This window comes from Anomaloglossus baeobatrachus, chromosome 3, assembly GCF_048569485.1.
Source record: "Anomaloglossus baeobatrachus isolate aAnoBae1 chromosome 3, aAnoBae1.hap1, whole genome shotgun sequence".
NCBI classification, from domain to species: domain Eukaryota; kingdom Metazoa; phylum Chordata; class Amphibia; order Anura; family Aromobatidae; genus Anomaloglossus; species Anomaloglossus baeobatrachus.
In genome coordinates, this window is record NC_134355.1 from 73372837 (window position 1) to 73517015 (window position 144179).

Sequence of the window (144179 nt, forward strand, 5' to 3'; positions counted from 1 at the left end):
GCTGTACCGGCCAAAACCAATCCCCCTATCGTCTCCTCTCTGTGGAAGACGCACTAGGATACAGTCAGGGTCTCTTACCGTAACTCTGTACCTAGCCTTCAGTCTTTATCAATTACTGACTATCAACCGGACACGTTACCCACACCCGTGTATACTCTATATACTCAGACAGCATACTTCAAAGTACATCTTCAGAGTTTTTTTTTTCTTCACTCAAAGACAGCTCTCACTACATTACGTGACACTTCCTCTTTTTGCATAAACCAGTATATACGAACAAAGCACACAGAACTTCACGGTTCTCGTAACCAGCAAGTACTCCACCTGCTGCAAATAGACAGACATTTTTACACCGGTAGACACAGGTCAATACAATGACATAACAATAAGGACACTATATACACCATCCAGGTGGCTGATCTCACCTGCAGATATAACCATATATATCCATATATATGTATCCAGCGTATATCACAACCTCCTCATTTTCCTCTACTTTCAACTCAGAGAAAAACGAAACTATAGAACTTCTGCTTTTCTCAAAGAGCAGACAAAAACCACATTACATAAATTACAGACAGCTTAAGGTGAACCTGACCACCTTGGTGTGAGATCTCTTAGGACGGCTTATCTCATGCGAGATGGCGGTCATTAGGTGTCTAGACTGGGACAGCCCAACCCCCCCTTCGAAATGCAAGTACACGCAAGAGGTTTGCAAGGTGAGATTATACAAAGGATCTCACCTGCAGCTGGAGTTGCGCAATTCTCCACCTCTCGTGTAGTTGCCTTCCGACTGAAGGTGTCAGCATGGCTGTCCGCCATCTAGAGCTCCGTCCTAAGGTTCGTTGGGCGCCAAATGATAAGGACGTAATTTAGGTTGATGCAATCTAGTCATGCATCCCTCTTAAACTGTCTGCAGTCCAAATTATGAGTCACTTGTGGTAGCATGCATGACCACACTTTCACACACACCAGAGAGACGTACTCGGATATGAATAGAAAGTAAGACTGATTTATTTCCGGAAGTGTTACAAATATATATAACCTTATTGGCTAGGTGCCAAGAATACGTAACACGTCTCCTATTGGATAAAGTAGAACAGCTTATTCTGTGATATACAATTTACTGTAATGTGCTTGGTTCCTCATTTATATTAAGCAATGTCAGCATTATTCACTTGTCACAAGAATAGCCCAGACTGTCTGTCTGAGTCTTATGCCAAGAGATATGTGGGGTACAGTTCAAACAACATCTTAAATCTTGTTCTTTATGGATATCTCCATGTAACTCCTATATACTCATAATAATGATAATCACATCCCTAACACAGGGAGGAGACACCACTCTCCTGAGGTCAGGCAGAGGTCCCCTCCTCCCCGAATCTAAGGTATTTGCAAAGCGATCGCAGCCACCGGGTCTCCAGGGCTGCGATTTCGCCATGACATATTGGGTACGTCATGAGTCCTTAAGTATCAGGGAGCCATGACGCACCCAGTACATCATGGGTCGCTAAGGTGTCCTTCACATACACACACAAAAAAACCCCACCATTCTTCTCACCTGTCCCACGTACCCTCGGCTGCCTCATCTCTGCTTCTTGCTTTCTACAGGCCCGTGCCCCCGATGACTTTCGCGGCCGGTGCAAAAACAGTAACCACTGTCAGCGATTTATGTCAGATGATTGTTTTGCCGGCGCTGCACGTGCAGAGTCAAGCTCTCTGTGCACAACGTTTCCAACGCAGCCGTAGCCGTCTGAAAATCAGAGGTAAGCAGCTGAGGTCAGGCAGTTTCCATTGGAGGAATAGTGTTGTCCACAGAGCACTGGACTCTGAGCGCAGCGCCGGCAAAACATTCATCTGACATAAAGCGCAGACAGTGGCTGCGGCCCTTGCACCGGCTGTGATAGTCAACAGGGGCACAGGCCTGGGGGCCGCACGAAGCAGCCTGATGGGCTGCATGCAACCCGCGGGCCGTGTGTTTGAGACCTCTGATTTAAGGGAATATGTCCCGGTCCTCACTGTGCTGCTGATGCCTCAGTCGTTAGTGGTGGAAGAGGAGTCCTGTAAACCCACCCGCCTGGCAGAGTTAACAGATGGCTTGAAGACCTTGTTTGTTACTGTGAGCCCTAGATGTCCACCCCACAGGATTCCTCTGTCCCTGGAGCTTGCTCTCTCGCTCTGCAGCTACTTTCCTCCTCTGAGTGGCTGTTCTTACTACTTACTGTTCTTACTACTCAGGTCTTTGCAGTGTCTTTCCTTCTTTCTATGTGTCTCAAGAGTCTCTCGTCTGTCTTCACACCCTTCCTCTTTCACTGTCTACTGCAGAATACACACACTTTCCAGGTCACTCTCTCCTCCCCAGGTCTGGTCTCTTCCTCCCAGTTGGCTGCCTGTTATCTACAGTGCCCAGCCCTGTCATCTGGCTACATGTGGCTCCCAGCCGGGTATAGCAAGTGTACATGTCCTGGTGTGCTGGTGTTTGTGTAATGACTGGCACAGTCATGTAGGACCCGAGCCGTTACCTTAATTGTTACCTTGTTTTTGTGACACCTGGTTACCGCAGGGGCGTCATACTGGCTCCTTCCACGATGGTCAGTTTAGAAATGGATTCTATAACTGGCTTCAGGTGATGGAACATGTGACTATTTAAAGTGGAGAGTAGTGTTCACAAACCGGTGGCACATGAAATTGGACTAACAGGAACTACCAGCAAGGAAAAAGTCTTTAACCCTTGCAGCACCAAAAGAAAGAATATACATTTAAAAACCAAAGTCTCACAAGGAAATGTGAATCTCAGATGCCAGACTTGTCAAAGGTTCCCCAAGGACAGGAGACACTTGTAACAATGCACTAGGAAAATGTGAAAAAATGAATATGGGCGGCTTTGCACGTTGCGACATCGCAAGCCGATGCTGCGATGTCGCACGCGATAGTCCCCGCCCCCGTCGCAGGTATGATATCGTGTGATAGCTGGCGTAGCAAAAATTATCGCTACACCAGCTTCACATGCACTCATCTGCCCTGCGACCGTCGCTCTGGCCGGCGACCCGCCTCCTTCCTAAGGGGGCGGGTCGTGCGGCGTCATAGCGACGTCACACGGCAGGCGGCCAATAGCGGCGGAGGGGCGGAGATGAGCAGGATGTAAACATCGTGCCCACCTACTTCCTTCCGCATATCCTACGGAAGCCGTGGTGACGCCGGTAGGAGATGTTCCTCGCTCCTGCGGCTTCACACACAGCGATGTGTGCTGCCGCAGGAGCGAGGAACAACATCGGACCGTCGCGTCAGCATAATTATGGATTACGCCGACGCTGCACCGATGATACGATTACGACGATTTTGTGCTCGTTAATCGTATCATCTAGGCTTTACACACTACGATGTCGCATGCGATGCCGGATGTGCGTCACTTTCAATTTGACCCCACCGACATCGCACCTGCGATGTCGTAGTGTGCAAAGCCCGCCTAAGTGTTGGACTTGCAATGCCACTGATGGGGAACAGTGGTCCGCAGGAACATTGCACCATGACATTTCAGTTGCCGCCAAGACACAACTTAACGTGGTGCTCTGAGCCACACCAGACTGTCAAAGGAAATTAAGTGCCAGTAATTGCTAAAGAGTGACGTTGATAAAGACAGCTGCCTGAAATCAGCTAAGGAGATAAATAATATTTCTAACATTAGTAGTGGAGACTAAAGTTGTTTTTGATTACTTCAAATCATGTGAAAACCATCAAGATTTGCACCTCATAAGGAGCAGCAGCTGGGTGTAATCGGTGTATGGAGCTGGAACAGCATGGTGCAAAGCTGGAACAGCACAGTAAGAAGCTGGAATAGCACGGTACGAAGCTGGAACAACATGGTACGGTACAAAGCTGGAACAGCATAGTACGAAGCTGGAACAGCACGGTACGAAGCTGGAACAGCATGGTACGAAGCTGGAACAGCATGGTAGGAAGCTGGAACAGTAAGGTACGAAGCTGGAACAGCATGGTATGAAGCTGGAACAGCACAGTGCAAAGCTGGAACAGCACAGTACGAAGCTGGAACAGCATGGTTCGAAGCTGGAACAACATGATACAAAGCTGGAACAGCACAGTAAGAAGCTGGAAAAGCACAGTACAAAGCTGGAACAGCATGGTTCAAAGCTGGAACATGGTACAAAGCTGGAACAGCACAGTAAGAATCTGGAACAGCACAGTACGAAGCTGAAATACAGAACAGTATGAAGCTGGAACAGCACAGTATGAAGCTGGAACAGCACAGTAAGAAGTTGAAACAGCATGGTATGAAGCTGGAACAGCACAGTACGAGGCTAGAGCAGCACAATATGAAGCTGGAACAGCACGGCATGAAGTTCGAATAGCACGGTATGGAGCTGGAACAGCACGGTTCTGTACACTATGTAGTGGATGTTCTTGGATACTGCAGCTCAACTTCAATTTATATCAGTAGGGGCTGCAAACAGCTGATTGATGGGAATGCTGGACGTCCAACACCTGACAATCTGATATTCAAGACTTATACTAAGGATCAGTCATCCATATCTAAGTAGAGAACAACCCCTTTAATTCAGTAGAGGTATTCTAGAATATCCCTTATCAATATTGACTTTTTCAAATATTCCTGTTTTTACAATAAGGATAGGGGGCATTTTGCTACCAGGCACCTTTAACCTCTTTTGAGAATAAATAGATCCTCCTGTATCCTGACAGCTGCCATTTGGAGACAGTTAAATAGTCCTAGGAAATATTAGACACATGTCCTGGTCCTGTTTTGCCAAATTAATCAAGTTTATTTGATTGTCATCTAAGGTGTTTGGGCAAATGGTGTAGTGAAATAAGAAAACCCCGTCTTCTGAGCAGTCATCCTGGCCCTTATACACTGCAAGTAAAACAGTAAGATAATTGGGCTGGATGCCACATGGCATTTGCAGGGTGATAGTTTGATTCCTGATATTTTTACATTTAGTCCAAGTGAAGCACTTAAAAACCATGTTCTTCCTCAGGACTTGCAAGAAAACTGTGGGAAATCACTGCTCGTGGTCATGCTTAAAGACCAAGACATCCTACATGCAGACTTTTTTGTGGTGCATTGCTCCTGTACTCATCAAAGTGCAGACGTGTGCCTGGAGCTACACAGGGACCCAGTGCAGACACTCGTGTGTACGTGGTTCTGGTTAGTATCACCTTCCATGATACAAGCAGCACTGTGTGATACTCTCATGGAGTAGTAACCATCCTCCCCCACTAGATGGCAGTAAGATACAACTAGGGTCAGATACTGTAATATTTATTTCTTCATGAATGGTCCCCAATACCTACAAGCAATGCCAAGAACAAACGCTGTATTAGGCTGCTTTCACACATCAGTTTTTTGCAATCAGGCACAATCTGGCGCTTTGCAGAAAAAACGCATCCATTTTTTTTTTGCCGCCGAATGCGTTTTTTTCCTCATAGACTTGCATTAGCGCCGGATTGTGGCGCATGGCCTTGCGTTGCGTCTGTTTTTTGCCGCATATTTAGCCAATGCAGCGGCCGGATGGAACGTTGCTTGCAGTGTTTTTTTGTCTGCGGCGCAATTTACAATGCAAGCCGATGGACGCCGGATGCGGTTTTATGCACTGCGCATGCTCAGTATCAAACCGGATCCGTCAAAAAACGGACGGGACGCATGGAAAAACTTATGCAACGGATCCGTTTTTTTCGCCGCATCCGTTGCATAGATTTTTGAGCCGGATTGAGCCTGATGCAAAAAAACTGATGTGTGAAAGCAGCCTTAGGGGGTCTTTACACGTTGCAACATCACTACCGATATATCGTCGGGGTCACGTCGTTAGTGACTCACATCCGGCGCCGGTAGCGACATCGCAACGTGGAAATCCTAGGTGCGACGATGAACGAGCACAGAAGCGTACAATATCGCTGATCTGTGTAACGTCGTTCATTTCCATAATGTCGGTTCGGCCGTAGGTACGATGTTGTTTGTCGTTCCTGCAGCTCCACACATCGCTGTGAGTAAACCCGCAGAAGTGACAAACATCTCCTTACCCGACGGCAATGCGGAAGGGAGAAGGTGGGCGGCATGTTATGTCCCGCTCATCTCCGCCCCTCCACTTCTATTGGCCGGCCGATTAGTGACGCCGCGGTGACGTCGCTGTGACGCCGAACGCACCTCCCCCTTGAAGGAGGGATTGTTCGGCGGTCACAGCGACGTCGCTGAGTAGGTATGTGCGTGTGTCGCTGCCGTAGCGATAATGTTCGCTACAGCAGCAAGCACCAGATATCGCATGTGCGACGGGGGCGGGTGCTATCGCGCTGGACATCGCTAGCAATTGCTAGCAATGTCGCAACATGTAAAGCCTGCCTTACAGGAGCGCCTACAATTAGCACCTAACATTTCTGTAAATCAAGATAAACTGATCACCGTGTGTACTATTTTTGCCATCATTTCTGTAATTGATAGGGAGTTCAACTCCATGTATTTAAAAGGGTTTTCCCACAAACAAAGTTCATTTTAATCAATAGATCATGGCATAATAATAAATTCCACAATTGGATGTGTTTAAAAAAATGTTCCTGCTCTAAGATACTCTTATATATGTGTCCCCGCGACATTACAGGGACATGGTCTGATCATACTACATATACTGGGCTGGGGAGGTGGTCTGATCATACTACATATACTGGGCTGGGGAGGAAGTAAAAAAAGTATACAGACGTTACAGCACAGGATATTAAATAATTCTTTCTTTGAGGTAAAATATTTTTTAAAAACAGGCAAAGAAATGCTTTACCTCACAAAAAGAATCAGCTGTGCTCCCATGTTGTCCTCTCAGGGTATTCTCCTTTGCGTCCTCCCCGGCCCAGGAGATGTGGTATGATCAGACCATTGTCCCTGTACGATCAGACACGGTTGTTACACAGTAAATAGCAGGAGAACATACTATCATGGCCGAAAGTGTTGGCATCCCAGAATTGTGCCAGAAAATGAAGTATTTTGCCATACACATGCTTATTTTCCTTGTGTATATTGGAACAACACAAAGAAAGACTGACAAAATTTCACACAAAATCCAAAAAAATGAGCTGGACAATGTTTCTAAAATTGTGGGTAAACAACTTTGTTTCAAACATGTGGTGCTAGTCCATACTCACCTGTGGCTAGCATGGGCAATATGAAAATCATACCTGAAACCAGATAGAAAGGGGAGAAGTTGACTCAATCTTTGTATTGTGTGTCTGTGTGACACACTAAGCAAGGAGAACAAAAAAAAGAAGAGAACTGTATGAGGACTTGAGAACCAAACTTGTTGAAAAACAAAAACATCAACAATCTTAAGGTTACAAGTCCATCACTACAAATCTTGATGTTCCTTTTTCAATAGTGCAAAACATAATTAAGAAGCTTACAACTGTTGGCACTGTAGCTAATCGACCTGGAGAAAAACGATGAAAGGTTGAAAACGCAGGATAGTCCAGATGGTGGATAAGCAGCTTCAATCAAGTTCCAAAGACATTCAAGCTATCATGCTCAGGGTGCATCAGTGTCTGCACAAGTTATCCATCTACATTTGAATGAAATAAAACACTGTAACAGGAGACCCAGGAGGACCCAGTTTGCCAAAATGTATGTGAGTAAAGGCTTTACACCTTACGATATCACATACGATATCGTATGCAATTATACCCGCCCCCATCGTATGTGCGGCACGTTTAATTTGTTCACCGTGTCGCACAAACGATTATTTCCCGTCACACGTACTTACCTTCCATACAACCTCGCTGTGGGCGGCGAACATCCACTTCCTGGAGTGGGAGGGACGTTTGGCGTCACAGCGACGTCACGCTGCAGCCGGCCAATAGAAGCAGAGGGGCGGAGATGAGCGGGATGTAAACATCCCGCCCACCTCCTTCCTTCCACAGGTAAGATTTGTTCATCGTTCCCGGGGTGTCACACACTGCGATGTGTGCTGCCTCGGGAACATTGAACAACCCGACGTGCAATTTTAAGGAAATGAACGACGTGTATGCGATGAACGGTTTCCGTGCAATCGCACGTAGCTGTCACACGCTACAACAACACTAACGATGCCGGATGTGCGTCACTTACGACGTGACCCCGCCGACACATCGTTAGATTTGTTGTAGCGTGTAAAGCCCGCTTATGCCAAAATCCTTCTGGGAAACAGTCTTGTGGACAGATGACACCAAGATATGCTTTTTGGTAAAGCACATCATTCTACTATTTACCGAAAACTGAATGAGACCTACAAAGAAAATAACACAGTACCTACAGTCAAATATGGGGGAAGTTCAAAAATGTTTTGGGGTTGTTTTATTGCCTCTGGCACTGGGTACCCTGACTGAGTGAAATGCATCATAAAATCTGAAGATTACCAAAGGATTTTGGGTGGCAATGTAGAGCCCAGTGTCAGAAAGCTGGGTTTGTGTCCTAGGTCATGGGTCTTCCAGCAGGACAATGACCTTAAACACTATAAGAAGCCCCCTGAAATGGATGGAATAAAAGCACTGGAGAGTTGTGAAGTGGCAGCAATGAGTCAGGATCTAAATCCCATTGAAAACCTGTGGAAAGATATTAAAATTGCTGTTGGGAAAAGACGCCTTCAAATATGAGAGACCTGGAAAAGATTGCAAAATAAGCATGATTTTATCAAAATAAATGTCATTTTGATAAAATCAATGGTTTCTCTGCTGCAGATCTAGCAGTTATACAGAGCTCATGAATATGCTGGACTACCTGCAGCACGCCAAGTAGTCCTATAATGATAATCTCCTGCTGATTAATCCGTGATTTCATCAAAACTACACTAAGCAGCCCAGTAAGTGACACATCGCTAGAATCAGGATCTCTGTCCCTACATTATGCTGCTCTCAGCTTAGTTGGCAAAAAGCTGGTGACAGATTCCCTTTAAATGGGTTTTTAAGTTTCAGAAAACCTCTGCCCTCAGGCTACAGTTTGTTTTAAAATGCAAACTTTTTTTTTATACTCCCCCCCTCTCAGGGTCCATTGCTAAGTTTCCGTTGCTGCTCTCCTTGTCTGTCATTTTCTGCACCACTGCCAACACATAGACACCGCTGCAACCGATCAATGGGCTCAGCAACTCTACCCAAGTTGATGGCACGAGGTGCTCAGAGTCACAGAGCTCAGCTACTGGTTACAGGACTGTCGATCTGACGTCAGCGCTGCTTGTAACAAAAGACACCAGGAGCAGCAGCCGAGACAAAGCGTTGGACCTGGGGAGGGTGAGTAAAGCTCAGTTTGTTTTTTTAAAACGACGGGTCACTTGCCACTGAGGAGCCACGAGTCTGGGCTCAGCTGGAAACCGTTACCGACCTGCTAGGTCCTACCATTAACCCCCTGGAGTCAGATGACTTCGGCTCGGGGGCTGACACGGAGCCTGTCTCGGAGGAGGAGGGAGTCCTCGGCTTGTATGACATGGAGGCCAATTAGATCCCTCAGAGCGGAAATAATGGATACCGGGCAGCCCTTCCTCGTCGCACCTTCAGTGCGCTGGAGGGGCTGGAACCAGTGTTTCTTCACCTGGAGCCGGATGAGGAGTACGGAAGTGAGCAATAAAGGCAGCGGTTCACCGTTGCATACAGTTGTCCCCGTTGGGACCCCCAGCACCGTTAAATATGTGATTGAATGAATCAAAATCAACCGAAAGATCATCTGATTATCTACTTGATTATCTCGGCCGTTGCCGGCAAGTTGTCCCCGGAGGGACTCTGTGTGTTTTTACCACCCACATGAGAAACTGCTCATGAACATGGCCGAGAACTGGCAGGCCACCCACGAACTGGTGGGCTTGTAAATAGTTTTGTGGTATGGAAACCGTTGCCGCCTCCAGAGAGGCAGATTGGAGGAAGGGCCCGCAGCAGAGCAGGCTGGGGCCCAGCCACCACCAGGACTGGTGGTCCCCTGAAGTGACAGTCGGGTGCAAGTAACCGTACCCGTTCCCGCTCGGGCAGCCTGAACCTGGACTGGGGTCAAGGGGTGCTGCCCACTTCTTAGGGGCAGCATCAGGGCTAGGTTGCTTGGGTGGGAGAGCGGAAGACATCCGTCCGTCCGTCATTATTAAAAGTGTTTTATATGTGTAACATTCAAGTGATCTGACAAAAATGCCTATGTTTTATATGTTTACATGTTAATTTATATTTTACAGCTGAAAAATAAAACCGGTGATGGACGGGCAGCCCGCGGATGGCTGCATTTCACCAAGGGGGAATGTGGCACCCTGGACTAGCCAGGTCATCACAGGTAACATACATACACCCCCACCCCCACTAGACAGTAACATTAGCCAAACATAAAATCCTTGTTGCCTCCCTCCAGGGTCTGATGTCCACACCAGGTGGGGCGGAGCCAAGCGGTTGGCCCCACCCACCGAGGAGTTCACAGGCCTGGAGGCAGGAAAAGTGACAGTTTAGTCCAGGAGGTTGAAGTGAGAGGAGTAAAGTGGAGAGTGTCTGGGTTTGTGGCCCAGGCACTGACAACAAGGTTGGCAGACGGTGGTGGCCGTCTGCAGGAGTGGTGAATCAACGCAGAACCATAAGACCGGGGTCGAAGTGAAGCCAGCACACACAGGCAGGGCCATCGGACCCCGACTAGGCTTGGAATCGCCGTCAACAGTCAAATCCGAGTGTGACAGGAACCCCAGGGGTTTACTAACAGCCAAAGACCCGTTAGAAGGCAACCGTCCGCACCGTGAGGGTATACAGCTACCGCCTAAGGCTAGAGACCCAAGGACCAGTGCCTGCGGGCAAACGGGCTCCTCCGGCATCCATACACCGGGGAGCGGACTACTATTGGGGATCCATCGTAGTCAAATAGTACACAAAGGTGCAGGGAAAGACAGCCGCCATCACCTGTCCAGCCGTTTGGTTTACTTTGTGCATCTCTTACTGAGTGAGTACACCCGTGCCATCCGGCACTGCGCCGCGCTGTCCCTGCAACCCTGCACCTCACCAACCCTGCCTCCCCGTCACACCACCGGGCCCCGGGACCCCGACCCCTACCCACGGAGGGGGAAAACAACATCCCAGCTGCTCCCCACCATCGCTACCGGGATCCCCGTCACCAGCAGCGGTGGTGCCCATCTTCACCACAACCCGTGGGTGGCGCCACGGACTAAATCCCCCAAACCAACCACCCTTTTCACTCACGGGCGAGGAGCGCTGCTCGAGTCCCCGGATCCGGCCCACCGGTCGAGCCACCGAGCAGCAGCTGCAGCAGCGCTGGACCCGAGCGTTAGCGAGCGCAGCGGCGGCATCCTCCCCGCCCGCGACACCATGATGACTTTTCACATTCACATCTCGTCTCTGTAGATTTCCATCCTCTCCAGTCTTCTGCAGAACATCCCGGCACAATGCCCCTAAAAATATAAGAATGATTATAATACTTCTATTTAAACAAATATCTGCCCTAAACTGTGCCCTAGAATAAATAATGGCCCCTCACTGTGTTGTCTACACAAAATATGACCCACACACTGTCCCTCTGATGTTACATGACCTCCACACTGTCCCTCTTATGTTACATGTCCTCCACACTGCCCCTCTTATGGTACATGTCCTACACACTGCCCCTCTTATGGTACATGCCCTCCACACTGTCCATCTTATGGTACATGTCCTCCACACTGTCCCTCTTATGGTACATGTCCTCCACACTGCCCCTCTTATGGTACATGCCCTCCACACTGTCCATCTTATGGTACATGCCCTCCACACTGCCCCTCTTATGGTACATGCCCTCCACACTGCCCCTCTTATGGTACATGCCCTCCACACTGCCCCTCTTATGGTACATGCCCTCCACACTGTCCATCTTATGGTACATGTCCTCCACACTGTCCCTCTTATGGTACATGTCCTCCACACTGCCCCTCTTATGGTACATGCCCTCCACACTGTCCATCTTATGGTACATGCCCTCCACACTGCCCCTCTTATGGTACATGCCCTCCACACTGCCCCTCTTATGGTACATGCCCTCCACACTGCCCCTCTTATGGTACATGCCTTCCACACTGTCCATCTTATGGTACATGTCCTCCACACTGTCCCTCTTATGGTACATGTCCTCCACACTGCCCCTCTTATGGTACATGCCCTCCACACTGTCCATCTTATGGTACATGCCCTCCACACTGCCCCTCTTATGGTACATGCCCTCCACACTGCCCCTCTTATGGTACATGCCCTCCCCACTGCCCCTCTTATGGTACATGCCCTCCACACTGTCCATCTTATGGTACATGTCCTCCACACTGTCCCTCTTATGGTACATGTCCTCCACACTGTCCCTCTAATGGTACATGCCCTCCAGACTGCCCTCTCCTTTCCATACAGAGCCCACTCTTCACACTGTGCTTTACACTTGTGTCCCTCTATACTGCCCAGTCTTTATACTGTGCTGTCTCATCACACACCCCTCCTCGCTATGGTCTCATACTGTACCCACAAGCTACTCCCTCTTCATACCGCTCCACCCGCCACTACCCAGTCTCTATTCTGTGTCTCCTTACATATTTCTCATCCTTTACTGTCTCTTCACTAGCTCCTGTGTGTTCATATACTTTTACCCCTCACTTCCCATACCATGTCGCTCTTTATTCTGTCCCCAAAATTTCTTTCCCGTTGGCTCCCCATACTATGTCCGTGTACGTTCCCCCAATCGCTCCACATACTATGTCTGTATACATTCCCCCGCACTCCCTATACTGTATGCATACATCACCTCTCTCTCCCCATACATCACCCCTTACCCCCTATACTATGTCTGTATACATCACCCCTCACCCTCTCCCTATACTATGCCTGTATACATCATTCTTCACCATCTCTAATCGATACTATGTCTGTATACATCACTCCTCATCCTCGTTCTCCCTTTACTGTGTCCAAAGATACTTCCCCCTCCCTATCCTCTCTTCCCACCATACTGTGTTCACAGATAGTTCCCTCTCCCCCCATACTCTGTCTATAGCTACTGCCCCCTCCCCACCCTCTATCCCCCCATAGTGTGTCCACACATAGTTCCCTCTCCCCCATACTGTGTCTATAGATACTACCCCCCATCCTCTGTCCCCCCATAGTGTGTTCACAGTTCCCTCTCCCCACCCTCTCTCCCCCATACTATGTCTATAGATACTACCCCCCATCCTCTGTCCCCCATAGTGTGTCCACACATAGTTCCCTCCCCCCACCCTCTCTCCCCCATACTGTGTCTATAGATACTACCCCCCCACCACCCTCTGTCCCCCCATAGTGTGTCCACAGATAGTTCCCTCTCCCCACCCTCTCTTCCCAGTACTGTGTGTATAATATGACAATACTGAGTCAGTACTGTAATATAATACACTGTTTTTACATTGTGCACTGTATTATGGCAGCAACAACCCAACTCTGTCCCCTTCTCAGTGACACACAATCCGCCATCTTCCATTCACATGCGGTAAGTATAGGTATGAGAGCTGTGCACAGTGACAATCCTCCTCACACCCTTCCACAACGGCGAACAGCAGCCTCTGTCAACTATTTTCACAGAACTCTGACTGCATGACGCCATCTTGTGATTGGCAGTGCGGCCGCTGGAGGGCGCAGTGTGATGTCACGCCCTGCACACCGGAAGAGGTGTTGGTTGTGGACAGAGGCGTTGTCAGGTCTGGGCGCCTGGACGCTGTGTTGTGCCCTGGAGAGTGATAAGGTAATGTGTGCAGGCAGGGCTGCTGTGTATACACAGGAGCTCTGTACATGGCGGCCACCGACTCCCTCTGCGGCTGCGCCCCCTCGGGGTGACCTGCATTGTTTTCTTCAGGGTATATTTATAGTAGTTTGCATGGTTAGTGCATTAGTGTTGTCACGTATGTGCTCCATATTCCTGTACTGCATATTCAAAACCTAGTGCAAACAAAAGGGGACCATAGCAACCAATCACGTTCCAGCTTTCATTTTTTCAGGAGAGGGTGAGTAATAAAAGCTGTGTTCTGATTGGCTATTGTCACTGCTGCATTTTGGCAAGTTGTAACTGAGGTGCTTATTTACATGTTTCCGCTGCGTGTACACTGTATTATGTGCGGCGCTGCGTGTACACCGTATTATGTGCGGCGCTGCGTGTACACTGTATTATGTGCGGCGCTGCGTGTACACTGTATTATGTGCGGCGCTGCGTGTACACTGTATTATGTGCGGCGCTGCGTGTACACTGTATTATGTGCGGCGCTGCGTGTACACTGTATTATGTGCGGCGCTGCGTGTACACCGTATTATGTGCGGCGCTGCGTGTACACCGTATTATGTGCGGCGCTGCGTGTACACCGTATTATGTGCGGCGCTGCGTGTACACCGTATTATGTGCGGCGCTGCGTGTACACCGTATTATGTGCGGCGCTGCGTGTACACTGTATTATGTGCGGCGCTGCGTGTACACTGTATTATGTGCGGCGCTGCGTGTACACTGTATTATGTGCGGCGCTGCGTGTACACCGTATTATGTGCGGCGCTGCGTGTACACTGTATTATGTGCGGCGCTGCGTGTACACCGTATTATGTGCGGCGCTGCGTGTACACCGTATTATGTGCGGCGCTGCGTGTACACTGTATTATGTGCGGCGCTGCGTGTACACTGTATTATGTGCGGCGCTGCGTGTACACTGTATTATGTGCGGCGCTGCGTGTACACTGTATTATGTGCGGCGCTGCGTGTACACTGTATTATGTGCGGCGCTACGTGTACACTGTATTATGTGAGGCGCTGCGTGTACACCGTATTATGTGCGGCGTTGCGTGTACACCGTATTATGTGCGGCGCTACGTGTCCACCTCGCTATGTGCGGCGCTACGTGTCCACCTCGCTATGTGCGGTGCTGCGTGTCCACCTCGCTATGTGCGGTGCTGCGTGTCCACCTCGCTATGTGCGGTGCTGCGTGTCCACCTCGCTATGTGCGGTGCTGCGTGTCCACCTCGCTATGTGCGGCGCTACGTGTCCACCTCGCTATGTGCGGTGCTGCGTGTCCACCTCGCTATGTGCGGCGCTACGTGTCCACCTCGCTATGTGCGGTGCTGCGTGTCCACCTCGCTATGTGCGGCGCTACGTGTCCACCTCGCTATGTGCGGTGCTGCGTGTCCACCTCGCTATGTGCGGTGCTGCGTGTCCACCTCGCTATGTGCGGTGCTGCGTGTCCACCTCGCTATGTGCGGCGCTACGTGTCCACCTCGCTATGTGCGGTGCTGCGTGTCCACCTCGCTATGTGCGGCGCTACGTGTCCACCTCGCTATGTGCGGTGCTACGTGTCCACCTCGCTATGTGCGGTGCTGCGTGTCCACCTCGCTATGTGCGGCGCTACGTGTCCACCTCGCTATGTGCGGTGCTACGTGTCCACCTCGCTATGTGCGGCGCTGCGTGTCCACCTCGCTATGTGCGGTGCTGCGTGTCCACCTCGCTATGTGCGGTGCTGCGTGTCCACCTCGCTATGTGCGGCGCTACGTGTCCACCTCGCTATGTGCGGCGCTGCGTGTCCACCTCGCTATGTGCGGTGCTGCGTGTCCACCTCGCTATGTGCGGCGCTGCGTGTCCACCTCGCTATGTGCGGTGCTGCGTGTCCACCTCGCTATGTGCGGTGCTGCGTGTCCACCTCGCTATGTGCGGCTCAGTGTGTACACCGTAGTATTGGCTGCGCTCCGTGTCCACCACATTATGTGCTACATGTACACCGTATTATGTGCACCTTAACTGCACCGTATTATGTACACCATATTGTGCACACCGTAGTATGTGCGAGCGCGGTGTGTGCTTAAATTCAGACTGTAAGGTGTAATATACCGTCTGAACGGTGCCGATCTTTAATTACAATCTCTGTTCCCGGCAGCAGCTCCTCATCCAGTTTGTGACACAGGACAGTGATTCCTGCGACCGGGGCTGTGTGAAGGGGGCTGGCTACTGCTCATTTCAATAGCTGAGCCAGCCCCTTTTCAGACAAAGCACTGTCCATAGGCCGGGTACAAACCAAAAGAAAACCTGCCAGGCTGGAGCGCAGAGCTGACGATCCAAACTATATCTGTAAGTTCTATAATTGCATTTAACTTTACAATATTATTAGCTAGCTCCTTTATTTCTTAAGTCAGGAAGGGCGGGATACAAATAGGAGACACTTAAACAATGTAATCACGGAGAGCGATCTGATAGCGCGTGTACATCAATCACTGCGGCACTACAGCTCTATACTGTAGTGTTATCCTCCACTATGTGCGCTGATATGTGCTCAACTATGCCTGTGTATTGCTGGTGCACGTACATATGTGTGTTTATACATAGTGTCTTTATAAAGTACTCATACCCTGTGAACTTTTCCACATTTTGTCATGTTACACCCATGGGGGTCTCAAACGCAGCAGGGAAAAAGAAAAAAAAAATTTGGGAGGGGGGGCGCATTCTTTGCAGGACAAAGGAACATTTTTAGTGGTACCATTTTTGTTCTCTATACACTTGGATCACTGTTTTTGAAAATATTTAGCTTGTTTATTATAACAAATGTGCATTTTTTTGTGTACACATATATACAGCTCTAATTAAGAGACAACTGCAAAATTTTCATTTTTTCTGATTTTTCTCTTTATAGGTATATTTTTGAGTAAAACGTAAATTGTTCTTTTATTCTATAAATTACTGACATGTCTCCGAATTTCCAAGCAATACATTTTGTATTTATTTTCTGAAAATGAGAAATGGTCAAAATAACAAAACAATGCATTACCTTCACACCTCAAATCATTAATGCAAAGAAAACAAGTTCATAATCATTGAGAAACAACAATACTAATGTTATAACTCAAGAAGAGTTCAGAAATCAGTATTTTGTGGAATAACGTAGTCAATCAATGTGTGGATGAAGGGCCACCACATCAAAACCCTCTCATGGCCATCTCAATCTCCAGACCTAAACCACATTGAAAACCTCTGGAATGTAATCAAGAGGAAGATGGATAGTCACAAGCTATCAAACAAAGAAGAACTGCTTACATTTTTGCACCAGGAGTGGCATAAGGTCACCCAAAAGCAGTGTGACAGACTGGTGGAAAGCAGCCAAGACGCATGAAAGCTGGGATTAAAAATCATGGTTATTCCACAAAATATTGATTTCTGAATCTTCCTGAGTTAAAACATTATTAGTATTGTTGTCTCTAAATGATTATGAACTTGTTTTCTTTGCATTATTTGATGAGAAAGCAATGCATTGTTTTGTTATTTTGACCACTTCTCATTTTTAGAAAATAAATACAAAATTTATTGCTTGGAAATTTGGAGACGTTGTCAGTAGTTTATAGAATAAAAGAACAATTTACATTTTACTCAAAAATATACCTGTAAAGAGAAAAATCAGAATAAAGACAATTTAGCAGTGCAGTGATCTCTTAATTTTTTCCCAGAGCTAGATATAGATATATATATATATATATATATATATTTTTTTTTACACTTTATCCCTTTCTTGTAAGTAATTTTGTGTTACAATCAGCACCATATTGTAATTGTAGCCAACATCTTGTAGTAATGTCCTCCATTGTGATTACTATCTTTTAGTAATGTCCCCCTTCTTGTATTAATGTCCCCGTTTTGTTTTCCATTCTGTAGTAATGTGTCCATCCTTGCCCCCATCCTGTAGTAACGTGCCCATCCTTGCCCCCATCCTGTAGTAACGTGCCCATCCTTGCCCCCATCCTGTAGTAACGTGCCCATCCTTGCCCCCATCCTGTAGTAACGTGCCCATCCTTGCCCCCATCCTGTAGTAACGTGCCCATCCTTGCCCCCATCCTGTAGTAACGTGCCCATCCTTGCCCCCATCCTGTAGTAATGTGCCCATCCTTGTCCCCATCCTGTAGTAATGTGCCCATCCTTGTCCCCATCCTGTAGTAATGTGCCCATCCTTGTCCCCATCCTGTAGTAATGTGTCCATCCTTGTCCCCATCCTGTAGTAATGTGCCCATCCTTGTCCCCATCCTGTAGTAACGTGCCCATCCTTGCCCCCATCCTGTAGTAACGTGCCCATCCTTGCCCCCATCCTGTAGTAATGTGCCCATCCTTGTCCCCATCCTGTAGTAATGTGCCCATCCTTGTCCCCATCCTGTAGTAATGTGCCCATCCTTGTCCCCATCCTGTAGTAATGTGCCCATCCTTGCCCCCATCCTGTAGTAATGCGCCCCATCCTTGTCCCCATCCTGTAGTAATGTGCCCCATCCTTGTCCCCATCCTGTAGTAATGTGCCCCATCCTGCTGGCCTCTGATTGACCAGTGGCTGCTATTGGAATAGCTGTGAAGAGAGCTTGTCTCTGCACAAAGCCTGTAAATCGGTTATTTGAAATAAAGCGCTAACTTTGGGGGCCACTGAATCGGCCCACTTAGCATGGGGACCCCGGGCCTACAGGCCACAAGAAGCAGACTCAGGGGCCGTGTGTTTGAGACACCTGCTTTAAAGGAAACCTGTCTTCAAATTTGAGGACTATAAGCTGTGGCCACCACCGGTGAGACCTTATATCCAGCATTCCAGAGTACTGCATATAAGAGCCCAGGCCGCTCAGTATAACATAAGAAAACATCTTTAGAATACTCACTTAGGGGGTGGTCTGGTCCGATGGGTGTCACTGCTCCGCGGTCCAGAACTTCCTCTCTGTGGCGATCACAGTCCTCTTTCTACCCAGCCAAGTATAGATAACGTGTCCTACGTCATCCACACAGCCCGGCATTGCGGTAAGGGCACCTGCATGGAGGCATTATGTAGTATTACTCAGTCACTATCCTGCTTTCGTAAAATTAGACAACAATGAGTGAGAAAAATATCACTGCACAACTAGACAAGAGTTTCCATTTAGATCTCAGCCCAGGCTGCTGTATAATGTAAAACTCACTTTTATAATACTCACCTAGGGGGCGTCCAGTCCAATGGGTGTTGCAGCTCTCCGGCCCCGCCTCTTTTCTGCGGCGATCGCTATCCTCTTTTTTACCCAGCAGAGTATGGATAACGTCATCCACACAGGCTAGTTCTGTGGTCCTGTGCAGCACCGCATTTTTCCACTAGCAGCAATGGAGAATATACAGTCATATGAAAAAGTTTGGGCACCCCTATTAATGTTAACCTTTTTTCTTTATAACAATTTGGGTTTTTGCAGCAGCTATTTCAGTTTCATATATCTAATAAATGATGGACTCAGTAATATTTCTGGATTGAAATGAGGTTTATTGTACTAACAGAAAATGTGCAATCTGCATTTAAACTAAATTTGACAGGTGCAAAAGTATGGGCACCTCAACATAAAAGTGACATTAATATTTTGTATTTTACCTTTCCCTTAAGCACCTCCCTCTTTAGGCAGTAGAGCCCAGCTTTATTCCTTCAATTAATATTTTGTAGATCCTCCTTTTGCTAAAATCACAGCCTCTAGTTGCTTCCTGTAGCTTTTAATGAGTTCCTGGATCCTGGATGAAGGTATATTTGGCCTTTCCTGTTTACAAAACAATTCCAGTTCAGTTAAGTTTGATGGTCGCGAAGCATGGACAGCACGCTTCAAATCATCCCACAGATGTTCAATGATATTCAGGTCTGGAGACTGGGATGGCCATTCCAGAACATTGTAATTGTTCCTCTGCATGAATGCCTGAGTAGGTTTGGAGCGGTGTTTTGGATCATTGTCTTGCTGAAATATCCATCCCCTGCGTAACTTCAACTTCGTCACTGATTCTTGCACATTATTGTCAAGAATCTGCTGATACTTAGTTGAATCCATGCGACCCTCAACTTTAACAAGATTCCCGATGCCGGCATTGGCCACACAGCCCCAAAGCATGATGGATTCTCCACCAAATTTTACTGTGGGTAGCAAGTGCTTTTCTTGGAATGCCGTGTTTTTTGCCTCCATGTATAACGCCTTTTTGTATGACCAAACAACTCAATCTTTGTTTCATCAGTCCACAGGACCTTCTTCCAAAATGAAACTGGCTTGGCCAAATGTGCTTTTGCATACCTCAGGCGACTCGGTTTGTGGCGTGCTTGCAGAAACTGCTTCTTTCGCATCACTCTCCCATACAGCTTCTCCTTGTGCAACGTGCGCTGTATTGTTGACCGATGCACATTGACACAATCTGCAGCAAGATGAAGCTGCAGGTCTTTGGAGGTGGTCTGTGGATTGTCCTTGACTGTTCTCACCATGCTTCTTCTCTGCCTTTCTGATATTTTTCTTGGCCTGCCACTTCTGGGCTTAACAAGAACTGTACCTGTGTTCTTCCATTTCCTTACTATGTTCCTCACAGTGGAAACTGACAGTTTAAATCTCTGAGACAGCTTTTTGTACCTTCCCCTGAACAACTATGTTGAATAATCTTTGTTTTCAGATCATTTGAGAGTTGTTTTGAGGAGCCCATGATGCCACTCTACATAGGAGATTCAAATAGGAGAACAACTTGCAAGTGGCCACCTTAAATACCTTTTCTCATGATTGGATACACCTGCCTATGAAGTTCAAAGCTCAATGAGGTTACAAAACCAATTTAGTGCTTTAGTAAGTCAGTAAAAAGTAATTAGGAGTGTTCAAATCAAGAAATTGATAAGGGTGCCCATACTTTTGCACCAGTCAAATTTTGTTTGAATGCAGATTGCACATTTTCTGTTAGTACAATAAACCTCATTTCAATCCAGAAATATTACTCAGTCCATCAGTTATTAGATATATGAAACTGAAATAGCTGTTGCAAAAACCCAAATTGTTATAAAGAAAAAAGGTTAACATTAATAGGGGTGCCCAAACTTTTTCATATGACTGTATTTATATACGGCATGTGATGAAAGATGTCACTGGTAATTGCAGGCACACCAATATAAACCAATAGATTTCTATGGATAGTACAACATGGATCTGTAATAAGACTTCAGGCCATGAGTGTGACCTGTGAAGAGCGTGAAGCTGGACAGATAATGGCTCTATTGTGAGCGTCATGCCGGCTTCACTTGTCTCTCTGCTTCGATTATTTGTGAATGAATAATAGATTAAAGGCAAACTGGTAAAAAGTGTAGAAAATGTAATCTGTCATGTGAGATTCAGGCTATGATCTTTTCTTTCATTCATGTATATTTAATAAGGGAGAAGCAGACAAGCAGCTACAAGACGCTTCTGGACACCCCTTAACCACAAGAAACAAAGGGTTGGGCACATTACGCTCCAGCATGCCCAGTCTTCTTTTCTTTTTTTTGACATCTCTCATTGGTGAACAGTCAAGAGTTTCCCATAGACATTGGGTCACAGAAACCATTGACATTAATATTTTTATGTGCAGCTTTAAAGGGAACCTGTCAGCTCCTCTATGCACCCAGCACCACGAGCAGTTCTGGGTGCATATTTCTAATCCCTGCCTAATTGTCCCTGTATCTGGTAGCATAGATAGAGATATTTAGAAAAAGTATTTCTAAAGATGTTTTGAGATGCTAAAGAGCGCAGGGACTAGTTACAAGGGCGTTACTTCCCCTGACTAGTCTACCCTCTGCATATGAGTATGCATACAAGGACGGCACGGTGGCTCAGTGGTTAGCAGTGTAGCCTTGCAGCGCTGGGGTCCTGAGTTTGAATCCCACCAAGGACACCATCGGTAAAGGAGTTTGTATGTTCTCCCCTTGTTTGCGTGGGTTTCCTCTGGGCACTCCGGTTTCCTCGCACACTCCAAAGACATACAGATAGGGAATTTAGATTGTTCCTGATGTATGTAAAGCGCTGCGGAATATGTTAGCGCTATATAAAAATAAAGATTTTATTTTTATACAAGGGCGTGCTGACATGCTATTTAATGCCCAGCGACATCGGCATGGACGTGGGTACCTGTGTCCATTGTCACCGCCGATGACACCGGTTTTAGGCTCATTGCACATGATCAGAAGTCACAGCTCTTCCTGTCATGTGCACAAGACCTCTCTGAACCTGGGATGCATACACCACGCTTCATAGTTCACATGACCGGAAGTGCGGTGATGTCTGATCCATGCGCACTGACCCTAAACCCGGTGTCTGAGACTGTGACAACGAACACAGGTACATCCGACACCACTGGGCAATTGGCATTAAATAGCATGCTAGCACACTCCTGTGGGCATTCTAATTCTGACGCCCTTGCAAGTAGTGCCTGCGCTCATTTGCATCTAATAAAGTATCTTTAGAAATACTTTTCCTAAAGATCTCTTTATGTATACTAGTGTATATAGGGACAGTTAGGCAGGGATTAGAAATATGCGCCCAGAACTGCTCGTGGTTCTAGTTGCATATTGCACCTGACAGGTTCCCTTTTAAGGTCTCCTATACATATTAGAGTAATGTTGGCTAAACCCACTGATATCACAGGGTTTGGCCGACAGTCTGTCTATGATGGCACCCGACTCTAACCTGTCAGATGATGTCGGGAGAGATAACGATCAGATTGCACATCCTTTTGTTCCTCAATAAGATAATCCGCCGCCAGAGTAGCATGACCGCGCTTTCTTGTAGAGGGCATGAGCGCTCACCCGAGCAAGTACACCTGTGTATGGAGGAGTCTGCAGAGATGGCTGTTGGCTGATCAATGGTTTGGTTGATGGTTTGACCGGTAACGATTCATTGTGCTTGCCCCCCCTCCCCTAGGCTTCTAAAGGACAATGTTAGGGGTGCTTCACACACAGCGAGCTCGCTGCCGAGATCGCTGCTGAGTCACGCTTTTTGTGACGCAGCAGTGACCTCATTAGCGATCTCGCTGTGTGTGACACTGAGCAGCGATCTGGCCCCTGCTGCGAGATCGCTGCTCGTTACACACAGCCCTGGTTCGTTTTCTTCAAAGCCGCTCTCCTGCTGTGACACACAGATCGCTGTGTGTGACAGCAAGAGAGCGACAAATGAAGCAAGCAGGGAGCAGGAGCCGGCGTCTGACAGCTGAGGTAAGCTGTATCCAAGATAAACATCGGGTAACCAAGGTGGTTACCCGATATTTACCTTAGTTACCAGCCTCTGCAGCTCTCACGCTGCCTGTGCTGCCGGCTCCGGCTCTCTGCACATGTAGCTGCTGTACACATCGGGTTAATTAACACGATGTGTACAGCAGCTAGGAGAGCAAGGAGCCAGCGCTAAGCAGTGTGCGCGGCTCCCTGCTCTCTGCACATGTAGCTGCATTACACATCGGGTTAATTAACCCGATGTGTACTGTAGCTAGGAGAGCAAGGAGCCAGCGCTCAGTGTGCGCGGCTCCCTGCTCCCTGCTCACACTGGTAACTAATGTAAACATCGGGTAACCATACCCGATGTTTACCTTAGTTACCAGTCTCCGCAGCTTCCAGACGGTGGCTCCGTGCAAGCGCAGCGTCGCTTGCACGTCGCTGCTGGCTGGGGGCTGTTCACTGGTCGCTGGTGAGATCTGCCTGTTTGACAGCTCACCAGCGACCATGTAGCGATGCAGCAGCGATCCTGACCAGGTCAGATCGCTGGTCGGATCGCTGCTGCATCGCTAAGTGTGAAGGTACCCTTACCAGATATTTCCTGCCCAGCAAGTGTGGGTTATCATTGTATTAGTGCTGCCCCATACCTTATCAGTAACACTGTTCAGTGACATCTGCAACAGAACAATGGTTTTCATGTCCTCTTCCTCCTCAATGCTATAATGTATTGTGAGGATACAAGCTAAGAGCAAACATGGCCTCCCCCCTCTATTACATAGTGTGCACATAGGTACAAGCCACCCTGGTGTTCTGTGAACAAGCATCTGACATGGGGGAGACCCTAGAGGACCCCATACACGTGAGATGGATGGTTCTATATGTTTATGTGTAGGGACAACTTTAGGATAAGGCACCTTAGGTCTATAATACAGTCAGTATTGCTGCATTTGCTGGTTTGGTGGTCTATGTCCACAGGTTTGAGGCAGAGTATTAATAAGTAATGTTTTATCTCGCTGACATGGTTGGGTCCTGTTAGAACATGTCCGGTGAGGACACAAATAACAGGAAGACCTCCTCGAAGCTCACTGCGGATCAGAGCGACTGCATTCTCTAATTCCATCCCAGCTTGTGACATATCAGACTGAACAGTGCAGCTCCTTTATTGTCTATATATCGCCATATTCCATGGCAATGTACTCCGATCTTAATTTAACAAGCTCCTTACTGCAAAACATTTTATACAAGTTTTGCAAAATAATAGTAAGGACTTGCATACCTGCCAAGTTTTCCCAGAGGAAGCTGCTTCAGGACACATTGACGTTTGTTGTCCGGAAACTTTTTTTTTGTGTGTGTGTGTGTGTTTCTTTTGGTCATTTCCTGAGCACTTGTTTTGATGTTATTTGTTTTTTCATTTTTTTTTTACAGTTATTGTTTCATATTTTTTTATTGTTGTATAGCAGTAATTATTTTTGAACAAGAGTACTTTCTGAAGCAAAAACATTGGGAAAGTGCTCAAGAACATAGCTTGGCATATTGTAAAGTACAGAGCGTCTTCTCGGCGGAAAAGGTCATCTCACTTCTTTAACCCACTTGGCATTTTTGTAAACTTGAAGTTACTAAAAAAAAAACACGCTCAAAAGCCTGATCTGGTTGTTTTTACATTGAAATACATATTTTTATATTTTTGAGCGTCTTTTGAGGGCTTTTTCATGTGGCTTTCAGAGCAGATGTACCTGATACCTGTTTCCCCAAAAATAAGACAGGGTCTTATATTATTTTTTGCTCCAAAAGATGCACTAGTGCTTATTTTCAGGAGATGATTCGTATTTTGTATTGGCATCAGTGATTGGGTCGCCTATTAATGGAAAATGAATATTCACTCCCTTAACTTACCCACCCCTCTGCGCTGACGTCAGTGATTGTAATGTATGTTAATGGAAATTAATATTCACCCAAGCATTGTCATGTGATCCTCATACGGCAGTCTGACTGAATCACTGATGCTGGCACAAAAGGGTGGGCGGGATGTGGGCAGCCAGGCAGGGGATAAGGGTGAATATTCATTTTCCATTAACACACGTTCCAATCACTGATGCTGACTCTGAGGGATGGGTGGAGAAAGAGGTGAATATTAATTTCCAGTAACTAGCTGGCAGGTCACTTCCGGGGCTTACAGCAGCACAACAGGACGACTTACACCAATAAAACTTACATATCCTGAAAAGGCTAGCCAAGCTTTATTTTAGAATACTATTATAGTATGGTATGCAACTAGGGCTTATTTTTTTTTAAGGGTTTATATTATAGGTATACTCGAAGAGAAAAATAATTTTGCTAGGGTTTATTTGCGGGGAAACACAGTAGATGTAGTGTACATGTACCCTAACAGTAGATCCTACCAATGCAGTAAAGGGCACTTTATTTGAGGTCATATACGCAACCCCAAATATTCAGTTTATTTCATGACGTGTACCAGAGTAACCACATATTTTAAGAAAAGGTGCTCCAGAATTAATATTTAATACGGTAATTTAATAAAACAGAGGAGGAGAGCTGACAGATTCCTGCTGTTAGACATCGGCCATCAGTAGTTTATTTTTTTTTCCAAACTCCTCTAATTCTCCTTTGTGTAAAATTGATTATCTGATTGTCTGCAGGTTCATATTATCCTTCCAAAGAGGGGATAATCTATATTATGCCTAAAGGGGATTTTTCAGTTTAAAGAATATGGCTTCATGTAGAGAGAAGATCTTCCCATCAAACACATCAGGTTATCGGAGCATATACAGCGCAGAAGATAAACCTTCAGGAGCTGATCCTACAAGGACAATGTCTGATGACAGCGATGATCTCCCGCAGGACAGACCAAGATCGAGGACTATTTTAGACTCTTCATGCTCTGCGTGTAATATTTCAGTGGCACATTCTAAGTATAGGCCACATTTAGGGGCTTGTAGATCATTAAAATCTAATTTTAACAATACGAGTTGTTCTGAAAAGTCCCAGACGTTTGCCGAACAATATTGGGCTTGTGCAATTCCAAACACCCGCCCTCCTCGCCCAGACCGAACGTCCCCGGACTGGGATCCAAATAAAGAGTATCAGGACTTGTTGGATTATACATATCCCTTGAATCCAAAGTATTTCCTTAATAAAGATGAGGAGGATGAGGCTGATGCTTTTTTACATGACTCTGGTGTCGACCTCGATAGCTATAATGCTTCTTCTGACAGTAAGTTTGGGTCTTTCACCTCTACATATAGAGACGACCACAAAGCAAAGACTGATCAATACTTGCAAGCAAATAATCCGAGTTTGCCTTTCGCTTTTTCAACACCATTACTTAAAAGAACTGGTTATTCTGGATTACAAAACCCACCAGGGTCATCGAATGTGAGTGGAGAGTTCTCGCCTTATGCCAGTAAGTTGGATCTTGCCAAGGAGTGCACCGCTAGTCTTTCTCCCCGAAAATATGATGTGATTGATAAGATATTCTCTTCAGACAAGTCCTCTAGAGGTTATTCTGACCGATCAGAACAGTTTTTATCTACAACAAGTGTCCTTCCACTCCATAAAGATCTAGACACCGACGAGGAGTATCTGTCCTTACCGCCAACTCTGAAGGAATTAGAGGCTCTGGCTACTCATTTGAAGGACCTGTCTATAACTGTAGGTGACAAGGATCAAGGATCTGGTGCCAAAACGAAAAGCAGAGTCTCTGATGATGGTCCCAAAGATCAAAAATATAACTTTGACTTTGTCAACCACGATGAACCGAAAATAAATAGGTTTTCTTCACTAAGAGACATGCTTGATGGAAGGGTGACATCAGAGGTCTTGGACATTTCTGGATGTACATCAGTCAAGGAAACTAAATCTCTTGTCCAAAGAATTCAGGTAAAACTTAATTAGTTTTGTACTATTATTTTTGCTTTATTCTGTGCTATTGCTATATTAGTCTTGTGATATACTGCTATATGTAAATTGTGGCAGTCCATAGAATTCCTCCATAGGAGCACTACTTCATGTAGGTAGACGGTCCATCCCTGGATGACGACATATTCCTATGAGCGAAAGTAAGGGTACGCTCACAATAGCGTTTATCAAGCGTATAACTCAGACAAGTGTTATTCGATATTTTATCGGATAACGTTCGGACCAATGTTATGCTATAGGCGGTTCGATCAATTTTTTTTTTTTTTTTTTCTCATGCTGATAGAGCATGAAAAAAAAAATTGTTCAAGTCTATGGGAGCAAAGAAAACATTGAACAGCACTTGGATGACATCCAAGTGCAGTCCGTTGTACGCAGACACAGACAATTTAGAAAATGGAGAAATTAAGTTTCTTGTTCATCTTACTGGGGTACACAGAACCATGGGATACTGTGCTGGAGGCTCAAGCTACCCCATTCTCATAAGTACAAGAAGCAATGGGATGAAACTAAAAGGAAGGAGATTGAGATTAGACATTAGGAAAATATTTCTGACAGGGCAGTCAGGGAGTGGAGCAGACGACCACGGGAGGTGGTGAGCTCTCCATCAATGGAATTCTTCGAGCAGAAACTGGATAAACATATAGCTGGGATGATTTAGGAAAACCTGCACTCGCAGGGGGTTGGACCCGATGGCCTTTGAGGTCCCTTCCAACTCTACCATTCTATGATGAAAGATGTCAGGAGAAAAAGGACATGCTTCGCACTGCTGATAATCCAAAACAGTTTCACGCCAAGCATCGAGTGGATGACATATGGTTTGAGTCTACGCATTTGAAAACCCTCAGGTTTCTTCATCAGGATAAAAAACAGGTTTTTGTTTTGATGAAGAAACCTGAGGGCTTTAAAACGCAAAGACTCAAACCGCATGTCATCCACTCCCTGCCTGGCGTGAAACTGTTTTGGATTAACAGCAGCGTGGAACATGTCCTCTCCTGACATCTTTCGACGTATACTGCATGACCTGTGGCAGCTTTTTGATGCTTGTAAAGGAGTTCTGCCTACACAACCCTTCAAGATGAGCGCATTTTTCTTCCACATATGCACAAAGATAAGATCCTTTTGTGCTTTTATTTTTTTTGTATTTCCAGCTTATTCTGATCAGCGTTTGAGCCAAGTGTTTTGTACAATCCATCCGATTCTCTCGCTTGTAAGAATATACTCTGTGAGTGTACCTCTAAGGTTGGAGTCACACTTGCGAGTCTTTCATTGCGTCGCCCGGCACGGCCACACACTCTCCTGACAGGAGCGAGTCGGCTGCATGTATTTCTATGCAGTTGAGATGCTTCTGTCCAGAGAGCATCAGGCCATGCCAGGTGGTGCGATGCAAGACTCTGAGTCACTTGCAAGTGTGACTCTAGCCAAATAGTGTGCTTACATGAAGTTCTGTTCATGCAGATTTTGGTGAATATTCTGCACCATAATCTGTTTCAAAGCCCTCTACAAATCATGGAGCCGTGTGATGTTGGAGAAGAAAAAGAAACTTAGTCAGCCGAGAAGCTTTTTTTGATGCTGCAGCCATGCTCCACAGCTGGGGGAGCAGATCGGATATGTTTGCTCACAATGCTGCTTCTCTGCTAGAGACGGGGAGACAAAAAGGCGCAATTGGGTCTTACCCGGTATTTACCGTATGGAAGGGTACACTCACCTGGTAAGGTTGTGCCAGTCACAACCCCTTGCTGAGCATGTGAGTGTCCGCGTGGTTCAAGCAGCGGCCCCGTGTGAAACGTGATATAGATATAAAAATGGTAAAACGGGTTTTAGCCGCTCTAAAAAAACCACTGTTGCCAGGATATTAATAATCTCTTTATATTTCAGCATTCTAACGCGTTTCAGAGACAAAGACCGTCTCCTTCAGGGAAAAGAGAAATCAAATCTGATTTCTCTTTTCCCTGAAGAAGGAGACGGTCTTTGTCTCTGAAACGCGTTGGAATGCTGAAATATAAAGAGATTATTAATATCCTGGCAACAGTGTTTTTTTAGCGCGGCTAAAACCCGTTTTCCTATTTTTATATCTAATGCTGCTTCTCTGACAGTTGAGACCTGACTTAGGCTGCTTTCACACCTCCGGTTTTAGCAAAGCCGGCCAATCTGGCTCTAAAACCTATGCAACGGATGCGGCGACAAAACCGCATCCTTTGCATACGTTTTTGACATGCATCCCGTCTGGTTTTTGCCGCTTGCGACAGGCTACTGAGCATGCGCAGTGGAAAAAACCGCATACGGTGGCCGGATGTGGTGTTTGCCACAGGACGCCGCATGCGGCGTCCATAGGCATGCATTGCAAATAACGCCGCATCGGCTGGATGCGGCGCAATGCGGGTTTTTTTTGCCGGACAAAAAACGTGCCAGGCAATGTTCCATCCGGCCGCCGCAGCGGCTAACTCTGCCGCATGCGGCAAAACCGGACGGAACGCAAGCCCATGCGGCACAATACGGCACTAATGTAAGTCTATGCAAAAAAAACCGCAACCGGCGGGAAAAAAAAACGGTTGCGTTTTTTCTGCAAAGTGCCGGATTGTGCTGCACAGGAAAAACCGGATGTGTGAAAGCAGCCTTAAGCAGTGTTTCTTCTTGCTGCAACCTCTCAGAACACAAAACTAGAGTTGGAGTTTGAAATTTGTAACAACGGTGGTTATTTTTATCACACTCAGAGAAGTCCTTTAATTGGGCATCCACAGACAGACTTTGTGCAAGCCACGCACCTTATCAGGTTATAGTGCAATTCTGGCCTTCACCCTTTAAACCCTATACAGGGATCTGGACTTAAAACAGGGTCCTTTGGGTTGCAACCATGGATTTGTTGCCGGCTGGTTAAACAATCGAACAGAGGATGGTCATCTAGCTGGGTCTAAGCATGACAGGCCAGACATAATGCAAAGACATTAGTGTGACATGAAGGCAAAAATGAAAGGCAAATGGAGGATTAAGTCAGCCCAGGGTCAGCAATAGGAATCTAGCAACCAGGATCAGAGCAGAGCTACATCGGAATCAACCAGGTAAGGATAGACGTATAACTGGCAACTCTCAGCAGTAAGCTGGGAGGTTAAAGAGAATCTATCAGCAGTCTGTCGCTGCCCTTTCTATTTAAGAACAGAGTGGACAGAATAGCAATATTTTTAAATATTGCCTATTAGCTAAAGTATTGGTCAGAAGAGTCCCTAAAGGATCCAACATTCTAGCATGTGGAGTGGGATCCCACAACCCTCCGTGGTCCTCCTGACTTTTTGCACTAACCCAAGGTTGCCACTTGCTTATTAAGCGGTTACCAAATGGTAACCTCATTAAGAGCTGTCACTGTCCTGTAATCATTCGTTGAAGCATGCGGCAGTGCTGGGTTAGTGCAGAGAGCGAGATTGCACACCCTAAGGCTGGGGCCACACGGGGACTACTGCGATCCACTTGCATGACACTCGGCTCGTGCTGGCAGTGCAGCAGAGCCGAGTGTCATGTGTGTGTCCTTGCAACTGAGGTCCGTTCGTGCGAGCAGACCTCAGCTGCGGGGGGCGGGCCGGCACTCGGGAGGGAGGGATTTCTCTCCCTCTCTCCTGCATAGCCGGCTATTTCCATTCTCGCACTGCACTCGCAGACACCGGTGCACCGCGAGTGCAGTGCGATTTTTCTCTCGCCCCATTCACTTGAATGGGTGCGAGTGAAAGAGTCTGGCATTATAATCGCAGCATGCTGCGATTGTTTTCTCGGTCCGATTAGGGCTGAGAAAATAATCGCCCATGTGCGCTGACACACAGGCTAGAATTGGTCCGAGGGGAATGCGATGTTTTATCGCACTCCACTCGCACTGTTTTTCTCGCCGTGTGGCTTAGGCCTAACAGTCGGAATGGCCACGGGAGGTTGTGGGATTCCACAAACTGGAATTTCAAAACAGTCTTTTGCTAGAAAGTCAAGGCCTTTTAAGGGGTATTTGGAACCATTGTGACCACTTTTGTTGATTGGTAATATTTAGAAAAATCACCAGTCTACCTGCTCTTCTTAAGTCAGTCTGGTGATAGGTTCTGTCTTAAGGCCACGTCTCACTAAGTGACATCGCTGCTGAGTCTTGGTTTTTGTGACTCAACAGCGATCTTTTTAGCGATGTCACTGTGTGTGACATCCAGCAACGACCTGGCCCCTGCTGTGACGTCACCGGTCGTTGCTGAATGTCCTGGACCATTTTCTTCAAAAGCGATGTCCTGCTGGGCAGGACAGATCCCTATGTTTGACACTGTGTGACAGGATCCCAATGACAGCAGAGATCGTTATACAGGTCGCTACTGCGTCGTTGGTAAGATCTGACTGTGTGACATCTCACCAGCGACTTACTTCCTGATAAGGATCGCTGGTATCGTTGTCGGGATCGCTGGTAAGTCGTTGTGTGTGACGGGGCCTTTAGTAGGCTGTGGTACTACCCCATCAGTTACAGTAGGGAGCTGCTGGACTTCTCACCGAGAAATAAGCATAGTGTGAGCCTGCACTAGATTTGCCGGCCATGTCTGTGATGACGTGTCAGTTGTGATGTGCACTGGGACGGACATTTGTAATTTGTTGTTCCCTGTTATACACAGAGGTTTTGCCAGCATCTGGACAGGCTCATTGAATGGTTGTACAGCGTTGCAGAAGTCACTGACAATTGGACGGCTCCAAAGCCAAATGTGGAGAGCATCCAGCTAGCCCTCAGCCTGTACCTGGTAAGAGACCTCAGTACATCCTCCTGTCAAGGCACATTTTCTGTTCCAATTTCTATTGTCAGTTTCACTGCAGCACGACATCTAAGAAAATATAATGGCGTTCTTATGGAAATGGGTGGGCTGCCTGTATAATCTATGGACAAGACCTGCAATGTGAGAGTCGCTCCGCCTAACAGATGGAAGTATTGAATAAGGGAACCCCCAAATCATTCAAATTGCATAATAGATTATATATTTTATTATTTTACATACCAGATTTCCTGACGTCTGGTGCGGGTATATGGACATGGCCCAGTTGCAGAGTCCACTCCAGACATAGCAGCTGTCGGCTGTGTTATTAGCTCCGTTTGCTGCTATTTAACCACTTAAATTCTGCTGTCCATTTCTGACAACTGCATTTAAGTGGTGCAGTTCTAGTGGGGCGTCTGTTTTGACTTCCATCCCCCTTAAATATTACACTAATCATATGTGCTCGCGTAAACTGATGACCAGGAAGCAAACCGGAAGAATGAAACAATGGCTTCAATTAAAGGGATCATACAGAGGACTGTCCCAGAGATCTATAAAAGGCGATTAATAAGCCGCAGTAACATCACAGGATCACAGTCACATGTATTTAGCGCTGCCTGTAATATTCCAGTATTGTATATTCAGTTTACCACTTCCCTCTAGAAACTGAAGAAAGATGTAGCGGAGCAGCAGGTCCTCGCCAACACCGTTATAAGGGACGGAGAGTCGCTGGAGAGATGTTTGGCCTTTAATTCCTCCGGTAGGTGCAAGCTCCACTGTTGTGATACACACAGTACTGGATAGCGCTCTGGTGGGCTATGGGGCACTCTTATAGCCACACATAAAATGAACTATCTTGTGCTTTTCCAGCATCTCCAACTTTTTGGGAGATTATTTTGCACAGCACTATTGCAGCCAGGTATATTATTGACTCAAACACTCCAGTTTTTTATCCCAGCCCTGCTCCAGGTGATTGACCCATGTACACACCGGGGAGAGGAGACCTGTCAATCACCTAGAGCGGTGGTAGGAAGAACCAGCTGCTAGCAGCTCCGGACTAGACTTGTTACCGGCTGTGGTCCGTGGCTTAGACTTGTCACCGGCTGTGGTCCGCGGCTGGATCTGTAAAATGTTAGGCCAGTGTATCTGGCCACAATTGTGCAGCCAGACTTCATTTAGTACTTCAGCATGAGCCCCCTGACAAGTTTAAAGGGTTTTCAAATTTTTTTTTTTATTATTATTATTATTATTATTAATAATAATAATAATAATAATAATAATAATAATTAATATTATTCCCTTTTAAGAAACTCCGCCTCACTATATCCTTTTATCTTTCCTCTCCTGAATTTTCCTCTTTGCCGATTTTTATTGAAAAGTTTAATTTTGATTTAAAGCCCTTTTACCCATCCGACAATTGGCCAAATAAGTTTTCCAATCAGTGGCCTGCGTAAAAAGGCAGCAATCGGACGATGAACAAGCACTTGATCATCAGCTGAGTGCGTCTTTTTGTGGTCTTAAACCAGTGTCACACTTGCGAGTGCCTTGTGTGTATCTCGCGCTGCATCGCCTGGCACGGACTCGCTCTCCTCACAGGAGCAGGTCGGTTGCATAGAGATGAGGAGAGTTAGTCCGTGTCAGGCGATGCAACGCGAGGCACTCGCAAGTGTGACACCGGCCTTAGGAATAGTTTTTATGGGAAGCATTTCTCACGATGTGCTGCCGACAATATGCAAACTGTAAAATGGTACTAACAAGAGATAAAAAATTTGGGTCCACTTTGAGGTTACCTTCCCATATAGCATCTCCACTGCCGACTGCCCACATAGGAGATTTTACATGTACCGCTCCAGAAATCGATGCAAAAACTGTGCAGCAGAGCCGTATATTTCACCCTTTGCATTGCAAGTTAAATGGACCTGATGGGACCTCAGTCAGTTTATACTGCAGATATTTTTTTTCGGAAATTTCCTAAATCTCATGCACAATGCTGGAGCTATAAAAAGCAGATACACAGCGGAATATTTGCTGCATTTTTGTTTCATGGGAATCCGATAACTACTAGATCAGTCGGGGCCCAATAAAGTGCCAAATATAGGACTCCATTTACTGTGCTGAAGGAGCAGAGGTCACATGTGCTGTTCCATTAATATAGAGAAATACTGATTTGCTATTTGACAGAAGGAAGTTTAAAGGGATTATCCGAGACTTCGGTTGGCTATAGGCAGGTAGTTGCTGGCTACAGGCAGGTAGTTGCTGGCTACAGGCAGGTAGTTGCTGGCTACAGGCAGGTAGTTGCTGGCTACAGGCAGGTAGTTGCTGGCTACAGGCAGGTAGTTGCTGGCTACAGGCAGGTAGTTGCTGGCTACAGGCAGGTAGTTGCTGGCTACAGGCAGGTAGTTGCTGGCTACAGGCAGGTAGTTGCTGGCTACAGGCCGGTAGTTGCCGGCTACCTGTCTGTTTTATATTGCAATGATATCTGCCAGCTCAGAGCCGTCACAGACCGCTCCTGTTAGCGATCGTCCTACTTCTGGTGGCATCACATGGACAGAGCAGCTTCTTCTCTTCTGCTCTGCTCTGTCTCTGCCAGTGTCCTACTGATTGACAGCTGGATCCCCAATTATCAGCCAGCATGAAATGAAGCAGGAGAGCCACCGTCGGCGCTCAGAGACAGACAGGCACAACAGGCAGGCGGTTTTCAGCTTCTTGCCTGTAAGGTCTCAGCCCCATACAGAAATAATAACCAAAAACCCATATAACACCTTTAAACACCCTCCTACCACATGCTTTGAAGGGGCAATGCTCTATCTTCTATAAGTTTCGGGACATCCATGAAGGGATTCCCCCACAGAACAGCAGGAACTGTTACTACTTTGCTTCTTTGCAGATTTTCCTGTTTCGTTACTTTTTTTTTTTGTAACCTCTTATTAGCTTTGAAGGACACGCTGACATTAATTTCCAAACAATCGGGAGAGCTGGAGAGGCACGCTGAGCGTCTGTACGCCTCTGTTCTTGAAGCTATGGATACTATCACCGAGGAAAGCTTGGCGAGGAACGGTAACCTAAAACAGCGAGTTTCCCTGGAGATGGAGTCAAGTTAGGTAAGAAAGAGGACAGCAGAAGCAGAGGAGGAATGTCGTCTGACACATCCACCCGGGGAAAACAGTAGCGGGATTACTTCTAGTACACAGAAGCCTAATGAAGGAGACGAGCTATTACATAAGGCATGAACACTAATGCATTGTCTCTATGTTTTTGGCTTGGGCTCGCGGAGGGGTCATGACATGTAGATTGTAGGTCCGTGACATATCCAAGGTGATTTACTCCAGCAACCAACTAAAAGTATACATCCCCTTAATGGAGGATTCCTATAACTGAATGCCAGGTGATGCCACAACGTGAGCCTGTGAAATTCTGCCTATGGGACCCCACATTTAGGTTACATTCAGACAAATGACCATGTTGCATCCATTTATTTCTCTTCTGGTTTTAAAATCTGGAGTAGGTAGAATTTTTTTTTTTCTCAATTTACTCTTTGCATTGGATCAGTAATAAATAGATTAAACACAAGATGGAAAACTAAAGTACAAAGTCTGTCTTGTGTTTTTCAATATTTGCTGACAGATTCCCTTTAAAGGGGGTTGTCCAGGTTTGTGATGAAAGTCTACAGTCCCACTATGTTTCTGTAGACTTCTGAATCCTCATGACTCGCGGTCAGGATTCTCCAGTGCTGGCGACAAGAGCGGGCGGTCACAGCACGTATGTGATATGCATTTTGAAGGCCACGTTGCCACTAGACATGTGTGGCTCACTCTATTCACCTGCACGCTATTCACCTGCACTGAGCGAGGCTGCGAACGTCTGGTTGGAAGGTGGACGGAATATTGCATACTTGCTGTCACATGACCGCTCGCTCCCATCGCCATCACTGGAGAACTTTGACACGTGCTGTGAGGATTCAGAAGTCTGCTGAAATATGGAGGGACTTTCATCACAAACCTGGACAACCCCTTTAAAGAGAATCTGTCAGCAGATTTTTGCTAGGTAATCTGAAGGCAGCAAGATATACACCGTGTGCAGAATTATTAGGCAAGTTGTATTTTAGAGGATTTTTTTTTATTATTGATTAACAACTATGTTCTCAATCAACCCAAAAGACTTATAAATATCAAAGCTTAATATTTTTGGAAGTTGGAGTGTTTTTTTTTTTTTTTAGATTTGGCTATCTTAGGAGGATATTTGTTTGTGCAGGTAACTATTACTGTGCAGAATTATTAGGCAACTTAAAGGAGTTGTCCGACATTAGCTTAACAAAAAATTTTGAGTTTATCTGTGCTGTATTGTCATATAAATCACACCTACATTGTTATTTTTTGTTTTCTAACTTTTGTTCCTCTTGAATTCACCCTTTATTCTCTGCAGCTTCTTGTTTACATTCAGATCTAGCAAACATGACCACTTCCTGTGCAAAACCTCAGTCAGAGCTGTCACCACCCAGCCTCAGTGTCCAGCCCCACCCTCTGCCCGCCCCCTGCACACACATTCCCTGTCAGTATTCTTCCCCAGCACCTGACCTGGTATCACTACAGCATTGCAAATAACAGCCCCACATCGGGCTGTGCACCGCACACGCACACATATGGCTCTGCACCGCACACGCACACATATGGCTCTGCACCGCACACGCACACATATGGCTCTGCACACGCACACATATGGCTCTGCACACGCACACATATGGCTCTGCACACGCACATGCACACATATGGCTCTGCAGACGCACATGCACACATGGCTCTGCACCGCACCCGCACACATATGGCTCTGCACCCGCACACATATGGCTCTGCACCCGCACACATGGCTCTGTACCACACACGCACACATATGGCTCTGTACCGCACACGCACACATATGGCTCTGCACCGCACACGCACACATATGGCTCTGCACCGCACACGCACACATATGGCTCTGCACCGCACACATATGGCTCTGTACCGCACACGCACACATATGGCTCTGCACCGTACACGCACACACATGGCTCTGCACACGCACACATATGGCTCTGCACCTCACACGCACACATATGGCTCTGCACACACACACATATGGCTCTGCAACCCCCCCCATCCCCATCCCCATCGGGAACACATGTGGAGTACATACTCACCTGTCCTCGGTCCCCGCCGCTCCTGCACGTTCGTGCGCTGTTTGTGCTCTCTTCAGCACAGTAGTGACGTCACCGCTGTGCTGAAGAGAGCTCAGACAGCGGGAGGGACAGTGATGAGAAGCTGCGCTGCTTATCATCAGCACTTTCAAATGTACCGGCATCGGTGATCTGTGATGCCGGTACATTTGAATGTGCGATCCTGGGCAGGGGGCCCGGTGCTGGAGCTGACACCACGGCAGCTGCCGCCAGGCCCCGCCCCCAGGTCACGGACCCCACAGCAGTGCAGGGGGAGGTTACTGGAGGTGCGGGGGAATGTGTGGGAGGGTGCAGGGAAGGGGGCGGGGACTCCACGTATTGTACAGCCCAGCAGGGAGGCGACAAGCTGTTCCACATTTGCATGTCAACATGGCCCTGCCCATGTTGACATGAAATGACCGGAAGCAGCAAAATCGCGGCAGGAGCGGTCACATGACCGCTCTGAGCTGGGGGAGAGGGGCTGACAGCGGGGCAGGTAAGTGGTCTCTATCTACTTACCTACCCCAATGTAGCCCAATAGGTAAATAAAAAAAAAAGTCAAAGAAGCCGGATAACCCCTTTAATAAAAAAACAAATATATTCCCATCTCACTTGTTTATTTTCACCAGGTAAACCCATATAACTGCACAAAATTTAGAAATAAACATTTCTGAGATGTAAAAACAAAACCCAAAAAAATTAGTGACCAATATAGCCACCTTTTTTTTATGATGACACTCAGCAGCCGACCATCCATAGATTCTGTCAGTTGCTTGATGTGTTTACGGTCAACATTGCATGCAGCAGCCACCACAGCCTCCAGACACTGTTCCGAGAGGTGTACTGTTTCCCTCCCTGTAGATCTTAGATTTTATGAGGGACAACAGGTTCTCTATGGGGTTCAGATCAGGTGAACAAGGGGGCCATGTCATTATTTTTTCATCTTTTAGACCTTTACTGGCCAGCCACGCTGTGGAGTAGTTGGATGCATGTGATGGAGCATTGTCCTGCATGAAAATCATGTTTTTCTTGAACGATACCAACTTCTTCCTGTACCACTGCTTGAAGAAGTTGTCTTCCAGAAACTGGCAGTAGGTCTGGGAGTTGAGCTTCACTCCATCCTCACCCCGAAAAGGTCGCACAGGTTAATCTTTGATGATACCAGCCCATACCAGTACCCCACCTCCACCTTGCTGGCGTCTGAGTCTGAGTGGAGCTCTCTGCCCTTCACTGATCCAGTCTCTGGCCCATCCATCTGGCTCATCAAGAGTCACTCTCATTTCATCAGTCCATAAAACCTTTGAAAAATCAGTCTTAAGATATTTCTTGGCCCAGTCTTGACGTTTTATCTTATGTTTCTTGATCAAAGGTGGTGGTTTTTCAGCCTTCCTTACCTTGGCCATGTCCCCGAGTATGGCACACCTTGTGCTTTTTGACACTCCAGTAACGTTGCAGCTCTGAAATATGACCAAACTGGAGGCAAATGGCATCTTGGCAGCTTCATGCTTGATTTTCCTCAATTCATGGGCAGTTATTTTGCGCTTTTTTTGCCCAACACTCTTCTTGCGACCCTGTTGGCTATTTGCCATGAAACGCTTGATTGTTCGGTGATCACGCTTCAAAAGTTTGGCAATTTCAAGATTGCTGCATTCCTCTGCAAGACATCTCACAATTTTGGATTTTTCAGAGCCCGTCAAATCTCTCTTCTGACCCATTTTGCCAAAGGAAAGGAAGCTGCCTAATAATTAAGCACACCTTATATAGGGTGCTGATGTCATTACACCACACCCCTCCTCATTACAGAGATGCACATGACCTTATTTACTTAATTGGTAGTTGGCTCTCAGCCTATACAGCTTGGAGTAGGACAACATGTATAAAAATTATGTGCTCAAAATACTCATTTGCCTAATAATTCTGCACACGGTGTAGAGGCTGACTCACAGAGTGTAATTATGTAATTTATTACCCTGCTGTGCTGTTCCTTACTTTAATGAAGGTTTAATAATTTGGGATTATCATTGCCTGCTGTACACTACACTGTCCTACCAACCCTCTGCTGTGATTAGCACTGCAGCTCACGGTCTATAAACTTTGTACATAGAGAGCCTGGTACATTGCTAAATCTAAGACAAAAAGAAAAAGTTTGTTCACCTTACACCTGTGAAGATCTATTACACGAATGCTGCAATGCCGGACAGATGATAAATGGTAGAATAAAAAATTTTCCAGCAACCGATCTTCTAAAACTTCCATTTTTTATTTGTAGAATTAAAAATTCACAGGAAAGGTAGTACAAAAAATAAAAAATATATATCAGACAGCCATGGTGTCACAAAACAGAAGCGTTTCGGAAGATTTTAGTCCTTAATCATTGTTTAGGACAATGTTTAAACAATGATTAAGGACTAGAATCTTCTGAAACGCGTCTGTTTTGTGACACCATGGCTGTCTGATATATATATTTTTTGTTTTTTGTACTACCTTTCCTGTGAATTTTTAATTCTACAAATAAAAAATGGAAGTTTTAGAAGATCGGTTGCTGGAAATTTTTCTATTCTACCATTGCTAAATCTAAAACCTCTTATTGTGTCACAACTACTGCACCCAGTAAATGAAGTGATATAGCGTTGGATTCAGGATCTCTTTTCCTACACCATGCTGCTCTTGGATGAGGTAGCAAAAACCTGCTGACAGATTCCCTTGAATGGCCACGTCTGAGCCGCAAACTATGAGGACATGGGCGGTGTCTCAGATACGTTTATAAAACGGATGTATGGGAATCAGTAAAACTCTATGGATCTGTGTGCTGTTGGAGAGAAAAAAAAAAGACAGAACATGGGTGTATACAGCGCATTTGTGAATGCAGCCTTATCTGGAGAATGACGGCACGGTGCTAATACTTAGGGGTACTTTGCACACTACGACATCACAGCTGCGATGTCGGTGGGGTCAAATAGAAAGTGACGCATATCCGGCGTCGATATCGTAGTGTGTAAATCCTTTTTGATACGATTAACGAGCGCAAAAGCGTCATAATCGTATCATCGGTGTAGTGTCGGTCATTTCCATAATTTCGCTGCAGCGACGGTACATTGTTGTTCCTCGTTCCCCTGCGGCAGCACACATCGCTGTGTGAGAAGCTGCAGGAGCGAGGAACATCTACCTGCGTCACCGCGGTTCACGCCGGCTATGCGGAAGGACAGAGGTGGGCGGGATGTTTTACGTCCTGCTCATCTGTGCCCCTCCGCTTCTATTGGCCGCCTGCCGTGTGACGTCGCTGTGACGCCGCATGACCCGCCCCCTTAGGAAGGAGGCGGGTCGCCGGCCAGAGTGACGTCGCAGGGCAGGTGAGTGCGTGTCAAACTGCCGTAGCGATAATGTTCGCTACGGCAGTGATCACAAGATATCGCATCTACGACGGGGGCGGGGACTATCGTGCTCGGCATCGCAAGCATCGGCTTGCGATGTCGTAGTGTGCAAAGTGCCCCTTACTGTGGTGCTTTCATTCCCAGGATCACTGATGGTCCTGGTAGCCAGATCCCAACCGATGACACAATGCTAAGCAAAGTATATAAATGTTTGGTGTTGGCAATTTTACATATATTTTAGTGTTCTGCAGGTATATTCTGCTTCCTAATCTGACGCACCTTGCACGCTGGCCAGTACAGTTGTGGAAGTAGCCGTATGATGCCAGCAAGTATCATGCACAGGTCCTGTTAGAGAAGGACCATGCACAGTGCCTGCAGGCCGTTGTATGAGTGCCTTCACAACATACAGCCCAGCGTACATTTGAGTTTCCATGCGTAATATCAGATCGGGGGCCTGGAGGGACATTTTAATTTTGCGGAATCGACGAACATCTCTCAGGGAACTGTAGAGTGGCCGGAGGAGGAGATCACTTGGTTCACTATCACACACTGTGGGATATGTATCAAGCTAAATGCGCCATTATTCTTGAGTAATTTCTGCCCCAGAAAACCTGTCTCAGGCACCATATTTATGATGCACTTTTTGATGCTTTTTACAAAAAGTACAGCTAGGGGGGAGTGGGCTCTCCAACAAGGTGCATGGTTTATCGCAAAGGGCGAGCTTAACATCAGACACAATGCACCAGAATTGTGCCACACACTTCAACCTCAAAGTCAACTAATAGGTTTGTAAACGTAGCCCCCCCCCATTCATGAAGAGCGGTGTATTGTGCGCCAGTCTTGAACTGTGGGCTATATAGTAGGGTGGGACACACTCATCATGATGGCCGCACCTTCATCCGCCTCTGCCAGAAATGTTACTGCAGCCAGGGAAACCTGTCAAACACCTTGATGAATCGGGTCCTGAGAAGAGACTATCAGAGTTATCAAACCCCATGAACCTCTGATACGTCTGGCACATTTTCTGATTGTTTAGTCCATATCAGCACTTTATGAAGCCGGCCATGCACATCAGATGGCTGTTAGCCGATTGTTCCACCTGCAGCCATCTCTCCCATACAGAGGTCATTTTGGCCTGAGCGCTCCTGTGTTCTCCATCATAGAGTCGCCATCTCCTAGACTATGAAGCATGATGATGGTCGGCACAGAATAATCAGGAAACAAGCGTTTTTTGTGAATGCCCATTTGCCAAATGTCTAAAAAAAAAATAAAAAAAAAAGAATGCACTATAAGCCACAAAGAGGTGATTGTTCCCCTATAAATAAGGAATAGGCATGTTGAAATCCATAATGCCTGATTTTTTTTTTTTTCCCCCAACATTGGATACCCCTCGATACACATGAAGTCATCAGGCCAATCCTTTTAATATCCGAGAAAGCAGCAGACCTATCCATGTCCAGTTTATACCACGGGAGGCTGGAGGAGCAGTGCGAGGCGGCGAATACTCCAGCACTCATCTCTGGTAATAGGACTGGTGTGTGTAAGCTAATTATAAATCATCTGACGTCCCATTATAATAGCAGTCATACAATGCATAGTTTTCCTGGGCCGGGCTGGTATGCCCCCCACAGCTGTACCCATAGGGTCAGGGTCTGACAGCTGTTGTGACTCCACACTGGGATAATATAATCTAAATGCAGCTGTTTCTACACTATTGTTCTCTCGTGATCAGCCGGACCCATCCTCTGGTAGGTTTATCATTATAATGGTACTGGTATTATTTTCTGCGCTCTGTGGCAGTAGAAGCTTAAAATGTGCAACTCAATTACTTATATCTGTCCCTAATATATATATTTATAAGGATCAGAGAGTTATAATTCCCAACAGCTACAAAGTTACATAAGATTAAGCAACATGCAGCTGCCAGTAGGGGGCGCTCAATGCTTATTTATCAATCTGTTAGGTGTGTGGCTTTTCTCTAGGGCAGCGCCCCATGTCATTGAGTTCTTACTGAATGCACCCCCATGATCTGTATTATTTGTGAGCAGAGTAAGTTTAAGAGATCCCATGGTGGATAAAGAAGCAGTGCAATTAAGAGTTAAAACAGATCTGTCATCATATTTCACAGTAGAAACGATATTATTAAAGGGAATGTCATATCTCCAAAGGCTATTAACTTTTATATATAGGGTTAATCTGCAGGTTAATAGCGTTACAATGGTGACCGGCCACAGCAGTGATAGCGTGGCTATTGGTAGAAAATCAACTTTACTCCACCTAGGAGCCGCCGGCTTTCAGTCATAGAGGTGTGCACAGAGCGGCTAAAGGCACCTCTGATGGTGCTTGGAGTGGCAGCCATGAGCACTTCCTGGCTCTTTAATTGATGTCTCACTTTGCACAGGTGTGCATACAGTCTCCACTTACTATGTACTGAGAGGTGACTGTAGCCACACCATGCACGCCTCTGACTGAAAGGCAGCGGCTCCCAGGAAGTTTTGTTATATTCTTCTGTTTTTGAAGGTTATGGAATATACGGAGCTACATTGTTACAAAACCATAGATCTCTTAAAGAAGGGGTTCACCTATATTTATTATTTAAGATCGATATTATGTTGAGAAACTTTCTCTCAAATACCTTGTGTGGGCAATAGTGCCTATGAGTGACGCTATTGCAGTCCGCTCTTCCCCATCGCATGACCTCGGGGATCCAGTGATGTCACGTCAACTTCCGGATCACGTGACATCACTGTGGCCGGCTGCAGTCTTCCTGAGTGCCTGGGCTGTGGGCAGTGTTTCACTGATCGTCACAGCCCAGCGTGTCCACTGCTTGCAGCGCTCTGCTGTGAATGAGCAGGGAGCTGATGGGTTGTCACGCTGGGCTGTGCTGAGCGGTGAAACACCGCCCACAGCCAATCACTCAAGGAGACTGGGGCCGGCAGTAGCAGGAAGTTGACGTGACATCCCCGGATCCCCGAGATCACGGAGCCCGGGGGTCAGGCGATGGCGAACAGCAGTCCGCAATAATGCCTCTCACAGGCACTATTGCCAACAAAGGTTATTTGAGAGAAACATTGTTTCTCAACATATTGATCTAGCAAATAACAAATATGGGTGAACCACCCCTTTAAAGACTCATTATGATTGCATTAAGCTAATTGCTTGTTACATTATGGACTAAATATATGTAACTATAGTGATTTATATCCAATCTGTAATTCTTTGTTTTACTGCTTTTTATACTATGTACATTCTTCAATAAACTGAGTTTAAAAAAATAAATACATTTTCTCCCACTTGCCGCACTTTTTAAGCCCAACAGCATTGTAACACTATTAACCTAAAGCGTTTTGGGGATATGACAATCTCTTGAAATAAATGTGGTAGACCTGATGAGGCTGGTGCTCTTACTTTATAGCCATTCTGAAATGGGTTTTTATAATACACCAGTAAAAAAAAAAAAGCATTTCAGAAACACAGCTAGAGCTGAACTCCAAGTCTTCATTTTGATACCATAATAGCATGTGAAGCTTATAAAAGCGATTTAGACAGCTTTTCTGATGTGCATTTTCAAAGTATACCAGCCTCATCAGGTCCAAGAAATCTATTTTAGGCCTCCTTCACACGTCCCTGAAAAACACGCATGTGTTAGGTGTGTATTGCCCTTTGTGTGCTGTGTGCATGGCCTACGTGTGTTCTCCGTAATAAAACACGGAGAACGGGAACTTTCCACTCACCTATCCCTGGCTTCGCTGTCCGTGGTGCTGATCTTCGGTCTCCAGCCTTGCCGACTCCCCGCTGCTGCTTCCGGCCCGCAGTGGAGTGAATATTCAATGAGCATAATGAGCGGGGGTCGGAAGCAAGTGACAGCAGCGGCAGAGACTGCAGGGCTGGAGAAGGTGAGTAATGTTTTGTGTTTTTTTTTCTTCCTCGCAGACACATGTCTTTTCTTCGGTGCGTGTCACACGGAACACATCTGTGTGTTACGTGTGACACGTTTGCGTTCCGTGTGACATCCGTGATGCCGGAGAAAAACTGACATGTCGGCGTGAGAAACACACACGTAAGTACGGACCGGACACATGTTCTGTTCACAAATACTTACGTGTGTCCAAAACATTAGAAATACATAGGTCCACGTGTGTACGGATCTCCGGTACGTGAGAAAACTGCCAAACACGTACCGGAGGCACGTGCGCGTGAAAGAGGCCTTATAAAGTATGCAGTTTGTATTGGAAAATCTGGTGATTTCTGCTGAAAAGTTATTTTATTTTTCTTGTTCCCAGTAGCGACATTAAAATAGAAACTATGCTAAAATACCACCCCAACGTTATTTTATGCACACATTTGGTATTTAGTGAATATATCTCTTAATTGTTACTTATAAATTCTGTCTCCATCTGCTCTTGCTTTTACGCATGTAGTTAGAAGAGTAGCACAAGGATGTGTAATGGCCGGTCTTTTGTATGAGCCTTTGGTATTTGTTTAGAAGTTCTCAAACTAACATCTAAGGATTTTATTTTCACCCGTTGGAAGAGAGTGTGAGTGTGTATATACTGTATAATTGTACAATCACACACATCCCACTTGTAATGCCAGAGCCTCGGGGGGATTAGGGGCCTCTGCTTATACTCAGATCTGCTTATACTCAAGTATACAGTAAGTCCACCCATATTCTGTCAATCACCATTAACATGAGAACGGCAACAGCTATAAGCATAGAAGTGGTGTCTGGGTATAGTAAAGTAGCCATGCGCTACGCAATGAAACCACCTATAGCGCCACCTGGTGGAAAACAGAGTTAGCATTTTTATCTTGAAAACGGAACGAGATAGAGAAAAAAGTGAATTACAAAGTTGTAGGGCATCATCAATTCAATACGAATCGACACCTTGCATACAGAAATGCTATGATTAGAACGTGTAAGGCTATGTGTCCACGTTGCTTTTACCTGGGTCATGGGTTTCATATCATAGCATTTCTGTATGCAAGGTGTCGATTCGTATTGAATTGATGATGCCATACAACTTTATAATTCACTTTTTTCTCTATCTCGTTCCGTTTTCAAGATAAAAATGCTAACTCCGTTGTTTTCCACCAGGTGACGCTACAGGTGGCTTCATTGCGTAGCGCATGGCTACTTTACTATACCTAGACACCACTTCTATAACTATAGCTGCTGCTGTTCTCAAGTTAATGGCGGTGGAAAGGATATGGGTGGACACAAAAGTAATTTGCAGCTGGCCATACAGTTATAGTAACTGTTGGGTGACTGCTCTGCCTCTCAACCGCTTTCTAAACAGACATTGTCCGGATAAACCTGAGTTTCATGGGGAATGAGGACTAATCTGATACTAAACACCTTTGGTAGTGGTTTATCTCCTTCAAGAACAAAAGATGGGGTATATTTACATCTTTAACATGCCCAATCTTTTTCTTACATATAAAATCTCATTCAAATTAGGCTGGTTTCACAATGAGTGTGGCTCTCGATTTCTGGATCATCCAGGGGTCTCCTGACCCAAACTCCTAGCGATACATGAGGGTTAGCAGAATTGCAGCCGATGCAGAAATCCAGGGAACCTAGCCTTACGGAGACTTGTCCAACTTTGATTCGAGTCTCCGATAAATTTTGCCTATACTAGTCTATGGGTCTGTGATAACCAGGCAGGACTTGTGCTGTCTGTTTTTCCTGGGCTATTTCGATATAAGAATGTCGAGAAACCTCCCGTTGGTTTCCCCCTTCCCGAAAAAAGTTGATGAGATGCGGATTAATGAGCCCTAAACGACTTGAGCATCTTGGACACGTGTCACATAAATTAGTCTTTTTTGAAAATTGTTTCCCAATTTTGATATTTTTTATTGTATGACAGCTGGTATACAGAGATGGAACAATACACGGACAATAGATAAGATTTTACAAGCACATTCATTTTCATGGAAGTCCCTACTGAAAACACAGTCTAAAGATGATGGGACGGACACTTATGGCAGACAACATTGTGTATGAATGATCGAGGACTCTGCTCGCGGTGAACACAGTGCCCCCATGAGGACATTCCCTGTCATTAATATTATGGACAGGCAATACTTAATAACATGGGATACTCATGCAAACTAAACTGCACCAGTATATTGGTGCTATGATACAATTTTTATAAAGTGCTGCTTCAATCGTTCAATAAACTAGGACAAAAGATAAGACAGGATGGTGCGCGCTGGTCGTATATATCCTGCTGTTCTCACAAATCTAATCCACAATATAAAAATGGATGAGATCCGGACAGTGTCGAGAACACTGCTGCTCCAAATAGGAGACGTCATGGAGTCTTAGAGGGGTATTCCAGCCTGAAAATGGACCTGTACATTGTGTAGGTGACCATTGTAAGGAGTGTGGGTCCCACAGAACATAGGCTACTAATGCTCCCCATTATTCTTCCCTGGCTGCAGTCTTGGCAGGTAATTGAAGGGGGAGGTTGAGCCGAGACCTATGCTCGACTATGTCATACAGCTGCGTTAAGAGATGGGGTGCAAATATGAACTACTGCTCTTGTGGTGAGGAGAGAATGAGGAGACATAAGGCCCCAGGTTTGGTAATTAGTTGGGTCCAACTGGTAGGACCCACAACGATCCTACATTTTATCTTTCCAGTGAATAGAAGGTAACTTCCTGGGAAATTATTTTTTCCTTCCTTTAGGGTACGTTCACACTTCCGTTGTTTTGCTTCCGTCGCCTTGAGGAATTTTATGGGATCCTGCAAAATATTTTGCAGGGAATGTTTTTCCCCCCCCCCCCATAGACTTCTATTAGCAACGGATTGTGACTTGTGTTGCGTCCACCGCGTGACGGATCAGTAGCTTACTGACTGTAAGGCGGGAGCAACGCTAAATGTAACATTTTTTGGAGCGGCAAAAAGACGGATTCCACAGGTGTCCGTCGCCATCCATCAAGAGCTATAATGGATGTCTATGGTGCTGGATTCCGTCATGCTCTACTGAGCATGCCCAGCATGTTTGGCACTCCCATTGGCTTGTCCCAAACAGACGCACAATGGATGTAACGGATGCGATGGATCAGTTTTTTCAAAGAACACGTCCGTTACGTCAGTTGACATCTAAAAAACGACGGATCTGAAGGAAGCAAAACAACGGAAGTGTGAACATACCCTAACTTCAAGTGGTTTGGGTGCAAAAGTTTGTTGGATTTTTTTAACAATTTTGCTCAGTTTGGCTTTTCTGGTCTGTTTAGCTCCCTTCACATTGCTGCAGAGTTAACTGAGAATCTGTCAGGGAGCTTGTAACTCTAAGGGCACACTCACACGAGCATATGAATCGGACGAGTGCATTGCGAGAAAATCTTTGTACTCGGACCAATGTTAGTCAATGAGGGAGAGCTGATGGTCAGCTTTTTTTTTTTTCCCCCTTATCCAGATTCTGGATGAGAGAAAGTCACAGCATGCTGCGATGTGCTGCCGAAATCGTCCAAGACTTACCAATGGGTGTGACAAAAAAAAAAAAAGCTGACAGCACACGGACTATCCTAGTGGTGTCTGGTATTTGGATACAATCCTATTATGTAGCAGAGAACACTGTAACTGCTCCTGTAAATCACTAATAGCTGCTGGGAAAAAAAAACCCCCACAAAACAACAGACAGCACACTGATGACAAGTGAGAGAAAAAAAATCATCCTCCTCTCCTGGATGAGAATGGGACTGGTTTTTCATAAGTTTGTGTGATTCCAGCCTTAAAGTGAATGTGACAATCTCCTCCATTGTCAGCCTGTGCGTACATCGCACTGCACTGGGATAACATCCGAGTGCAGTCCGATGTTTCTCTCGCACCCATACACTTGAATGGGTGCAAGTGATGTGTCTCTAGCAGAAAATCGCAGCATGTTGTGACTTTACTCGCATCTAGATGAGAAAAAAAATCTGACCAACTGCTCTCCCTCATTGACGGTCATTGGTCAGAGTGCAATGCGACATTTTCTCGCATTGCACTCGTCTGTTTGTCATGCTCATGTGAGTGTACGCTTATACAGCACTCATGAATATGCTGGACTATCTGCAGGATGCCAAGTAGTCCTCTAATGATAATCTCCTGCTGATTTTATCAAAACTACACTAAGCAGCCCAGTAAGTTTATGGAATCAGGGTCTCTCACCCTGCATTATGCTGGTGTCAGATTAGTTAGCAAAAACCTGGTGACAAATTCCCCCTCACTCCTTTATACTAATTTATAACATCACACTGACAAACCATATCTGGATATCGGCATCAGTGGAGAGAATAATATATAGCATATTCTCTGAAGGAGCTCAAAGACTTTTAATAACTGTACTAGAAGATTTTTAATAATTAAAAGTGCCCTCAAATATATTTTAATCTGGACTATTCCTATGAAGGAACTTTAAGGCTCTGTTCACACAATTTTCAAACCTCATTCATTTTTATCACATTTCTGGGAAAAATGCATCACAATTTCATTGTGTGAACATAGCCAGAGATTTAATTTGTGTCCGTTCAGTAGTTTTGGTAATGCTGCTGCACCATATTTAGTTGGGTGTAATCAGGTTTGTACTGGCCCACAGGAAAACCGGAGAATGCTCTGGTGGCCCCCTTTGCAGTAGAACTCACACCTGCCCTTCCCCCAACATAGTCCATAATACACTTGATTTACTATCTACAGACAAAGAAGCATCTGCTCAGTCATTTCACATACTACCCAGTATATTATAGAAGAGCATAATACATTTGTGAATGTAATGTTGGCATGTATTGATCAGTGGCCCCTCAGAATTAATATTACTGGTGAGCCCCTACTAGCCCAGCCTGACACTGGGTGTAATATTACAGACCATGAGTAGATCTGATTTTTGAACAAAGCAGGGTTTGTTCTTTTTTTTTTTTTGTTTGGAATTAATACAACTCCTTTAAAGACTGTCAATTGGTTGCAAGACTGCTCACCCTAAGGTGCAACATCCCAAATTAACGGTATGATTGGTGAGAAAAATAGGCCAGTGTGAATTTGGCCTATGAATAGACCCAATATTTGACAGCAGTGGGCGAACATGGGGTCAGTTGGGGGTGTAAATCCCCCTAGACGAGGGAGTAATTTTGTACAGACTCTTGTGGCTTTCCTCTCCATGCATTTTTCCCATGGACTACAACAAATCATTACTTACAGAGGCTGCACATTACACAGGTTTAATTGCAAACCCATAAACTTGGCGCCTCAAGACATTAACAGGCCAAAGATTGTTTATGAGGCCAGAAGGCAGCACGAGGCCCAGGAGAAGCTATTGTTCTGAGATAAGTGTGCGGCCGCGTCACGCGCCAAATACCGTGCCCTCATCAGGACCATTGCCATAGGCGGCAGCATGAGGGCCAGTGGTGGAGAAGGTCCACAGGTGAATGGCAGCACAGCGCTTACACATGCACTCTTCACCATACAGCAGATCAGCCGTGGTGCTGATGCAGCATGTGAACTCAGACCAAATGTTTCCATACTAGTAGATAAGAATGGAAAATGTCTGGCAGTATCTGCATGGCCGACAAATACAGTGAATTAGGAATGGCTAATAAATGAGTGCGCACTGCCATGCTCAGGTGCTCAATATTTGTAACGAGTAGTTGGATGCGCAGATGGGCGAGACTCATTTAATGGGTATAATGGAAGTCAATGAGAAACTCTAGCTCCTCCTCCAAGGAGATGTTCTTGAAAAAGGCACAAGTTCCCCATTGATTTCCATTATACTGAGTATCGGGCATGGGAGTGCTCCCTCATCACTAACGGCTGAGCATTGTTGATAGTGGGAGTAGTAGTACATACTGCACCTTGTCTATTGAACTAGTTAGAGTTGAGCAAATATTTAAATATTTGCACTCGCTATACTCCTAATGAGTACTGTCTAATACTTACGTATTCGTTCCTAATAGCGTGTGCAACGCAAGTCACTGGGGAAAAACTCACAAAGTAACCAGTAATCTGAATGTCGTACGAAATTTGGGTTACTCATTACATTGCTAGTATTCAGCCAGAGTCACACTTGCAAGTGCCTCGCATGTAACTCGCGCGAGTCTCTCATTGAATCATCCGGCACAGACTCACACTCTCCTGACAGGAGTGGGTCGGTTGCATGTACCTCTATGCAGCTAAGATGCTCCTGTCCTGAGAGTGTGCGGCCGTGCCGGGTGATCCAGAGAGGCTCGCAAGTGTGACTCTGGCCTTACCCATCAACTTGCATTGCACATGCTATTAGCAACGAATCCGAATGTATTAGATAGGAGTATCGCAAGTACAAATAGTTAGCTACTCGCTCAACTCTAGAACTGGCAAATAAAGGAATAGATTCTAGTGAATTTTTCACTTAATGTAAACTAGTGATGGTTGTCATATTTTAAAATGCTGTAGAGCAAAGTCTCACTACTTTGATAGATTTCGTAAACTAAAATTAACTTTGCCATAGCGCAACATCACAAGTAGAGGACGCCATAAAAGCCAACCTTTGTTTCCTTTTGGCTATGTGCGCACTAGAAAGTGCCTTTTTCCTAAGAAAAAAAATCAGACCCTCTGAAAGAATCCTGCACCTGCGTTTTTACCATTATCTATGGCAAAAACTGCAGGTACCTGCAGAAAAGTAGTGACATGCTATATTAATTACGCAGCGGAAAATCCGCAGATATACAAAAAAAAAAATGCAGTGTGCGCACAGCATTTTTTTTAAAACCCATAGGATTGCTGCAGTCATTCCCCAGCAAATGTTACACATTCTGCGGCAAATCCACAGCGTGCGCACAGGGCCTAAGTGCACTATGCAGTAACCTTCTAGTGATTAAGTATTATGAAGATACCATAGTAAACTGAAATAATTAGAAAAAATATTTTTGTAATCTGTATTCTGTGCTTTTCTGTTTGTAGATGTTGCCTCTTGAATGTGGGATTTTCTGCACTGAAGTTCAGACACTACCTACATGGAATGGTTAATAGAAAAGCGCTCACTCCGACAATCAGCGGGAACGAAGAGACCCGGCTGGCTGGGTACTGGTTAATGAAGATGAACCGTACTCACTAAACATGTCCTCAGTATCCGCCAAACATGACCATCAAGGTCCACATGAATGTTAAACACTAATTCAACAGTTAATTTACAGTGCACATCATTGTAGGGTCTCAGCGCTCGGCCTCTGCAGCATACATCTGCTGAGACGTTATTTCATAAGTATCAAAGAATCTCATCATTACAAATACATTGATGTTATAGCTGCACAGTTTTGCAGAATCTAAATTAAAGGGAACCTGTCAGTAGAAATTTTGCACTAAACCTAAAAGATTCCCCTTCTGCAGCTCGTGGGCTGCATTCTAGCAAGGTTCCTATTGTTATTGTGCCCCCTTTTAGACCAAAATAAATACTTTATAAAGTAGTACCTTTTCCTATGCAAATCTTGTTAATCGTACATGGGGGCGGGTTGCCTGGTGTCAGTTATTCTGCCTCCTGCGGCTTTACGCCATCCCCCATCGCTCAATTTCATACTTCAGGATGCCGCCCAGTGCGCCTGAGGTTTCGCGCATGCGCTGTGCCACTCTAGCGGGACTGAGCACTGTGTGACTGCTGGTGACATGTTGCACAGGTGTGAGATTATGGGCGGCACTGTGATTGTCATCAGCAAGTACCCGCCCATCTTGGTAAGAGGTGACGATTCATCTGGCCAGCGCTTGCGCAGAACGGTGGACGCAGAGGGGAAAGCGCGAGCACGGGATTATGGGCAGGTACTTGCTGATGAAAATCACAGCGCCGCCCATAATCTCACGCCTGCGCAACACGTCACCAGCGGTCACACTGTGCACAGTGCAGTCCCGCTAGAGTGGCACGGCGCATGCGCGAGACCTGGTGCGCAATGGGCGGCGTCCTGAAGTATGAAATTGAGCGATGGGGGACGGCGTAAAGCAGCAGGAGGCAGAATAACGGACACCAGACAGCCCGCCCTCGTGTACGATTAACAAGATTTGCATAGGAAAAGGTACCACTTTATAAAGTATTTACTTTGGTCTAAAAGGGGGCACAATAACAACAGGAACCTTTCCAGAATGCAGCCCAGGAGCTGCAGAAGGGGAATCTTTTAGGTTTAGTGCAAAATTTCTGCTGACAGGTTCCCTTTAATGAGCAATGCAGGATATCATTTTCAACATTTAGGAAGCCACGTTCCAGCAAATCCATCTCTGGTGTGTGCTACATGCACACCAACTGCCATCTATGACTGCAGCCTACAGCACTTATAAGCTACACACAATTTGGTCACTTTATCCTCCAATCCCTAATTTTAATTTGTGAGATGGGGTCTGTGTGCTCAGTGACTGTTACTTGCTGATAGAGTAGATCAAGCATAATCGAAGTTATAGTTCACCTTTAAGTTAGTCATAAACCTTGCAAGCTCAGAAAAGCATTCCTGCTCTGATGAACATATTCTCATTGGGGAGATGGCCCCACACACACTAAGTGGTCATCTCTGCTGAACTCCGCAGGTGCGGAGGACATTACTGCAATGTACGGCCTCTAATGTAAACCTGTCCCTGCTCCGCAGGTAATGTATTACTACATGTTTATATGTATTTGTATTCCACGTGTGGCCTGAACACAATTTTTGTATTGTCACATTTCTATGACTTTTTCAAACTACCTATTTAATGAGTTTGTATTTGATTTGTCTGTTTTTATAGCAGCAATAAAATGTTGCACACAAATGCCTAATGTCATTATGGTTTTTATTGGCGGCAACATTGGAGAGGAATGTATAGGTGTGGATGTAGAAGAAAAAACTCATTTAGGCTCTGTGCGCACACTGCGGTTTTTGCCATGGATTTGCTGGATGAATTGCTGCAGATAATGTTGAGAACCTTGCTGCAGTCATTCCCCAGCAAAAATTAAAAAAAATATATGGTGTGCGCATACTGTGGTGTTTTTTTTTTCACCCCTGCAGGTTTTGCTGCAGAATTTCTGCAGCAAAAAGAATGAGCATGTCGCTTTCCTGCAGGTAACTGCGTTTTTTGCCATAGATAATTGTAAAAAAACACAGGGACCAACCTGCAGAAAAACCGCAGCAAAAAAAACACGGGTGCGGTATTCTGCCAAAGGGTGCAGATTTTTCTTAAGTCCATTTTCTAGTGCGCACATAGCCTTATACACATGGAAGATTACACAATCTAGTAAAAAATCGTCAATGGAGTAAACTCTGTCCACATTTGTTCATCCGATTATACATGTGATACATAAATGAATAGAGAAGACACCGGTTAGAACTGGGCAGCCCCTTGCTGCTACATAGTCCCTTAAAGAAGACCTATTGCTCTCCGGATGTACCTTTATAGTAAAACACTAGATAAATATGGATGGGCGTGACTAGTGTACTGAGTTTAATGAAAGACCATGAGGAACTAAAGCATTTTTCCAGAAGACCTTCCAGAAAAATGCTCGCATTCCTCACTGACTTCTTATATACTCCATATACAACAAGTGAAGCCCATCCGAGTGCTCGCTAAGAGAACGGAGCATGGTAGTGCTCGCTCATCACTAACACCTTTATTGAGAATTCACACATGAGATTATGCAAATGGATTCTCTGGCCCCATCAGTAATCTGCGGCACATGGACTGAAGCCTTGCGTACCACCTACTACCAGACTACATTAATGGCTTTTCTGTCAAGTAGCCATCACCGGTGCGCCGCACACAGGGCGACTAATCCAAAGAGCTACGGATTCTATAAATTGTATAAATCCATTCTCCTACCTCCAGGACACACTGTTCACTGTTAAGGCAACTCCACACGTAGCAAATAAAACCTGGTGGCTGCGGTGCTTGTTATCAAATATCTTTGCAGAAGGTTTCACATGACTTGTTAAAGGGGTTTTGCCATGAACTAAGTTAATTTTACTCAAATCTTGGAATAATTTCCACAACGGGATGTGTAAACAAAAAAAAAAAAACCACCCAACAACTGTTCCCGTGCCAAGAATCTCATATGAATGCCCCCCGCTGTGTACTGTCCGTGTCTGACCATATAGGGGCATGGTCTAATCATCACATCTCCTGGGTAGAGGGGAGGCAAAAAACGTGCAGACATGGGATCACAGCTGATTCTGTGAGGTAAAACATATGAGAAATGTTTTACCTCACAGAGAATCAGCTGTGAACCCATGCTGTAAGGTCTTTATACTATGTAACTTCCTCCCTGGCCCTGGAGATGTGGTATGATCAGACCATGTCCCTGTGCAGTCAGACACTGCCATTACACAGTACACACAGCAGGGGCACATATATAAGATCTGCGCATCTGAAGGTTTTTGTTGTTGTTTTTTTTTACTTTAATTATATGGGAATTTAAGAATTTCCCATGCACAACATCCCAGATTAAACAATTTGAAAACCGCTCTGTTTTGCAGTAAAACCGCCCAGCAGCTGCCAAGTATGATCTTAGGCTACTTTCACAGTCTTTTTCCATCAGGCACAATCCGGAAAAAAAACGGATAAAACGGATCCAGCGCCGGATCAGTTTTATCCCCATTGATTTGTATTAGTGCCGGATTGTGCTGGATGGCATTGATCTGGCGTAATTGGCTAATGCTGCGGCCGGAACGTCCATGTAACGTTTTTTGTCTGACGAAAAAAAAACGCATCGCACCGGATCCGGCGCAATACGGCATGATTTACAATGGAATCCTATGGACGCCAGCAAAAAATGGATGAGGCCGCCGAATCCGTTTGTTTAAACTGCGCATGCTCCAATTTATTGTAAATAAATGGATCAGGCAAAAAAACGGATGAAACTGATGCAAAAACGTATGCGCCGGATACATTTTTTTTTTACAGATCCAGTATACTGGATTTGTCAAAAAAAGGATCCGCCGCATCCGTTTTTGCATATTCTGCACCGGATCCGTTGCATCAGGCACACGCCAGATTGTGCCTGATGCCAAAAAACTGATGAGTGAAAGTAGCCTTACCCTTCAACAGAAAATCGGTGATCTGTACAAGACGTTGACTTTTTCCACCTCAAGTCCCCATTATAGGAATGTTACAGGAGCCGCGAGATACCAAGAGACCTCCATACAGAGAATCCTGCACGCCATGACCACGTCGGACTACACGTTCAGTGTTAACATGTTTTATTTTCAGTAAGACAAACACACGGATTTCCAATTTCCAACCTGTATAGGTAGCATAAGTTAGCAGATTTAGACACCATCCACAGAAGTATAACTGCTATATACATAAAGATAGGACTGATTATCCAACTCAGAACCGCTGTCGGGCACAAGTTGTCCTTCCTGTCGTCTACATACGGTGATTTTCATTTTTCTCTCGACAATCTGCGAGCTTGCTATTTCTACGTTACATGTATTCTTACACTTGTCATTTGAAGCGTAGGACAGAACTGGCATTATGCGTCTGGGATGACTTTTCTGAACAAAGTGAAACGGGTAAAGTGTCCTTGTCACCGTTTTGTTTTTTTTTTCTCCCCCCCTCGGTGGATTTCTTATAAATAATGGCTTAGACAAAAAGATGTCTGCCATCGCTGTGCGGGTGTGTATATATACGTATATTAGATATATATAAAGGGTACACTTTCAATGAAAAAAAAAAAACTAATAAAAAAACAGCATAGACTTAAATGGCAGAAATAACATCACCGTCACGCTTGCACTGCTGTACGCCTCTTCAGAATCTAGATAAAAAAAAATATAAAGCGGTGGATCTGTCTGAATGAAGAAAATAGGCAAACACTGCACATTCACTAACACGTCTCCCTCTCGTACAAATTTAATAATTAAACCTACTTTTTATTTTTATATATATAATAGACATTTGAAGCAATAATAGTGGTTGCAAAATGATTGGGTTAGTTAAGCACTTGTTAGTTTCGTATACGAGTTACCCCCTATGTAAACGTCCATTACATGCAGGGCAGTGTTGGCCAAAAAAGACTTAATACCTTCATTCTCCCCATTACTAAAGACAAAAAAATTAAGACAATACTTATCACCGTACAGTTTGATATTACTTCCAATAAGTACAATATTTATTAAACATTTCTTCAGTTCTTGTTACATTGTTCTGCAGCCACAAATTATATGCAGAGGATGGAGAAAAAAAAAAAACAAAAAAAAAAACTAGTAGCGCTTCAATCGTCGGAGGGAGAGGGTGGGCCCCGCCATGGCGGAGTGGGCTCCTTTGGGCCAATCATAGTGTAAATCTCTCTATTGACAGCTCTACAGAAAAAAAAAAAAAAAAAAAGAACTAGCAAAAAAAAAAAATCAGATCTTACATATAACATCTCACTAAACTTTATTGATGCATGGAAACTTGACAGACACTGTTGTGCTGTTTGATACAAAGTGGCTGAACTTCATCTTCAGAAGACTAAACCTGACTCCTGAATTTTGGAAATTGATATTGGGAAGGGGGTGGGAGGGGGAATATAATTAAAAAATAAAATAATATATATGTGTATAGTGGAGGGAGGGGGTGAATAGATAGCTTAATCACAGGGGCAAGGTGGTGGAGGGATAGTGCCATTAGTAAAGCAACAATGGTTACACATCGATAGACCAGCACACATGGGAGGGGGGGGGGATGAGGAGGTTTAAAAAAAATGTTCTGAAAATGAAGTTAGCTGTCTTGAGTCAAGGGCATAAAAAAAAAAAAAGAAAAGAAAAACAAAGTCAGTATTGAGCGTTTACAATCGCTGACCTTTGGGGAGACGGTAAGATTCTGTTGTAGTGCGGCTACATACAGTACAATTCAGGCAATTTTTTTTTTTAATTTTTTTTTTTTTTTTTTTTTGTCACTTAGGTTCAGATTGAGATTTCACTGCTGTGAGGAGGGAATGGGGTATTCGAGGTGGGAGGGGGCAGGCCGTTTTAGCAGCAACCTCCGCCGGACTGCTTGACTGGAGTGCTGGAGTTGAGCTTGACGTTGGGCTTGTCTGGACCGCCGGCTGTGGCTCCAGGACCCATTCGCTTTTTGATCTCGGCAGCCATTGTCATGAAGGCCTGCTCTACGTTTGTCGCATTCTTTGCACTCGTTTCCAAGAATGGAATTCCCAGGGAATCTGCAAATTCCTAGATGGGCAAAAAAGGAAGAAAAAAAAATATTAAATCGTTAGGATGCATGACGTACTGAATCAAGGAGCCAAAGTACACATTTCATTCCTTAATAGGACTTATTCATTTCCATTCACTACTGAGATCCAAGAAGGGCTCATCCCTGCTCACCAGGCTGCAGACATACAGGCGACCACTGCAACCAACCGGCTGATCTGCTGCTCACCAGGCTGCAATCATACAGGTGACCACTGCAACCAATCAGCTGATCTGCTGCTCACCAAGCTGCAGTCATACATGTGACCACTGCAATTGGTTAATCTGCTGCTCACCGGGGTGCAGTCATGTCCACACGTGACCACTGCAACCAATCGCTGACCCCCAAGGTAATGACAATGAACATGCATGTGACTGCAGCATTACTTATTGCAAACAGACTGGAGGGCAGCAGGACAGATTTGTCTAATCTGGGACAAGCCATGAAACCTTTGTTTGCTATGAGCCGTACACAATATAATATCACTAGACTGAGAATACAGACTAACGTACAGCCCACATCATATCTAGTGTTTAAGGCAAAGGTATAACTTAATATCTGATGTAAACCTCAGCAGAAAGGCCGCAGTTCCAGGATCAGTAACCTCCAGTGCTCCAGCCATTGTGAGTCACAGTTGCATTTTCTACTGTTGTACTACTACATGGCCTTAAAGTGTACTTTGTTCTTAGGCTAGGTTCACACTTCCGTTAAAATGTATCAGTCACAATCCGCGGCTCTGGTAAACAACGCAATCCGTTTAGCGGATTCCGTTGTGTCCCATAGATTTGTATTAGTGGCGGATTGCGACTGATTACCTTGCGTTGCATCCGCTGCGTCGCGGTCAGTCGTTTTTTGACGGACCGCCGGGCGGGAGCAACGCAGAATGCAACGTTTCTCGGGCCGTTAAAATTAACGTGCAGCACCATCCGTCACGCTTGTAATGTAGGTCTATGGTGCTGGATTCCGTCATGCTCTACTGAGCATGCCCAGCATGTTTGGCACACCCACTGGGCTGTCCCAAACACAAACGGATCATGACTGATCCGTCAAAAAACGGATGCACAGCGGATGTAATGGACGCGACAGATCAGTTTTTTCACAGGATTCCTGTGAAAGGAATCCTGTGAAAACCACATCCGTTGAATCAGTTGACATCTAAAAAACGACTGATCCGTTGCTGACGGATTTAAAACGGAAATGTGAACCTAGCCTTAGACATTTGCTGAAGAGGTCTACACGTGGATATGAAAGCCAATAACTGCCAGCTATGGAGAAACGAAACACCCTGCAACAAAGATACTAGCAAGGGGATCCCCAAACTGAAACGGTGGTCCAAAACAGGCACTTTGATATAAAATTAAAAAAAAAAAAAAAAAAGGTTGGAGCCAAAACAAAAATTATAATATATATTACGCTAATGACCTTCAAGATAAAAGTCTGCCAAGAAAGCCAATTACCCACCTTTGCTGTTGTGTAGTCGACTACTTTCTTTGTAGTCAGGTCACATTTGTTCCCTACCAACAACTTGTTAACGTTTTCACTGGCGTAGCGGTCTATCTCCTGAAGCCACTGCTTTACATTGTTGAAGGATTCCTGGAAAAGAAAAATAAAAAAATAATGAATAAATGCGTTATCTCCGCACACAGCGATAGGTGAAGGGGGCTCTGCCGTATAGCAGACACTGCTAAAATCCAACAGATTGTGTATGTGACTGCGCCCTCTAGTGGCAGCAAACAGGACTCACAGGAAGTTATCCTGGAAAAAGCTCATTTATTTCAGAAAACATAACCCATCAGAAATGTTAACCTGTTCCTTTGTGTCCATAGACCCCCACTGACTTGTATAAATAAGAGTATAAAATGTACCATGCCCTTCACTAGGCGCCCTCAGGTCGGCACCTGTACCACTGATCACTAATATTAGCATGACTCGCCCCCTTTACCATTAAAGCATCTGACATATCAATCTGAGAATAATTTCAGGAGAAATTGGAATAACCCTTCAAAGTATAATTTAAAAAAAAAAAACCCTTTATTTTACAGCAGTATTCATATTTGCCCTACGTAGAACATCACATCATTCCTCAAATGCACAGCGGGTGAAATAAGTATTGAACATGTCACCAATTTCCTAATATATTTCTCAAGATGCTATTGACATTAATTTCTCACCAGATGTCGGTAACTACATATCCAACCCCCACAGGGAAAGAAATCAAACCATAGATGTCTGTAAATTAGGTTATATGTAATCATGAGAAATGACAGGGAAAAAAAAAAGTATTGAACACATTTACTTGAAATTTAATACCTTGCACAAAAGCCCTTGTTGGTAATGACAACTTCAAGATGCCTCCTGTATGGAGAAACTAGAGGCATGCATTGCTCGTGTGATTTTGGTCTATTTTTCCACATAAATCCTGAAGGTCCCGTAAACTCTGAGCTTTAGTTTCTTCCATAAATTTTCTATTGGATTCAGGTCAGGAGGTGATTGGTGCAGCCATTCTAGTAGCTTTATTTTTTCCTTTCTCTGAAACCAGTTGATAGTCTCCTTGGCTGTGTGTTTGGGATCATTGTCTTGCTGAAATGTCCACCCTTGTTACATAATCATCCTGGTAGATGGCAGATCATCAAGAATGCCTTGGTACATTGTCCATTCATCCCTCTTTCAAATCATAAGACGTTTCCCAGTACCGTATGCAGAAAAACAACACCACACCATGATGTTTCCACCTCCAAACTTCACTGATGGTCTGGTGTTTTGAGGGTGATATGCAGTGCGCCATTTGGTCTCCAAACATGATGTCCATTATGGCATCCAATTTTGGTCTCATCTGACCAGACTATATTCTCCCAGTATTTCACAGGCATGACAAAATGTTGCAGAGCAAACGTTACATGCTCTTGAACATGCTTTTTGTTCAGCAATGGAGTCTTGCGTGGTGAGCACATACAGGCCATGGAGGTGGAGTGCATTACTTGTTGTCTTTGAAATAATTGTACCTGCTGATTCCAGGCCTTGATCTCGCTCACCACAGGTGGTTCTGGGCTCTTTGACAACTCTCCTGATAATTCTCTTCACTCCTCTGAAGTCTTGCGGGGAGCACCTGTTTGTGGCCGGATTATGGACCCAACAGTGCTCACTGGAATCTTCAGTAGTTTAGAAATGCTTCTGTAACCAATGCCCTTAGTAAATTTTACAACAATAAGGTTGTGAATGTCTTGAGACAGCTCACTGGTTTTACTCATCATGAGATGTTATGTGGCACCTTGGTAATGAGTCACCATTTTATAGGCCATTGGTTGAATCAGCTGATTCTTTTTCACTAATAGGCAGAATTGCTTTGTAATTACTGATAGATTTCAGCTGGTGTCATGACTTTCCATGGCATTTAGAACCTTTCTTCAAGTGTTTAAAACTTTTTACGTCATTTCTCATTATTACACAAGTTAATTTATGAGCATATATGGTTTGATTTCTTTGCCTGTGTGGTTTGGATGGGTTGTTACAAACATCTGGTGAGAAACTCAAACAGCACTTTTTAGTACTATTTACTTAAATTGTAACGTGTCCAAGACTTATTTCATGCACTGTATTCCTTTTCTGCTGCTTATATAGCACCGACATACCCAGGAGCGCTGCACTAATTGTCATCACTCACATCTGTCCCAGTTACAATGGAATTTACTATCTGACTTCAGACAGGTAAAGTTTATAGGAAGCTAAATCACATTCAAGCTATGCAGGACACAATGCCAAGTGACAGCGCTGTCATTACAAACTGTACACTCCAGATAGAGCTCTAAAATGTTGTATTGACTGATCTGATGCAAAGTGTAGGAAGAAATTCCAAGAAAAATCTCATTACCTGGTCTGTAACATCGTACACAACAATGATACCGTGCGCGCCTCTGTAGTAACTGGATGTGATAGTTCGGAACCTCTCCTGGCCGGCCGTGTCCCACTGGTGAAGAAAAGGACGCACCATTAATGCCCGATATCATGAAGCCATTGTCCTGCAGGACCTCAGTCATGGTAAGAAAATTGTCACATTCCACCGACGATAATCATTACCTTATAACAGTTCCACAAGGGCCGGCAGCAAAACACAAGCTAATGCTGGTAGGAAGCGCAGACCTGAACCTTGATATCTAGCATGGAAGCTTCTAGAGCAAAAAAACCTGGATTATGGTAGTAAAATGTTAACCCCTTAACACTAGAAGTCCCAGGAATTTCGAGCTCCATAGGGTTTCAATGGTAGAAATTTTAAATGACCCCTCATTGGGACTTCGTGTTAAAAGGGAACCTGACACCAGATTTGGTGACTATAAGCTGCAGCCACCACCAGTGATCCCTTATATACAACATTCTAACATACTGTATATAAGAGCCCAGGTCACTGTGTAGAACGTAAAAATGACTTAAAAATACTTACCTAAGGGGTGGTGCAAACTGGTTGGATGGGTGTCTCCGTTCTCTGGCTGCGGCGCTTCCTCTTTCGTCCATCTTTGTCCTCCTTCTGAAGCTAGTGTGTATGACGCGTCCTACGTCATGCATATGCGGCAGCATTGAGGTCCTGCGCAGGCGCACTTTGATCTGAGTACAGCAGATCAAAGTATTGTAGTGCGCCTGCGCAGGACCTCAATGCCGCCGCATATGCATGACGTAGGACGAGTCATCCACACTAGCTTCAGAAGGAGGACAAAGATGGACTAAAGAGGAAGCGCCGCAGCCAGAGAACAGACACCCATTTGACCAGTCTGCACCACCCCTTAAGTATTATATAGTCATTTTTACATCTCTTATATACAGTATGTTAGAATGCTATATATAAGAGCCCACTGGTGGTGGCCACAGCTTATAGTCACCAAATCTAGTGACAGGTTCCCTATAATAGAGGAATTTGTAATTTGTGTGCTTTCATTTCTTCCACCTTTAGTTCTAAGCTATAACTTATTCCGTAGACACAGCTATATTCGGGCTTGTTTTTGACAGGACGGGATTTAGTTTCGAGTCACTCCATCCGTATTGTCAGCCAATGTACTACAAAACGGGGGGGAGGAGAAACTAAGTATAGCAAAATTGAGGGGGGAAAAAAATGCTTTTTTTGTTTGTTTTTTTAACATGCATTGTGCAGTAAAAAAATTACCTAGAAACAAGATTGTCCAGGTCAGTATATTTTTTTTTTATCTAGCAATAAAAAATTAACATTTCTAAAGAAAAAAAAACAAAAATAAAAACATGGTGTTATTTTTTTGAGTCTCAATTTTTTGTTTTCCTTTGTACTATATTTTGGGGTCGGGGGGGGCAAATATATTTTGTTTAGCATTTAAAGTACAACTTCAACCAATCCATATACAGTATTTTAATAGATTACATTTATGGGGACAATACCAAACATGCTTTCATTTCTTTATTTTCATATATATGGCAATGTCACAGTATTCTAGTATACAGAAGTCTCATTTCTGCGGTTTTCCTATGCCTGTGGCAGAGTTTCACAGGAGGTCCAAGATGGTTGCGACAGGGGCCTTTTCTTTTTTGTTAAAGTAGGCAAACATTTGGAGATTAACAAAAAAATAACACCTTTAACAAAACTACAGAAAATCTCCAGCGGAAGACAAATTTAATTAAATGGTTTGGAGATATATATATATATATAAATAAAAGTCGAATCACGAAAATTTGCAAAAAGTGTTTTCAACTTTGCTAAGGATCCCCTGCACCTATGTGACTATATTACAGTATACATAGGCCTGCACTGCCACCTAGTGGATAGTCATAGTCAGACATTGTACAAGTAAGGCCACATTCACAAAGTGTTGCCCTCCATGATGCCACATCTGATGGTCCACAGACCGGCCGAGGGTCTCCTGACCAGAGCTGTGCATACTCATAGGCTTGTGTGAGGATGTAAAGATCAGGTGTCAGAAGACCTGTGGTTTGCAGTCCCCTTTCATGCTTGGTCCACGACAATATCATGGGGCAAACTTTATAATATAATATCTATATCCATCTATATATTTTGTGCAAACATTTCAGAAACGATTATACTTAAAGTTTCTACAAATGCATAAACACCCCTATATCCTGCTCATGTAAATCATGACAACACCATATATTAAGGATTTATCTGCGAAAACCCCGGCAGCTGCAGCTACATTCATTGCACCATTAAGCTTCCTTTCTAGCCCCGTCTCGGGGGCGGACACGAGCAGATATTAAACACTGCAGCGATCTGGCCACTTATCAGTGATATGTCGTCCGTCCAGGACGGGAACAATGCAGCAATCAGCGCTCCGCTCTTCTGCGACTTGATGATAAAATCCTCAGTCATTACTTACTATTTGAAGTTTAATCGTTTTCCCGTCTAATTCTATAGTCCTGATTTTAAAATCCACACCGATTGTACTGATGTAACTTTCCGTGTATGTGTCATCCTGCGGAGAAACAGACAGACTTTATTAACACCCTATATAAAGTGCCATCAGCGGTAAGAAACATTGTGTATGTCCTCCTGGCTGTGAGAATCACAGGAGTAAAAAAGGTGTAAATAAATGGCGCTATAATAATAAATAATAATCTGTATGTACAGATTTGCCTATCTAATAATGAAGGCAGTACTCCAGTCACTAAAAATATGTGACATTAAAGAAAAGTAGTGGGAAGTGTGGTGCGACCTACACAATGCTCCAAGGGCCCAACAAGAGCAGGTGTCAGCCACACACATTGCATACCGTGGTCATATATTATTCTCATCTCCAAAAGATGTACTAGGTCTTATTTTCAGGTGATGGCTTTCCATGCTTCCTTTGATGAAGGGTCTTCTGTATTCTTTAAAGCAAATCTATCAGGTCGTTTTTGCGTACTATAGAAACACCTACCATCCTGAAATGGGGTGCGGCCAGTGCTTTCAGGATATGCAACTTTTATTGCTGTATGTTGCTGTAAGCCCCAGACAATGTATAGTTGCGTGGCAGCTGTTAATGCAAAATGAGTATTCACCCCTTTCCCTCCCATCCACCACCCACATCCATCCCATCCTCCCCCACCCCCATCATCATCCTGTACCACCCCCCCTTATCCAGTCCCATCCCATCCCATTTACCCCCCCCCCCCCCATCATCCAGTTTCCCCATCACGTCAGGAGAGCACACAGCCGCTTCGAGGATTACAATGTGATCCTCTGGCGAGTAATACGGCAGTCTGACTGCACCCAATCACTGGCACTGATCCAGAGGTGTGGGCAGGATTATGGGCGGGGGAAGGGGCGAATATTTATTTTGTCTGCACAGCAGATGCACTACTATAAAATTGTCCAGGGCTTACAGTAACATAAATGTGGCAACTTACAGCGCTAACCGTTAAATATCCTGACAGGGCTGCCCGAGCCCTATTTCAGGATACTATTAGCATGGTATGCAAGAATGAACAACAACTAGGGCTTATTTTTGGAGTAGGGCTTATATAATTTAAGCATATTCCAAAAGCCCAAAAATCCTGCTAGGGCTTATTTTCGAGGTAGGTCTTATTTTTGGGGAAACACTGTAGCAGTCCGCTGAACGCCATCCCTCCTGACCTCCAGACATGCTGGGCCGAGTTTGTAGGAAGAGTTGCCATTAGACTCCTCAGCTCATCCCCAAATAACGAAAAGATCAGGCATAGTGAAAAACTGCCATCAGGAGAGTCAAAAAGCCCCATAATCAAACACATGCACTGAAAATAGGGACAGGAGATCCAATACAACTAAAATGAGCATCGGTAGGAATCATGTGCCTTTTGTTTTAAAGCCCTCCGCATCTGCAGCCTGTAAGGAGGTATTCTTGTGTAAGCCATGAAAGGCAGAGCAGTACATCCGAGGCGGCCATCCTTATGGCTGTAGCCAGCACTGTAGGTCTTTTATCGGCCCAAAAAACTAACATTGCAAAATCCTGCACTAAAGACTTTTCTAGTGAAAGTGGAGGTACGATATAAAGGCAGCCAGTACATTCATGCTGTCCGAACCACAGGCAGGATCAGAGCCCGACTGAGCGATTGTAGACATATTAGCAGGTTTAGATCAGTGCTTCCCAAGCTCCAGTCCTCACAACCCCCAACAGGTCGTGTTTTCAGGATTTCCTTAATACAGCACAGGTCATGGCTTGATAATGATTCCATCACCTGTTCAATAGTAAGGAAATCCTGAAAGCATGACTTGGGGGTCGAGAGGACTGGAGTTTGGGAAACACTGGTTTAGAGGGTATGTGCACACGTAAAGTATTTACAGCAGACATTTCCGCACCAAAAATGTGTTGTTATTCTCAGCAGGAAAAACACTATGTAAAAGCTGCACTGTTTGCTGCATTTTTTATGCGTGTTTTTTTCATTCATTCGAATGGGTAAAACCAAAAAAAACACTGCAGAAACAAAATTGGCAGGCTGCAGATCTGACACTGCTTAAAAACAAGGAAAAGTAAGCACGTGCATGAGATTTCAGAGATATCACTCTTTGCTGGCACTGTAAGGCTACATGCGCACGCTGCATCTTTGTGTTCACAAACTGCAGCCAAAACTGCACCTTGTCAGAGAGCTTGGAAATGTCACAAAAACGCATGTAATATTAGGTGCGTTTTTGGTGCGTTTTTCACACCCTGCGTTTTTGTGACAAATGTTGACAAAAACGCAGGAAGAATGAACATGCTGCATTTTATTTGTCACAAACCTTTGACAAATAAAACGCTGACAAATAAAATGCAACGTGCGCATGACAAATCTGACTTCTCATAGACTTTGCTGGGAAGTCAAATGTCAGAAAGTTCTGACAACAAAACTGCAGCCAAAAAAGCAGCAAAAAAGCAGGAAAAAAAGCACCTTGCGCATGTAGCCTAAAACACTGCTTTCTTCTGCAGCAAAAACACAGAAAAAAATGTGGCTAAAATGCATCATTTGAACAAGCTCTTGCTCAGAAACGCAGCTGTTTTAGGAAAAAAAGAAAAAAAAAACCCACTTAAGGCCCTGTGCGCACTAGAAAGGATTTTTCTCAAGAAATTGTCAAGATTAGCGCACTTGTGTTAAAAAAAACGCATTAATAACGCATGCGTTTTTACCGCGTTTGTGCGTTTTTTCCGCAGGTTGGTCCTTGTGGTTTTTTATCATTATCTATGGCAAAAAACGCAGGTACCTGCAGAAAAGTAGTGACATGCTCATTCTTTTTCTCAAGAAATTCTGCAGAAAGAATGTTCTTGAGAAAAAAAAAAAAAAAGGCAGTGTGCGCACAGATATTTTTTTTTTTTTACATAGGTTACAACCATTTTCTCAAGAAATTTCTGCAGCAAAAATGCAAAAAAAAACCCCCAGCGAGTAAAGAGCCAAGAGCCCTCCTCGCTCCAGTAGATTGACAGGACTCTCCTTATGAACATAGGTAGAAAACTGGTCAGTCATGGGGAGGTGGGCGGGAGAAGCCGGCCGGGGACGACCGCAAACTGTAAAACCTGCCGCGCTCCAATGATTAGGTTCGTGCAGCATGAATCATGACTGGCTCCAGTTACAGAGTTTTCCGAGGCTGCCCTCTCTTTTCTTCTACTCTGATAAGAAATGTTTTACATGGCACTCGATCAATAGGCTTTTATGTGATAAGTCTCCCAGAAGTAGCGCTGCTCTACAGAAGCTGTAAGATCCGATTAACAGAGGACCACATAAAAAGTTCTGTATTGAGAGTGAAACCCATCATTTGTGAGCCATGTGTAGTGGGTGGGGGGTGGGGTGTGTAGATCGCACCCCTTTTAGTTGCCGCTTCAGTGTTACACCATCCACAACAAACAGCACATTTTCTATTTTCTTTCATTTTACCTGGTAAATTATGTATGGCTGTGCTGGTACCTGATCTACCCGGAGTATCATCTGATCCCAGTTACCCTCTACTCTGCTGTAACCTTACTCCCTCCATTTTCGCAGCTGTACCTCCCTCCGCTTCCTTCCCACATGTCCCAGATAAAACTGGAGTACAGTATTACAGATGACAAGGAATTGAGGACAATCTAGTTTCCCTGGAAGATGTTATCATGAAATATTATAGCGTTTGGCTACTTTTTATTTTTTTGATGGAATAAGGCCATTCAAAGCCAAAGATATGTACACTGTCTAACCCGGGGTAAAGCTGCCAACAGACCTTACAGCAGAGAGGGCACAATGCAAGTATGCCACAATGAAAAATAAACTCCTGGCCGGCAGTGCTGCATCTTATACACCGATCTATTTATGCTTTGTAATTAGCGGCAAATCTCATGAGGCCATAGACCGACCACTGGCTGAGACCACAGAGCTACTGACGAGGAGCAGCTCTGCCGGCGGCGGCTGCTGGCCCCCCGCTGTGATGGACCCCATGCAGTGCACCACCCAAAATACCAAGGGGTCACCATAAAGAGGCAGTGGGCTTATACAGCTTGTAACCAGAGCTCCACGTTCAGTTTACACAGCAATAGATATAGAGTTAGGGCCAGAAATATTTGAACAGTGATTTTAGCTCTGTATATCACTATAATATATTATATATATATCACTATAATATATTATATATATATATCACTATAATATATTATATATATATATCACTATAATATATTATATATATATCACTATAATATATTATATATATATCACTATAATATATTATATATATATCACTATAATATATTATATATATATCACTATAATATATATATATATATATATATATCACTATAATATATATATATATATATATATATATATATATATATATCACTATAATATATATATATATATCACTATAATATATATATATTATAATATAATATATATAATAAATATAATAAATATAATAAATATATATATATATATATATATATATATATATATATATATATATATATATATATATATATATATATTCTTATTTAAAATGTAATACAAAATACAATTGAAGTGTAGACTTTCAGGTTTAACCTCTTCACTACCCAATTTTCTATTTTTTTTCTCTTCCAAGAGCTTAAAACATTTTTTTTTAAATTATTCACCATGTTTCCTATATGGTAAAACTGACCTGACATTATGACTCCAGTTCAGTACGAGTGCGTTGATACCAAACGTGCAATTTTTTTTTATAGCTCGGGCACTGTTATACATGGCGATACCAAATATGTGTTTGTGTTTTGTTTATACTAGTCCCCTTAAGGGACATTAAATAGACTTAATCTTACGCAGGCTTCTGCTGGCTTCAGCACTGGTACTGTACACAGCCATAATGTGGCACTCTCCTGGCATTCACAGGAACCACGTCAGAACAGCGACAGGGTTAATCAGCTGGCCAATGGGGGCGGGGAATGCCACGCTCCCTGCCGCCACACGTTAAATCCTGCTGTCAGATTGACAGCGGGATTTGACTACTCAACAGGCATGGGTGGATCTCTGATCCATCCGTGCCAGTTACCTGCACGTCAGCTGATCAATTATCTGACATGCAGAGAAACATGCTGGCTCAACACACACACACTTCCTCCTAATAATTTGGGAGGAAAATGTGGGTGGGGGGGGGGTGCGTCATAATCTGGTTGCAGCTTAACGGGGGTGGTGGAGCAGAGCAGTGCTGCGAGCACTGTTAGGCAGGAGCCATCCAGAAAGAAGGGAATTTTGTTTACTTACCGTAAATTCCTTTTCTTCTAGCTCCAATTGGGAGACCCAGACAATTGGGTGTATAGCTATGCCTCCGGAGGCCACACAAAGCATTACACTTAAAAGTGTAAGGCCCCTCCCCTTCTGCCTATACACCCCCCGTGGGATCACGGGCTCCTCAGTTTTAGTGCCAAAGCAAGAAGGAGGAAAGCCAATAACTGGTTTAAGAACAAATTCAATCCGAAGGAACATCGGAGAACCGAAACCATTCAACATGAACAACATGTGTACCCGAAAAAACAAAAATCCCTAAGCAAACAGGGCGGGTGCTGGGTCTCCCAATTGGAGCTAGAAGAAAAGGAATTTACGGTAAGTAAACAAAATTCCCTTCTTCTTTGGCGCTCCATTGGGAGACCCAGACGATTGGGATGTCCAAAAGCAGTCCCTGGGTGGGTATAATAACCCCTCGTGATAGGACCGTAAAAACAGCCCTACCCTACAGGTGGGCAGTCGCCGCCTGAAGGACTTGTCTACCTAGGCTGGCGTCCGCCGAAGCGTAGGTATGCACTTGATAGTGTTTGGTAAAAGTGTGCAGACTCGACCAGGTAGCCGCCTGGCACACCTGCTGAGCCGTAGCCTGGTGCCGTAATGCCCAGGACGCACCCACGGCTCTGGTAGAATGGGCCTTCAGCCCTGAGGGAACTGGAAGCCCAGCAGAACGGTAGGCTTCAAGAATTGGTTCCTTGATCCACCGAGCCAGGGTGGATTTGGAAGCTTGCGACCCTTTGCGCTGACCAGCGACAAGGACAAAGAGTGCATCCGAGCGGCGCAGGGGCGCCGTGCGGGAAATGTAGATCCTGAGCGCTCTCACGAGATCCAACAAATGCAAATCCTTTTCACATTGATGAACTGGATGAGGGCACAAGGAAGGCAAGGAGATATCCTGATTAAGATGAAACGGGGATACCACCTTAGGGAGAAACTCCGGAATCGGGCGCAGAACCACCTTGTCCTGGTGAATCACCAGGAAGGGAGATTTGCATGACAGCGCTGCTAGCTCGGACACTCTCCGGAGAGACGTGACCGCTACTAGAAAGGCCACTTTCTGTGAAAGGCGAGAAAGGGAAACATCCCTCATAGGCTCGAAAGGCGGCCTTTGAAGAACAATTAGAACCCTGTTCAGATCCCAGGGCTCTAACGGCCGCTTGTAAGGAGGGACGATATGACAGACCCCTTGCAGGAACGTGCGTACCTGAGGAAGTCGTGCTAGGCGCTTCTGAAAAAATACAGATAGCGCTGAGACTTGCCCCTTGAGGGAGCTGAGCGACAAACCTTTTTCCAACCCGGATTGCAGGAAGGAAAGAAAAGTAGGCAATCCAAATGGCCAGGGAGAGACTCCCTGAGCAGAGCACCAAGATAAGAATATTTTCCACGTCCTGTGGTATATCTTGGCGGAGGTAGGTTTTCTAGCCTGTCTCATGGTGGCAATGACCTCTTGAGACAATCCTGAACCCGCTAGGATCCAGGACTCAATGGCCACACAGTCAGGTTCAGGGCCGCAGAATTCTGATGGAAAAACGGCCCTTGAGACAGCAAGTCTGGTTGGTCTGGTAGTGCCCACGGTTGGCCTACCGCAAGGTGCCACAGATCCGGGTACCACGACCTCCTTGGCCAGTCTGGAGCGACGAGGATGGCGCGGCGGCAGTCGGACCTGATCTTGCGCAGCACTCTGGGCAACAGAGCCAGAGGTGGAAACACATAAGGAAGCCGGAACTGCGACCAATCTTGAACTAAGGCGTCTGCCGCCAGAGCTCGGTGATCGTGAGACCGTGCCATGAAAGCTGGGACCTTGTTGTTGTGCCGAGACGCCATTAGGTCGACGTCCGGCATCCCCCAGCGGCGACAGATCTCCTGAAACACGTCCGGGTGAAGAGACCATTCCCCTGCGTCCATACCCTGGCGACTGAGGAAGTCTGCTTCCCAGTTGTCCACGCCTGGGATGTGAACTGCGGATATGGTGGAAGACGTGTCTTCCACCCACGTCAGAATCCGCCGGACTTCCTGGAAGGCTTGCCGACTGCGAGTTCCTCCTTGGTGGTTGATGTATGCCACCGCTGTGGAGTTGTCCGACTGAATACGGATCTGCTTGCCTTCCAGCCACTGCTGGAAGGCTTGTAGGGCAAGATACACTGCTCTGATCTCCAGAACGTTGATCTGAAGGGTGGACTCTTGCTGAGTCCACGTACCTTGAGCCCTGTGGTGGAGAAAGACTGCTCCCCACCCTGACAGACTCGCATCTGTAGTCACCACCGCCCAGGATGGGGGTAGGAAGGATTTCCCTTTCGACAATGAGGTGGGAAGCAGCCACCATCGAAGAGAATCCTTGGCCGCCTGAGAGAGAGAGACGTTTCTGTCGAGGGACTTCGACCTCCCGTCCCATTGGCGGAGAATGTCCCATTGTAGTGGACGCAGATGAAACTGCGCGAAAGGGACTGCCTCTATTGCAGCCACCATCTTCCCTAGGAAGTGCATGAGGCGTCTCAAGGGGTGCGACTGGCCTTGAAGGATAGATTGCACCCCTGTCTGTAGTGAACGCTGTTTGACAAGCGGAAGCTTCACTATCGCTGAGAGAGTATGAAACTCCATGCCAAGATATGTTATCGACTGGGTCGGGGTTAGATTTGACTTGGAAAAGTTGATGATCCACCCGAAACCCTGGAGGGTCTCCAGCGCCACGTTCAGGCTGTGTTGGCATGCCTCTTGAGAAGGCGCCTTGACCAGCAGATCGTCTAAGTAAGGGATCACGGAGTGTCCCTGAGAGTGCAGGACTGCAACTACAGCTGCCATGACTTTGGTGAAGACCCGTGGGGCTGTCGCCAGACCAAAAGGCAGGGCTACGAACTGAAGGTGTTCGTCTCCTGAAACGAAGCGTAGAAAACGCTGATGCTCTGGAGCAATCGGTACGTGGAGATAAGCATCCTTGATGTCTATTGATGCTAGGAAATCTCCTTGAGACATTGCGGCGATGACGGATCGGAGGGATTCCATCCGGAACCGTCTGGTTCTCACGTGGTTGTTGAGAAGTTTTAGGTCCAGAACGGGACGGAAGGACCCGTCCTTTTTTGGTACCACAAACAAATTGGAGTAAAAACCGTGACCTTGCTCTTGAAGAGGAACAGGGATCACCACTCCTTCCGCCTTTAGAGTGCACACCGCCTGCAGAAGAGCATCGGCTCGGTCGGGAGGCGGAGACGTTCTGAAGAATCGAGTTGGAGGACGAGAACTGAACTCTATCCTGTACCCGTGAGACAGAATGTCTCTCACCCAACGGTCTTGGACCTGTGGCAGCCAAATGTCGCCAAAGCGGGAGAGCCTGCCAACGACCGAGGATGCGGAGGGAGGAGGCCGGAAGTCATGAGGAAGCCGCCTTGGTAGCGGGTCTTCCGGCTGTCTTTTTTGGGCGTGACTGAGCCCGCCAAGAATCTGAACTCCTCTGATCCTTTTGAGTTCTTTTGGACGAGGAGAATTGGGACCTGCCCGAGCCTCGAAAGGACCGAAACCCCGACTGTCCCCTCCTCTGTTGGGGTTTGTTTTGTCTGGGCTGAGGTAAGGATGAATCCTTGCCCTTGGACTGTTTAATGATTTCATCCAAACGCTCACCAAACAGCCGGTCACCAGAAAATGGCAAACTGGTTAAACATTTTTTGGAAGCAGAATCTGCTTTCCATTCCCTTAACCACAAGGCTCTGCGTAAAACCACGGAGTTGGCGGATGCCACTGCCGTACGGCTCGTAGAGTCCAGAACCGCATTAATCGCGTAAGACGCAAATGCAGACATTTGAGAGGTTAAGGATGCCACCTGCGGAACAGATGTACGGGTGACCGTGTCAACCTGTGTAAGACCAGCTGAAATAGCTTGGAGTGCCCATACGGCTGCGAATGCAGGAGCAAACGACGCGCCGATAGCTTCATAGATGGATTTCAACCAGAGCTCCATCTGTCTGTCAGTGGCATCTTTAAGTGCAGCCCCATCCTCCACTGCCACTATGGATCTAGCCGCAAGCCTGGAGATAGGGGGATCCACCTTGGGACACTGGGTCCAGCTCTTGACCACGTCAGGAGGAAAGGGATAACGTGTATCCTTAAGCCGTTTGGAGAAACGCTTATCTGGATAAGCGTGGTGTTTCTGGACTGACTCTTTAAAATCCGAGTGGTCCAGAAAAGTACTTAATTTACGCTTGGGATACCTGAAATGGAATTTCTCCTGCTGTGAAGCTGACTCCTCCACTGGAGGAGCTGGGGGAGAAATATCCAACATTTTATTGATGGACGCGATAAGATCGTTCACTATGGCGTCCCCATCAGGAGTATCCAGATTGAGAGCGGTCTCAGGATCAGAATCCTGATCAGCTACCTCCGGCTCATCACACAGAGAATCCTCCTGCTGAGACCCTGACCAGTGAGATGATGTAGAGGGCCGCTCATAGCGAGCTCGCTTAGGCTGTCTGGGACTGTCGTCCGTGTCAGAGCCATCACCCTGGGATGCATGGGACACCCCCGGAGCTGTTCCAACTGAGGGGGACCAGGGAGCAATGAATCAACAGTGCCCATGGTCTGAGTTACTGGTCTAGACTGCAAAGTTTCTAGAATCTGAGACATAGTCACAGACAATCTATCCGCAAAAATTGCAAACTCTGTCCCCGTCACCTGGACAGAATTCACAGGTGGATCTCTCTGGGACACCTCCAGCAGAGGCCCCGGCCGAGCAGGGGGCACAGGGGCCGAGCACTGCACACAATGGGGGTCAGTGGAACCTGCCGGTAGAACAGCCTCACAAGCGGTGCAAGCAGCATAGAAAGCCTGTGCCTTGGCACCCCTGTTTTTTGCGGACGACATGCTGTATTCTCCACAGAGCAATCTAGGAGGGTATATAGCCAAGAATCACCAGCGACCGTTTAGTGCAATGTATAGCATGCAAGCATAAAAATACAATTGAACACTTCGTCACTAGTGGGGTCAGCACCGGAGGTGCCGCTTACCGCCCGCTAAAAGCGGGTGTGTAGTCGCCAGAATCCAGTGCCTGGGTCTCCCAGAACTTGTCTCCCCTCTCCAGCTCAGACTGCACACAGGAATGGCTGCCGGCGTTCTGTGAAGAGGGGCGGACCGTGGGCGTGCCTCAGACAAAGTGCGGGAAACTGGCTTCCCACTGTGCTCAATGTGAGGGCTGGAGTATGTAAAGCAGACTCCAGCCCTCGGCGCTGACGTTCTGTACAGCATCCCGCCCTTCCCCTGACTGGCAGGCCTGGGGGCGGGAACGAAACGGAACTAGGCCGCAAAAGCCGGGGACTCTAGTAATAAGCGTGGCCGACAAATATGCACGGCCAGCGCGGAAGTCCCCGGCGCACCACAAGTCCCAGCCGCGCCGCAGTAAAAACTGCCAGCAGGGGCCGGCGCGGCAGTTCCCAACACACTAACTCCCTCAGCAAGCTGTGGAAGTGTGGCACAAGCGCGCAGCGCTGTTGTCCCCGGCGCACTAACACACCCAGCAATGCTGCAGTGTGCGCGCGGTCTGTACGGGGACACGGAGTACCTGGACGTAGCAGGGCCCTGTCCCTGACGATACTCCGCTCCATATCCAGCAGATTCCCCAGGGGCTGTGGACGGAGCACGGTCCCTGTGCCTGGAGACCGGTAAAATCCCACTTCACCCAGAGCCCTAAGGGGGATGGGGAAGGATGCAGCATGTGGGCTCCAGCCTCTGTACCCGCAATGGGTACCTCAACCTTTACAAACACCGCCGACAAAAGTGGGGTGAGAAGGGAGCATGCTGGGGACCCTAGTATGGGTCCTCTTTTCTTCCATCCGACAGTCAGCAGCTGCTGCTGACTAAACAGTGGAGCTATGCGTGGATGTCTGACCTCCTTCGCACAAAGCTTGAAAACTGAGGAGCCCGTGATCCCACGGGGGGTGTATAGGCAGAAGGGGAGGGGCCTTACACTTTTAAGTGTAATGCTTTGTGTGGCCTCCGGAGGCATAGCTATACACCCAATTGTCTGGGTCTCCCAATGGAGCGCCAAAGAAATGTTGGCACTACGGACTTCAAAGAAATGGTGTCCAGAGTTAGAGTGTGTCCAGATTGAGACCTCATGTGCACACGTGCGCCATTCAGCCCATTGATCTACAAGCAACGGACTTAAGGAAAAAGGCACCTGGAGGTGGCGAGTACGGAGATGAGGTCTCTGCTCCTCATCGAGACAAGAGCTCAATCTTCTCATGCGCTGACTGGCGCCATTTCTTTGAAACCCCGCACCACCGGCACTTTCTGAATTTCTCATGCCTCACAGCATCACAATAAAAGCCCCACTGCCCCACCCTGCCTCCAGTGACCCCACTCAATTTTTTTTTTAGAAAAGACTGCCCTACAAATCACTGCTAGGTGAAAATGGTCCTCATCATGCACCAATCACCATCTTATGTTTATTTGATGCACTTTTTGGGGGGTGTTATTGGCAATGTATGTGTCCATGTAAATGGAACAGTTTACACCAACATGAGCCACCCCTCACCAACCCTATCAGCTGATTGGAAATGGATCTGCCCCTGCTGAACAGCTGCTCTGCACCATCCACCATATCTAAGGGTTACACTACAACACTTTACCTCCCTCTTATCAGGTCTCATCTACCTACTTTAATTTTACTAAACCCACTTACACAAGGTAGTGCTGCTATGACAAGTGGCCATCGATGCTACAATCTGACTATTTACACCTCCCATTTTTAAACAATTGCAATGACCATAATAAACTTTGCATGCACACCAACCACACAATGGATTTGTCATCAGGTTTCGCAATACAAACTGTCTACATTCTTAAACTGACCTCTCAGAAGTGATGAGGCTGGTGTGCTTACTATGTAAATTGAGGTCAGTGACTTTAATAATGAATCCAGTTATTGTGAACGTGTATACACAGATTTATTCAGTCTGTTCACCCAGCCTGACCGCTGCAGATTGTACTAAGCAGTGTGAGATCTCAGGATGAACAGGGAGGAGGAACACTGAGGAGCTGTCAATGAGACCAATTTGGCAAAGATTTCACAGCATGCAGAGAAGGGTCACTAAAGAGCTGTCAATTAAGGTGGGTGGAGAGTGAATTAATTTCGGGAAATATACATTTATTGTAGATTAATGTTCAATGTAAGTACACCAACCTCACCAGGCCCCAGGGAACTATTTAATATTGCAGTATACTTTAAATATACGATTGTTGTGAAGGGGAGGGGGCACATTAAGGACAATGTGATTGATTTGTCGTAAAAAAAACCAAACAAACAAACCAAAAAGCAATGAAGTGACAGCTGTGGCACCTTTACTGCTTACACAGCTACTGTGCTGTACATGTGTGTGCAAGCTATGTACATGGTGCCGAAATCTGTCCCATTCACTTTAATGGGACTAGCATGCAGTACCAAGGCAAAGCCATTTTCATAAAAAGGTAAAGGGAACCTGTCACCACTTTTTTGGCCTATAAGCTGCGGCCAGCACCACCGGGCTCTTATATACAGCATTCTAACATACTTTATACAAGAGCCCAGGCGGCTGTGTAGAACATAAAAAACACTATATAATACCCACCTAAACCGGTCACTGCAGTGGATGTGGGTAAAATGGGCGTCTTAGTCCTCTGGTGCCGGCGGCTCCTCTTTCGGCCATCTTTGTCCTCCATGTTCTGAAGCTGCGGTGCATGAAGCATCCGATGTCATACACACTCGCCGGCATTCAGGCCCTGAGCAGGACAGATCAAAGTGTTGTAGTGCGCCTGCACGGGACCGGCGAGTGTGAATGATGTAGACGCGTCATGCACTCAGGCTTCAGAAGGAGGACAAAGGCGGCCGAAAGAGGGAGGAGTTGTCACCGGAGGACGAAGACGCTCATTTGAGTCACATCCAACGCAGCGACCACTTTAGGTGAGTATTATAAAGTGTTTGTTTTACACAGCAGCCTGGGCTCTTATATACATCATGTTAGAATGCTGTATATAAAGAGCCTGGTGGTGGTGGCCGCAGCTTATAGAGCAAAAAAAAAAAAAAAACAAAAAAAAAACAGTGACAGGTTCCCTTTAAGTGCGTGCGTGTGTGTGTGTGTGTGTGTGCGCGCGCGTGCGTGCGCGTGCGTGCGTGCGTGCGTGTGTGTGTGTGTGTGTGTGTGGGGGGGGGTCACACCCTCCCCCTGTGATCAATGACGACCTTCTAGAAGAACAAAATTATGTTTTCCAGGGCATACTGATGATCTAAAATTTAATGGGAGACATAGCATTACTTGGTGTTAGCCACTAAGCCATGCGCAGAGCTGTAGTATGATGCCCTATATACCACACATCCAGATGCTGCAGATTTATGCAGATCAGTAGGGTGATTCCCACCAATTTCATATTAATCACCTATCCAGAGGTTAGGTCATCAATAAGCCATTAGATATATTTAAATACCAGAAAATGAAACTAAAAATAAAAAAAAAAAAAAAAAAAAAAAAAAATTGAAAAAAATAATGCATACATTTAGAATCTAAGAAATGACATTATGATGATTATAGACAGATATTAGTTTGTACTTACTGCAAACCTAAGGAGAAGGCAAGATTTCCCCACACCAGAGTCTCCAATCAGAAGCAATTTGAATAAATAGTCACTGCAAACAGAGAAAACAGTGGACGTCAGACATTTCACAACCACGACAGAATTTCCACCGCTCCGTCCAAACGTCCCCCAGCCCCCGTCAGCCGTGTTATGTGCTTATTCTAACTGAGGACATGACATGTTTTACCCGGCTGATACGTGAACACTTGTAAGTTGTGATGCGAGTATAATAGGACACAACCACCACTACAGAACAAAACACCTAGATTCAGCCATTTCTTGGCCTTTTATGAGTGCTGGGCGAGCAGAATGTGATCATGGGAGAAGTGCAACTACAATATCAGCAACAATCAGCCGAGTAAAGAGGCATAGAGCGATTTACAGGAACAAGACATTGCATAGATGTACCGTATGTGCTCTATGGGGGGGGGGGTTTGGGGGATATAATATATTATATATATTATATCAGGTTTGGTACACTGCTAGTACAATGAACATGAGGAGCATCGGCGACAAAAATCCAAGGATCCACAGGAGAGGCGGCAGCGGCTGGACCCTCACCAGTTCATGTATCTTATATTTGGCGGTCCCACACAGACGAAACTAGGGTTTCTTATGACTGTAAAGCATTATCCAGGCCAAACTCTCAGCCCTGTCGCATAGGACCAATTTCAGTGGAGCTGATGCGGTGTCAGATGTCTAAGCCCCACCAATCTCCATGATGACCAATCCTACACACAGGTCATCCCGGACAAGCAAAGTAAGACGCCAATCATGGTGGTCTTATACTCATTGTTTGATTCTGTGCTCTTAGTTACCATGGCAATGAGATTCAACCCCCTCCTCTGCCAAGCCAAACAGGAAGGAGTAGCATACGTTTAAAGTGACAGTACCACAATCTACAGGAGTGTTACATTTCACTAATCCACTCTCCTACTGTAGGAGGCCTAATACAACATCTACATCTATCCTGGGAAAAAAGAAATTAGAAAAAAGAAATATTGCCTGCAAGTGACTGAGAAAATAAGAACATTTATTTGAGCAAATGCTAAAGTTTAAAAACCAATAAATAAAATCCTATGCCCCGTATTACATTACAGAAGTCCAGAACTGAAGACTTGTACAGATGCGTTACACTCAGATCTGTATGACACAGCGAAGACTCTGGACTCCAGCGACGATACACAGAAAACAGTCCCCATCATGACAGCTGCAAATATCCGAAGCTTCACGACTGTGAGCGACCCGGAGTGCTGCGCTGGTACAATGAGGTATGGCACGGTTACCATGGCCACACAGAGACCTCCGTCACCTGCAGTCAGCACATACCGTGTGGGTGACTGCCCAGACAAAGCCACAGGACTCCTCAGTCTCTACAACAGAAGCGCCTACAAGAGCTTCATCCAGACGTCTCTCCGGGAGCCACGTCCATGATGTGATACCACAAACACACACGGGATGGTGTAATATATGTACACACATCACAGCAATATGCAAAAGGCACAGGGCTGGACCTCTAACTCCACATAATGAGAGCCGCAATCCTAAAAAGTCAAAAGTGACCCTTTCACAAGTCGCTCTTTTGCTCACTGAAGAGACCACTTGCATATTTAGATCCCTAGAGGAGCATTGCATGGCCTATAAGTCTCCTTACACCAGCTTGGGGCACTTCACAAGGAGAAAATATGTTATGCTTAGATCCTATCAGAGGCCTCTCACCCAGCCAGATCAGTCCTCCAGCTTTGCACTGGATGAGGGGAACACACCCCTAAAATGTTCCTTTTTAATATTAGGCAAACAGGACCACATACAGGATCATTACTCCCAAGGGAGGGAAAGTAGTGTGCGTTCTGTGTGTTGAAGGCCAGTAATGGTGGATAGCGGCTAAAGTTACAGAGTCAGGAAAGGATCCAGCAGATATGAGAAGTAGGAGACCTTCCTTTATATTACCCATTCGTGGTCAATCCCCTCCTAGCCCCGACTCCAGAAACGGCAGCAGAATCTGCTGCAAAAACTGCACAAGTGATTCAGCCCAAAGAGGCCGTCTGGATATCGGTTGTTTTAGATGACGTTTTCTCTCTAAGCTCATAACTATCATGGGACCTTTCTAACATAGGGATGTATGACACCAAGAGCCCTTTTAGAGGGAATCCGTCTGTGGTTGGTGTCAGCGGTCTTGTGCACCTTCCCACCTATTTGCTCTTCATCTATCCTTTGCTGCTGTGAAGCCAGGAGTTGTCCATCGAGGAGGAAGAGCAAAACTGATACAAAGCAATCACCGGATGTGGGACGGGACAATGAACCATGTGGCCACGTCACGCGCCTGTGCTTGGTTTGAGCAGTAGTTTTGTGCTGACGGACCTCCCTTTATTTGAGATGTAAAATGTGCGATACTGAACCCTTTGCTGCCATTTTTACTTTTCTCTACAGAATAATTTCTCCCATTTGGCCTAACATGAAGCCAGTAATACAGGCCAGTTCTGCGGCTGAGGTCTGATACACTGACGGGCACAGAAAGGAGTAGTACGAGGACCAGCTCCCCGTGTGATCACAGTATGTGTAACCTGGCAGCGCACAAAGTCCTTACACGCTGGAGTAAACCTGAGGCCGCAGATCCAACCACCTATCAGCGTATAATTTGGTGCTTCTGCACCATGAGGGTTTTTCCAACAGCTCTCAAGAAAGACTTCTGCCAATTTCCAGAAATGTCTGTGTGTGATCGATAAAGCCGCTCGTATTTCAGGTTTGGAGACTATGTGGTCGCCACCCTCCCTCAAACCGGATTAATGACAGGTATAGACAAGAATATCTTGCTTTCTCTCCCAAAGAACCAATTTGCCTGATTTTGCCAATCGTGTGAAAAGCATTCTCCTAAAGCAGGGTTCCCCAACTCCAGTCCTCGAGGGCCACCAACAGTGCATGTTTTCAGGATTTCCTTAGCATTGCATGGGTGTTGGAATCATCAACTGTGCAGGTGATTAAATCATCACATGCGCAATACTAAGGAAACCCTGAAAACATGCACTGTTGGCGGCCCTTGAGGACTGGAATTGGGGACCCATGTCCTAAAGTGACTCAGGTTCTGTTCACATTGCGCTTGGCACCTGCTGTATCTGGATATTAGGAGAACCATCTGACAAACCATAAACAGATACACCGCCACATGCTATTTCACCTCATTAAAAGCACCACTCCACTGGTTTTGTTTTTTTATTGCACTGGAGTGGTGCTTTACATCTAAACCCCCTGCCCCAGGTCTTATACTCCCCTTCACTTTTTACTGACCCACAGCGACAACCTTATGACTAATTTCAGAGAGGCCCGCCGGACGAGAGGCCCGCCGGACGAGAGGCCCGCCGGACGAGAGGCCCGCCGGACGAGAGGCCCGCCGGACGAGAGGCCCGCCGGACGAGAGGCCCGCCGGACGAGAGGCCCGCCGGACGAGAGGCCCGCCGGACGAGAGGCCCGCCGGACGAGAGGCCCGCCGGACGAGAGGCCCGCCGGACGAGAGGCCCGCCGGACGAGAGGCCCGCCGGACGAGAGGCCCGCCGGACGAGAGGCCCGCCGGACGAGAGGCCCGCCGGACGAGAGGCCCGCCGGACGAGAGGCCCGCCGGACGAGAGGCCCGCCGGACGAGAGGCCCGCCGGACGAGAGGCCCGCCGGACGAGAGGCCCGCCGGACGAGAGGCCCGCCGGACGAGAGGCCCGCCGGACGAGAGGCCCGCCGGACGAGAGGCCCGCCGGACGAGAGGCCCGCCGGACGAGAGGCCCCTTAGGGAGTATTCACACATCCATGTGAAATGTTAGAGCACTGTCAGGCTATTTCTCAGACAGCACTGTCTCATAAATCCATCCATGGATCCCTGAGAATGAGATCTGGAGACTCAAAGCATGTGCTAGTCTTATCCGATGTCACAACATGACGTACTCTGTGGATCTGTGTGCTGTCCGTGGAACATTGGGCAGCACTGACACAGATGTGTGACGCACCCTTACATGTGGCCATAGTACTGCAGTGGCATATTGTATCAGCCACAAAAAACAGCACACACTACAATCAATGGTATGTGCATTACAGCCCTATTATACACCGCTCCTCCCATCTCAGATTTTAACAGCATCAGTACAGGGTCAGAGGAGTCGTACACCGTTACTTATGTTATAAAATCCTGGCAGGCGAATATATCCATAGTGTAATAACTCCTGAGCACTGACCGCAGACTGAACCCGTGAGCTTCCCCATACATCACAACCAGGCCGGTGAGATGGCAGAGTTCAGTGTATAAAGCAGAGCTCAGTAAAGACCGGTAATTGTTCGGGTCCCGCAGATGGCAGAATACACTACATTGGCTGACAAGTGTGCCATGCCTGGCCACATAACACGGCCTGCACGCTGTCCAGAAACATGGAGAAATAGGGATTTTACCAATACGGAAATACACATTCCTCTCATAATATAAATATTCGCAAAGGCAACTCTGCAAAATCCGTAATTTATATCAGCAATCTGGATACTACACGTGGGAATTTAGATCTGCAGAAAAACCCACAGGGAATGTGCCATGTGTGGACCAACACTTAAAGGGAAACAACCACCAGGATTTTTGTATATTACCTAACGCCAGTGCTATGCTGGCACTATCCGGCTGATTCTATACATACCTGTAGTGCTCAGCTCGGATGTTTAAATTTTGAAATCCAAGACAGTAAAGTTTATATAATTGGCAGCTTCTTGAGTGACAGCAGCTGAGGATCAGAAGGGGCGGGGCCTCAGCAAACCGAAAATGCTGCTTCCTGGTATCAGCTTTGTTGGCTGGGGCCCCGCCCCTTCTAGTCACATGGGTATGACCTCAAGTCCTGCTAGTGAAAAGTAAAAACAAAATAATGAAAAAATGAAAAAAATACCCCCCCAGATATCTGATCCTCAGCTGCTGTCACTCAAGAAGCTGATGATTTAATAAATTTTACTTTCTTGGATTTCAAAACCTAAACATCAGAGCTGATCACTACAGGTATGTATAGAATCAGCCTGATAGTGCCAGTATAGCACCGGCTTTAGGTTATAAATGAAAATCCTGGCGATTGGTTCCCTTTAAGGGCTGGTCCACTACTTTAACAAACCCTTCTGGAAGGGAATCTGTCACCAGGTTTTTGCTCCCCCATCTGAGAGCAGCATAATGTAGAGACAGAGACCCCGATTCCAGCGATGTATCACTTACTTAGCCGTTTGCTGTCATTTTCATAAAATCAATGTTTTCTCTGCTGCAGATCTAGCAGTTACACAGAGCTAATGAATATGCTACCTGCATCACTCCAAGTAGTCCTGTAATGATAATCTACTGCTGATTAATCATTGTTTTTATTAAAACTACACTAAGCAGCTCAGTAAGTGACATATTGCTGGAATCAGGGTCTCTGCCCATACATTATGCTGTTCTCAGATTAGGTGGCAAAAACCTGGGGACAGATTCCCTTAGGCTATGTGCACACGTTGCATTTTTTCAACGCGGAAAAAATGCACCCTCTGGCAGAGGGGAGAATTGTAGACAATGTTTTGGAAAAACATCAAAAACGCATGCGTTTTTCATGCGTTTTCTTCAGGTGCGTTTTTGACCACATGATCCAGTGACAGTGCCATAGTACATCCAGTACACAGTGCCAGCCTTCCTGCAGAGATGCGAGTGTTGTCCACGGGAGAACGCAGCTGCCCATGCCCACGATTTGGGTTCAGGCGGCTGTGGAGCTCTATGCTACCTGCAGAGAACACTTGTCTCCGCAGCATAAATTGACATGCTGAGGCTCGGGAAGCCGCGCCACAGGTCAGTTTATGCTGCGAAGAAGAGAAGCACAGTGGGCACGGGATTTCTAAAAATCCTTCCACTGTGCTTCTACTGCACAACGCAGCGTTATGGACGCAGGGAAAACACTCTGCGCCCATAACACTGCAAACCCTGATTGTGGGCACACAGCCTAAAATGTGTCAATGGATGTCAAACATACATACCATTATATATATATTATATATATATATATATATATATATATATATATATATATATATATATATATATATATATATATATATATATATATATATATATATATATATATATATATATATATATATATATATATATATATATATATATATATATATATGACGCCCCACCCCCCCTGCATATTCTAAGCTGGCGCCCTTTAGTGCCTTTCATGTGGCACTAAAGGGTGCCTAGCCTTGTATTTAGCCCAAAAAAATTAAAATAACTGACGTGAGGTCCCCCCTATTTTTGATAGCCAGCTAGGGTAAAGCAGACAGCTGTAGCCTGCAAACCACAGCTGACAGCTTCATCTTGTCTGGTGATCAATTTGGAGGAATCCCCAAGCTTTTTTTTTTATTATTTAAAAAAAAAAAAAAAAAGAAGAAGACCTGGGGTCCCCCCCCAAATTAGATCACCAGCCAAGGTGAAGCTGACAGCTGGGGTCTGGTATTCTCAGGATGGGAAGAGCCATGGTTATTGGACTCGTCTTAGCCTAAAAATAGAAGGCCACAGCCGCCCCAGAAGTGGCGCATCCATTAGATGCGCCAATCCTGGCGCTTCGCCCCAACTCATCCCGCGCTCTGGAGCGGTGGCAAACGGGGTAATAAATGGGGTTGATACCAGATATGTAATGTCACCTGGCATCAAGCCCAGCAATTAGTGATGTCACGGCGTCTATTTGATACCAGACATAACTAATTGACAGTAATAGCAAAAAAAATTGACAACCAAAAAAAAAAAAATTGAAAAAACACTCCCCAAAAACCATATCCTCTTTCACCAATTTATTGAAAAGAAAAAAATTGGGTCCGCAGTATCCATTTTTGACGTCCCACGTCACCTCTGGACCTTCTAGAATATGGGGGGGCACGCTCAGGGAACGTGTCCCCCATTTTCTAGTAGTGTAGACCCTCCATTTGAGGAGAGTGGGTGCAAAGAATCTGCACCCAGTCTCCCCGGGTCACAGCTGCACAGTGCCGAGCAGCAGCAGCCAGCGCAGCTCACACTGAACACAGGAAGCCGTCAGCTGCTCGGCACATGTGACCGGCGCGCACTGTGAAGGAGGGGGCCGCGGGGAGGGGGGGTATCAGCGCTGTGACAGGTACGGGGGTTACCGGGGGACACCAGATGACACCGGGGGTGACCTGGCAGGTCCCGGGGAGCAGTTTTCTGTCGCATGTGTAATTGCACATGCGACAGAAACAGAGGAGTGGCCAGTGCACTGCTGTGCGCGCGGCCATGTTGGATTTTCGGGAGGGGGGAGGGGTGGGGGGGGTCGGGGCGGGCACTTTGGCGACACCGGGGGCTTTCCTGAACTTTGCCAGGAAGTGAGGTCAACAGGAAACCTCTTGACCTCACTTCCAGGTAAATGCCTGCATTCTGTATGCCAACAAAGCCCGCAGACCGCAACAAAAATGCAGCTCACTGCGTTGTAGCTGCGTTCTGACTCGCATCATTGATTTCAATGGGGGAGAGAACACAGCTACAACGCACAAAAAAAGTGACATGCTGCTTTTCTTTCCGCACCGATTTTTGGCATCCAAAACGCTGCGTTTAGAAACGCAGCGTGTGCACTGATTTTTCGGCTTTCTCATACACTTTGCTGGGAAAGCTGAACGTATGCAATTTGCCACTGAAACGCTGCGGTTCTAAATGCAGCGTTTCCGCGGTAAAAAACGCAACGTGTGCACACAGCCTTAAGTTCCCAACAATGTCAGTGCTAGGTTATGTCACAAGAGCACTGCAGCCGCTATAATGGCTTCCTTTCCATTTCCCTTAACCCAATTTTTGTGTGGGGTGACTTCAGCACTCAGAGGGGTTATTCAGATAGTGGACCGGCCTTTTAAAAATGTTGATCCACACTCCGCATATTTATTCACATGTGCAGTATGCAGACTGCTGTAGCTGATTTTAAGGCTATGTGCGCATGTTGCTTACTGTCCCTGCAGAAATTCCTGCAGCGATTTGAACAGCACACGTGCGCTTCAAAAATCGCTGCAGAAACAGTCCGTAATAAAAAAAAAAAAAAAAAAGCCGATTTCATGCGCTCTGAGTGCAGCCCCTCCCATAGACAGAGCGGGGACTGCAGGCGCTGCGCAGGAGAGTGACATGTCACTTCTTAGAACGCGCGCTTCGGGCAGCAGCTGAAGCGCTTTAATACGCCACGTGCGCACGTCTCCTGCATAATCTTCATAGATTGTGCGGGGGACGCAAGACGCATGCAGTTACGCTGCGGTGCAGATCGCAGCGTAACTGCATGCAATTACGCAACGTGCGCACATAGCCTAAGACAACCACTAACTTGCCACAGGTTTTCTGCTGTATATGATTGGGATTTTGGAAAAAGTAAGAACTACTCCACAAAAAAAAAACCTTTTTGCTTGCAGCAAAGTTTAGTGCTGACTGCACAGAAACATCTATCCCACAGACAAGAACCAAATAAGACAAATCAACTTTATGTGCAAAAGAGAGCAGTCAGGGCACTGTTCCACACCATGTACCAAAAAAATCGTCCTATTCCAGGCTGAAAAACCTCATGCTCTGTGGTGCCATTGATGTAGCAGAGTTTATAACCATCAAAGTAGTTGAGAAAAAAAAAACATCAGGCACTCACCAGAGTTTGCTTGTGCAGGTTTCCAATGTATTCGTGCAGGTTACATGTGCATGGGGTGGAGGGGAGGGAGAGGACGCTAAACACGTTCAACGACGACAGCCGTTTCGCACCTGTCTGGTGCTTCAGCTGGTCTCACCAGACAGGTGCGAAACGGCCGTCGTCGTTGGACGTGTTTAGCGTCCTCTCCCTCCCCTCCACCCCATGCACATGTAACCTGCACAAATAAATTGGAAACCTGCACAAGCAAACTCTGGTGAGTGCCTGATTTTTTTTTCTCAACTACTTTGAACCAAATAAGACAGTTTGTAGCACTAATCTCTGCATACAGGAACATTAATAACACCTGATACATAAGGTTCTGGAACAGTTTGTTACTATATACTGCATACATGTTGGAAACTGATTACAAATTTAGGTAAACCTCAATTTACTGAGAAAAAAAAAAAAAAAAATTTAACAAGGAACCAGAACCTCAGTGTGAAACATCCCATCCCCAGGGTGGAGGGAGCACCAGCTACAATCAGGCATTGCTCACAAATATAAACATTTACATACAGCAGTATGTGTAGACAGAGGCTGGAGAGATATATCATGGGGAAACTGCCGGCTAGATGCTACCGTAAGAAGTTACTCACAATAATACCTAGAAATCGAAATTCATGGCTCAGTTAACAGGCTGGACAGTTTTTTGTTAAAAGGAGGAGAAAAAAAAAACCAAGAAGTTTTATTCCTTGAAGGCCCAAGGCCAGTCTGTTTACCATCTGATGACTGCAAGTGCAGCACATCATCAGTAACCGCCTGTAAACCTCACCGCCAGGGCACCGCTGATAAATCAGTGGGGAATAAGGGGTGAGTAGTATTTATTTTTTTTTTGGTAACGTTTATATTTGCAAGGTTTATATTGATTTTCATTAAAGGAAACCGGTCACCAGATATTTACCTATTTAAACTAAAAGAATCCCTTTCAGCAGCTCCTGAGCTGCATTCTATGAAGGTGCACCTTGGCCCTGACTCCCCTTCCAGACCCCAAAAATTACTTTACAAAGCTTGTCTGTTAGGTATGCTGATTACCTTGGTTGGCCAGATGGGCAGGCTCATTTTCTGCTCCTGTCCCCCCTCCTGCCACTGATCACCATCCTCCTTCCTTGATTGACAGGGCCCTCAGTCATCCTCCTCGTCGCTTTTTCAAATCTCGCGGCTGTGCAGTTAGGTCTGCTCACGCATGCGCAGTTCGCTCTGCCATATCGCGGCCAGAGCAGAAAACCTAGCTGCCCTGGAAGGGGAGTCAGGGCCAAGGTGCACCTTCATAGAATGCAGCCCAGGAGCTGCAGAAGGGGATTCTTTTAGTTTAAAATAGGTACAAATCTGGTGACAGGTTACCTGCGATGTACAGTAGAGGCGCAGTGGATGGGATTTCTAGAGACACGTGGCCCCACAGGTCAGGACACACCAGGTCCTGACCGTGGGCATGTACCCCTAGGGGTACTTCTCACATAGAGAGATCGCTGCTGGATCACGGTTTTTGTGACGCAGCAGTGACCTCATTAGCGATCTCACGGTGTGTGACACTAAGCAGAGATCAGGCCCCTGCTGTGAGATCGCTGCTTGTTACACACAGTGCTGGTTCATTTTTTGGACGTTGCTCTCCCGCTGTGAAGCACACATCGCTGTGTGTGACAGCAAGAGAGCAACGATCTGAATGTGCAGGGAGCCGGCGTCTGGCAGCGTGCAGTAAGCTATAACCAAGGTAAATATCGGGTAACCAAGCGAAGTGCTTTGCTTGGTTACCCGATATTTACCTTGGTTACTAGCGTCCGCCGCTCTCAGGCTGCCAGTGCCGGCTCCCTGCACACGTAGCCAGACATTGGTTAAATAAGCAAAGCGGTTTGCTTATTAACCCGATGTGTACTCTGGCTAAGAGTGCAGGGAGCCAGCGCTAAGCGGTGTGCGCTGGTAACCAGGGTAAATATCAGGTACCCAAGCGCTTGGTTACCCGATATTTACCTTAGTTACCAAGCGCAGCATCGCTTCCACACGTCGCTGGTCACTGGTGAGATCTGCCTGATTGACGGCTCACCAGCGACCATGTAGCGACGCACCAGCAATCCTGACCAAGTCAGATCGCTGGTGGGAATCGCTGGAGCGTCGCTAAAGTGTGACGGTACCCTTAGAGGGAAGACTCACTTTTTATCCATTAGGGTCTGGTTTTGTTTTTTTTTTTTGTTTTTTTAAACCTGCAAAGAGTCAAGTCTTTCAGTGTTTGTTTTTCTTGAGTGAAAAACGGCAACATAAAAGTGAGCAATTTTTTTTGCACTGTATGTACATGGGTATGTGAACATGCCGAGTATCTGCTACATTTTTTTTGCACCAAGAACCAGTGTTTGGAATGAAAATATGCCCTGTATTCATACAAGTGGTCTTTCCGCATTCATTTGAGTGGGTGAAAACTCTTTCTAAACACAAAATTGGCAGGATGCAGGTTTATATATTATTGAGCAGTGATTACAAGAACTATAGAATGTAAGCCCACAAGGGCAGGGCCCTCTTACCTCTGTACTAGTCTGTCTATTGTAACTCATATGTATTTTGTATGTAACCCTTTCTCATGTACAGCACCATGGAATCAATGGTGTTCTATAAATAAATAATAACCCAAATTATTTTTGGCTCCTGCTCGAACCTACCTCTGCAGCAGATCATAAAAACATTTGCCAAAACATTCCACTGACAGTTTAAGGTCTATGGACAAATTTATGGTGCCCAAAGTAATACGTGCATTTTTCATACTCCATTACATACAGTGGGTACTCTGCGTTTTAGCCCCAGACACTGATGTGCAGAAATTTTGAATAGGGTTACTAGTAGTGATGAGCGGGCACTACCATGCTCAGCACTCAATGAGCAATAAGATGCTCAGGACAGGCGCGACTCAAAGACGATGGGGAACTTGAGCATTTTTCTGTATGATTTCGTTATACAGTACTCTGTACACGAGTCGCACCAGTCTGATCGTCTGACTGCCCGTCACTTATCCCTAGTCACTAGTAAAATAATTAAAAAAAAAAAAGTTAGGGGTGGGCCCTGAACATTCACAGCAGAGCTGCCCAGCTTGCTGGTTCAGGCCAGGTTTTTGATGACTATGAAATTAATTAGGTACCTAGCTCTTAGGAAACCAATAATTACTGGTTTATTTCTTGCACAATATGTGTAGGGAGAGGGGTCACAGGTAAAAACGTAGCCAAGAAAGGTGAACTAAAGTGTCCAGATGTAGAAAACCGCCTAGAACAGTGTACAAGGCATGCTGGTGTCATTATACCGAGACAGATGGACAGCCAAACCTTCCACCAGATGATAAGACAGAGGACCTGCCCCCAGCACAAAGGGGTCCGAGTCCGTCCTTTCTTCCTAGTACTAAATAATTAATGCCTCTCACACTGAACTAAGTGATCAGTGGAAATGCACCGTTTGGAGGAAATTTCCCCCAATATCCACAATCAGCCCCTCTACACAGATAACCTACTCATATAGCACAATATACGGTATTCTTTTTGTCTGTACTAAAGTTTCCGTTGGATTATTTATTAGGGAGTCCTTCAGAATGAATTAATCATTTTTGCAAACATTGCTCGCAAGGCAAAAAAAAAGTGTTGCCTAGCAGCGGGGCCAGCCGTGAGCGGGTGACTACACTCGCCAGCTATAGGGCAGAGCATTACATATTAATGATGTATCACCCAAGCATCACAAGTAAATGATCAATGTATTTTAAAGGGACTGTATTAGAAAATAACCGGGTGTACATACAGGGTATTTGTGTTAAATTGTTTGTTTTGTTTTTTTTTCAATATTACAAATAGTCACTGGAGCTTATTCAGACTAACATCCTATGGTTTCTGGAAATTCACATCTACATTAGCAGCTGTTTTACTGAAGCATCTAATGAGCGTGTGCGAAAGCCATTGTGAAGGAAGGGGAGTTGGGCAGCTGTGACATTGCCCACTGATCAGTGGATCCTGTGTTATCAGCTGCATGTAAAAATGTGGTTTGTCAGTGTAATCCTGCCACTGATGATAAAGAGATTGCTGAAAACATTCTGAAAAGAACTCAACCTAAAACAACCCGTGCTCAGTGTGAAATGTATACAGTATATATTTTTTTATTTTATTTTATTTTAAATCCATGCAACAAAAAAAAAAAACAAAACAAAAAAAAAAACAGATTTAAGTGACAGGTCACTTTCTGCTGGCATATCCTTTAAAAGGTAATTTTTTTAGTTATTAATATGAGCATATGATGAAATTAGCCATAGATACCTGTATGCCTCCAGGATGAGAGGGTCGTTTCGGCAAAAATCCTCTTGTATTATCTAGTCTATGGGCGTGCGCTGCCCAGAAGATAGGCCTGCCTCCAGTCCTCATTATACAGGATTCCTCCTCCCATTCTCTTTAGTATGCCAGTGATGTCAGATGAGAGGTCGGAAATCCTGCGCATACTGCTTTGCCGTCTCTCCCCTAACACTGAAGCAGCAGGGACTCTCCGGTGCCTGCGCACAGCAAACTTGAAGCCTGTTCCCCCAGAAGGGCAGAGCAGTGCAGGGAGCGACAGCAGGCAGAATGCGCAGGCACAAGATCTCCGGCCACACACCTGACATTGCGAGGACAATAGGGAAGAGAGTGGGAGGAGAAATCCTGTATAATGAGGACCGGAGGCAGGCTTATATTCCAAACCGCATACGCCCATAGACCGGAAGATAGGAGATATAAAAAAGGATTTTTGCCAAACGACCTCCCCCCCCCCAATCCAGGAGGCAGACAGGTATGGCTAATTTCACCTCTATGCTACATGTATGCCCATAATAGCTAAAAAGAGAAAATTGTCAGATCCCCTTAAAGTTTCTGACAATCCAGCAGTTTAAAGGGTATGTTCACATGCTGTGCATTTGCTATAGATTTATGTGCAAAAAATCCGCAGCAAAACAGGGTCCTACGGAAGCAGGGTAGACCCCCCAACAAACCTCATTACACATTGAGGAAAATTTCTGCTCAGGGAATTTACCCTAACTTCATTCTCTGTGCAGAATTCATTGCAGGTATTCTTTGCCGTGCAAATCCACAACATGACAATTCTGGCCCAGAAAAACCTACACCAAATCTTCTACGTGTGAACGTAACCTTAAGGCCACGTTTTGCTAGCGACATCGCAGCTGAGTCACGTTTTTTGTGATGGAACAGTGATGTTGCTAGCGATGTCGCTGTGTGTGACATCCAGCAACAACCTGGCCCCTGCTGTGAGGTCGCCGGTCGTTGCTGAATGTTCTGAATCATTTTTTGGTCGTTGCTCTCCCGCTGTGAAGCACACATCGCTGTGTTTGACAGCGGGAGCCAACGATCTGGCTTCTGGCAGCCTGTGGTAAGCTTGTAACCAAGGTACATATCGGGTATCCAAGCAAGGCGCATTGCTTAGTAACCTGATGTGTATCATGGTAACGTGTGCAGGGAGCCGGCTTCTGGCAACGTTGGTAACCAAGGTACATATCGGGTAACCAAGCAAAGAGCTTTGCTTAGTAACCCGATGTGTACCATGGTTACAAAGCACAGCGTCGTTACACAGGTCGCTGATCTTTGATCACTGTGGAGATCTGCCTGATTGACAGCTCACCAGCGACCATGTAGCGACGCACCAACGATCCCTGCCAGGTCAGATCGCTGGTGGGATCACTGGTTGCGTCGCTTAGTTTGACGGTACCCTTAGGAAGTGTCTCCAGCCTGGGGCTGCACTTATTTAGGGAACAAATTTGGAAGCCTCAGCCAGATGATTTTGTCTATATTTCAACCTTTAACAGAAAGGGACAGAAGGATCCCTAACACCCCTCACTTCAATGGTCATAACTTTCTAGCAAAAGTCGAGCCCGAGCTTCTGAGTTGAGGGATTTCAGATGCAGAGTGGGATCCTATAACCCTCCGCGACTCTCCTCAATCTTTGCACTGACCCAGAGCTGCTAAATTACTAAGTGATTACCGATTGTTATCACCTCTAGTAATGTTACCATTCCACAAGTATGCAGCAGTGCTGGATTGTTTTGAAAGTGTGAGATCTCGAGATATCGTGCTACATCTCGCTCTCTCTTTGAGGGCGGCCATGGAGGGTTGTGGATCCCAGCATGCAGAGCTCTGCTAATTACTGCCACTGCTATTATCATGCATTAAAGATGTAAAGGTCAGAAAATCAAAAGCAGCAGGTTCTCCTTTAAAAGGATCCCACTAATAATGAAAACGCACAACACAGAACAAGAGTGAGAGGAAAAAAAAAAAAAAAAAAAAAGGATCCCAAGATAAAGCCCAACCTGTTCTGCTGGAACAACCGGCCCAGGGTGGGTTTGATTTCCAGCGTTTGATATTTGCTCACCAGTCATTGTGAAAAATGCTACCAAAAAAAAGGAGACTTTATAAAATGGACCACAAGTATAACCACAAGTGTACCCATTCATATGTGCAATTTTCACATAGCTATGATACAATGGGCCGGACAAAGTTGTTGGCACCTTTCTAAAATTGTTGCTACAAGCATGTGATGCTGGTTCAATCTGGCCTGTGGCAAGTAACAGGTGGGGGCAATATGAAAATCACACCTGAAAACAGATAGAAAGGGGAGACGTTGACTCAATCTCTGCATTGTGTGTCTTTGTGACACATTAAGCATGGAGAACAGAAAGGAGAAGATAACTGAGGACTTGAGAACCAATATTGTTGAAGAATATCAACAAAAAAAATTGATGAAAAGGTTGCAACGCAGAATAATCCGGATGGTAGATAGGCAGCCCCAATAAAGTTACAAGGAAATTCAAGCCATCCTGCAGGCTCAGAGTCCAGTGTCAGCACAAATTATCAGTCAACATTTGAATGAAATTAAACGCTATGGCAAAAAGACCCTGGAAGACCCCACTGCTGACATACATAAAAAGCTAGAATGCAGTTTGTCAAAACATACGCAATCCAAATTCCTTCTTGGAAAGTGTCTTGTGGACAGTTGAGACCAAGACAAAGCTTATTGGTCAAGCACGTCATTCTGTTTTCTGAAAACGGAATGAGGCCTACAAATAAAAGAACCCAGTACCTAAAGTCAAATATGGTGGAGGCTCAAAGATGTTTTGGGGTTATGCTGCCTCTGGCACTGGGGGCCTTGACGTGCAAGACATCATGAAATCTGAAGATTACCAAAGAATTTTGGATCGCAATGTAATGCCCAGTGTCAGAAAGCTGGGCGTGCGTCCTAGATCATAGGATCTTCCAACAGGATAATGACCCCAAGCACCGTGAAATGGATGGAAACAAAGCGCTGGAGAGTTCTGAAGTGGCATCAATGAGTCCGGATCCAAGACCCATTGAACACCTGTGGAAAGATCTTAAAATTGCTGTTGGGAGAAGACGCCTTCAAATATGAGAGACCTGGAGACTTTTGCAAAAGAAGAATGGTCCAAAATTCCAGTTAAGAAGCTAGTTGATGCTTCTAGGAAGCGAATGATTGCAGTTATTTATCCCAAAGGTGTGCAACCAAATATTAAGTTGACTGTGCCGACAATTTTGTCAGGCCAATTTTGTGTGAAATGAAGTTCAATTTGCCTATTTTTTCTGTTGTTCCATTAAACAAAAAGAAAATAAAACACTTGTATAACAAAACTTGTAATTTCAATAATTCCTGGGAGAAATACTTCATTTAAATGGAACAATTTCAAGGATGCCAACAATTTCAGCTATGACTTTCTGCCCAAGAGAAAAATGGATTTAATGTTTATGGTAAAAACAGACTAAAAATGATAAAGGGCCGTTCATAGGATAGGTTAAGAGAATTACTTAAATATTGAACAGTAATCCTATTGGCCATTCTAATTTTATAATGAAAAATTCAAATTTACTATGAAATTGATTTCATTGTTGACTCTTCTGCTTTTTTTGTCCCCTTATTGCAGATCAGACCCCTTTCCCTAAATAGGGGAGGGCCTATAATACAAATTAGTAAGCATATGGGGGGGAAAAAAAAAAAAAAAAAAAAATGGCCGATCTTTGACAGCCAGACCTCCTACCCAACAGCTATGGACCATTGCAAAGAAATTAAATAGGTCATTAAATGTCTCTTGACCAATGAGGGCTGTGCTTGGTCAGTACCGGAGACCACCATCTACAATGACCTCCGCAGTGCAGTCACGGCCTGCAGTCTGGATTGCATTTTCTATTAGGCTTTCTTTCTTCTACGGTCTTGGTTATTCAGCATATTAGCCTCCACATAATTTATACAAGAGAGGATTTGCAGTTCCTGAAGATAACTATTATGAGAATCAATCATTTTACTAGTGGGAGTGATCCAATAATAGACTAGGGCAGCAGCTGGGAAATTCTCCACCGTTCCCCTGGAAATCCATTAACAGTCAGTGTATGGCTAATTGTACCACAACTACAGGGCCTGTATTGGGCGGCCAGGGCAGCTGTGAGTATAAAACTCCTATATCCTCCGTATATCGGGCTTTATCCAAGCTGATCGGGTATAGCCTGTAATGCTGGTGTGTGCTGTTAGTGTGGATTTTCATTGTGGACTTTGCACTGAAAATCCACTTAAAAAGTACAGCAAGTTCAAGTAAATGGGGTCCTTAGTAAACCTATTTACACATGCTGGAAATATGTGAAGATTTTAAAACATTCCTTTTGCAGAAATCGACCTAATTTTTTTTTTTTGCAACTTGTTTTCATTTCTCACGTCTTTGCAGCATTACTTCCAAACTGTGCCAGGGCTTACATGGGGTTGTGATGTCATACGAGATCCGCATCCAATCAGCACCTGCTTCCTTCTCCCCGCCTTCGGACCAAGCAATCAACTGGACGCGAGTGCAGCGGCTGTGCTCACTTCCTGTTTTAACTCGTTTGGTCCAAAAGCGTGGAGAAGGAAGCTGACGCTGATTGGACGCAGGTCTCGTATGACATCACAACCCCACGCTGCAATCCTGGACACGGCTGGAAGGACGCCAATACGGGAGGAGTGTATGGTCTATTTTACCTGAGGCAAACCTGTGGAATCAGAAAGGGAACGAATATAGTCTCTTTTACCTGGGATAAACCTGTGGAATCAGAAAGTGTTGACCTGGTAGAAGACAACCCTTTTAAAAGCACCAAACCAGGGGTAAAATAATGAAAATAAAATAAACACTGGAGTGGTGCTTTGAAGATAACCTGCTGCAGTAGGAATTGTTTGTATGATTATAGCCAAGTATATTAATCTCGAAAAGGCTCTGGTGTTTCACAGAAAGTTTCCTTTGAAGATTCAGCAGTGGCCATCAGTGAGAAGAGACTCGTATGACGCCGCCCCAGCCGTCTCTTCCCAGCAGGTGATTATCAGGTCCCTCCCTATGTACATATGAATAGCGATGCAGGGAAGAGTCTAGTCTCCAGCTATAGTCCATGGCAGGAACTTCAGTGTTTCCAAGAAAATATATTTTGGAGTCTCGAGCTGGCTGCAAACATTCAGCCAGATTGTGATACATAAAGTCCAATGGCCTGACCAGTCCCTTTTAATGCAGAATTTCTACAAAGGCAAAGACCAATTAGGGGACATAGTAAATTATCTTAGGGAGGCCTAAGCCACACAGCATGGAAATCTGTGAGTGGAGTGCGGGGGGGGAAAAAAAAAAAAAAACCGCATTCCACTCAGACCAATATATACGCATTCCACTCGGACCTATATGTCACCACGCGAGCAATTATTTTCTCAGCCCTAATCGGACCGAGAAAACAATTGCAGCATGCTGCAGGTGCAATGCGATCCTGTTTTCTCTCGCACCCATACAAGTCTATGTTGCCCTCCTCAGTGTCGGGCTGCCCCCCGCAGCTGAGGTCTGCTCGCACGATCGGACCTCAGTCATAGGGACACTCATGACACTCGGCTCTGCTGTACTGCCACGAGCGTTGAAATCAGATGAGTGCAATGCGAGAAAACAATGAGGGAGAGCAGTTGGTCCGCTTTTCTCGCCTCCAGATTCTGGAAGCGAGAAAAGTCGCAACATGCTGCGATTTTCTGCAAGAGCTGTATCACTCGCACCTATTGAAGTGAATGGGTGCAAGAGAAACATCGACTGCACTCGAATGTTATCCCAGTGAAGTGAGATATACGCACAGGCTGACAATGGAGGAGATTGGGGGGATTAACCACTCCCTCTCCTCCGCAGCAGCAGCCGCCCTCAAATTCACAGTTGTGACTCGATTGCAAGATTGTGTCAGTTGCATGACACTCGGCTCACGCTCGCAGATCCTGAGTCGGGGGTCATTAGCATATCGCATTGGATGCCATACCTTCGTGTGAGTCCAGCCTAATAGCAAGTTACTGGAGTACACGAATGGCTTGTTAACGGACACATCATTTTGCAGATAAACAGCACAGTGGTTCACTTTACATCACATGGCAGCTGAAACTTGCATGCCCAAGGCACTCTACTCCTCCATGAACATATGGAACCGACATCAAAGTCTCCATAAAATTTGCCTACATAGCGCAAGCAAGAGTGGATTACATGCAAGCAACAAGTTGACACTAATGGATTATTATTTACATGTAACAACTAGTGACGAGCGAGCACTAGGACGCTCGGTACTTGTAACAAACAGCTGGATGCTTGGACGGGCACGAATCGAGCACCCGAGTATAAAAGTCATTGAGGGACTCAAAAGATTTCCTGGAAAAATGCTTGACTTCCCTGGTACTCAAGTCATGCCAGTCCAAGCGTCCAACTGCTTGTTACAAGTACTGAGCATCTCCATGCTCGCTCATCACTAGTAACATTTCATTCTTGCTGGTACCACTTGAGTGCCACCAACTAAAAGCAACTTTTAAGGCGACAAAACATGTGTCTAAGAGCGTATTCTCGCTTGTCTGCTTATAGCGTGTGTTATCCGAGGGCAACAATCGGAAGTGAATGCTCCTATAAATGCTTGTTAGGGTATTTGATATTTTTGAGTTGCGTAAAAAATAAAATTGGCAGGAGCCTGGCCTAAAAGACACATTGGTGGTCCTTTACCCAGGACTCTGGTCCGACGGCCACTAACTCCTCCTTACTGGAATGTCTTGCGCCTTTCCTAATTAGTAGACCCGATGAAATAATTGAGTCGGCGGACAGACTCAAGATGCCTTGTGGGGTGCACAGAGGAGGCAATTGGGATGGCGGCAGGTAAGAGGAGTTTTGCAGGGTTCTGATCCAGCTACAAAAGGAACTATTGATAGACCAGGGTCCTGGGTATCTTTTTGCTCAGCTCTATTATGCACAGTTTGTAGATGGTGTGTAAGTCATATGAAATAATGACAGCGTGGCAGGTAGTACTATCTGCAGTGTTTATTAGGCCTAAGACACACGGCGTGAAAATCGGAGCGAGTGGAATGCGAGAAAACATCACATTTCACTCGGACCAATATTACTCTATGTGCCAGTACCCATGAGAGATTATTTTCTCAGCCCTAATCGGACCGAAAAAAAAAAACTCAGCATGCTGTGGGTGCAATGCGATCCTGTTTTTCTCGCACCCATTCAAGTCTATGGGCTAGAGAAACATCGCACTGCACTCGCATTACACTGGTGTAATGCGAGTGCAGAGCAAGAATGGCAATAGCATGGCAACGGAGTAGAGCGGGAGATAAATCCCTCCCTCCCCTCCGCAGTGCCGGCCCGCCCCTCCTCAGATGTGGTGCAATCGCATGATTGGACCTCAGTTGCAGTGACACTCGCATGACACTGTTACCGCTAGGTTGCCAGGGTGAGCCGAGTGTCATGGGAGGATCGCAGTAGTCCCCGTGTGGCCCCGGCCTTATTATGCAAAAGGCTAATCAATGGCTTTATCATTGAAGGAAAAAAAAATGGTTTATTAATCCAATGCATAAATCTGGGTGTTGGTTTTATATTTCTGCTGCAGATTCTTTGAAAAATACATGTTGGATTTTCCTTAGGCTAATCACTAATAGCTCAGTGGTCACGTATGATACAGGGCATGAGGGGAGACAGCAGCTGCCAATTCACACCTCTATGACGTTCATACATAACCGTAATAAAGGGGTCACCTCTGATCAATAATGAATTTCAGGTAAAATGAACCTGGAAACCTTTTCCTAATGTAAAGCACTTAGCAGGGCTGAAAAAACAACAGCAAAGTGAAGTATGAGCGGTCGAGCAGAGCTCTGCTAGGCAACAGGCCAGTCTGCCCTGCTACACTTCTATCCGAAATGATTCAAAGGCAAGAAGATCACTTACCACAATGCCCCTTCTGGCTCCACAATAAGCTCGTTAGCATGCCAACTCCATGCAGTTTAACTGCTTAGCTGCAAGCAAAAGCTATGAATACAGGACTGAATAATGCAAGGAAAACTTTACTAAACGACAGAAAAGAGGCTCGGAGAGCGCAGCAATCTTCCAAAAGCCAAACATGTTAGACGGCCTCGCTGTGTGCAATGAAGAAGATAAAGTGATTACCAGCTGCACTATGAATCCTGACCTTGTAAAGGAGAACACTGCAACAAGCATCGGATGCTAGATATAGAGAAAACTTTTACCTTCTATACACCATTCAGATAATTCAACATCTCAATGAAAAACGCCTCCAGGAACAAAAGAGGGCGGACTATAGGACGTGGAACAATGACATCCGAAAAACATATGCAAGAGGTGACCCAACCCTACTCTGAAGCAGAGCATGACAGCCGAGCGGCAGCAGAGCCCTGATGAAGGATTCTTCTCTTACGCCGCACGCCAGCATCCTGGAACAATGACACAAGTCAAGACGCAGATATTTAGGAGGAGGGCAGCACCGCAGGTAGCGCGGACCTTTACTGAGCACATAAGCTCGCTTACAGCAGACGATTAATCTCAGATAATTAAGTTTTCACAATCACACCTATGCCGAGTAATCCTATGAATCCCAATCAGAGAAAAACAACAAGGATTTGTTTTTTACCCTGCACCTTAATAGGAATCTTATTCCAAATGGCCTATTAATATCATGGGGAACCTCATTTATACCATCAGAAAAGGGACCAACTCAGACCTAGTCGCGACGTAATACATTTCCCCCTACACCAGCAGTGACTCGCTGACTTGGCTTCTGCTTAAAGAGGGGCTCATGAAACACCCCTTTTTAGGCTGGGTTCACAAATAGTGGCCAAACGGATATCCAAATGTAATGGCCAATAACAGCAAGGTATTACCCTCAAAGACAGTGCAGCTGCGGCACCACAAGCTTAAATTGTTTTTACAGCCGTAGCGTGAAAATTTAATCTTAAAAGAGGTTGTCCACTACTTTCACACTGATGACCTGTCCAAAGGATATGCAATCAATGTGTGATCGGCAGGGGTCAGACACTCCGCACCCCTAATGATCAACTGTTCTGTGCCGGTAGCAGGAAATGCTCCGTTCCGGAGCTGACCATGATCTGATCGGCCGGGTACTGCACATCCGCCATACTTTCAAATTAATAAGAGGTGTGTGCAGTTTTGTCTGCAGCTGCTATCAGAAGACGAGGCAGCTCCGGAACTGAGCATATCCGGATGGCTGCTGCTGCCACCGAAAACAGCTGATCAGTGGTGGTGCAAAGTGTTGGACCCCGGCCGATCTGACAGGATAGGTCATCAATGTTAAAGTAGTGGAAAACCTCATTAAAAGAAATCTGTCACCAAGTTCTTGCTTGAGAGCAGCATGATGTAGGGGCAGAGACCCCAACGTGTCACTTTCTGGGCTGCTTGCTGGATACCTACCAGTTCTGACTGCGGAGCTCTGTATAACCCCACACGCACTGATAAGCAGCGGTGTACACTGTGCATCGGAAAAAAGATGCCAGTTAGCGGCGAGGCAATTGAGGACTACATACCAGCAGTTTTTCTAGTCCTCTGATGATAATCTGCTGATAAGTGACATTTTAATTAACACTACGCCAAGCAGCCGAGTAATTGACCTCTAGAAACAGGGTCTTTGCCCCTACATTATACTGCTTAGATTACATTGCAAAAACCTGATTAAAGATTCTAAGGCTACTTTCACACATCCGGTTTTTGCTCTGCGGCACAATACGGCGTTCTGCAGAAAAACCGCAACCATTTTTTTTTTACGCCGGTTGCGGTTTTTTTGCATAGACTTACATTAGTGCCGTATTGTGCCGCGGGGGCTTGCGTTCGGTCCGGTTTTTGACGCTTGCAGCAGATTTAGCCGATGCCGCGGCCGGATAGAACGTTCCCTGCAACGTTTTTTACTCCGGCAAAAAAAACCACATTGCGCCGCATCCGGCCGCTGCGGCGCATTTTTCAATGCATGCCTATGGACGCCGGATGCGGCGCGATACGGAAAAAACGCATCCGTTTTTTTCCACTGCGCATGCTCAGTAGCGTGCCGCAACTGGAAAAAAAACGGACGGGCCGCATGTAAAAACTTATGTAAAGGATGCTGTGTTTTCGCCGCATCCGTTGCATAGGTTTCACAGCCATATTGAGCCGCAGTGCTAAAACCAGATGTGTGAAAGTAGCCTTACTTAAAGCAAAACGTACATTTTTTTGAAGAAAAAAAAAATCAGCAACATGTTTTAGCTAGCACACATACAAAATTTTCCAGGACTGTCTAGCTTTTGTGTTTCCTATTAGAGTATATGGATGTGGTATTGTACAGACCCTTTAAGTAACCACAATTTGCTCACCCCTAATCAAAAAGTAAAACCAGATCATGTATTCTGCCAGGAGCATCTTCACTGGCTCATCTATCTAGCAAGTTACATTCTTCATTATTAATCAACTTAAAGTCCGCTTAATTAATGGGTAGTGTGGGGAGGGGGTGTCACTAGCATCGTAGAGCAACAGTGCCCCTCCGTACTCTGCAATCACATCTCACTGCCTACTGGGATCAGATCAACATCCAGCAGGTGCGTCATGTGAACACTGCAGCTGATCAGTGGTTGCTGATTTGCTGCACCATTCACATGATCCGCCTGCCCACCGACAGATGTTTAACAAGCGCTGAAAACAAAAAGGAAAGTAACTTTTTTTTTTCCACCTCCCAATGGGTTGTCAAGAAGTGGAAAATCACTTCAAGTGCATTATGTATCCAGACAACACTTACAAGGTGCAACAATCAAGAAACTAAAAATACTAGATTATCCAGTCACTTCAGTACAGGGGTCTAACCAACAGCCTCAGCCATTAAAGACTAATAGCAGCACCTCTAAGGAAACATTGCCCATGTATAAGCAGTGGCTTCAGCACACTGCAGCCTTGTGTCCCCCCAATCTAGGCGGTTTGGCACTGCCATGTTTCCCATGGTACCACTTGGGAATGGCGTGTGTGGGCTTTATACCCACACTGATCACTGGTGTTACCCTGTACTTTTTTTTTTTTTAAAGACCCTGGTGTACTTGTCACTGACCAATTACACAATCTTCTAAAAAAAAAAAAAAAAAAAAAAAATCCCACCTTAATACTCTGTAGTGGGCAGATCTGAAAACAACCTGATAAATCTGCTTTATGGGGAGAAATTAAAATTTAAAAAAAGTTAGTTTTATTTAACTAAATGGAAATCCTGCTTGTCACCTTTGTGCATGTATTCCAGGTGCTGGAAAAAAAGCCATAGACAAAAAAAAAAAAAAAGCCGCAGAGGCCGCCAGGTGAAAGATGACTGATTTGGTTGAAGGACCCGATTAGCACCGATTGAGGACATTGCAGTCTAAAAAGTAGAAAATGCTGCAAGTGTACACAGAAGAAACTGACCAGAGTATGTAGCTAAGAGATTGATAGATACAGATCTTGTGATCTGTAACAGTCATCAATAGGAAAAAAAACCTGCAATAAATATATTAAAGAGGATGGATTAACAAGAGATTAACAAGAGATACAAGACCACAAGAGCTTACAGTCTAAAGGATCAACAGCCCAAATGTGGAAGATAACCCGTAGGCCCCTTTCACATTGCGTTTTTCTCTACGTCCTCAGGTCCCGTCGGGGCATCCGTCCGGACCACCCCTCCACCACTCTGCAAAACGTGCTCCGGACACATGCGCCCGACAGGGACATTCACTGTTATGGAGCGCACTGCGTTAGCGTGTGCTCTGTTTTGTGCAATTTTGTGCACATATACGTTTCTGCAGACGGACACCCGAATGTAGACCACCTACGTTCGGGTGTCCATCTGCAGAAAGGTATATGTGCACAAAATTGCACAAAACAGAGCACACGCTAACGCAGTGCGCTCCATAACAGTGAATGGCCCTGTCGGGCGCATGCGTCCGGAGCACGTTTTGCAGAGTGGGGGAGGGGCGGTCCGGACGGATGATCCCAACGGGACCTGTGGACGTAGAGAAAAACGCAATGTGAAAGGGACCTTACAGCAGTATGATCTGATCATTAATCTGACACTGACCTGCGGTTGGAGCCTACATCAGGAAATTACAAATAGAAGAATAGCCTTACACATTGGACACATTCAAGTAGGTCATACATTAGTATTTTCAGACATAACATCTGACAAAAATAAAACTATTTTTGTGTGCAATTTCCAAAAGATGGTGCACCAGAATGGCCAACATCATTTATTTTGGTCGGCATTTATCAGGTGTACGGCCACTTTCAGAGGGTGCCTAAACCCAGTGATTAATCCTACAATACAGCATTTTTTAATTATTTATTTTTTTAAGTATACCTTACCACAATGGGGGCAGTAACTGTGGTCCAGCGAAAGCTTTTGGCCAATGATGGGTGTAGCTATGCTGGGAGCAGACGTTGCCGGCTTAGAGCCTAGGGAGGACCAAAAGCTCACAGACCCATATAATGAGACCAACACTACTAAAGAGCCATGAAAGCTGAGGCTTGTTGGACATTTTGCATTGAGGACCCATTCGCTTCGAGTCAAGCCACTGCTGGTAAGATCACAACGAAAGATCCTGCCCACCAACATTGCCATATAACAGAAAACGAGATTGTGCGATAGTTTTTAAATACTATGTAAAAAATTGCTGCATATACATAAAAAAAATAGCATGTAGAACCAGGGTAAAGGCCTTGGACTAATTAAAAGAAAAAAAAATCATCTTAGTATACAAAAAAAAAAAAATAAAAAAAAAAAATGCTAAAAGTGGACTGAACTAACCCTTGTACTACAGAAACTAAATCTGCTGAGTGGTACAAAGTGCTGGTGGTTCACGTCGAAGGAATGCGGGAAAAGATGTGGTGGAAAAAAGAAAAAGGAAAAAAAAAGTAACAACGTAAGCCATAGTCATCCTGAATTAACAATCACTTGATCTGGGCAGGAAGTGTTAACAGCAGCTCTTGGCAGAAGATTGCAAAATCTGCAGTACATGTAATAAGTGTTTTGCAAGAATCATGTGACACACATCTGACTCGCTGCTCCAGTCACAGGGGGTCTTCTGCCACCCTTGTGCCGGCTGCGACCCCTGTATCCAGTGTGTCTATATCTATCTCCCCATCCTGCGCTCCGGTACAGAGCTACCACTTCCTGTGTGATTCACATGATGCAGGCCGGCAGACAAACAGGTTTCCGTTTCCCTATTCCCCATTAGGGCAGAGTCCACAGTGACAGCTCAGTCCACGCTGTAGACGGGTCATACGGGCAATAACCGTTACATAGTAAGGACCGAAACACTGCAGCCTGGATCACAAGCTTATTTCACTATTTTTCAGATCTAGATGCCAGAATCAAGGCGGGGGCTAGGAATTATCCCATGATGGGGAGAACACAGGCATTTTTTTGACTTGAAGAGCTGTAACACTGACCACACAACCCCTTCAACCAGAATGTGGCCCAACGCTGCCATCATCACCACCAGAGTAAAGACAGCAATTAAAGGGATTGTCTGGTCACATGATACTGACAAACTAGGGCAGCCCGGTGGCTCAGCGGTTAGCAGTGCAACCTAGGGCAGCCCGGTGGCTCAGCGGTTAGCAGTGCAACCTAGGGCAGCCCGGTGGCTCAGCGGTTAGCAGTGCAACCTAGGGCAGCCCGGTGGCTCAGCGGTTAGCAGTGCAACCTAGGGCAGCCCGGTGGCTCAGCGGTTAGCAGTGCAACCTAGGGCAGCCCGGTGGCTCAGCGGTTAGCAGTGCAACCTAGGGCAGCCCGGTGGCTCAGCGGTTAGCAGTGCAACCTAGGGCAGCCCGGTGGCTCAGCGGTTAGCAGTGCAACCTAGGGCAGCCCGGTGGCTCAGCGGTTAGCAGTGCAACCTAGGGCAGCCCGGTGGCTCAGCGGTTAGCAGTGCAACCTAGGGCAGCCCGGTGGCTCAGCGGTTAGCAGTGCAACCTAGGGCAGCCCGGTGGCTCAGCGGTTAGCAGTGCAACCTAGGGCAGCCCGGTGGCTCAGCGGTTAGCAGTGCAACCTAGGGCAGCCCGGTGGCTCAGCGGTTAGCAGTGCAACCTAGGGCAGCCCGGTGGCTCAGCGGTTAGCAGTGCAACCTAGGGCAGCCCGGTGGCTCAGCGGTTAGCAGTGCAACCTAGGGCAGCCCGGTGGCTCAGCGGTTAGCAGTGCAACCTAGGGCAGCCCGGTGGCTCAGCGGTTAGCAGTGCAACCTAGGGCAGCCCGGTGGCTCAGCGGTTAGCAGTGCAACCTAGGGCAGCCCGGTGGCTCAGCGGTTAGCAGTGCAACCTAGGGCAGCCCGGTGGCTCAGCGGTTAGCAGTGCAACCTAGGGCAGCCCGGTGGCTCAGCGGTTAGCAGTGCAACCTAGGGCAGCCCGGTGGCTCAGCGGTTAGCAGTGCAACCTAGGGCAGCCCGGTGGCTCAGCGGTTAGCAGTGCAACCTAGGGCAGCCCGGTGGCTCAGCGGTTAGCAGTGCAACCTAGGGCAGCCCGGTGGCTCAGCGGTTAGCAGTGCAACCTAGGGCAGCCCGGTGGCTCAGCGGTTAGCAGTGCAACCTAGGGCAGCCCGGTGGCTCAGCGGTTAGCAGTGCAACCTAGGGCAGCCCGGTGGCTCAGCGGTTAGCAGTGCAACCTAGGGCAGCCCGGTGGCTCAGCGGTTAGCAGTGCAACCTAGGGCAGCCCGGTGGCTCAGCGGTTAGCAGTGCAACCTAGGGCAGCCCGGTGGCTCAGCGGTTAGCAGTGCAACCTAGGGCAGCCCGGTGGCTCAGCGGTTAGCAGTGCAACCTAGGGCAGCCCGGTGGCTCAGCGGTTAGCAGTGCAACCTAGGGCAGCCCGGTGGCTCAGCGGTTAGCAGTGCAACCTAGGGCAGCCCGGTGGCTCAGCGGTTAGCAGTGCAACCTAGGGCAGCCCGGTGGCTCAGCGGTTAGCAGTGCAACCTAGGGCAGCCCGGTGGCTCAGCGGTTAGCAGTGCAACCTAGGGCAGCCCGGTGGCTCAGCGGTTAGCAGTGCAACCTAGGGCAGCCCGGTGGCTCAGCGGTTAGCAGTGCAACCTAGGGCAGCCCGGTGGCTCAGCGGTTAGCAGTGCAACCTAGGGCAGCCCGGTGGCTCAGCGGTTAGCAGTGCAACCTAGGGCAGCCCGGTGGCTCAGCGGTTAGCAGTGCAACCTAGGGCAGCCCGGTGGCTCAGCGGTTAGCAGTGCAACCTAGGGCAGCCCGGTGGCTCAGCGGTTAGCAGTGCAACCTAGGGCAGCCCGGTGGCTCAGCGGTTAGCAGTGCAGTCTTGCAGTGCTGAGGTCCTGGGTTCAATTCCCACCAAGGATGACATCTGCAAGGAGTTTGTATGTTCTCCCTGTGTTTGCGTGGGTTTCCTCCCACACTCCAAAAAACATACTCACATGGAACCTAGATTGTGAGCCCCAATGAGACAGTGTTGCCATTGTATGTAAAGCGCTGTAGAACAGCACTATATAAATGAAAAAAAATATAACCTATGCTAAGGATAGATCAATACCAGATCGATGGGGTCCAACACCCCCAATAATAACCTCCGACGAGATGTAAACACTTTGACCAGAGCTACAATGCGCCACTGTGTGTAGTGGTCACTGCCGGGTCCTACAGAACAGCTCCAAATATATATTAAGGAGAGCGCCGCAATATTTTGTGACCTGAGAAACCCCTTAGAACTGAATAATTGTGGCCAGAAGAGTAAAAACAGAGCCAGGAAACCAATTTATAGCTGCAATCAATGGCTGCTGTGAGGTTTTCATCTATGGATATGAAACAAAAACTTGCATTTGCTGCGAGGTGGATAGCAGGAGATTGTCCGCTGTTATCAGCCATTTCAGTCAGGGGAGAGGCTACGGTGTCAGGATTTCTCTCTCGTGAATCCCACAATCCCAGACCTGAAGGACACTATCTGATCGGATGCCACTTTCTGCTTTCTCACCCTCGACCCCAAAATATTACCCCCCATAGGTGTGCATACCAACCATACACTAAACTTTCTTTTGTGTCACCTCGTTACGTGTCACACACATGCTCCACCCCTGGGTTTCTTGGATGGGAAAGGGTCATAGACCAAGTGGCTGCAAAAAAAAAAAAAAATGTATATTGCCATTCTCGACCCAAATAAAACTTGCCAAAATGTCCAAGACCGACCGCACAATGTTTTGTGCAATCGTTCTGTCCACAGCCATCTCGGCCGCTTCTACCCACGTATACGAGCGCTTGCTCGGCCAGACTCAGTGGTCTGACGTGTCGACCGGCACCTCATCTCAGGGGGCACAATGCGATCAATACGTAAGACACCGCCCCGACCATTGGCTGCCGCTCCCCATATACATAAGGCCGAACCTGTCCATATCGGAGCATTTAGGCCATATTAACCTAATGTATATGGGGGGCTTGAAGGGTCGGAAGGGGGGGGGGGGAATAAAAAAAATATAAAATGGCAAACCACGAATAAGCCATCTAAGTGCAGGCCAGATCAAGATGAAACTGGTGGTGAAACAGAAAAATTGGTAAGAAACCGTCAATTCTTTACATGTGTTAGAAAAAAAAAAAATGGACGTCTAAATGAGGCCTCGGCCGAGCTCACTACCACCCCCATCAGCTGCATTACCAGCCCGCCTCAGGTTTAGTGACAGATCCTAATGTAAACTACAAGGTGCCGCAAGCTTGTATGTAGCAGAGCTGTGTCACCCATGTAGCACAATTCACAGCGCATAGTGTGTGAATCTAATGCATTACCTAGAAGACAAAGAGAAAGCTACAGGGGCAGGTTATGGGATGGTTGTATGTAGCAGAGCCAGCTGTGTAGCGTGCAATTTACATAGGACTGCAAATAAAACGAAGACATTACCTATAAGAGAAAACAAGGGGTTAGAATATAGTTGTATGTAGCAGAGCTGAGTCAGTCGTACAGTGGGGAGTTTACATAGGACTGCACATTACCTATAATAGAAGACAAGGGGTTATGGGGCCGATACAGGGAGGAATATATATGGAGTTACATGGGACTGCAGGTAGGAGCAGTGCAGGGTGTCTGAGGCCTGCACACGCTCAGCTCTGCTACATCCGGGCACACAGGTGACACATGCAGTGATGGCAGAGGCCTGCTCACACCGGCAGGCACAGGCCGCAGCGCTGGTTGCCGTGACAGGGCGGCTGTGTCCGGGTGGGCGGTGGTGTGCCCGGCGGTGCCCTCGGCCCATGGTGCCCCTCACCCCACACACAGGACATGGCGGATACTCACTACTCGGGATTCATGCTGGACATGTCACTGAGCTCCCCGCCGCTTCTGCAGAAAACACACACACACACAAAACACCGGAGACCCGACGCCTGCCAAGCAAAACCGGCTCCGAGAGCGAAGATTTAAAAACTAAAAAGAAACCAAAAGCGACAATGTAAAAAAAAAAAGAAAACCAACTATTCACGAGCGCTGCACTCCCCCCAACGGCCCGGGAATAGCCCCCCAAAATAAACCAACAGAGCCACCGCAAGCCCGAGCTCTCTGTAACCCCAAAATGGCTGCCAGCCGAAACCAGGAAATAGTGAATCCTCCAACTCAGGAAGGCTTCGTACTGCTGACTGAAGGCCGGCCCCGCGCTGCCTTCTGGGAAATGTAGTCCCGCTGTGGCCGCAAACACTAGTCATTAGCAAAGGCGATGGGCGGAGATTAAACTGCATTTCCCAGGAGTCAATGGGGTAACTCACGCATGCGTAAAACAATGCCTCCCCCCGCCCCTCAGCAGTTGGCCGGCCCCTCCCCGCTCCTTGTCCTGGTTCCTGGAGGAAGCGCCGGCTCCCCCTAGCGGATCTGCTTGATTGGGCTGACGTCACCACTGAGACGTGGCAGCTGCCGGGCAGGTCCAGGGATGAGCCGGGCCAGTCACGGGAGGGGGCGGCGGAGAAGCAGCTGTGCTCATGGCTGCAGTGGACTCATTGATTATTGCAACACGTCACCTGACCGTGGCATCTTTATGGAGGTGACACCGGGCAGCTTTATCTGGCTGCTTATCCCCATGTATCGTATCCCATGGGCTATCAATCCACTGCCAATGAAAATTGCAACAATCAGCAACCGATTATTATAAAATGTGCATGGAAATGGGAACATTGCAACCTCAGGGCCATTACTGAGGCTTCCGCTTATCATTTGTTACACTTTTTGGCTACTTTTATTAAAATCTGCTTTATACAACTGAAAACGGGGTGAAATCTGCGCTAAAAATCCATAACAGAAATTGAGATGCTGCAGATTGTAAAATCCGCACCGCCTATCATCTCCCATGTAGAAAAAAAATCCACGCCGCCTATCATCTACCTGACTGGTACCATAGCGGAGACAATCCGCACCACCTATCACCCATCATGTAGAAGAACATCTGCACCGCCTGTCTATCATCCATCATATAGGAGAAAATCCGCACTGCCTGTCTATCATCCATCATATAGGAGAAAATCCGCACCGCCTGTCTATCATCCATCATATAGGAGAAAATCCGCACCGCCTGTCTATCATCCATCATATAGGAGAAAATCCGCACCGCCTGTCTATCACCCATCATGTAGGAGATAATCCACACCGCCTGTCTGTCACCCATCATGTAGGAGATAATCCACACCGCCTGTCTGTCACCCATCATGTAGAAGAAAATCCACACCGCCTGTCTATCATCCATCATATAGGAGAAAATCCACACCGCCTGTCTATCACCCATCATGTAGGAGATAATTGTCACCGCCTGTCTATCACTCATCATGTAGGAGAACATCCGCACCGCCTGTCTATCACCCATCATGTAGGAGATAATTGTCACCGCCTGTCTATCACCCATCATGGAGAGAATCTGCACCGCCTGTCTATCACCCATCATGTAGGAGAACATCCACACCGCCTGTCTATCACCCATCATTTAGGAGATAATCCGCACCGCCTGTCTATTACCCATCATGTAGGAGATAATCTGCACTGCCTGTCTATCACCCATCATGTTGGAGATAATCCGCACCGCCTGTCTATTACCCATCATGTTGGAGATAATCCACACCGCCTGTCTATCACCCATCGTGGAGGAGATAATCCGCACCGCCTGTCTATCACCCATCATGTAGGAGATAATCCGCACCGCCTGTCTATCACCCATCATGTAGGAGAAAATCTGCACTGCCTGTCTATCACCCATCATGGAGGAGAAAATCCACATCGCCTGTCTGTCACCCATCATGTAGGAGATAATCTGCACCGCCTCTCTATCACCCATCATGTAGGAGATAATCTGCACCGCCTGTTTATCACCCATCATGTAGGAAAACATCCGCACCGCCTGTCTATCACCCATCATGTAGGAAAACATCCGCACCGCCTGTCTATCACCCATCACATAGGAGAAAATCCGCACCGCCTGTTATCACTCATCATGTAGGTGATAATCCACATCGCCTGTCTATCACCCATCATGTAGGAGATAATCTGCACCGCCTGTTATCACCCATCATGTAGGAGAAAATCCACACCGCCTGTCTGTCACCCATCATGTAGGAGATAATCTGCACCGCCTGGCTAACACCCATCATGTAGGAGAAAATCCGCACCGCCTGTCTATCACCCATCATGTAGGAGATAATCCGCACCGCCTGTCTATCACCCATCATGTAGGAGATAATCTGCACCGCCTGTCTATCACCCATCATGTAGGAGATAATCTGCACCGCCTGTTATCACCCATCATGTAGGAGAATATCCGCACCGCTTGTTTATCACCCATCATGTAGGAGAAAATCCGCACCACTTGTCTATCACCCATCATGTAGGAGAACATCCGCACCGCCTGTTTATCACCCATCATGTAGGAGAAAATCTGCACCGCCTGTTTATCACCCATCATGTAGGAGAAAATCCGCACCGCCTGTCTATCACCCATCATCTAGGAGAGAATCTGCACCGCCTGTTTATCATCCATCATGTAGGAGATAATCCGCCCCGCCTGTCTGTCACCCATCATGTAGGAGAAAATCAGCACCGCCTGTTTATCATCCATCATGTAAGTGATAATCCGCACCGCCTGTCTATCACCCATCATGTAGGAGATAATCCGCATCTCCTGTTTATCATTCATCATGTAGGAGAAAATCCACACCGCCTGTCTATCACCCATCATGTAGGAGAAAATCTGCACCGCCTGTCTATCACCCATCATGTACGTGATAATTTGTACCGCCTGTCTATCACCCATCATGGAGAGAATCTGCACCGCCTGTCTATCACCTATCATGTAGGAGATAATCTGCACCGCCTGGCTATCACCCATCATGTAGGAGATAATCCACACCGCCTGTCTATCACCCATCATGGAGGAGATAATCCGCACCGCCTGTCTATCACCCATCATGTAGGAGATAATCCGCACCGCCTGTCTATCACCCATCATGTAGGAGATAATCCGCACCGCCTGTCTATCACCCATCATGTAGGAGAAAATCTGCACCGCCTGTCTATCACCCATCATGTAGGAGATAATATGCACCGCCTGTTATCACCCATCATGTAGGAGAACATCCGCACCGCCTGTCTATCACCCATCATGGAGGAGAAAATCCACACCGCCTGTCTATCACCCATCATGTAGGAGATAATATGCACCGCCTGTCTATCACCCATCATGTAGGAGATAATATGCACCGCCTGTCTATCACCCATCATGGAGGAGAAAATCCACACCGCCTGTCTATCACCCATCATGTAGGAGAAAATCCGCACTGCCTGTTATCACTCATCATGTAGGTGATAATCCACATCGCCTGTCTATCACCCATCATGTAGGAGAAAATCTGCACCGCCTGTTTATCACCCATCATGTAGGAGAAAATCCGCACCGCCTGTCTATCACCCATCATGTAGGAGAGAATCTGCACCGCCTGTTTATCATCCATCATGTAGGAGATAATCCGCCCCGCCTGTCTGTCACCCATCATGTAGGAGAAAATCAGCACCGCCTGTTTATCATCCATCATGTAAGTGATAATCCGCACCGACTGTCTATCACCCATCATGTAGGAGATAATCCGCATCTCCTGTTTATCATTCATCATGTAGGAGAAAATCCACACCGCCTGTTTATCACTCATCATGTAGGAGAACATCCGCACCGCCTGTCTATCACCCATCATGTACGTGATAATTTGTACCGCCTGTCTATCACCCATCATGGAGAGAATCTGCACCGCCTGTCTATCACCTATCATGTAGGAGATAATCTGCACCGCCTGGCTATCACCCATCATGTAGGAGATAATCCACACCGCCTGTCTATCACCCATCATGGAGGAGATAATCCGCACCGCCTGTCTATCACCCATCATGTAGGAGATAATCCGCACCGCCTGTCTATCACCCATCATGTAGGAGATAATCCGCACCGCCTGTCTATCACCCATCATGTAGGAGAAAATCCGCACCGCCTGTCTATCACCCATCATGTAGGAGATAATCCGCATCTCCTGTTTATCATTCATCATGTAGGAGAAAATCCACACCGCCTGTCTATCACCCATCATGTAGGAGAAAATCTGCACCGCCTGTCTATCACCCATCATGTACGTGATAATTTGTACCGCCTGTCTATCACCCATCATGGAGAGAATCTGCACCGCCTGTCTATCACCTATCATGTAGGAGATAATCTGCACCGCCTGGCTATCACCCATCATGTAGGAGATAATCCACACCGCCTGTCTATCACCCATCATGGAGGAGATAATCCGCACCGCCTGTCTATCACCCATCATGTAGGAGATAATCCGCACCGCCTGTCTATCACCCATCATGTAGGAGATAATCCGCACCGCCTGTCTATCACCCATCATGTAGGAGAAAATCTGCACCGCCTGTCTATCACCCATCATGTAGGAGATAATATGCACCGCCTGTTATCACCCATCATGTAGGAGAACATCCGCACCGCCTGTCTATCACCCATCATGGAGGAGAAAATCCACACCGCCTGTCTATCACCCATCATGTAGGAGATAATATGCACCGCCTGTCTATCACCCATCATGTAGGAGATAATATGCACCGCCTGTCTATCACCCATCATGGAGGAGAAAATCCACACCGCCTGTCTATCACCCATCATGTAGGAGAAAATCCGCACTGCCTGTTATCACTCATCATGTAGGTGATAATCCACATCGCCTGTCTATCACCCATCATGTAGGAGAAAATCTGCACCGCCTGTTTATCACCCATCATGTAGGAGAAAATCCGCACCGCCTGTCTATCACCCATCATGTAGGAGAGAATCTGCACCGCCTGTTTATCATCCATCATGTAGGAGATAATCCGCCCCGCCTGTCTGTCACCCATCATGTAGGAGAAAATCAGCACCGCCTGTTTATCATCCATCATGTAAGTGATAATCCGCACCGCCTGTCTATCACCCATCATGTAGGAGATAATCCGCATCTCCTGTTTATCATTCATCATGTAGGAGAAAATCCACACCGCCTGTTTATCACTCATCATGTAGGAGAACATCCGCACCGCCTGTCTATCACCCATCATGTAGGAGATAATTGTCACCGCCTGTCTATCACCCATCATGTAGGAGAAAATCTGCACCGCCTGTCTATCACCCATCATGTACGTGATAATTTGTACCGCCTGTCTATCACCCATCATGGAGAGAATCTGCACCGCCTGTCTATCACCTATCATGTAGGAGATAATCTGCACCGCCTGGCTATCACCCATCATGTAGGAGATAATCCACACCGCCTGTCTATCACCCATCATGGAGGAGATAATCCGCACCGCCTGTCTATCACCCATCATGTAGGAGATAATCCGCACCGCCTGTCTATCACCCATCATGTAGGAGATAATCCGCACCGCCTGTCTATCACCCATCATGTAGGAGAAAATCTGCACCGCCTGTCTATCACCCATCATGTAGGAGATAATATGCACCGCCTGTTATCACCCATCATGTAGGAGAACATCCGCACCGCCTGTCTATCACCCATCATGGAGGAGAAAATCCACACCGCCTGTCTATCACCCATCATGTAGGAGATAATATGCACCGCCTGTCTATCACCCATCATGTAGGAGATAATATGCACCGCCTGTCTATCACCCATCATGGAGGAGAAAATCCACACCGCCTGTCTATCACCCATCATGTAGGAGAAAATCCGCACTGCCTGTTATCACTCATCATGTAGGTGATAATCCACATCGCCTGTCTATCACCCATCATGTAGGAGATAATCTGCACCGCCTGTCTATCACCCATCATGTAGGAGATAATCTGCACCACCTGTTATCACCCATCATGTAGGAGAAAATCCACACCGCCTGTCTGTCACCCATCATGTAGGAGATAATCTGCACCGCCTGGCTAACACCCATCATGTAGGAGAAAATCCACACCACCTGTCTATCACCCATCATGTAGGAGATAATCCGCACCGCCTGTCTATCACCCATCATGGAGGAGATAATCCGCACCGCCTGTCTATCACCCATCATGTAGGAGATAATCCGCACCGCCTGTCTATCACCCATCATGTAGGAGATAATCTGCACCGCCTGGCTATCACCCATCATGTAGGAGATAATCCACACCGCCTGTCTATCACCCATCATGGAGGAGATAATCCGCACCGCCTGTCTATCACCCATCATGTAGGAGATAATCCGCACCGCCTGTCTATCACCCATCATTTAGGAGATAATCCGCACCGCCTGTCTATCACCCATCATGTAGGAGAAAATCTGCACCGCCTGTCTATCACCCATCATGTAGGAGATAATATGCACCGCCTGTTATCAACCATCATGTAGGAGAACATCCGCACCGCCTGTCTATCACCCATCATGGAGGAGAAAATCCACACCGCCTGTCTATCACCCATCATGTAGGAGATAATATGCACCGCCTGTCTATCACCCATCATGTAGGAGATAATATGCACCGCCTGTCTATCACCCATCATGGAGGAGAAAATCCACACCGCCTGTCTATCACCCATCATGTAGGAGAAAATCCGCACTGCCTGTTATCACTCATCATGTAGGTGATAATCCACATCGCCTGTCTATCACCCATCATGTAGGAGAAAATCTGCACCGCCTGTTTATCACCCATCATGTAGGAGAAAATCCGCACCGCCTGTCTATCACCCATCATGTAGGAGAGAATCTGCACCGCCTGTTTATCATCCATCATGTAGGAGATAATCCGCCCCGCCTGTCTGTCACCCATCATGTAGGAGAAAATCAGCACCGCCTGTTTATCATCCATCATGTAAGTGATAATCCGCACCGCCTGTCTATCACCCATCATGTAGGAGATAATCCGCATCTCCTGTTTATCATTCATCATGTAGGAGAAAATCCACACCGCCTGTTTATCACTCATCATGTAGGAGAACATCCGCACCGCCTGTCTATCACCCATCATGTAGGAGATAATTGTCACCGCCTGTCTATCACCCATCATGTAGGAGAAAATCTGCACCGCCTGTCTATCACCCATCATGTACGTGATAATTTGTACCGCCTGTCTATCACCCATCATGGAGAGAATCTGCACCGCCTGTCTATCACCTATCATGTAGGAGATAATCTGCACCGCCTGGCTATCACCCATCATGTAGGAGATAATCCACACCGCCTGTCTATCACCCATCATGGAGGAGATAATCCGCACCGCCTGTCTATCACCCATCATGTAGGAGATAATCCGCACCGCCTGTCTATCACCCATCATGTAGGAGATAATCCGCACCGCCTGTCTATCACCCATCATGTAGGAGAAAATCTGCACCGCCTGTCTATCACCCATCATGTAGGAGATAATATGCACCGCCTGTTATCACCCATCATGTAGGAGAACATCCGCACCGCCTGTCTATCACCCATCATGGAGGAGAAAATCCACACCGCCTGTCTATCACCCATCATGTAGGAGATAATATGCACCGCCTGTCTATCACCCATCATGTAGGAGATAATATGCACCGCCTGTCTATCACCCATCATGGAGGAGAAAATCCACACCGCCTGTCTATCACCCATCATGTAGGAGAAAATCCGCACTGCCTGTTATCACTCATCATGTAGGTGATAATCCACATCGCCTGTCTATCACCCATCATGTAGGAGATAATCTGCACCGCCTGTCTATCACCCATCATGTAGGAGATAATCTGCACCACCTGTTATCACCCATCATGTAGGAGAAAATCCACACCGCCTGTCTGTCACCCATCATGTAGGAGATAATCTGCACCGCCTGGCTAACACCCATCATGTAGGAGAAAATCCACACCACCTGTCTATCACCCATCATGTAGGAGATAATCCGCACCGCCTGTCTATCACCCATCATGGAGGAGATAATCCGCACCGCCTGTCTATCACCCATCATGTAGGAGATAATCCGCACCGCCTGTCTATCACCCATCATGTAGGAGATAATCCGCACCGCCTGTCTATCACCCATCATGTAGGAGAAAATCTGCACCGCCTGTCTATCACCCATCATGGAGGAGAAAATCCACACCGCCTGTCTATCACCCATCATGTAGGAGAAAATCCGCACTGCCTGTTATCACTCATCATGTAGGTGATAATCCACACCACCTGTTATCACTCATCATGTAGGAGAAAATCCACATCGCCTGTCTATCACCCATCATGTAGGAGATAATCTGCACCGCCTGTCTATCACCCATCATGTAGGAGATAATCTGCACCGCCTGTCTGTCACCCATCATGTAGGAGAAAATCCACACCGCCTGTCTGTCACCCATCATGTAGGAGAAAATCTGCACCGCCTGTTTATCACCCATCATGTAGGAAAACATCCGCACCGCCTGTCTATCACCCATCATGTAGGAAAACATCTGCACCGCCTGTCTATCACCCATCACATAGGAGAAAATCCGCACCGCCTGTTATCACTCATCATGTAGGAGAAAATCCACACCGCCTGTCTATCACCCATCATGTAGGAGATAATCTGCACCGCCTGTCTGTCACCCATCATGTAGGGGAAAATCCGCACCGCCTGTCTATCACCCATCATGTAGGAGAATATCCGCACCGCTTGTCTATCACCCATCATGTAGGAGATTATCTGCACCACCTGTTTATCACCCATCATGTAGGAGAAAATCTGCACCGCCTGTTTATCATCCATCAAGTAGGAGATAATCTGCACCGCCTGTCTATCACCCATCATGTAGGAGAAAATCCGCATCACCTGTCTATCACCCATCATGTAGGAGAGAATCTGCACCGCCTGTTTATCATCCATCATGTAGGAGATAATCCGCCCCGCCTGTTTATCATCCATCATGTAAGTGATAATCCGCACCGCCTGTCTATCACCCATCATGTAGGAGATAATCCGCATCGCCTGTTTATCATTCATCATGTAAGTGATAATCCGCACCGCCTGTCTATCACCCATCATGCAGGAGAACATCCGCACCGCCTTTTATCACCCATCATGTAGGAGAAAATCCACACCGCCTGTTTATCATCCATCATGTAGGAGATAATCCACACCACCTGTTTATCATCCATCATGTAGGAGATAATCTGCACCGCCTGTCTATCACCCATCATGTAGGAGAAAATCCGCACCGCCTGTTTATTATCCATCATGTAAGTGATAATCCGCACCGCCTGTCTATCACCCATCATGTAGGAGAACATCCGCACCGCCTGTTTATCATCCATCATGTAGGAGATAATCTGCACCGCCTGTCTATCATCCATCATGTAGGAGAACATCCGCACCGCCTGTTTATCACCCATCATGTAGGAGAACATCCGCACCGCCTGTCTATCACCCATCATGCAGGAGAACATCCGCACCGCCTTTTATCACCCATCATGTAGGAGAAAATCCACACCGCCTGTTTATCATCCATCATATAGGAGATAATCTGCACCGCCTGTCTATCACCCATCATGTAGGAGAAAATCCGCACCGCCTGTTTATCATCCATCATGTAAGTGATAATCCGCACCGCCTGTCTATCACCCATCATGTAGGAGAAAATCCACACCGCCTGTTTATCATCCATCATGTAGGAGATAATCTGCACCGCCTGTCTATCACCCATCATGTAGGAGAACATCCGCACCGCCTGTTTATCACCAATCATGTAGGAGAAAATCTGCACCGCCTGTTTATCACCCATCATGTAGGAAATAATCCTCACCGCCTGTCTATCACCCATCATGTAGGAGATAATCCGCACCGCCTGTCTATCACCCATCAAGTAGGAGATAATCCGCACCGCCTATTATCACCCATCATGTAGGAGAAAATCCGCACCGCCTGTCTATCACCCATCAAGTAGGAGATAATCCGCACCGCCTATTATCACCCATCATGCAGGAGAAATTCCGCACCGCCTGTCTAACACCCATCATGTAGGAGAAAATCCGCACCACCTGTCTATCACCCATCATGTAGGAGAAAATCCGCACCGCCTGTCTAACACCCATCATGGAGGAGATAATCCACACCACCTGTCTATCACCCATCATGTAGGAGATTAGGAGATAATCTGCACCGCCTGTCTATCACCCATCATGTAGAAGAAAATCTGCACCGCCTGTCTATCACCCATCATGTAGGAAAACATCTGCACCGCCTGTCATCACCCATCACATAGGAGAAAATCCGCACCGCCTGTCTATCACCCATCATGTAGGAGAAAATCCGCACCGCCTGTCATCACCCATCATGTAGGAAAACATCCGCACCGCCTGTCATCACCCATCACATAGGAGAAAATCCGCACCGCCTGTCTATCACCCATCATGTAGAAGAAAATCCGCACCGCCTGTCATCACCCATCACATAGGAGATAATCTGCACCGCCTTTCTATCACCCATCATATAGGGGAAAATCCGCACCGCCTGTCATCACCCATCACATAGGAGATAATCCGTACCGCCTGTCTATCACCCGTCATATAGGGGCAAATCCACAATTTTTCCACCCAATGTGGCAAAAAAACACTATGAATTATTTTTGCATTTAATTAATTAATAATTAATAATAATAATTAATAATTTAATTAATAGTTTTTATTTATTTATTTTCTTACGTTTCTAAGATGCTTTTATTTTCTGTTTCATGTTCTTTAAAAGAAACCAACAGGAAAAAAAAAAGCACGACAAATTTCAAAAATTTTTAGCAAATTGGCAAAATCTACCTGATAAATCGGAACCTATACATGAAACCAGGACACAGAGGGGCTCCAAATCATTATAGATGCTTCTCCAAATTTTTGAAGTTTTGCACCATTTCCTAAATCGTCTTATTTTTTGTCTTCTTTGATTCATCTTTGACAACTTTAGATATTTTAGATACATTCCTGACATGTTGCATTTTTTTTTGGGGGGGATGCACATTTCACTCTATTTCCTTCTGGAAGGATTAAAGTTAATTTCCACCTGACAGCGGGGTTCAATGTGCAGGCACCAGGCACAGGCAGGTTCCAAGCTCTATTAACCCGCAGATTAACCCCATATCTGCAGGTTAACATTGTTGTTACATGTGACAGGTTCCGTTTAAGGGTATGTTCACACAGAGTAATTTACGTGAAATATGAAGCATTTTTGATGAGGATTTTGAAAAAGATTCTTTTCAAAATCGACATAAAAAAATCTCTTTGGGAACATAACTTTTTAGGGCATTTTTTAAGAAGAAACACATTAAAGCACCACTGCGGCATTTTGGGTTTTTTTCAGCTTTGCAGTGGTGCTTTAAATCTAACTCCCCTGACCCAAGTCTTAAGGGGGCTTTACACGCAACAACATCGCTAACGAGATGTCGTTGGGGGTCACGGAATTCGTGACGCACATCCGGCATCGTTAGCGACCTTGTTGCGTGTGAAACGCACGAATGACCGTTAACGACTAAAAATACTCACCATATCGTTGATCGTTGACACGTCGTTCTAATCCCGATTATCGTTGCTGTTGCAGGACGCAGGTTGTTCGTCGTACAACATCGTACCTGCGGCCGCCCGCAATGAGGAAGGAAGGAGGTGGGCGGAATGTTCCAGCCGCTCATCTCCGCCCCATCGCTTCTATTGGGCGGCCGCTTAGTGGCGCCGCTATGACGCTGAACGAACCGCTCCCTTAGAAAGGAGGCAGTTTGTCGGCCACAGCTACACCGTTAGGTAGGTAAGTACGTGTGGCGGGTGTAAGCGATGTTGTGCGCCATGGGCAGCGATTTGCCCGTGACGCAAAACGGACGGGGGCAGGTGCATTCACCAACGACATCGCTAGCGATATAGCTGTGTGTAAAGCCCGCTTAGGCTAAGGACACATGGGGATTTAGCATCCAATGCAAGAGCATCAGATGTGTTATGCTAATGACCCCCGACTCCTGCTCTGCTGTGAGTGTGAGCCGAGTTTCATGACACTGATGCGATCTTGCGATCGGAGCACAGCTGCGGAGGAAGGGGCAGGACTAATCTCCCTATCTCCTCCATTATCAGCTGATGAGATTATCATACTGCGCTTCCATGTAATGTGAGTGCAGTGCGATTTTTCTCTCAGACCCATAGACTTGTATGAGTGCTAGTGAAAACAAATCGGATTCCACCTGCAGCAAGTTACAAATGTTTTCTCGGTCCAATTATGGCTGAGAAAAAAAATCCCCATAGAGTAACATTGGTCTGATTCGCATTCCATGCGCTCCGTTTTACTCGCCGTGTGTCCTTACCCTTATACTCAACCTCCTGAGGCTCCACCTTTTTGCTGCCATCTTGTACTAGTAACTTCTGACTGGCTAGAAGTCAGAAGTTACATCACAAGCTCTCAATACAAACCTATGAAGCATGAACGAGGCACTCATAGACTTGTATTGAGTTGTGAGCTCCGGCAGCTCCATGAAACACTGGAGCAGACACAAACTGGGGAAGACAAAGCAGAGCGGTGGCAATAGATGAAGATGCCGGAAGGTGAGTGTAAGATTGGGGGCAGGGGGCTAAGATTAGGAGCACCAGATCAGCCATGAAGTAAAAAAATGCTGGAGTGGTGCTTTAAGAATTCACATGTTGCTTCTTTTTCCATGTGGAAATAAAACAGTACCATGTGCACTCTAGCCATGTTTTACCATTTAAATGAATAAGAAAATTATTCCATGTACAGTGCAGACCAAAAGTTTGGACACACATTCCCATTCAAAGAGTTTTCTTTATTTTCAGGACTCTGAAAATTGTAGATTCACATTGAAGGCATCAAAACTATGACTTAAAACATGTGGAATGAAATACTTAGAAAATTGTGAAACAACTGAAAATATGTCTTATATTCTAGGTTCTTCAAAGTAGCCACCTTTTGCTTTGATTACTGCTTTGCACCCTCTTGGCGTTCTCTTGATGAGCTTCAAGAGGTAGTCACCGGAAATGGTTTTCCAACAGTCTTGAAGGAGTTCCCAGAGATGCTTAGCACTTGTTAGCCCTTTTGCCTTCACTCTGCGGTCCAGCTCACCCCAAACCATCTCGATTGGGTTCAGGTCTGGTGACTGTGGAGACCAGGTCATCTGGAGTAGCACCCCATCACTCTCCTTCTTGGTCAAATAGCCCTTACACAGCCTGGAGGTGTGTTTGGGATCATTATCCTGTTGAAAAATAAATGATGGTCCAACTAAACGCAAACCAGATGGAATAGCATGCCGCTGCAAGATGCCATGCTGGTTCAGTATGCCTTCAATTTTATTATTATTTATTATTATAGCGCCATTTATTCCATGGCGCTTTACAAGTGAAAGAGGGTATACGTACAAAAATCATTAACAGTACAAAACAGACTGGTATAGGAGGAGAGAGGACCCTGCCCACGAGGGCTCACAGTCTACAGGGAATGGAAAATCCCCAGTCTATAAGCCTGGGGATTACATGGTAGCATGAGCCTCCCCTTTAATCTTCTCTTTTTCCCTTTTTTATGTTTTTACTAGGTTCTGCATTATTTTTATTTATTCCAATTGTTTTTATATGGTATTTGTGTTGTTCGGTAATTGTATTCTGACTGCAAAGGGTTAATTTTGAAATAACAGCTGGTAACGCGAACAGGCTTGAACTGGTTTTTCTTCAGCCTGTTGCGCGCTCAGTTTTTGAAGGTGGTGATTGGTCAGTGGTAGTTTTGAGCGGGAAGAAAGTTGGATAAATTACAGCTGTTCTGGTCAGCTGTGTCAGTGTCACCTGTCAAGCAAGAAGAATCACCCACCCGCCCTCCCCCTTTATATTTATAGCGATGTCGTGTTTGTTTCATTAGATGGGAAAAAATCACCCAACTTTCGTTGAGTGGATTTATGGTTCGATATGTTTATATGGATATGTAAATTTTTTGGTAATTTTTGGAAAGTATTTATTTATGGAAAAGTATTTAATCTATTTAAAGTTATGCATTTTCACGTAACCATTAATAAAACAACACGGCCATTTTTGCCAATGCATCTCTGGAGTCATGTGTATTTATTTTAACTAGATTAATGTATATATATGTGGGCTCTATGCTACCATGGGTGATGGTACAATAGGTGAGGACAGACCTGGTTGCGCAGTGGTCTACTGGACTGAGGGCTATTGTAGGTTGTAGGCTTGGTGGAAGAGGTGGGTCTTGAGGTTCCTCTTGAAGCTTGAAGAATTTTGAATAAATCCCCAACAGTGTCACCAGCAAAGCACCCCCACACCATCACACCTCCTCCTCCATGCTTCACGGTGGGAACCAGCCATGTAGAGTCCATCCGTTCACCTTTTCTACAAAGACACGCGGTGGTTGGATCCAAAGATCTCAAATTTGGACTCATCAGACCAAAGCACAGATTTCCACTGGTCTAATGTCCATTCCTTGTGTTCTTTAGCCCAAACAAGTCTCTTCTGCTTGTTGTCTGTCCTTAGCAGTGGTTTCCTAGCAGCTATTTTACCATGAAGGCCTGCTGCACAAAGTCTCCTCTTAACAGTTGTTCTAGAGATGAGAAGGTGTGTCCAAACATTTGGTCTGTACTGTATATGAAGAATTGTTTCATGTGAATTTTTTTAACAGAATATATCTCAATATCTAGATTATGTTTATACTGAGGTTTTTGAGGTTTTTAGAGCAAAAATTATCTAAATCTTCCTCAAACCCCCAAAACATTGAGTTTCTGGTCCAAAAAACAGCAACAAGACTCAGTGTGCATATATGGCCGAAAGTTTTCACACCTTGTAATTGTTCCTGAAAATTAGATATTGTAACGCTCACAGCTGGTGTAGAGGCAGCGAGTGGGGTTAGTGGACCCACTGGACCACAGGGGGGACCCGGGCTTACCCTTTAGCGGGATGGGCTTAACTAAGCACCTACTGTGAGGTGATGCCAGGTACCACTCCCAAATGCAACTGGGACTGTGGCAGCTGACCCCCTGGGCAGGTATGGACAGAGATGCAGGCATGTACAGGCAAGATTACTGAGGCAGACAGGCAAGCAGGCACGGGCAGATACAGTGGGCTTGGCGGGGACATATACATGTAGGTATGGGAAGACAGCTACAGGTAATAGAGACAGGGATAATGGGACAGGAACCTGGGACCTGGCAACTACCTAGCAGACTGATATACTGACTAACTAAAGGCGTTGCGCAGGCCCCTCCCCTAATGGGAGGGTGTCTTAAATACTTAATGCCTCTCAGCCATAAGCTGAGAGGCATTTCCAGGAAATTGCACGCCGGCCCTTTAATAGGAGGGCAGGTGTGTGCACGTTCCCTTAGAACACTCCAGGGAGACCTGAGCTGCATGGAAGGGGAGGAAGCAGGAGCATATGTGGACGGCAGCGGGGGAGCATGCAAACCAGCCGGGGCGGTGAGTAAGGGCATGTGCGCACGCTGCGTCCTGACCAGTGTAGAAAAAAGCACCCCCTCTGCCAGACTTGACGCTGTGTGTTGACAAAAAGAATGCATCCAAAACGCATGTATTTTGGATGCATTTTGCATGCATTTGACATGTGTTTTGGATGCATTTTTGTCAGTGCGGTCCCCCGGCAATTCAGCTCTGCTACATGCCCGCTGACAGCAGACACAGACAGAGCCAGGCGATGAGAATGAACTCGGATGAACTTCACCCGACTTCATTGTCATCCCGCGGCTCTGTCTCTGTGTGCTGTCATGAACTCAGATTAACCTCCGAGGTCAGTGCCAGGACACAGGAGTCCGCAGCAGTAACGTCACAGCTTCACCGGAGTTCACTAACGTGGCGCGTTTCTCTCTCTGTGTCGCAGCCTGATTTGCGGTCACATGTGAAGGACTCACCTGTGACCGCAAATTCCCTGAGTGACTGAAGTGAGCCGTGCGATCAGCGGTGCCGTCACTCAGGTTACTCGTGGCCACTGCTGCAGTTCTCCACCTGAGAGCGGTGGCCGCGGGTAACCTCAGTGACAACACAGCTGATCACGCGACTCACTTCAGTTGCTGTGTGGAGCTCACAGCTAGCGGTCCCTCTCTAAGGCCGTTCGCTGTCAGCTTCCGATGTAGCAGAGCTGAAAGCGTCGTGGGACTTTATGTGGATTACGTTGGACCTGGAGGTGTTTTTGAGGGGTTAATAAAGTGATGAGGGAGGGTGTATTTTTGTCTTTTATTTCAAATATAGGATTTTTCGGTGTTTGTGTTTATTTACTTTCCAACAGTTTAGTGATGCCTCAGTGACGCCTGCCATCACTAAGCTAGGACTTAGTGGCAGCTATGGGCTGCCATTAACTACTTATTACCCCGATTGCCACCGCACCAGGGCAACGGGAAGATCCGGGTAGAGTCCCGAAACTGTCACATCTAATGGATGCGGCTATTCCGGGCAGCTGCTGGCTGATATTTTTAGGATGGAGGGCTCCCCATAATGTGGTGCTCCCCATCCTGAGAATACCAGCCCACAGCTGTGTGGGTTTATCTTGGCTGGGTATCATTTGGGTGGGGACCGCACTTTGTTTTTATTTCATTATTTATTTATTTTACTGCACGATATAAACATGCCCACCGGCGGCTGGGATTGGTTGCAGTGAGACAGCTGTCACTCAGCGTGGGGGCGTGTCTGACTGCAACCAATCATAAGCGCCGGTGGGCGGGGGAAGCAGGGAATATGAGATGGAATAATGAGCAGCCGGCATTTTCAAAAGAGGAGAAGCCGCCACAGTGTGAACGCCATGCTGCGCCGCGCCGGTGATCTGGGATCAGTGAGTATGAGAGAGGGGGTGGGAGGGAGAGACCGACATCAAGAGAGAGAGAGAGACCGAAAGACCTGCATTTTTTTTGTCAAATAAACATGCGGATCGCAACAAAACTGCAGTGCAAACGCACTGCTTAGGATTTTGGTAGCGTTTTTCAACAACTCATTGATTTCTATGGGTGTAGAACGCTGCCAAAATGCTCAAAAGAAGTGACATGCTGCATTTATAAATGCAGAGATTTTGTGAAATTTTTGACTTTCAAAACGCTGTGTTCAAAAAAGCAACGTGCGCACGGATTTTGCAGGATTCTCATAGACTTTGCTGGGGAAGCACAACGCATGCATTTTGACTATATGACGCTGCAGCTTAAAACGCTGCGGAACTTTTCTCTAATTTCCTCTTCTTTATGCTTATATCTTTCCTCTTCTTTCTTTCTTTTCTGAACATTAATCTGCATTTTTCTAGTTTCATTTTTTATATGAAAAGATTTATCAATAATTCATAAGACAATAGACATACAAGGAGAATGAGTATATTAGGATACGGGAAGTCAAAAGAAGTAAAATTCTGACCTATAATTTACAAGTGGTTGTATGGTAATAGCACAAAGATAATTTGAAGAATTCCAAGAAATTTAGTAATGTAACAATTTCTGGATGTTATCCCGGCATTGAGAAAATGATGCTTATGTATTGTAATTGCACAAATGATATGTTTGTATGTTGACAACAGTTTCATCAATAAAACAGATTTGAAATAAAACGCTGCGGAAACGAAAAAAAAAAACCGCAACATGTGCACGTGGCCTTAGTCGGCATCCAGCGGCGCTCCCAAAAAATTATTCTAATTACACGTTTTGTCATATACATGTTTGTTTACTTTTTGTTTGTTGGAACAGCAACAAAAAAAAGAGAAAATAAGACAAAATTGGACATAATTTCATACAAATTCTCCAAAATGGGGGGGAAAAAATTGGTTGCGCACCCTTGGAAATAATTGCAATCAATTGTTTCCTACAGCCATCAATAAGCTTCTTACACCTTTCAACTGGAATTTGGAATCTTCATTTGCAAACTGCTCCAGGTCTCTCATATGTGAAGGTGTCTTCTCCCAACAGCAATTTCAAGATCTCTCCACAGGTGTCAATGGGATTTAAATCCAGACTCATTGCTGCCACTTCAGGACACTCCAGCGCTTTGATCCAATCTATTTCGCATTATCTTTTTCAGGCAGATTGTGACCGAAAAAATTGCCCCATAAAATGAACGTAGCGCACAGCAGTGTAAAATGACATTGCTGTGCACACATTCTGTTGTATGTCACTTTTAACCACTTCAGGGTCCGGAAAGCCTGATGCAGAAAGAGAAGTGACAAGCTCACTCTTCAGAACCAGCCAAGCTTCTCCATATTTCACAGCATAGAGTTTAAACCACCTTTGACTTCGCCTTTGAAAACTCGGCTGCTGTGCCGGTGTCTAATTGTGTGCACATACTGTGCAGTTCTTTTATTTGGATTGTGAAGCAAATCCTCTTCAAAATCTAGGTAAACCACAGCTACATGCTCTTCATATTGATTTCAATGTGAAATTGACATTATTCATGCTGTAAATCCCCCCCCCATCCTTCCCAAAACATATCTTAACTGTTTTTTATCACATCTTTGCGAATATGGCTTCAATTTCCCTAGCCACACCCAGGCACGATTACTGCCACACCTGTTTTCAATCAAGAAATCACTTAAATAGGACCTGCCTAACAAAGAGAAGTGGAAAAAAAAAGATCCTCAAAGGCTAGACATCATGCCGTGATCCAAAGAAATTCAGATTCAGGAACAATCGAGAAACATAGTAATTGACATCACTGTATTTGAGGAGGGTAGCACAACAAAGTTGACTCTTCAAAAACTGGCTGCATCACCATAGTCAATTGCCGCGACAGTGCATATGCCTAAATATTATCTGATATTATCAGACTAGGAAGGTCTATATTGACCCCTTCCCAGCTTAAAAATATCAGCCGGCAACTGCCCCACAAGTGGCTTATCATATTAGATGTGCCAATTCTGGTGCTTTGCCCAGCTGTTCCCAATTGCCTTTGTTCAGTGGGAATCGGGGTAATATTTTTGGGGGTTGATGTCAGTTTGATGTCAGGTGTGTAATGTCAGCTGACATCAACCCAGGGGTTAGTAATGGAGCGGCATCTATCAGACACCCCCTTATTAATCCAGTAATCTAAAAAAACACACACACAGGAAAAAATAATTTATTTGTATAAAGACTCCCACTCATTAATTTATTAGGAAAAAATATTTTCACGAAGCTCCCCTGTCGTAGTCCACGATTCTTGAATTTAAGTCCATTGACTGAATAGCAGTAATGTATGGCTATTCACAGGTGCCAGGTAGGGACAACAACACTCATCAAAGTCGCCGGATCTCACTGAGCGAAGCATTGAGCCGGTGGCTCTGATGAGAGTTGTCATTACTAAATGGTGCCTGTGAATAGCTGTACTTTACTGCTATTCACTGTCGCCGATGCTGCATTCAGGGGAAGTGGACTATGACAGAGCTTTGTGGGAACATTTGTAATAATAAATTTGTGAATGAGGGAAAGTGTGGGGGAATCTTTATTCAAATAAACATTTTTCCTATGTGTGTGGTTGGCTTCTTTTTAATTACTGGGATAGTAATGAGGGTGTTTTATACAGACGCCTCTCTATTACTAACCCCTGTGTTTGATGCCATCTGATACTATACAGTTTACATCAATCCCAAAAAATATTACCCCAATTCTCACCGCACCAGGGCAATTGGGAAGAGTCGGGCAAAGAGCCAGAGTTGGCGCATCCAATGTTATGTGCCAACTCTGGGACGGCTGTTGGCTGATATTTTTAGGCCGGGAAGGGTCAAATAACCATGAACTTTCCCAGCCTAATACTACCAGTCCCCAGCTATCTGCTTTATCTTGGCTGGCTATCAAAAATAGGGGGAACCCTATGCTGGGTTTTTTTTCCAATTATTTATTTATTTATTGGGTTAAACAAAGCTAAAAACACCCTTTAATGCCACATGAAAGGCACTAAAGGGTGCAAGTGAAGTGTATATCACTACCTATATGCTTGCTCTAATCTAAGGTCTCCCTCCTAGATCAACTCTCCCTGAACTGCTTCCAGAGGACAGTGTGCTGATCATCACGCCCCCGGATCTCATATAAGACCCGATGACAGCCAGTCACAGGAATGCCAGTAGCCAATATGGCTATGGCATTACCGTGTTTGGCAGGCAATCCCTGCATGTTGATTAGCTGCCTAAAAACTGCAAAACATGTGAGGTGGGGACTTGAGCATTGTGTGCTGAAGCACCCGCAATACTCGATCACTAGTAATGACCTATCACTGCCATCACCTGTACTCCATATAAGTTTATTCTGATTTCAATGCACCTGAAGGCAGAAACATAGACTTGGGAAAAGCTGAGGCTTGGAAGACACTTAAAGGGGTTATCCGGCTTAATTTGCTTTTTTTATTATTACCCTATTGGGCTACATTGGGGCAGGTAAGTAGATAGTGAGCACTTACCTGCCCTGCTGTCAACCCCTCTCCCCCGGCTCAGAGTGGTCATGTGACCGCTCCTGCCGCGATTTTGCTGCTTCCGGTCATTTCATGTCAACATGGGCAGGACCATGTTGACATGCAAATCTGGAAACAGCATGTTGCCGCCCTGCTGGGCGGCTCCAGTGCGTAGAGTACCCGCCCCCCTTCCCTGCACCCTCCCACACATTCCCCCACACCCCATACTCTGCCCACAACCTCCCCCTGCACTGCTGTGGGGTCCGTGACCTGGGGGAAGGGCCTGGCGGCGGCTGCCGTGGTGTCGCCGCCAGCACCGGGCCCCCTGCTCAGGATCGCACATTCAAATGTACCGGCATCACAGATCACAGATGCCGATACATTTGAAAGCACTGATGAGAGGGAGCGCAGCTTCTCATCACTTCCCGTGCAGTCTGTGTCTGACAGTTCAGGACAGCGGTGACGTCACTACTGTGCTGATATGGCCAGAGCACAGACAGCGTGCGAACGTGCAGGAGCGGCGGGGACCGAGGACGGGTGAGTATGTATTCCCTACATGTGTTCCCTATAGGTATAGGGGGGTCGGTGCAGAACGATGGTGGGATGGGTCGGTACAGAGCGCCGTGTGTGTGTGTGCGGTGCAGATGTCGCGGGCGGAGGGGACGCGCTCGCCACGCTTGGGTCCGTGGCTTCTGCTGCTGCTGCTCGGTGGCTCGAGCGGTGGGCCGGACCCGGGGACTCGAGCAGCGCTCCTCGCCCGTGAGTGAAAAGGGGTGGTATGTTTAGAGAGATTGTTCGTGATGCCACCCACGGGACATGGTGATGATGGCACCACCGCTGCTGGTAACGGGGTTCTCGGGAGAGATGGTAGGGTGCAGCTAGGATGTTGTCCCGGACGGCACTGGTGTACTCACTCAGACAATCACTGACAGAGTCGCTGGTAAACCAAAACGGCCGGATGGACGGGTCCCGCAGCCGGTTGCAGTGTTGTTGTTGTGCTCTCCCCGGACGGCTGATGGTGGCTGTCTTTCTCTGCACCTGTTAGAATGTTCTTGACTCCTGTGGTTGCCCACCGGTAGTCCGCTCCCCGGCGTATAGGTGCCGTAGGAGCCCCTTTTGCCCGCAGGCGCTGACCCTTGGATCTCTAGCCTGTGGCGGTGGCTGTATATCCTCTCTGGGTGGACAGTTGCCTTCAATCGGGACTTGGTTGTTGGGAAACCCCTGGGGTTCCTGTCACATTCGGATTTTACTATTGACGGCAGCTCCAAGCCTGGTCGGGGTCCGATGGCCCTGCCTGTGTGCTTAGCTTCACTCCGCTCCCTGGTTCGGTACCGGCGGGCCAACGCCCGAGCCCGGTCTTTACGGCTTCGCAGAGTTCCACCGACTCCTGCAGACGGCCACCACCGTCTGCCAACCTTGCTGTCAGTGTCTGGGCTCCTACCCAGACACCAGAAGTGTTTACTCCTCTCACTTTCACCTCCTAAACTGATCTGACACTTTTCCCGCCTCCAGGCCTGTGAACTCCTCGGTGGGTGGGGCCAACCGCCTGGCTCCGCCCCACCTGGTGTGGACATCAGACCCTGGAGGGAGGCAACAAGGGTTTTTGGTTGGCTGGTGTAACTGCCTAGGGTGGGGGGTGTGTGTGTTGTTATGTATGTGACTACCTGGCTAGTCCAGGGCGTCACACCCCCACTTGGTAAAATGCAGACTGTCCACGGGCTGCCCATCCATCACCAGTTTTATTTTTCAAACTGTAAAAAGATAAATTAACATATTAAAACATTCAACATACGCATATTTTCAAGTCTTCCCTTACGGGAGGTGCATTGCTTTTAACGTTTCAAACATTTTTATTAAACGGACGGGTTCATGGTCATCCGCTCCCCCACCCAAATAACCTGATCCCTGATGCTGCACCTATGAAACGGGCATCACCCCTCTACCCCAATCCAGGTCCAAATTACGCGAGCGGGAACGGGTACGGTGTCTCGCACCTGGCTGTCACTTCAGGGGACCCCACGTCCAGGGGGACCCCTGCCCCCCGGAGGATGGCCACCGGTCCTGGTGGTGGCCGGCCCCCAGCCTGCTCTGCTGCCGGCTCTTCCTCCAATCTGCCTCTCCGAAGGACGGAAAACCAACCCACAAATTATTTACAGGCCCACAAGTTCGTGGGTGGCCTGCCAGTTCTCGGCCATGTTCATGAGCAGTTTCTCATGTGGGCGGTAAAACACATAGAGTCCCTCCAGGGACAACTTGCCGGCAACGGCCGGGATAATCACTGTAGACAATCGGGTGATAACTCGGTTGATTCGTATTTATTCATTCATTCATAGTGCTGAGGGTCCCAATGGGGACAACTTGGTTGCAACGGAGGACCGCTGCCACTACTTGAGGTCACACTCATCAAGGACCTCCTCCAGCTCGATATCCGGACGGCACGGTGGAGGAGGGGGCTGGGGCCGCATCTGCACACGGCGGCTTTCCCTTTGTTTAACGTCCAGGGCGAACCAGCCCCTCTCCCCACAGTGTCGGGTGTAGGTCACCAGGTCGCCCGGCAACAGATCGCGACCTGGGTGGCCCGTTGGGAGGTGCGAGTTTACGTCGCGGCGGGCCACAAACACTTTGGCCTCCAGGCCCGGCTCGTAGATGAAACCGAACCCCCTTTGCGGGTCAAACTTCCTGACTTTGCCCTCATACATCGGATCCCGCACCCGAAAGGTGGCGTTGCGGAGAGCGTCCTTCTCCTTGATGACTCACGCCATCACTTCGGCCCTCTCCTGCTCCATGGCGGCAATTTCTCGGCCCAACTGGCTTGGCTCCCTGTCCCAGTAAGGGGTGTTGGCATACCCCTGCGCTCGGGTCGGGCCCCGCTGGACTGCGCCCACACCGGCCACAACCGGTACTCTCTTGTGGGGGTTCTGCGGTGACGTGGCCTGGACTGCTGTTTGCAGTGGCGGCCCGGCGCAGCCTCAGTCGAGTCGTGGGATTCAGGGACAGCTGGCCTCACGTGGCGGGCCACAAACACTTTGGCTTGGCTCCCTGTCCCAGTAAGGGGTGTTGGCATACCCCTGCGCTCGGGTCGGGCCCCGCTGGACTGCGCCCACACCGGCCACAACCGGTACTCTCTTGTGGGGGTTCTGCGGTGACGTGGCCTGGACTGCTGTTTGCAGTGGCGGCCCGGCGCAGCCTCAGTCGAGTCGTGGGATTCAGGGACAGCTGGCCTCACGCGGCGGGCCACAAACACTTTGGCCTCCAGGCCCGGCTCGTAGATGAAACCGAACCCCCTTTGCGGGTCAAACTTCCTGACTTTGCCCTCATATATCGGATCCCGCACCCGAAAGGTGGCGTTGCGGAGAGCGTCCTTCTCCTTGATGACTCACGCCATCACTTCGGCCCTCTGCTGCTCCATAGCGGCAATTTCTCGGCCCAACTGGCTTGGCTCCCTGTCCCAGTAAGGGGTGTTGGCATACCCCTGCGCTCGGGTCGGGCCCCGCTGGACTGCGCCCACAACCGGTACTCTCTTGTGGGGGTTCTGCGGTGACGTGGCCTGGACTGCTGTTTGCAGTGGCGGCCCGGCGCAGCCTCAGTCGAGTCGTGGGATTCAGGGACAGCTGGCCTCACCGGTTGGGCCTTCGGGCCCGCAGCGGCCGGTTCTTCCACGGCCAGGCGGACTGCTGGGGCCGGGATGGTCTCGGGTGCGGTCACTTCCGGGGCCGATGGCTTCTTGTCATGGATAGGCACCTCCCATGGGATCTTCCATGGCAGTGGGAGGGATGCGGGCCATTCACAGACAACACCTCCAGGTCGGTCCTCTAGGGCGGACAGGTTTGATTCCGCTACCGGTGTTGGGGATAGCGGACCGAGCAGAGGGGCCACAGCAACCGGTACAGATGGCGGGGAGGCAGGAGGGTGAGCGGCCGCAGGCCGGGCCCCTCAGCCGCAGCGGCCGGTCCTTCTCGAACACAGGGGTGTGGGTCGCTTACCTGCTCCTCCAACACTGCCTCCACCTCGCTTCCCCACACAGCTTCGAATCCTATTCGTGACGCCAAGTTTTCACGAGGGGACTCGCTCGCCACGCTCGGGTCCGGGGCTTCTGCTGCTGCTGCTCGGTGGCTCGAGCGGTGGGCCGGACCCGGGGACTCGAGCATCGCTCCTCGCCCGTGAGTGAAAAGGGGTGGTATGTTTAGGGAGATTGTTCGTGACGCCACCAACAGGACGTGGTGATGATGGCACCACCGCTGCTGGTAACGGGGTTCCCGGGAGAGATGGTAGGGTGCAGCTGGGATGTTGTCCCCTCCGTGGGTAGGGGGTTGGTGATCCCGGGGCCCGGTGGTGTAACGGGGAGGCTGGATGGCTGGGGTGCAGGGACTGCGCGACGCGGTGCCGGACGGCACTGGTGTACTCACTCAGACAATCACTGACAGAGTCGCTGGTAAACCAAAACGGCCGGATGGACGGGTCCCGCAGCCGGTTGCAGTGTTGTTGTTGTGCTCTCCCCGGACGGCTGATGGTGGCTGTCTTTCTCTGCACCTGTTCGAAGGTTCTTGACTCCTGTGGTTGCCCACCGGTAGTCCGCTCCCCGGCGTATAGGTGCCGTAGGAGCCCGTTTTGCCCACAGGCGCTGGCCCTTTGATCTCTAGCCTGTGGCGGTGGCTGTATATCCTCTCTGGGTGGACGGTTGCCTTCAATCGGGACTTGGTTGTTGGGAAACCCCTGGGGTTCCTGTCACATTCGGATTTGACTACTGACGGCGGCTCCAAGCATGGTCGGGGTCCGATGGCCCTGCCTGTGTGCTTAGCTTCACTCCGCTCCCCGGTTCGGTACCGGCGGGCCAACGCCCGACCTCGGTCCTTACGGCTTCACAGAGTTCCACCAACTCCTGCAGATGGCCACCACCATCTGCCAACCTTGCTGTCAGTGTCTGGGCTCCTACCCAGACACCTGAAGTGTTTACTCCTCTCACTTTCACCTCCTAAACTGATCTGACACTTTTCCCGCCTCCAGGCCTGTGAACTCCTCGGTGGGTGGGGCCAACCGCCTGGCTCCACCCCACCTGGTGTGGACATCAGACCCTGGAGGGAGGCAACAAGGGTTTTTGGTTGGCTGGTGTAACTGCCTACGGTGGGGTGTGTGTGTGTTGTTATGTATGTGACTACCTGGCTAGTCCAGGGCGTCACACAGAACCCTATGTGTGTGTGCGGTTCAGAACCCTATGTGTGTGTATGTGTGTGTGCGGTGCAGAGCCCTATGTGTGTGTGCGGTGTAGAGCCCTATGTGTGTGTGCGGTGCAGAGCCCTATGTGTGTGTGGTGTGCAGAGCCATACGTGTGTGTGCGGTGCAGAGTCCGATGTGTGTGTGTGTGTGTGTGTGTGTGTGTGCAGAGCCCTATGTGTGTGCGGTGCAGAGCCCTATGTGTGTGTGTGTGTGGCGCCCTGGCCTAGCCAGGTCGTCACAGATAACATACAAACACCCCACCCCCACTAGACAGGGACAACAGCCAAACAAAAATCCTTGTTGCCTCCCTCCAGTGTCTGATGTCCACACCAGGTGGGGCGGAGCTAAGCAGTTGGCTCCACCCACCGAGGAGTTCACAGGCCTGGAGGCGGGAAAAGTGACAGAAAGAAGTTGGAGTTTGAGGAGTGAGGAGTAAACACTTGGGTGTCTGGGTTTGTGGCCCAGGCACTTACAGCAAGGTTGGCAGACGGTGGTGGCCGTCTTCAGGAGTGGTGGAGCAACACGGAACCGTAGGACTGAGGACGGGCGACGGCCCGCCGGTACCGACCGGGGAGCGAAGTGAAGCCAGCACACACAGGCAGGGCCATCAGACCCCGACCAGGCTTGGAGCCGCCGACAATAGTCAGATCCGAATGTGACTGGAACCCCAGGGGTTTCATAACAGCAAAAGTCCCGATTGAAAGCAACCACCCACACCGTGAGGGTATACAGCTACCACCTAAGGCTAGAGACCCAAGGGCCAGCGTCTGCGGGCAAACGGGCTCCTCCGGTACCCATACACCGGGGAGCGGACTACCGTTGGGAATCCATAGTAGTCAGAAGGAGAATATCAAGGTACAGGAAAAGACAGCCGCCATCACCTGTCCGGGGAGAGACACTGCAGCCGGCTGCGGGACCCGTCCATCCAGCCGTTTGGTTTACCGAGGACTTTGTACCTTTCTTGCTGAGTGAGTACACCCGCGCCATCCGGCACCGCGCCGCACTGTCCCTGCAAACCTGCGCCTCGCCAACCCTGCCTCCCCGTCACATCACCGAGCCCCGGGACCACCGACCCCTACCCACGGAGGGGGAAAACAACATTCCAGCTGCTCCCTACCATCGCTCCTGGGATCCCCGTCACCAGCAGCGAGGTGCCCATCTTCACCACGACCCGTGGGTGGCGTCACGGACTAAATCCCCCAAACCAACCACCCCTTTCACTCACGGGAGAGGAGCGCCGCTCGAGTCCCCGGATCCGGCCCACCGCTCGAGCCACCGAGCAGCAGCCGCAGCAGCGCCGGACCCGAGCGTTAGCGAGAGCGCAGCAGTGACGGCGTCCTCCCCGCCCGCGACATGTGCGGTGCAGAGCCCTATGTGTGTGTGATGCAGAGCCATATGTGTGTGTGCGGTGCAGAGTCCGATGTGTGTGTGATGCAGAGCCATATATGTGTGTGGTGTGCAGAGCCATATGTGTGTGTGCGGTGCAGAGCCATATGTGTGTGTGCGGTGCAGAGCCCTATGTGGGGCTGTTATTTGCAATGCTGTAGTAATAACAGGTCAGTGCTGGGGCAGAATATACTGACAGGGAATGTGTGTGCAGGGGGCGGGCAGAGGGCAGGGGGCAAGGCTGGACACTGGGGCGAGCCTGGACACTGAGGCCGGGCGGTGCCAGCTGTGACTGTGAGATTTAGCACAGGAAGTTGTCATGTTTTCTGGAGCTGAATGTAAACAAAGAGCTGCAGAGAATAAAGGGATCATTCAAGAGGAACAAAAGTTAGAAAACAAAAAATAACAATGTAGGGGTGTTATATGACAATACAGCACAGATTAGCTTAACAAAAATTTTTGAGTTTATGTCGGACAACTCCTGGCTTATGCACACATTGAGTATTTGCAATGTCTTTTCAAGTGTGTTTTACAGTACCAGAAAAATGAATGAGATTCTGAAATATCATACATACTCTTGCTTTATTTCTCTTGGTTATTGTATCCATCCATGCATTTTTTCAAATCTGCAGCATGTGAATTCTGTCAGTGTTTTTGCACCATTTTTCTCTCATTCAGTTGAATGTATAAAAAAAAAGTAAAATCACATAAAATAGTATGTACTGTACACTGGATTTTTCCTGCAAAGAGATGTGTTTTCTAGTGTAAATACTCAACATGTCCACAAACCCATACTTGCAGGTTTTGGATTTTTTTTTATGAATTCAAACCCAAGGGGTTTTCAATGTTTCAGAACTTTCTAAGCTGGACAATTTTTTTTAAAAAAAACCCAATAGATAAGCCCATTTTTGACAGAGGTGAATTATAGAAGGGATTTGTCTGACTGAGCTGAAGATAAAGCATAAATCAGAGTACAAAGTACAATAGTTTAGAACAATTATGGAGACCCAAACATTAGGAAAAGCCATTCACACCCCACAATCTATAAATGTAATATATTAATTATTTAACTTAAAGTCTGGTAATTAAATTTCATTTAAACTGTACAGATATTGTCAGGTTATTGCGGATGTTTCTGTAAAAGTGACAACAGGAAGTGGTTGTCATTCTGAACTAGCTTTTTAGAAACCGACAATAGACGTGATCAGAGACGCTCAAATGTCATTTTGTTGGACCTGTTAGTAGAAAATTGACACTTCACTATTAATCATTAAGAAGAATATTTAGAAGTGATGAATTTAGCAGCACAAATTATAAATTTGTTTAAAACCTGCAGGAAAGTTTGTAAGACCACATGCACACGCTGAGAATTTGGCAAGTTTTTTTTACCACAGTATCTGTAAGGCCACAAGCACACGCTGAGTATTTGGGTTGCTTTTTACCACAGTATCTGTAAGGCCACGTGCACACACTGAGTATTTGGTGAGTTTTTACCTCAGTATCTGTAAGGCCATGTGCACACGCTGAGTATTTGGTGAGTTTTTACCTCAGTCTCTGTAAGGCCATGTGCACACGCTGAGTATTTGGTGAGTTTTTACCTCAGTATCTGTAAGGCCACGTGCACACACTGAGTATTTGGTGAGTTTTTACCTCAGTATCTGTAAGGCCACGTGCACACACTGAGTATTTGGTGAGTTTTTACCTCAGTATCTGTAAGGCCACGTGCACACACTGAGTATTTGGTGAGTTTTTACCTCAGTATCTGTAAGGCCACGTGCACACACTGAGTATTTGGTGATTTTTTTACCTCAGTATCTGTAAGGCCATGTGCACACGCTGAGTATTTGGTGAGTTTTTACCTCAGTCTCTGTAAGGCCATATGCACATGCTGAGTATTTGGTGAGTTTTTACCTCAGTCTCTGTAAGGCCATGTGCACACACTGAGTATTTGGTGAGTTTTTACCTCAGTATCTGTAAGGGCTGCTTCTCACTTGCGAGTTTCTCGCAGTAGAGCAATGCGAGAAAAACTCGCATTGGAATCGGACACATGTTAGTGAATGATTCAGCTCTCATCTGCGATTTTTTTCTCAGTCCAAATCGGACTGAGAAAAAAATCGCAGCATGCTGCTTTTTTTGCGAGTTTCTCGCACCATTTGTCCCAATGATTTCCTATGGAAGGGGATTAAAAGTAGGATCACACACGCGCACCACCGTTCACATTTGCGAGTCTGGCAGTAACTTCGCTCATTAAATATTCTACAGATGAATGTGACAGCACATTCCCAAAGGTAAATTAAATGACACATGTGTAATAGCTTTTATATAATTAAGATGTTGCATGAAACTAGCATCACAAACGCGACACACACGCGAGCAAAAAGCATCGCACTTGCGTTGCACTCGCACCTAACGTGAACTAAAATCAGCCGAGTATTTTTCAGCCCAGTCGGACCGATTTTACTCGCATAGATGTGTTTCCAGCCTAAGGCCACGAGCACACGCTGAGTATTTGGGTTGCTTTTTACCACAGTATCTGTAAGGCCATGTGCACACGCTGAGTATTTGGTGAGTTTTTACCCCAGTATCTGTAAGGCCTCCTTCACACGTCCGTGTCTCCGGTACGAGTTTGGTCCATTTCCTCACGTACCGGAGACACGGACACACGTAGACCCATTAATATCAATGGGTCTGCGCTCACGTGCAAGTTCTGCCATGGACCGTGTGTCCGTGTGGAGCATACGTGTGCCCGTGTGCTCCACACGTAGACATGTCTGTTTTTCTCCGACATCACGGGTGTCACACGGAACGCAAACGGACCACACGGATGTGTTCCGTGTGACATGCACCGGAGAAAACACACATGTCTGAGAAAAAAAATAAAAAAACTTTACTCACCTACTCCAGCCCTGCTGTCTCTGCCGTTGCTGTCACTTGCTTCCGCTCATTACGCTCATTGCATATTCACTTCACTGCGGGCCGGAAGCAGCAGCGGGGAGTCGGCAGGACCGGAGACTGAAGATCAGCACCGCGGAAAGCAACGCCAGGGACAGGTGAGAAGAAAGTTCCCGTTCTCCATGTGTTATCACGGATAACCCATAGAGAACACATGTGTGCCATAAACACGGCTCATGGAGGGCAATACGCACCTTTGACACGTCCATGAAAAACGTACCTGATTTTCACGGACGTGTGAAAGAGGCCTTAGGCCACGAGCACACTCTGAGTATCTGGGGGGGGGTTACCTCTGTATCTGTAAGGCCACGTGCACACGCTGAGTATTTGGGGAGTTTTTTACCTTAATATTTATAAAACAAAACCAGGGATGGGTAAAAAATGCAAACATGAGTGACATGGGGGATGTGTGACAAATGTTCAATCATCGTGTGGTCTGATCACTGCGGCAATCGTAAAATAGAGCAAAGTGACATTGATGATAGGAAGGCTGCCGGCTCCACCTGGCAACAACATGGATAACAATTGACAATTATTGTACCAACTATGCTGCCATTTATGGGTGCAGACAATTCACAACAGAAGAGATAAGCAATTTACAATGGAGAAGTGTCAGCATGGACACTAACGATCTATGGGTACACAATCAAATACATATCCATGCTACAGTATGTGTGTTCTGACACCTTTGTATCATAAGCTGCATTTTCAGCTATTTGTGCTGTAGTAGTTCCTCTGAGAGCTCATATCAGATGGGCTAACCCTCACTCTTCAAGTATATCAATGAGCCTTAGGCACCTGTGACCCTGTCACCAGTTTCCCAATAGTCCTTCTTTGGACCACTCTTTGACACTAGCCGGTGCACACTAGCAGCACCCCAAAAGACGTGCTGTTTTGTATATGCAATGACCCATTCACATAGCTCAGATCCCATTTTTCTTGTTTGTATCTCAACAACCTTTGTTACAAGATGATCAATACCAGGGCTGCCATCAGGGTATTACTGCCATTAGTGTATTAGTAGTGTATGGGGTGAGCTAAACCAGAGAGGGGGCAGGACTGGGGGAGACACTGTATACACGGCCTGGCAGACTGCGCAGAACACTGGCACCCGGGGAAATTACTTTACTTTGCTTTCTTTAGCCCAGGTTCCCCAGTCACAGCTGCTTAGATTGTATGGCCACAGCAGAGGGGGCCAATTGCGTCTGACATCAGTGACATCAGACGCTTTCAATCTATCCTCTGTTCCAGCGCACCTTACACCTTGTGGCACAATATGGTATATGCAGGAGTTGAGTTCCCGAACATGATGAGGTGCACACTCCCCCGTCCCGTCCAAACTCCCATTCCCTCATCCAAACTCCCATTCGCCCATCTGCTGGACCACCTACCCGCTACTCTTTTGCTCCCCTCCCTGCTAATCAGGAGTGAAGTTGGAGGTACTCTGTCTGCTGCCCACCGGCAACCTACTAACAATCTATATCAAGTTCAACCCTACGGACTACTGCCTGCCTGCCTGCAATAAGGTACAATTGTCTGTCTTAAAGGGGATATTCTAGTGACCTGAAACTTATCCACTATACACAATATATGGGATAATTATTAGAACAAGTTCACATCGTGGACAGCCACGACAACATTCTGCTGAAGATCCACGGCAGCTGGTTTCTTCATGCCTCCCATTCATCTCTGTGGGAGACAATGATAGGCATTGCGGAAACGCAGGTTTTAGGGACTGGAATGTTTGTATATTGGAGGCAGATCGGTGGTATAGCCTGGGCGGAGTCTCAAGAGGGCCCAAAAATTTTGCCAGGTTTTTGGAAGTACTTGGTGCATTTATGCTAGTAGATCGTTCCTGATTATCCAAGTGTGTAAATAACCTGAGAGTCACTTGACAAATTATTAAAATGCTTGTTCATCAGATGATTGGAAAATTTATACAAAAATGTCACGTGGGATATCTTGGTGATAACATGATACTGCATGATGAAAGAACGATCCTGGGTTGCGAACGGTCCCGAAATTCCAGAGCAGTATGTAATAATAGGTCAGTTTTTTCCCCTGTCTGTAAAAGAAATTTGATGCGTCAGTATTATTTTTTTTTTTAAACTGGAGAGACTTGTACAGATTTTTATGACTGTATATATCACCTTTTTACAGTTCACAGTGAATGAAGATAATGTCTTTATATAGGATTTATGCACTGTAGACATGTATCACTTAAAATCATAATGATTAATTATATGGTTTTCCAATGTTCATAAGACCTCCAGAGAAAATAAAAACTCAAGTTAACAAGCCTGGAACAATCGGATTAGTGATCATACTGTCCCCATAGTTGCTGTCTATGTAGCCGTAAATGATCGCCAATAAACTTGTTTTATGTTGCTTGGCGCTCATTCATGTGTTGAAGGGCTGAAGCCGGCACTATAAGGGATACCCAACTTGTACAATAAATGTAATAATTATAGTTAACTGTTTTGTGTGATGGGCCTATGGGGTGGATCCACTAAGCCCGCTGATCCAGGATGGACCCACAGGAACCACCGTAGAACTCAAATGGAGCTCACGGACTACAGATGTAAAAAGAAACCAAAACAAAAATAACAGTTCAATGAAGTCTAGCAAATGATAAATAGATAATGGACAGAAAACAGAATCACAGGACAAAAAGGACTGATAACCTGAGATGAATGGCAGAGATACAGACAACTGCAATAGTGTTCAAAACCACTGGCAAACAGGTAGCAGAGTTAAGCTGGGTTCACACATAGCGACAGCGACAACGACGCCGCTGTTACGTCACCATTTTCTGTGATGCAACAGCGACCTTGTAAGTCACTGTTATGATCGCTGCTTAGCTGTCAAACACAGCAGACGCAGCAGCGATCATAACGACACGCGTCGCTGTGCTACATGTGCAGAGCAGGGAGCCGCGCACACTGCTTAGCGCTGGCTCCCTGCACTCCTAGCTACAGTACACATCGGGTTAATTACCCGATGTGTACTGCAGCTACATGTGCAGAGAGCAGGGAGCCGCGCACACTGCTTAGCGCTGGCTCCCTGCACTTCTAGCTACAGTACACATTGGGTTAATTACCCGATGTGTACTGCAGCTACATGTGCAGAGAGCAGGGAGCCGGCACTGGCAGCGAGAGCGGCGGACGCTGGTAACGAAGGTGAATATCGGGTAACCAGGAAAAGGTCTTCCCTTGGTTACCCGATGTTTACCCTGGTTACAGCTTACCGCAGGCTGCCAGATGCTGGCTCCTGCTCCCTGCTCGCTTCATTTCGTCGCTCTCTCGCTGTCACACACAGCGATGTGTGCGTCACAGTGGGAGAGCGACGACCAAAAAATGAAGTTGGACATTCAGCAACGAGCTGCGACCTCACAGCAGGGACCAGCTCGTTGCTGGATGTCACACACAACGACAGCGATGGGATGTCGCTGCTATGTCACAGAAAATGGTGACGTAGCAGCGACGTCGTTGTCGTCGTTGCTGTGTGTGACACCACCTTTACTTATGGTGCAGAGTAAAGTATGAGGATGCCAGATGATCGCTGCCAGTCAGGTAGCAAGATGACTGGAGACTACTGATAGGTAGCAGAATTACTGTCAGCAGACAGAAGATGATGAATCTCAAGAGTAGCAGAGAGGTTCGACAACCTCAGACGACGCCCCAAACTGAGCGGACACAAGACAGAAGATCCCAAAGAGCTGGGGCAGGTCGCAAACAGGAGTCCAAAGTTCAGCAGAAGCCATGATGCAGTACAAAACACAGACCCAGCTCAGTTCCTCAGAGCACACAAACAGGGCTTGTCTCCATCAGTAAATACCAGGGCCCAGGTATGAGTCCTCAAAGACCTTAAATAGGCCCAAGCAGTTCATCCAATTGAAGAGTGCCAGGCTGCCTGCAAAGCCTGATGTGGAGCAGACCCAAAATGGACAAGAGAGTAAGGGGCACTTTGCACACTACGACATCGCAGCTGCGATGTCGGTAGTGTCAAATCGAAAGTGACGCACATCCGGCGTCGCAGTCAATATCGTAGTGTGTAAATCCTTTTTGATACGATTAACGAGCGCAAAAGCGTCGTTATTCTATCATCGGTGTAGGGTCCAGCAGTTCCATGAATTGGGAAATACCGATGTTACGATGTTGTTCCTCGTTCCCGCGGCAGCACACATCGCTGTGTGTGAAGCCGCAGGAGCAAGGAACATCTCCTACCTGCGTCCTGCGGCTCACGCCGGCTATGCGGAAGGAAGGAGGTGGGCGGTTTGTTTACGTCCCGCTCATCTCCGCCCTCCGCTTCTATTGGCCGCCTGCCGTGTGACGTCGCTATGACGCCACACGACCCGCCCCCTTAATAAGGAGGCGGTTCGCCAGCCAGAGCGACGTCGCAGGGCAGGTGAGTGCATGTGAAGCTGCCGTAGTGATAATGTTCGCTACGCCAGCTATCACCATGATATCACAGCTGCGACGGGGGTGGGGACTATCGCGCTCGGCATCGCAGCATCGGCTTGCGATGTCCTAGTGTGCAAAGTGCCCCTAAAATTTCTTACATAGGCTGCAAGACACATCCAGGTTAGGGAGCACTGGCTCTTTAAGAATAGGTGCGCTCACGGACTTCCTAAGTATTCTCCCAGGAGGCCTGTGCAGCACACGCATGTCCCGGGAGTCTACGGCAGGGATCAGGGACGGAGCAGCCACTGTAGGGGGAGTGATCCAGCATCCCGCTCAGGAGGTGGTCAAGACAGTGCGGGGACACCGATAATGGCATTATAGTACCCCCTCCCTTATACCCCCTTACCTCCTCTCTTAAGAAAAGCATCATTAACATTCTCCTTGGGCTCCCATGATCTCTCTTCAGGTCCAAAACCCTTCCAATCCACCAAAAAGAGAATCCTATGCCTCACTCTCTTCATGGAAAGGATGTCATTTACTTCAAAGATGTCTTATGCACTGACCGGTGAAAGCAGGGTACCAGGGTTCTTGAAATAGTGGCTCAGGACAACTGGTTTGAAGAGAGACACATGGAAGGAGTTGGGGATGCACAAGGAGGCCAGAAGCTTCAGCTTGTAGGACACAGCATTGACCAGCTAGAGCATCTCGAATGGACCAATAAAACAGGGATCAATCTTCTAGGACGGTATCTTGAGGCAGACATATCTAGAATAGAGCCATACCTTGTTTCATTACCCTGATGAAGGAGAATCCAGGTGTCTCTTATTCACATGCCTCTTCATTCGGATAGAAGATTGTTCCAGAGAAGACTTGGTCTCTGCCCAGATCTCGGAGAAACTCTTGACAAGAGCATTGACCGTAGTGTTGCAATTATTTGATAACCACAGGAAAAGGGATTTTGGGCTGCTTACCATAAACTGGCACTGAAAGTTAGCGACGGACTCACTCACTTGATTATTGTAGGAAAACTTCGCCCATGGAAGAAGCATGACCAAATCCCTGTGGTGTTTGTTGACAAAGTGCCGCAAGAAATTTGTCAGGATCTGGTTAACTTCCTCTACTTGACCGTTGGACTGTGGATGGTTGGCCAACAAGAAGTCCAAGGTGACATCCAGCAGCTTACACGTAACCCTCCAGAACCGAAATGTCAATTGGATGCCTCTGTCGGACATAATGTGGAGAGGTAGGCTGTGCAGGCTGAAAATGTACTGGTTAAAGTGATCTGCAAGCACTGGGGCAGAAGGAAAACCGGACAGCAGCATGAAATGGGCCATCGTAGAGAACCTGTCCACTACTACCCAGATGACGGAGCTCCTAGAGGACTTCGGCAGGTTGGTAATGAAGTCCATCGATGTGTGCTGCCAAGGGAGTGGACAGCTCTGGTAGAGGAAGCAGTCACCCAGCAGGAAGTTTTTAGGGGTCTTGTTATGAGCACATGAGAAACAGACAGAGACAAACTCCATTATGTCTTGACGCAGTTTTAGCCACCAGTAGGGCCCAGATATAAACAGAGCGATTTTCTTCTAAACGGCATTACCAGCGAATGTAGAGGAATGGCCGCATAGAAAAACACACCTTCTGTCTGCTTCCACAACGAACGTCTTTCCGGGAGGTACTCGAGACACTCTTACTGGAGCTACTATGAGCATCTTAGAGGGCTCAATAATGTGTTGACTGAAGGTAGGCCAAGTTTTTGTGGTTGGTGTAGAAGACAACTGGATACACCACCCCTTCCAG

General features: G+C 46.7%; 2 protein-coding genes across 4 annotated transcripts; one reads left to right on the forward strand and one right to left on the reverse strand.

Annotated features, from left to right (window-relative positions):
- Positions 1-13650: 13650 nt before the first annotated feature.
- On the forward strand, positions 13651-51540 carry CEP68 (centrosomal protein 68). 3 transcript variants are annotated; one of them, XM_075339262.1, is made up of 6 exons: positions 13651-13735; positions 25619-26858; positions 31517-31639; positions 32312-32408; positions 34580-34749; positions 51129-51540. In XM_075339262.1, exons 2-5 carry the CDS (start codon positions 25689-25691, stop codon positions 34747-34749), a joined length of 1560 nt encoding a protein of 519 aa, XP_075195377.1. In that variant the 5' UTR covers positions 13651-13735; positions 25619-25688; the 3' UTR covers positions 51129-51540. The 3 variants fall into 3 exon arrangements, with proteins under 3 accessions (XP_075195377.1, XP_075195378.1, XP_075195379.1); XM_075339263.1 differs by lacking the exon at positions 13651-13735 and adding an exon at positions 13782-13994; XM_075339264.1 differs by lacking the exon at positions 13651-13735 and adding an exon at positions 16033-16087.
- A 3812-nt stretch (positions 51541-55352) lies between these two features.
- On the reverse strand, positions 55353-108187 carry RAB1A (RAB1A, member RAS oncogene family). The gene is made up of 6 exons (XM_075339265.1): positions 107872-108187; positions 77589-77661; positions 63689-63784; positions 61213-61308; positions 58806-58937; positions 55353-57325 (listed from the first exon to the last, which is right to left on the reverse strand). The coding sequence occupies exons 1-6, from the start codon at positions 107892-107894 to the stop codon at positions 57125-57127; spliced, it is 621 nt and encodes a 206-aa protein (XP_075195380.1). The 5' UTR covers positions 107895-108187; the 3' UTR covers positions 55353-57124.
- Between the last annotated feature and the right edge of the window lie 35992 nt (positions 108188-144179).

Coding starts and splice junctions, on each gene's coding strand:
- RAB1A (XM_075339265.1), bottom strand. CDS start 107,894: ATGTCCAGCATGAATCCCGAGTA. Junction 61,309..63,688: donor AAACGATTAAACTTCAAATA/GTAAGTAATGAC, acceptor TTTCTTCACCAG/TGGGACACGGCCGGCCAGGA. Junction 58,938..61,212: donor TGTACGATGTTACAGACCAG/GTAATGAGATTT, acceptor TTTCTTTTCCAG/GAATCCTTCAACAATGTAAA.
- CEP68 (XM_075339262.1), top strand. CDS start 25,689: ATGGCTTCATGTAGAGAGAAGATCTTCCCATCAAACACATCAGGTTAT. Junction 26,859..31,516: donor CTCTTGTCCAAAGAATTCAG/GTAAAACTTAAT, acceptor TGTTATACACAG/AGGTTTTGCCAGCATCTGGA. Junction 31,640..32,311: donor TAGCCCTCAGCCTGTACCTG/GTAAGAGACCTC, acceptor ACTTCCCTCTAG/AAACTGAAGAAAGATGTAGC.